Source organism: Hydra vulgaris, chromosome 08 (assembly GCF_038396675.1).
Source record: "Hydra vulgaris chromosome 08, alternate assembly HydraT2T_AEP".
In the NCBI taxonomy this organism is placed as follows: domain Eukaryota; kingdom Metazoa; phylum Cnidaria; class Hydrozoa; order Anthoathecata; family Hydridae; genus Hydra; species Hydra vulgaris.
Genome location: NC_088927.1, coordinates 47,962,397 through 48,106,575, shown reverse-complemented (window position 1 = coordinate 48,106,575; position 144,179 = coordinate 47,962,397). Strand labels below are relative to the sequence as shown.

At 28.2% G+C, this 144,179-nt stretch overlaps 3 protein-coding genes and 2 long non-coding RNA genes across 10 annotated transcripts; 3 read left to right on the top strand and 2 right to left on the bottom strand.

Annotated features, from left to right (window-relative positions):
• The first annotated feature begins 31,509 nt into the window (after positions 1–31,509).
• LOC101241300 (galactose-3-O-sulfotransferase 4) lies at positions 31,510–57,689 on the top strand. 4 transcript variants are annotated; one of them, XM_065803848.1, is made up of 4 exons: positions 31,510–31,578; positions 31,872–32,095; positions 36,258–36,338; positions 56,284–57,439. In XM_065803848.1, exons 2-4 carry the CDS (start codon positions 32,001–32,003, stop codon positions 57,296–57,298), a joined length of 1,191 nt encoding a protein of 396 aa, XP_065659920.1. In that variant the 5' UTR covers positions 31,510–31,578; positions 31,872–32,000; the 3' UTR covers positions 57,299–57,439. The 4 variants fall into 4 exon arrangements, with proteins under 4 accessions (XP_065659920.1, XP_065659921.1, XP_065659919.1 ...); XM_065803849.1 differs by lacking the exon at positions 36,258–36,338; XM_065803847.1 differs by lacking the exon at positions 31,510–31,578 and having other exon boundaries at positions 31,693–32,095; positions 56,284–57,689.
• LOC100204563 (uncharacterized) lies at positions 57,542–99,947 on the bottom strand. Of its 3 annotated transcripts, XM_065803844.1 has the most exons (20): positions 99,801–99,947; positions 99,622–99,718; positions 98,667–98,854; positions 95,620–95,724; positions 94,737–94,895; positions 92,384–92,506; positions 85,932–86,057; positions 85,501–85,668; positions 85,286–85,404; positions 83,156–83,322; positions 82,474–82,703; positions 80,921–81,088; positions 79,395–80,771; positions 75,227–75,479; positions 73,596–73,740; positions 72,526–72,645; positions 71,240–71,342; positions 68,275–68,436; positions 60,092–60,155; positions 57,542–57,774 (listed from the first exon to the last, which is right to left on the bottom strand). In XM_065803844.1, exons 1-19 carry the CDS (start codon positions 99,918–99,920, stop codon positions 60,120–60,122), a joined length of 3,966 nt encoding a protein of 1,321 aa, XP_065659916.1. In that variant the 5' UTR covers positions 99,921–99,947; the 3' UTR covers positions 57,542–57,774; positions 60,092–60,119. The 3 variants fall into 3 exon arrangements, with proteins under 3 accessions (XP_065659916.1, XP_065659917.1, XP_065659918.1); XM_065803845.1 differs by lacking the exons at positions 94,737–94,895; positions 95,620–95,724; positions 98,667–98,854; positions 99,622–99,718; positions 99,801–99,947 and adding an exon at positions 93,463–93,564; XM_065803846.1 differs by lacking the exons at positions 57,542–57,774; positions 60,092–60,155; positions 68,275–68,436; ... (2 more) ...; positions 73,596–73,740; positions 75,227–75,479 and adding an exon at positions 78,725–78,995.
• A 2,006-nt stretch (positions 99,948–101,953) lies between these two features.
• On the top strand, positions 101,954–106,680 carry LOC136084346 (uncharacterized). The gene is made up of 2 exons (XR_010640501.1): positions 101,954–102,220; positions 104,965–106,680. It is a non-coding gene; the product is annotated as an uncharacterized LOC136084346 (long non-coding RNA).
• A 19,044-nt stretch (positions 106,681–125,724) lies between these two features.
• On the top strand, positions 125,725–126,863 carry LOC136083912 (uncharacterized). The gene is made up of 2 exons (XR_010640194.1): positions 125,725–125,934; positions 126,387–126,863. It is a non-coding gene; the product is annotated as an uncharacterized LOC136083912 (long non-coding RNA).
• A 7,869-nt stretch (positions 126,864–134,732) lies between these two features.
• Positions 134,733–136,748, bottom strand: LOC105843372 (muscarinic acetylcholine receptor M3). Its single transcript, XM_065803842.1, has one exon. It carries the CDS (start codon positions 136,121–136,123, stop codon positions 134,789–134,791), a length of 1,335 nt encoding a protein of 444 aa, XP_065659914.1. The 5' UTR covers positions 136,124–136,748; the 3' UTR covers positions 134,733–134,788.
• Positions 136,749–144,179: the final 7,431 nt, after the last annotated feature.

The window sequence follows — 144,179 nt, the reverse complement described above, 5'->3', positions numbered from 1 at the left end:
ATGTTTTTGTTGTTTTACAAGTATATTAACAAAATATAAATAAAAATGAAAAACGACAGATTAGCAAAAAAAAGCAAGTAAGTCTTGTCATCAAGCTCATTTGCAAGAACTTATTATATAAAGAAAGTTAATTATTAACTACAGTAAAATACGATAATTGTAACAATAGAATAGATAAATTATGAAATATAACAAGGTTATTTTTTAGGTTTCTTTTTATTTTTTGGTTAGAAATACAAAAATATGTTTGCGTCTGCAAACTACGGTTTAATTATTTTAAATAGTTTATTGAAGTTATATTTTTCATTTTTTTTTATCAAGAACTATGTTCCACAGACGAAGTCCTCTATATGAAGTTGAGTAATCGGTTGAAAAAAAATTTTTTTTTTTTTTGTATAAATTTTTTTATCGTAAAGCATAATATAAATACAAATAGGGATAAGAGGACAAGAAGAAGACATAATTTGGACAGGGAGAAGAAGATATACTTTGGGACATAATAGGGTATAATAGGGACATAATATTGGCAGAGACATAATAGGACAGGGACAAGAAGAAGCCTAATTTGTTTCATCGCTAAGCCTCTTAATCTATACTGCAAATAGAAAATAAAAATATTAGGAAATTATAACACTGTATAATATAAAACGTTTTTATAAAGATTTTATAAACAAAAAACGTAGGTTCTAATGTCCTACTTTGGCTTTATTAAATGATTTTTAAAACCTTTCGTTTTAAGTACTGTTTATAAAAAATTTAAAATAACAACGTTAAAATATTTAGTATAATAAAAACTATTTTATGAAAAAACATGCAGACAAATATGCATAATCCTGAAGATTTACTTTTAAACCTATATTTACCTTTAAATATCTTTATAAGTTTTATAAATCATAAACTTTCATAGAAAAAAAATTGAAGCAATAACAAGTAACATGGTATTTCTAATATTGCCTTGCAGGTAATGAGAAAACTCCAATTGTTGAAAAGGCTTATCAGTAGCAACCCATAGTATCAGTAGCAACCCATACATCATTTTATCGATAGTTTTTACCTTAATTTGGTCCTAAACTCAATAAGTGTTGCAATTGTTTTAAGTTCATAAGTTAATATATTATTCCATTATTTTAGTCCACTAATAAAAATTGAAAGTTCAGTTGCCGCAAGTTGACTTAGGTGAGTTATAGTTGCGGATAGAGTACCTCATTATTTATGAATAATTTTTAAAAACCAGTTTTAGATAATTTGGAAGCATGTCATTTTAAAACGTGAATAATAAGTTTTGAAACAGTTAAACAAATAGACATTAAGACCTATAATTTCTCGCAGCATTCAACTTGAAACAAAAGGCAAATCTGCAACACACTAAATGATTTTTTTTAATCAGTCATTGTAACCGAGCTGAGAGAGCCTCTCCCGATATTCAACCAACGCTCCACTAGCATACACCAATCGAACACCTTCACATCATACAAGTCTATCAAAAAAAGTTTTCGTATCGGCTCAAAACCAAATTAATAGACCAAATAAACTCATCACCTCTGTTCAACACGGATTTTAAAAAAGAAAAATTTGCTTTACTTAACTACTCAAAACTTGCGACATCCTGACTGAAGCTGCCCACAAAGTCATCCAACCGTCATCATATTCACGAACTTTGCGAAAGCATTCAACAAAGTTCCACTCCGTTGCTTACAGCACAAGCTGAAATCGTACGGGGTGACTGACACCTATCACAAATGAATAAACAATACTGTCGGTCAACTGCACCAACACCGTCTAAAAGTGATTTAGGCGTTGTAATAACTAATGATTTAAAAGTCAGTAAACAAGTTTCATTCATAGCTGCATCAGCTGGCAATCGTATGCTTGGCATACGGTGCATTTTGAGGCCATAGGCTTGTTCTATGGTGCACTATGTGTATTTCATACGTTTACCCGCACTTAAAATTTGCAGAACAAGCATGGTCACCATATCTAGCTAGAGATATAGCCAAACTCGAGCGAGTTTAACACCGAGCCATGAAACACATTTCTACCATAAAGCACCTACCCTACACTTATCGACTATCAAGAATAGGACAACAACAGAATAAGATTCTCTTTCGGTCGTTGTCTTATTTATGATAGTTCCAGTACAATGGTCACACACATGGTCATTAAAGTACAGTTTTTGAGCTCTCAAACACATCAAACAACTCAAACCACAACTTGTTCGAAACTGCACCGAAAGAAACAACTTCTTTACCAACCGTGTGGTCAAACCATGGAACACTTTAAACGCGGTAAATTCAACAAATATAAATAACTTCAAAAATGAGCTATTAATATTATAACGCTTAATTTAAAAGCATTTGAAGTATTTCATTTCATTTGAAACTATTTTCATTTAAAAGAAAGACTTGGTTAGTATCTTGATTAAACTAGACTGTATTTTCATCACAAAGCGGCATGGCGTGCCGCTCTTAATTTGTAAATTTTATAGATTGCAAATAAATTAAAATTAAAAATATTCTTAAAAATAGCAAAATTTATGCGTTGGATGTGGTGAGCAAAGCTTTTACGACCAAATTTACTCTTAACACTTGCATCGTCAGTTGAAATGTAACAATCAGTTTATCTTAAAAATGTTATTTCTAATCTTTTTAAATGTTATTTGAAAACTTTTTGAGTTTTTATGGCATTACAGCCATTATTCTAATTAACCATAGATTGAAAAAAATAGTTTTTAACCAGGATGTTAATGTTGAAATATCGTTTTCTGGCAAGGCCTGTCCATTCATTAAGAGTTAGACTTATTTCTTTCTGTTTTGTTTTCTATTTTTGATTTGATTTGTAATAACTTTTTGTTCATTAAAATAAAAAAAATACTAAATTTATTACTTTTTACGGATTTTAGGAAGGTTATAGTTTTTATAAGAAGTATAGTCTTCTTAAAAAAACTTTATATTATTCCATTCACAGTGAAACGATACACAGAATCTAATCTTGCAATAATTAAGTTGTTGTTTATACAATTTAGAGCATTTGTATTATTATCATTAGTACATTTTTTTTGAATATTTGATTGACTGAAATTAGAAACACGATCTGGACGTTTACCAGCGAGATCTGACATACATACAATTTAGCTTCAAATGATTTAACATCGGTGTTATAGTAAGTCCTTTGCACGTTACCTTGTGCGGGCACCTTGTGTGCAAAAGCTTCACCTACTTGTATTTTAAAAATACCCCGAACCTTAGCTTAATTTTGATTAGACATAATTAACAATACCTGAAAATATGAAACTTAAAACCTCCCAAAACAATTATTGTTAGGTTCAGTAAATAATACTACTGTATGCATAAGGGTTATGACATTTTCATTTTTTTTTTTAATTTTAACACTTCCCTAGCACTACTTGATGAGAAATAGTGCCAATATAAGATGTATTATACATTTTTGATTTTTCTATACAAAAGCCTCACCCAGGACACAGATTGAAATATTTCATTAGAAGTTTTGCACTATAGAAGCTACTAAATTTTAGTTCTTCCGAAACTATAAATTCTCTGCGAATATTTACTCTTTGGTGTATTATCTGTTTCCGCTTTCAGTTGTTGGATGTCTGGAATTGTTTTCTGTTTGTTTACTTTCACAGTACCTTTTCATGAAAATATCATATATGAAAAACCAAGAAGATGTTGGAAAAGATTCTAGTACCTGGAGAAAAAACTGTAATCTCTTCATTATTTTTAAAGCATTACCTAATATAAGTAATGCAAGGTGGAACTCTAGAGCAATATATGTCTTATTTGCTTTTCTGCTACTTTCAGACCAACGTGAACTGCTTGCTGGAATTTATGAATTGATTTGTGGAACTTAGTTTGATGTTCGATTCAGTCAAAACAGCAATTCAAACACAAAGAAGTAACATTTGTGCCGAAAGAGCGATTAAAATCCAGAATTAAAGGGTAAAAGTGCTAAAAAGATTAATTTAAAGCTTATTTTATCAAATTTTAAATGAATATTTATTTCAGTGTTGTTATTACAAAAAACTTCTTTTTTATTTGAACCATTATTATAAGTATCAACGTATCTGAAAATTATCAACCTCTCATAAAATTAAAACAAGAATTAACATTAAATTTTTATTTGCTAAACATTCGAATAAATATTTGATAATATTTAATAAAAAATCAAATAGCAAACATTAAACATTTGCTCAGTTACCTGAATCTGTAGCGTAGCGACAAAAAAAAGAGCCTCCCCGCAAAATTTTGATCCGGACCCCTTAATTCCTCCCCTCCCCTCCTTGACACATAAATTATACACGAAAATTAAAATCTTATTTCTAAACACAATTTTTCATCTAACGTCATTTAATAGAAACCAGTGAAACCAGGCTTACATGCTGTCACATGATTTGACTAATGTCCGGTTCAATGCTAAGCCAATAATACTCCAGATCAACTGCCACAACTTTTTAATGCAGATTCTCCAGATCGACATCAACAACTTCTGAATTGCAGTTCTGCAGTTTATTCCCACACTTTACTCAAAGTGTGAACAATAACAAAGCATTTTACCAATGCTTTGTTATTATTAACACTTTGAGCAAACCTTAAATACTGTCCATATCTTTAACCTCCGTTTTGAAGTTTTTATTTTCCATTAAGAAAAAGACATTTGCTACTTACAATTTTTTTTTTCAAAGAGTAGTAAGTGTGTTACTAAAAATAACTTAATTATGCACTTTGCGTTTAAACATTAGGAAATCATATTTGACACTTAATAAAATTGATTATTAATTGATTTTTTTATTAATTAATGTAGTTTGTTTTGATCATTTTAAATATAAATAAATAAAAACTTTCTTACTATTTAAAGTATTAGTAAAGATTATCTTTAAAGCTAAAAAAGAGCATTTCTTAGCTACATAATAATAGTACAAATTGTTAATGCTGATATGTTTATATAAATGCATTTTATTTTTTACAGTGACAACTTTTTAAAATGAAATAAAAGTTGCCTTAAACCCCTGATAACTCTGCCATCCCCCCACCCCCCGCAACTTTCGCTACGCTACTGACCTGAATTCAATGCGATAAATAATCTACCCGGGCCATTTATATGTATATAAATGAGAAGTTTATATACATTGTTCAAAGTGTAATTACAATAGTCTTTTAATAATTAAGCTTGATAAGTAGTTCTTACTTCTCATTCTGCATCTCACTCTGAGCATTTGCTCAAACTGTTACAGCATTAATTACAAACTGCTTAACTGGATGATAACTTTTTAATGAATGATTTTTAATGCGGGATTATATTTGATTTTTCAATGCAATCATTGAAAAACAAAGTTTAATTCCGAACAATTTGTTGTATTTAGTATTACTCAGTATCTTGACATTATGACTGAAATAAAACTCCTAATCACTTTTTTTTCTTTTAATGATTTTTGGTATAATTAATAAATAATAAAGTTTTGAAAGTTTAGCCTTTTTCAGGCTACATTTTTCATTTACATGTAAATATTTTAAATCAGACCATATATCTAGTTTAACTTTATAACCATCTTAAAACTCTAAAAGTTGTCTCAGTTGGCCAGTTATTTTGCACTTAGTTAAACGGACAAAATCATAAATTATAAAAAAAAGTATTGCTTCTTTTTTTCTTTATGATTTTTTTTAAAAAATATTTTGAATCACCGGAAATTTAAACTAATAAAAAACTCAAAACAATTATTGCTAATGATTAAGGTTTATTTACAGATTTTCCGAATAACTTTAAGTGTTATGCAAGAGAATGCTTTTCACTCACTTCATTCACATTATCAAAACATACTTTTCTTTTATATTGTTATATGTCTTTTTATTGTTATATGTCTTTTTCTTTTATATTGTTATATGTCTTTTTAAAAATCTTACTGATAAATTTAAAATTGCCACACCAGGGCCTAATAGAGTTTGAGGGCCCATGAATAATAATATTTTTAAACAACATTTTTTGTTTACCGTCAAACGGAGTGACTTTGATAATTTTGCCTGCTGCCTGATACAAAAATATTAGCCTGAAAATGCAGCGGTAAATAAACCACACTTTTTAAATTTTTTTTTATTTTGGTAATAGCTATAATGAATATAATTATATACCAAAATAATATAATTATAATATAAAAAAAATTATAGTAGGAAAAAAAAAGTTATTTTGTTGAAGATTTATTTTGCAAAAATGCTTAAAACACTATCAAAGTTTGACGGTACGTGATTTACATAAAACCCTATCAAAATTTGATGGTACGTGATTTACATGAAACCATATCAAAGTTAGGTATGTGATTTACATGTGAAGGTATGTGATTTACATGTGAAGGTATGTCATTTACATGAAACATATAAACTGATAAGTATTACTAATATTATTATTTTTATTATTTGAGGCTATTAGTTCAGTTTTTTATACTTATTAACATTTCGCTGTCATAAATGCGAGAAAGGACGGAAAAATACAAAGTGAAATATATATCAAACATAATCTTGCTTGTGTGTTTAGTATCATTATAGTAATAACAAATATAAACTAATATAGTTAGAATAATTGTAAATACAAACTAGTAAAACTTATGTATAACTTATGTATAACTTATGTATAACTTATGTATGGCTTAAAATAGGCTTTGTTATGCAAAAATTTTGCCATATTAATTGCCAGATAAAATAAACATTTTTCTCATATGATCGAGACATTCCTAGAAGCTGTTGTAGTTGAAGATTTTTATCCTAATACTGTGACAAAATTTATTTTACTTTCATTTTACCGTTCAAAGTAAAAAAAAAGTTTTTATACTTTGCTTTTTTTATCTACTTAGCATTTTAAAAAATACCTTTTTTTAACTTTTTTATTTATTGAACTATTATTTATTTTATTTGAAATACTGTTATGTATTAAATACATAGAAATGATTTAGAAAAAAACTTGAATTATTCTTTCAAAATTACGATGCATTTAAATTTAGATGCATCTATAGTAAATAAACTCATAATCACATGTTTTATAGAATAAGTGATTATAAATTTATTTTAAACTTTCAGTGTTTGGTCATTGTTCTAAAGGTATTTTTAAACTATCAGATATTTTTGATGTATCAAAAATGTACGTGAAAATTGTGCCCACTATATCGAAAAATTACTAAGAATAATGTTAACATCTCCTATAATTGTATTATCTCCTATAAGTGTATTATGTCTATAAGTACATCATTAAATGAATGAACATTTAGCAAGTTAAAACTGATTAAAAACTGATAGATTACAAGTTTTGATGCTTCTTAATTCAAACAAATACATTTTGAACAATTGATTTAAAGGGGGTTTTTAAACAATAAACGTGTGTAAAACATTTATAAAATCAATGTTTACTAATATATTTTGTTATCTAGAAAGAAAAATACGTCTTTTGACGTCCTAAGATTTATTTTAAGACGTGCAAAGTAAATAGAGTCTTATAGACATCATTTCTATTTAATAATACTATATACAGTATTAATAAATAAAAATGATGTCAATAATGAACAATATTTATAATTATTTTTCATTTTTGGTTAATTTAGTGATTAACAAAAAAACCTTAACAGACCGATCACAGGTCACAGGAAGATCAATCTTGCATAAAAACAAATGTTTCCCAACGTCCGGTATCCTTACTGCTAATGGATGACCAGATTATTATCTATGTAGAATGCTTAACATTCAAAACAAAATAATCAGGATAAAACTTAAAGAATTGTTAAAAATTAGAAATCTGCAGATCAATGCTGTTTGTGTATAAACAGAATTGATCTACAGATTTTCAAATGTGTTTTTTTTTCAAAATATTCTTTCGCCCACATCTTTCATTTTTTTCGGGTTAAATATGTCCCCTAATTTTATTTTATTTTTTATTTGTTGTACACTAGCTTCAGAAACCTTCAATCTCTATGATAATTCCCGGTTTGAAATTATTTTAACATTCACGATGGCTTTTTTACGTAATGAAAGGTAACCTTTTTAACCCGTAATAAAAATGTTCCAACTGATTTATTTAAATACTGCTTATAAAATAAAAAAATAATTGCGTAGATTAAATCTTTAAAACAAATAAGCACAGCGTATAAAGCCACAAAAACACGTCCGCCACGCATGTACAAGATAACGCGACTGAAACCGGTTTGCATTTGTTTACGATCAATGTCAATATTTTAATGTCTTTAACATTGATATTGATCATAGATTGAAAAAAAAAGCACCCCTATATGAGTTTTATATAATAAAATGACTCTAGATTTATAAAAAATTTATATTTTTAGGGGTCCCCTAAGACCTTGAGTACCTATAATCCAAAATAAAGTTTTTCAAAGTGTATAATTTTGGTTTTCACATGAAGCGAAGTTATAAAAAGACTTCAAAAATAATAACTATATTATATAAGTACTAATATTTTAGATTTTAAAGCATAAAAAGGGACGTTTATTATCTAAAAATGAAAAAAGAGCATTTTTACTAATTTTTAGACAACAAATTTTTTTCTATAAGTTTTTTATAGTATAATTTCTACTTTTGAAATTTTCATATCATTTTGCTTCATTTAAGACCTAACATGGTACCTAATATATGACCTAACATGGTACCTAAAATATGACTTAACATGATACACTTTTTAAAAAGCTTTTAATGATGATATTAGGGACTCGTTCAAGGGTCTTAGAGAACGCTAAAAAAATAGTTTTTATTTAAAAAACTTTTTAAATCCGTGCTAATTTGTAATTTAAAATACACGAAGGGACTTCCAGCAAATACTTTCAAAAATATTGTTTTTTTGGGACACCCTACCTTAGGTTATGCAGTTCAAAATCCAAATATCACTTAAGTTGTAGATACGCAAATCTAAATTCACTAAATAATAAATTTAATATGCTTTTGTTAGTAATATAAGCTTACAATCCAGACTTATTTATCATAACCGTTTTATTTAGTGAGTACAATAAATGCAATGAATTTAAATATTTTTTACAACAATCGTAGTAATTCTAATTCAACAAAAAGTCGTGGTAGAGGTCGGTTCAATCTAGCTACGAAAGAAAACATTGTTTTTACGTAATTACTTTTATTTATAAACATAAACAATCGTTTTTTGTCAGATCATTTGCGATCAATGTAGGGTGAACCTTTTATATTAATTTGCTGCTTTAATGTTTTAATGTATCTGTCAAAGTTTTTTTCTTATAACAATAACTGAATAATGTTGAATAGTTTTTAGTTTGATACTGTTTAAAAATTAAGGATATTTTCACTAATTATATTAATGAAAAAACAATTTTAATGCTTGTAAGACACGTTTTACAATATAAGTTCGTCACAGGTTACGTCCTAGCTTACGGGGTGTAGTGATAAGATAAATATTGTCTTCTTTAACTTTTTTTTACTGACAAAACATAACCATAAATAAATTTGTATTACACAATAATATAAGGTAATTTTGTATTTTATGGGGCAATTTGGCCAATGTGCTAAATGTTAGATACTAGAATTTATTTATTGGTTTATGAAAATTCTACGCACATGACAATAAAAAGCAGTCTTCCCGTGCTCATTCACAATAGGAGGCGAAATGGAGTTTCCTAAAAAATTCACTAATGCCACACCCCACTAGTGACGCTTTTATCCGCACACACGAGGAAAAAAATTCAAAAAAGGAAACAAAGTTTATTGCTGCAACAGTCAACATAGAACTGGGACCCATCTTTATTAAACTATTAAATAAAAAAGTAACAGTGTAATACTTAATAAATTTTATTATTGATTTTCTTTCAAATTTAATATTATGGTATTTCTTATTACCTTTTTCTTCCATGCCCCAAACTCCCACCGATGATGGATCAGTTGACGCTCAAATGTCACCAGAGATTTGCATCACCAATTAAAATGGAAGTGTAATCAGTTTACCAGTCTCGTCCAAAATTGTTCAGAATTAAGAAAAGTTTGCTGACAAGAACAAAAATTTTACCCGTTTTAAAATTTTTTGTTTTGACCCAGCTTACTGGAACCGCATGGATTATGATTTGATTATATACTTTATATAATACCATTTATATATCGAAAAAAAACTTCTAAATTTCAATGTGTATACGAAATTAGTTTATATTTTTAAACTATTTAACAGTAGGGGAAAGTGGGGAAAAGCGAGACATTTTAAAAATTCCAATTAAGAGAAGTTATCTATGTTATGCAATGTAAACCGATATTATCTAATGTAATGTAATGTAAATCAATGTTATCAAGGTAATCGATGTTACCGATGCTAGGTAAACAGTGAGATTTCTTCCCCTCTATTTAGCGGACATCGATTTGTCTCCCTGCGAGCGGTAAAAACCACATTTTTGAAAAGTACCCTCAAAAAACGACTTTTTGAGGAATGAAATAGGATATAGAAAATTAATCGATAATTTCTCCCACATCTTTTTTGTGTAATTATGGAAACCTCGAAAGTATTTTGATGATGATTATGTGATTTACAACTTTAATAATTTCAATAGTCAATTTTTGTTAATATGTTATTAATTACTCGCTTATCCCACTTTACTCCTATATTGCACAGTTCTTCTAAAATCAAATAAATATACTTTATTATAACCAGCTGTCAACCTTATAAGATTGACTGATTCCATTCTCTATAGAGAAAGGAATCAGTGCCCGAAACGATGCTTTATTTGTTAAAACTCATTTGGTGTAATACATTATATAAAAAAGATATTAAATTTATTCTAGAAATATTTTTTAATGTCCCACTTCTCCCCACTTTCCCTTACAGCCAAAAATATATACAAAAAAAATAATAATAAAGTAAAGATCAACATTTGTAACTCATTTATAAACTGGGTTTAAAATAATAAAGTAAACTTTAAACGTTTAATACTTTTATTTTGTACAAAGTATCACATAATTTAGGGAACCTTTAATTTAGTAATTTGTAAACACATAATTTAGGGAACCTACTAAAACTCATAATAAGTGCTTGAACTAGATTTTCACCCCAAAAAAAATACATCTTATTTTTTTTGTTATTCAATTCAATAAAGTTCGCTCTTACATCAATACACAAAGTCTTAAATTAATCTACTTTGGGCTAATTCATAGCTTCATCAGCTTTGCAAACATTTCATGGGCAAGTACTCAAACATCAAAGCTTATAAAACTGTATAGTTTACAAAAACATGCTTACAGAATCATTTACAATAAAGATAAGCGTGAACACGCTAAACTCTTAATGAAAGATATGAAAATGATGAATGTGTTTGAAATAAATGTCTATCAGCATTTAATTTTCATGTATCGTTGCAATTACAATATCTCTCCTATTTCATTTATTTATTTTTTTCATCTTTTTTATTAGATAGGTAATAAAAAACTACATAAGATAATATAAATATATGTTAAAAAAATAATAATGAAGTTATTGAAAACATTAAATGTAAAGAAAAAAAAATTGTGCGGTTTTAGGCGACATTCTGATAAAACCGCACACTTGAGAAAACATTGAGTTTTTTAAATTTTAACTTTTTTTATTATTTTTTTTTAACACAACATATATTTAAGAAGCTATGTTAAAGTTTTTATATTTTTTGCAACAAAAAAATTTAGTTCCAATTACATATTTCCTTGGTAAACAAGTTTCTTTGCTCAACCGTTCCCAACACACCGAATTCTCGCATTGCAATATTTCTGTGTGTAAACTGTACTCTACACTTTTTACATTTTGCAACTTTTAATCGTTTGGCTGCTGGTACTTGTTCTTTATTATTGTTTTGCTGAGGTTGATCAGCATTGTTATGCTCAAACGTAAAGCGTAGACTCTCTATGCTTTTGGCATAGAGAGTCTACGCTTTACGTTAAGTTTAGCAACTTTTACGGCTTCCTTTGTTGCTTTTTCTTCATCTTTTTGTTTGAGGAACTCGATCGCATTTTCTTCGGTAATAAATCTTCCGCCAAATTTTGATATGTTGTACTGCTTCGGTTTCTTAACATGCGATTAATTTCTGGCTTGAAAAGACTGCTTCAACTCTATCTCGATACTGTTTTTGCAACGCTCAACACGTGCTTGATACCTATCAAAACTTGAAGCTGGTGTAGTTGAGAAAGATGGTAATCGGTGTGTAGTTGGAGTAGGTGCTCTCGTACAGCAGTTGGAGGAACGGTGGAAAATTTCTTTTATCTAAATTCTTACATTTTGAGTCTTTGTAATACTTCATAAGAATTTCATTCCAAGTTTGTTTGATATCATAACAGACACCTCTATCCAATGGTTGTAGAATATATGAAGAAGGCTCTGGAAGACAAATCAAGATTATTTTGTGTTTTTTGCACATCAATACTGCTTCCAAAGTTATGTGAGTTGTATGCCTATCTAATACTAAAATATGAATACCACCAATTTTCTCAGTTTCGGGTATACATACTTCTTTCAGCCATTCAATAAATGTATAGTGCTCCATCCAACCTGATTTTAAAATTGAATATTTGGTGCCAGCTGGACCACCTCTTGTTCAGTCAGGACGAAAGTTTGTTTTGGCTTTGTATATCACAAATGCTGGTGCAAAATGCTCATCAGCGTTGCAGCAATTGTTTACAGTATAATGAATTTTTTCATTGTTACCAGTAAGTTTAAATGCACGTCTTGTCCCTTTTCGACACAAAACGGTTGCTTTGCCTTGATTACCCAAAAAATCTGTTTCATCACAGTTCCAAATATGCGACCCAGTAGTTATACCAGTTTGTTGATATTGCTTGGCGACGCATTCAAAATAACTACCAATGATTTCTGGCATACAAGAAGTGGCTCTTTTAGATGCGTTTTTGACCGTCTTTTCATAAAGGCATAAAACCAGTCTTTACCAGGCTTGCCATTTTTAAATAAGTGCAATTGATCTTTGCGTTTAAGGTAGCCACATACAAATTCTAGGTTTTCATTTCGGATTAAACCATAACCCCAGTCATCAAGTAATTGGAACGCATGCACCATTAATCTTTCTGTTTCATTTGAGAGTACCGTTGTTGTACCTGAGCCATGGAAGCCTTTGTTATTGTTACTTTTGCGATCTTTGAGCGTTGACACTGGAACACTGAGTTAATTAGATAAAGATATGCGCCTCGTCACTTCCGAAAAACTAAACTAAGTAATTAATCGAATGTGCGATTTTATCAGAAAAAAAGAGTTCTTTTTACTTTTTTGATTTTTAGTTTAACTTTTTGTTCTAGCTGCATAAAAATTATACTATCAGAACTAAAATTAAATTTCCAACAAGATAGTGCTTAAATTATTTTTATATCAGTTTCGGTTCAAGCGCTATTTGGTTCGCAACGATAAAAAATATATTAAAAAATTTTGACTCCCCGTTAAAGTTGTATAAAAAAAGAAAAAAATGGAGTTGAATCGGCATATAATTTTATCAATTCGAATTGAGTTCTGTATTTGAATCTCTTTTTATTTTTTTCATAGCCATATCCGTTTAGTTTTTATTTGATAATTTCGATCAGTGTGCGGAATGATATGGTGTGCGGTTTGACCCGATTTTACTCTATCTAATAAAAAAAAAAGGAAAAAAACAAAACAAGTAATTTAATTTTTGTTGATAAGTGTGCGATTTGACCCGGTTTTACTCTATCTTTATTACATATTACGATATTTTATTAAAGGAGTTCTATGAAAAGATTGCCATGACGTACTGTCATCCTCATCTTCTTTGATCTGCTTTACTTACCTTTTTTTTTTACGAAGTACGAAGTTGTAAAATTCTTATGCTATATTAAAACATAAAAAAGTAAAAAAAAAAAAAAAAGAAATTGTACTGTAATTCTCGCAGGCATAGAATTTACGAGATTTCTTCAAACATGAACTGTTATGTCTGCGCACCACACACGTGTAATGATGGCACATAGATCATCTAAATTTTATGATTTCTCTTTATCAATCTTTAGTTTCATTATATGCCACAAGTTTTCGATGGGGTTACGGTCTGGGCTCTGCCCCGGCCAAGGACCTAGAACCTCAACCCCGTGATCCCGAAGCCAGTTTTTCACTAAAGCTGCTTGATAGCAGGGAGCAACGTCATGCATAAACAGTTTGCAGTTGTGAATCTGCATAACTGTCATAAGCTTTTCATCCAGTATGGTAATATATTTTTGTGCATTCATAATGGTATTTTGTGGGAGAAAGTAGAGGAAGCTTCGGCCAGACGCTGAGAAGCTGCCCTTTACCATCAGGTATACTCCATGTTTAACAGTTTGTATGCAAAACTTTGAATCAAATCTTTTATTGGCAGGACGGCGAACATACCTTGGTGCTGCAGAAAACTTTATGTTACTTTCGTCACTAAACATTACTTCATTCCACATTTCACTAGTGTAATGTTTGAATTTCTTGCAAAAAAGTAATTACAAACGTTCTTTTTCGATAATAGCGGTTTTCGTACAGGTTGGTACGCTTTTAGATTAAAAGTGTCACTCAAACCTCGTCAAATGGTTCTTGCACTAACTCTGCGTGGTAACTCAGTCACTTGCTACGGCAGAGGATGATATCATTGGATTCTTAAACACGTGTTGTTTTATCGCTCGATCTGTTGCAGGAGTTGTAACCTTAGGGCGTCCGGTTCGACGTTTTGATTTCACATCAACTGTCTCTCGCCAACATTTCCTTGTCGATGACACAACTTGCTGGGAAACATTAAGATGTTGTGCCGCAGCTGCTTGTGTTAAATCCGAGTTAACTAATGCAACAATCTGACCACGTTTTTTAGGTGAAAAATCCATTTTTGGTATAAAATTATTGATCTAAAGTAACAAAGAACACAGCATAAAAAATAAGAAATGAAACTATTTCATTTTTTTTAAATGAAAGTCTCACTTAGTTCAATCAATAAAACCAACAACTTTTTGGTTCATTTTATTTCGTGATGGTTGCTTTCAACAAACTTAAAACAGCAAAATGACGCAATATGCAGTTATATTTGAGCATACAACAGACTTTTGGCCCCAACTGTACACGACAAAATAAACTAGTTCCTTATATATCATATTTTTCATTGATATTAAATCTTATAATTTCTGTAGATATTAAATTAAAGGATTCTGAGTGCAAAAACTTATAAATAATGGTAAAAAGTAGATGAAAACAATGATTGTACTCATTTTGTGGTAGGTAATGAAAATTAGCTTGCTCAAGATTTTTAATGTACCTACAATAAATTAAATGTTACATTATCATTTAATGTTAAAGTTCAAAGACCATATTGTTATTTATAACTAAGCTGTAAGAAAGAAATAAAAAATCTCATTGAAACTGCTAAAAAATACCTGATGACGCGTTAACCTTAACCTGATGAAGCGTTAGCATTAATTATTGATCAAAGCAACACATCGGCTTTTAAGAAATGGTGCTTAATTAAATTTAAACAGACGTGTCTATAATCTATAAATAATATAAATATTGTTGAAAAAAACGACTTTGTTAAAACAAGGTTGTTTTGCGTGTCTTTTCTTAATAAAATTACAGATTGCTGTATCAAAGTTCGCAAAGACCGGTGACCTGCGTCTCGTAAGTTGCATGCGGTTCATTTATCCAAGTTGTGTAGCTCTTCAGCATGACCGAATTATAAATATTAATTTTATTAAAAAAAATAAAAACTATAATTTATTACAGTAAAAAAAATTTTTTCGAAAAAATTTTTTTAAATGCAAAAATCCTGTGATATTCTAATAGCTTAAATCGAGCTTAAATCGAAAAAACGGCAAGGCAAAAAAATAAACGGATAAATTTTGTTATGTTTTTTCTAACTCTTAAGAATAGAAATACCGGGGGAACAATTTTCTAGAAATGCCGGGGGACTAGCAAAAGTTAAATACGGCTTTGCACACACAGCAACATTTTATTGTTGTTGCCGTTTTTAGCTTTTGATTTACTTAGTCGCATAAAAGAGAAAATTTTATTTTCTTTATTCACTTTATTAATTTTAATAATTTTTCAATGCTTTTAGCGCTTGCTATGTGTGCAAAATGATGTTTTGTATGAGTTGTGCGTGAAACCTCATAATATTGAAAAATACTATGAGGTTTACCATCTCTGAATACCCTTTTTTTAAATATTCTTGTATCCCTTCACAGTGTTACGGAGAAATTACAACGTAAAATGACTTATGATTTGTCCGAGAGTTGCTTGAACAAAATCTCTGAGAGAGAAAACTTTTTGAGAAAGTTGCTTGGACAAAATCCATTTTTATTCTTTTAGTTTGTATGCCTAGTGGTTGTAGACGTTGACTTCCAGGTGATTATTATTATTATTGGTGCAGAATTCAACAATTTCCAAAGTGATGTGATTTTTATATCTAAATAGAATAAACATTTTTTTCATCTTTTATTTGTGGTTATTTAAATGCTTTAACAGTTAATAAAATATATCTTGTTTAATGTTTCTTGATTTACTATACTTTAAAGAATTAATTTTTAGAAACTTTAAAACATCAAAAAGTTTTTACTTAAAAGCGAAAGATGGGTGTATATTGTCCCGAGACATTAACAAACCTACCCTACTATATGAACGGCAATATAAACAAACTTATTCAAAATATGGGGAAGTTACAATGAATTTCAAAACAGCAATACGTAATTATAGCCATAAGGTCTTTAAGATGTCCATTGAAAAAATACCAAAAGTTAAGTTAAAAAGTAATGGTAAAATACAAAAAAAATTCTTAACTTCTCAAGAAATTTTACCGAAATTTTTCTTTTATTTGAGATTTTGTTATAAATAAAATTATATTGATTTAACTTTTTTTAATTTTTATTTCTTGTTATGTTTTTAGGTTCTCCAAGAAGTTCTGACGGTTTTATTACAAAGCAATGCAGAATTTAATCAGGAATTTCACCTTCCTTTCTTACTAATGTTGCTTACATGTCCAGAGCTGGCTTTGAACTAAAGGCATCCATTTCTGAAGCCAGAACTCTGACTACGGCACCCAGGGCCGGCACGAGCAGGAGTCACGTGGGAGGGGGGCACCGCCCCCCTCCCACGTGATATAATATAATTGAGTTAAAGTATGTTTATTTAAGAAACTTCTTGATTTATATAATATTCCTATAGTTCTAGCAATTTTGTTATTTAGGTTGTTAACGTGGTGTTTCCATTTAAGATTTTCATCAATATAAATGCCTAAAAATTTTGTAATTTTTGTTCGCTGTTGTATATATATATATATATATATATATATATATATATATATATATATATATATATATATATATATATATATATATATATATATATATATATATATATATATATATATATATATATATATATATATATATATATATATATATATATATATATATATATATATATATATATATATATATATATATATATATATATATATATATATATGTATATATATATATATATTATATGTATGAGCTAAATGAGATTATTATGAACCGTAATTACGGATACAATGAGATAAGTGACAAACCTGGGTTAATAAAAGAAATAAGATTTCCTGAATTCATTAATTTTTTAAAGAAATAACGCTAAGCAATGGTGAAGGAAGAGTATAGTTAATTGGGGGTTGGTTACTTCTGCTAAGTTGTGATTGTATAACAACAGTTTTGAAAGTTATTTTTGTTTTAAAACACGTTATGCAATAACATTATGAAATCTCTTGAATCACATCTAAATTTAGACATTTTTTCACTTATAAACAATGTATGCTAAACATTTTTTAAAGACAATATAAAAAACAAATAAATTAATCCTATTTTTTATGCTTAGAAAGAATTAAGCAAAGTTTTTTTTTTTTGTTTTAAGAAAATCTAGGATAAAGTATATCTTAAAGTCTTATTGAAAAACTTTAAAATAAAGATCAAGTTTCTAAAATAAGAATCGAATTCTTAAAAAAAAAAATTTGTAAAATTAAAAATAAATTTCTTAAAATAAGAAAAAATTCTCAATCTAGAATTGTGAATTTTGCTGTAAAGAAAATGGTCGCTGATATCAGTTTTTATGATGCCGCAATGAATTTTTAACTTACTGTAGTTTTTTGTGCTAATATTATCTATATTTTTTGAGTAACACGCGTTCGCTGGTTCACTGGAAAAGCACTGGAACTGAGAAAGAGTATTGTTTAAACTCTTTAAGTTTAAATTAAAATGATGAAGTAGAAATAGAAATTTATTTTGTTTGAATTTATATATGTGTTATGTGGCTTTTGATTTTTTTGTATTTGCCATTTGATGGTCGAAATGAAGCTGTTTTAATCGTTTTTTTTCTCTATGCTTAACAATCTCTCTCATTCTCTCTCTCTCTCTCTCTCTCTCTCTCTCTCTCTCTCTCTCTCTCTCTCTCTCTCTCTCTTAGATGTAAGAATTTTTGGGAGATCATTAACGTAAATTAAAAAAAGGATAGGGCCGAGAATAGAACCCCTGAAGTTAAGAAGAGCGCTATTTATCGAGGACGACTTTTATTTTGCGATTTGTTTGCAAGGATTCAATTTTAAAGACGTTACCTGATAAACCTTAAGAAGAGAGCTAATGGAGAAAACCAACATATCAAACTTTGTTAAAAACCTTAGAAATATTGAGAGCAGTAGCTCTATATTCTTTCCACATCTATCTTAAGCACGATTAAACCTATCAGTTATTACCATTAATAAATCAGCAATAGAACGAGAAGATCGAAATCTAAATCAGAAAGATGATCAGAAAGTAAGTTATTAGATTCGAGATAAAAGATTAAGTGTTTGTTAATTAAAGACTCAAAAATCTTGATTGGTTAATTCCACTTAAAAGTGGAACAGTCATTTCAGTCACACCTTGAATTTTCTTTAAATTTTAACCAGTGGTACGTATTAGTGAAACATGAAAAAATGTAAAATTTGAGCTCCCAAATCCAAACGGTTTAAAAGTTGACGTTTTGAAATTCAGCCTAAAATGCTCCTTTTTTTTCCAAATCCGTTATCATGAATTTTGTAGTAATACTTTTTAATGAATAATTTAAGATCTAGTGAAAGAATGTGGCTAAAAATTGGCACCTGACCTTTTTTAAGGGTGCTGAATTCAAAAATGTTGAGAAAATATTCAAATTTTTTGATTGTTATTTTATGATTTTAAAATGGTCAAATTTTTTGTTCTGTTTGCCATTGGTTGTGTTGCCATTGGTTGTGTTGCCATTGGTTCTGTTACCATTGGTTGTGCTTTCATTAACTCCCTGAGATGCCCAAGTCTTTTGGATTCAATTTATTTTTCAAATAAAGTATTAGATCTTAGGCTATCTTTATAAAAAAGATGGTTTTGGTTTCTTAAAGCATAAGAAATATTAGTCTTTTTAAAATTAGGACAAAAAAATCCTTTTCTTAGCCTCAAATCTCTTTTATAGAACTTATAGCGATACTTTTGGTGTGAATAATTTAAGTTCTAGAGAAAGAATATGACTGAAAATTGGTACCTGACCATTTTTAAAGGTGTTGAATACAAAGATGAAAAGAAAAAAAACCTAATTCTTAATATTTGAAAATAATTTTTTAATGTTTAAATATCAAGAGTCAAATTTTCTATTTCGTAACCATGGTTTACATTTCACTTATTTCTGGAGTTGCCTTATTCTAAATATGAAATAAGAAGTCTTAGAAAAGTTTAGGTCTCTTAAAGAAAATAAAAAAATTATATAGCTTTGCATAACTTGCAAATTTATAATTAATATTTTTAAAAGTATACATGGAAATATAATTTGCAATACATCACATTGAAAATATAATTTCGTTATTTATTAGTTATAATAATTTAACTTAACATTATTTCTATAATTAACATAATTTAACATAATTAACATTATTACTTAATGTCTAATAATTAAGTATTGTTTCAAAATATTGGTTGCATGCTAAAATTATAGGTTGAATGCTCAAATGTTGTGTTAAAAAATGAGAAACTAAAATGCCAATTTTGAAAAAATAGTAAAAAACCTGCTTTATTGAAAAAAGCTCAAAAATAGAAATAAAAAGGAATAATCCTGTATTACTAAAATTGAAATTGATATCATGAAAATATTAATAAACTTTCACTGACAAGATAAAAGCTGTTCAAATAGAGTTTCATCTTCTTTTGAGATGTGGTACTGACGCCAAGAAGATGCTGATTGTGTTTTAACAAGAGAAATGACATTCATTTTTGGCACCCAGCAATTATCATCCCGCTTTGACCAGTACGACCAACTTGGATAAAGTGGATGCATTAACTTTACCATAAAATCATCATTCTCTTTATCAACTTCAGCAACCATACCAAGCGAGTAAAATTTGTCGTATTTGCAAAATAGGTATTGTGACATCATTACATTATAGTATTATCTATTAGCGTTTAAAAATTACCATATAAAATTTGCAACCCCCTCAAATTGAGGGGGTTTAAACTTTATATGGTCATAATTTTTGAACGCTAAAATATTTTAAAATGAAATCTAAAATTTATCGATGAATATAAGTCTAGTTAAGAATAGTACAAAAAATACTTCATCAACTTGTTGCTCTCACGTTTGAGGCAGGTTGGGGGCGAAAATTTTAAGGCTTTTTTTTCCCAGCCTCCAATCATCGCAATTTTTTGCAAAGCCTCATTATTTGACATAAGTATAAACATATAAATGTTTGGAGTTTGCTCCATGTCTGGAAGTTACCTATCTCGAACACCAAAAAATTCTTTCTACGCCTCTGTCTGATACCCTTTTCATTTTTATAATTGAATGAGAAGATGGTATAAATTGATGAAAACTTCTTGTCCCAGGAATAGTAGTTACTATTAAAAGTCTATCAGTAAGTTTGTTTCTTACTAGCTCCATTTTTTCTGCAGTAACCTACTCAAACATAATCCCACTGATTAACTTTTATCGGTATTCAAACATTGCTTGAGAAGACAGTATTTGACCTGTGGTTGGACTCTGCAAGCTAACTGTTGCAACAAGCCTTTTAACAGTGCCACCTATTCCATTGCATGGAGATTTGCCATGGGTTGTTGCAAAGAAATTACAAATGCAATGAACAGAAATATTTTCAGCATGGTGACATAAGCTGTAAAAATGTTTGCAGTTTTTATACTGCCCTGCACAGCCATCAGAAAAATAATGAATTTTTGTAATTGTGGGACAAAGATGTGTTTTAATATGATTAATGGTTTTATGCATAATCATATATGATAAAACCAACATTATGGTTCAAATCATATGAAACTACACAAAAAAAAGATATTTCCAATTTCACTTTCTTGTAGTAGATGACAGTTGGATGAAGAGAACTTAGAGTCTTGTTCCAATGTTAACTCTTTATCTCTTTATGTACTACCAAAGTGTAATTCTCTGCAAAATCTACCAGTACAATAGCCTCATCAAAATTTATTGCTTCTTTGAGATGGTTCAGATAGCTAGATTGTGATTTTGTTATAAATGAATGAGAAATAATTTTATCAAGTTTTTCACACAGAAGCTCTATGAATACATTTAATAGAAGTTTTATTGTTAATAGTTCAGTTTTCTCTGTCGTTGTCCACTGTTTGAAATTCACTGACTATTCATTTTCATCACAGTCATATTGCTCTTTTGGATCATCATTTTGTATGAGATACTGCTGGAAATAATTTTGGGCAGCTTGTATGCCAGGACAACTATTGCATCAGTGAATCATGCACTCTTTCGATTTTATGCTGCAAAACAATCTTTTCAATGATTTCATGGTGAGATGTTTCAAGGTCTACAGGACTCAATAGGTTTTGACGAGATTAGAAATTTGCCGATCAATAAACTACTTAGGGATAAAGGTAGTGAGTGTACAATATATCTAACTGATTTAGGGATAGGCGCAGTGGAGTGTACGTACAACGATTGATTTAGGGATAGGCACAGTAAAGTGAACACACATCGACAGAGAGTTTCGGTTTGGAGAGGCAACATAACATTCCAGTTCACTATTTCATTGTTCGGCAAAATACTAATACCATAAAATCATTGCGAGTGGGATATGATCTAGACACAACCGACTCAATATTAATTTAACATTTTGGTGTATTGTTAACACGCACAAATAGAATGAGTACCTTTTGGACCAACAAGAATTCACCATTTAGGCCGAAGATTTCAAATTTAGAAAATCCAATTTTATGGTCTGGTTACTTTATCCTAAATGCCACATAGAGCTCCTTTAAGTTACACAAAATCAATTTTTTTGACATGTATTTTTTTCCCAACGCTTATTCTTTTTTTCCTGGCATTTGACTTGAATACTCATCGTCACAGTAAAAAATCCTTACAAGTTCTATAACATCTTTGCTTATTCGATGTCGTTCAACCACATTAGGGTATGCTATAATGCCTTTTTGGTTGCGTAAAAACTTCGCATTTTAAATTTTCTGTTTAGAAACTGAAAATTCTTTCGCTGCTTTTCTAATGTACCAAGATTTTGGGGTCAATGTCAAAATTTGAAGTTGCTGCCTTCTGTCAGAAACTTTAAGTTTTTCTTTCATGCATTTAACAAGGAAGTCTAGGTCACCAGCTTTGTTTTGAATTCCCTTTAGAACTTCATTGTTGTTTGGTGCATCTAAATCAGTTTCAGTGACATCCAGAACAGTTGCAAGTTTCTTAATAACTGCATCTTCAACTTGATTTATCTTTCTCTTTCCAAGTGACGGCTAGTTAGAGGTTTTGGGTAAATGAATTTTTAGAGGAGAAACTTCAAGTTCACACAAAGTACTGTTGAGCAATGATCTTGCTGATTCCAGTATAATTTCTTTTTCCATATTATCTTCAGGTAATTTTATCTCCAACTCATTTTCTTCTGATTCTTCACTTGACGCTAATTTATGTCTGCATTGTGGACACATTTTTTCACCTGGTACTACAAATTTGTCTTTACCGCATAGGTACTTTGCTGTATCCAAGTTGATTTCGCAAAGACTGCCTAAAAAAAAGTAGGAACTCTTTTAATATGTATAAAAATGTTAAAAAACTATGTAAAGTTTAAAGTTGTATGGCATTTAGTAGTGCACTTTCAGAAGTTAGCTAAAAGTAAACTTAAATATAGCTTAAATAGAATTTGGCCGAGAATTTTATTATTGTAACTCGCAACACTTTCACAAAAAGTTGTAATTACTATAAATACCTTTTGTAACTTTCTTAAGAGTATTAAATGGATTACAGCACTGTGGTTATTTAGTTGCATATTGCTTCAAATAAACATGTTTATGATGGGGACAAGTTGCTGATTTGAAATTAATTATTGATAGCCCAGTCCTTCACATTAATATTTCTCTTTTATATTCAGGGATATCTTCAAAAGGTTCAATTCCAAGCAGCGATGTATATGTTGCAAGATGACATTCCCTTTCTAGCCTGATTCCAATGGTACATTGTTGACTGTTTATCATTACTGAGAAACTGAATTAACAAATAAGACTCAATAATTATTTAATCTAAAATTAAAATAGTTTTCATTTTTATATAAGTGGTTTTTAAAAACTATATTTATACGACATAAATGGCGTTACAAAACTATATTTATATAACATAGCAGATGCTGCAAAATTATATTTTTACATGACATATCACTTCACAAAACTTTATTTATGTATCAAACTAACCTCAAAAAACTGTTTTTACACATCACAACTAAGTCCATAAGAGTCAGGAAACGTGACAAGGTAAAGTGATTTTTGATCATTTTGAAATATAAAATAGATTATTTTCTTTTCTACTTTTGACTTAGTATTTTCAAAAATGGCCAGGTACCAATTTTCAGTCAGTTTCTTCCACTAAAACTTAAATCGTTTACACGTTAATTATTGTTAAAAAATCTTCGTTAGAGAATTAATAATTTAGTCCAAATTAGGAATTTTTTGTATGAGCTTAAAAATGACATATCTAAAATATTCTTTAAGAAACCAAAACCATCTTTTTTATTAAGATAGCCTAGGATTATCTACTTCATTGGGAAAAAATAATTGAATCCATGAGACTTGGGCAACTCTGAGAGTTAATAAAAGTGCTACCCATGGTAACAGAACAAAAAGTTTGACTAACGATTTTAAAATCAAAAAATAATCATCAAAAAATTTTAAGTCCATTAAAATTTTCTCTTTTTTTTTCATTTTTTCTTTTATTTCTCTATATTTTCGAATTCAACACATTCAAAAATAGTCAGGTACCAATTTTTAGTTAATTCTATTAGCTCTTTTTAATCATTCATTAAAAAGTACTAATGCAAAGGCCATAATGGTGGATGTGAAAAAATAAATGGGGCATTTTAGGCTGAGTTTTGAAATGTCATCACCTTTGAATCGTTTGGATTTGGGAGCTCAAACTTTACGTTTTTTCGTGTTACATTGATAGGTACCACAGGTTGAAATTTGAAAGAAATCTGACTGAAAAATTTCTTTTTTTTTGTCCCACTTTTACATGGAATTACCCGATAGCAAGAAGACTAATGGTAGTTATGGGGGAGTATGTTAATGTTAATGTTAAATGGGACAGTAGTTACACGAATCAGATTGCACTCCAAAATTTTTGAAAATAGGGATAGCATGTATGTCGCTTTCTAACAGGCCGGAAAACAAGACTTAAGCACGTGTTAAATAGTTTTAAAAGTATAGAGGACAGCTCCGGAAAACACTTCTGCAAGACTATAACAGGTATATTGCCTGGACCACAAGCTGAAGGAAAGTCTAAGCAGAAAATCACTTTAGATATAGAGGCTAGAATGATACAATGGCAAGCAATGGATCAACCTGTATGTCGGCTAAATCAGGTAGAATGTGATTAGTGGATTCAAGAGGTGAGATTGATAAAAAGTTTTTAGCAAGCAATTCAGCTTTGTCTCTAGGTGACAAAATCTGAACCATGCAAGAGAGGTGGAATAACAGATTTACTCTTATTATAGACGCTGTTAAAGATTCTCCAGAGAGCTTAAAAAGTCTCGAGAGCTCAATTTTAGAAATAAAAAACGATATTTTGTGACTGAGAATAGTGGGCTTTGGCGTTAGAAAAAACCTTTTTACAATGGGTACTAGCAATAGTAAAAAGACGTCTGTTTTCTGGTGACAAAAAATATGGAAGTAATGTTTACGATTGGAAATTGCAGCAGCACAATGAGAGGAAAACTATGGAGAAGATTGAAAATCGAGGAAAAAGTTGCAGTCAGCTTTAATGTAGCTGTAAGAGGTACAATGATAGGGGATTTTGATGATAAAGAAAAATGAGATAATAGTTTTAGAGAGATCAAATTGTGATCAGAAGCACCTAAGAGTAAATGTGGAGAAACAGAGCACTAGCTAGGATCAGAAACAAGACATAAACCGAGTAGAATAGATAAATGATTTGAATTGTGGAGAAAATCGAGTTGGAAAGTTAACTGCTTGTGTTAGAGATTGAGAAAGGCAAAGGTTGTGACGCTTAACACTTGCAGAGTCACTAACACTAAAACCAAGCCATTAAGCGTGATGAGCAGTATGATATTGGCTGAAAGATAAAGAGATAGGGTTTGGTCATTTTGATCAAAGAAAAAGGTGATAGAGTGGAGTGATGCTGAAAGAAAGTACATAAAAGAATAGTCTGTAAATTCAAAGTTTCCTGACAAATAGGTGAATTCTTACGAATGTAAATGCCTAGGCCAAGCATGTGACAATTGGAGTCTTTACAAATTAAAAATAGTCATCAACACTAAGATCACAAGGTAAGATGGCTGATCTCAAGTTAGTCTCATAAAGAGTGTGTCGGTCTGGTGAACTTTGCAAGAGATAAGATTGAACAGAAGAAAAGTTAATTCGAAGACAACTAATATCAATGAATAATAGATTTAGAGAACTTAGTGATGACGATGGTTTTTTGTGTTTTTTGTGTTGACATTATTCGTTTTTTTAAATTGGTTAAAGAACTTGACTCAAAGCGCAGATAGTACTCAGTACACTATTAAATAGTCCAAGCAATTTCCACTTTATTAATAAATCCTAAACCTTAGCAAAGGACTCCAAATATTGCATCAATAATGTACACCAAAAGTACGATCAGGTGCACCATCTATGTTCAACATGGCACTGTTAGTGATCTGATACTTTACAGCTGTCGATAGAATCAACTTCTCTGAGAGCAACTACAGAGTTTGGGAAACCTGACAACCAGCCATCCTCAGAACCATAAAACTGATTTTAGAGCTGTAACTTCGTTTGGAGATAATAGAACGAGTTGCCTAGTCATAAAAATACAAGCATAACCCATGCAATTATTCAGCATTCAACATTCTAAACTGGAAACAAAGCACAATAAATACAAATACTTCTTCATTTATAAGACTACAATAGTCTTATAAATGAAGAAGCGGTGCGAAGCCGGTCGACAGATAAAATCTGTTTACTTCCTAAGTCTTTGCTTAGGGAGTCTTATACAAAACAATAACCAGATGCATCTTACGTCTGATGAGTATTTTTATTGAGATATCATCTCTAGAATGTTGTTAACGACTCGCAATGTAGGTTATTCACTCTGAGGTTATCCATTCCCGACAAGAAAGGTATGTATGGCCCACATGTGGTAAAAGTGCTTACAAGTGGAATAAAAGTGTAAAGCTATATTTCAGTTGATGATTGATATATATGCTGATGATTGGTGTGGCCCGCATGTGGAATACATATTACATCAACATAATTATTCCACTAAGTGTGGTATATTCCTTAAATAAATACGTGCTAATTTAGATGTGGCATTCATATGGGCCATATTTATAAAACACACAATCTTGCCTCATTTTGATTTTTAAATTTTAACCAATTGTAAACTAAAATTCCATTGCAATTCATTGTAGTGAACTATTCCATGATATCATGTGGTTTAAAGTTTTGATAATTTTCAATTCATAGTTGTAGGTATGTTTTGTAATGAATATATTTGAGAACTTCAATAAAATTTGTAAATCAGAGTTACACTTAAAGAATAAAAACTTGTTTTTATACTTAACGAGTTATACTAACTTATTCTAAACAGAGTTATACTTATTCTAAACAGAGTTATACTTATTCTAAACAGAGTTATACTTATTCTAAACAGAGTTATACTTAACAAAAAAAAACTGTAATCAGAGTTATACTAAACGAAGATAAAATAATTTTAATTCGTTGTGTTTGCTACCAGAAAATAAGGTTAGGTTTTAAAATGGCGGGCAATCTAAGCAAGATTTTTTTATTATTGATTTTTTTCTCTCGATTTTGTTTGTACAAGGATTTCATATGTAACTATCTTTAGCTACTGTTCGATGACATTGCAAGAATGCTAGATAAAGAATTTGAAGAAAGTATTTCGTCTTCATTGCACGATTCATCAGATTAGTTTTGTGTACAGAACTAATACAGAATGAATTTTTTAAATTTTAATAAAAAGTTATTGTACGTTTATATTTATATAATAAAATATAAATAAAAGCAAAAAGTATGATGTTTTTCCATTTAAGTTTTTAAACTGGTATTCCTATACAAATAAGTATACATACAGTATGATAGTTATTTATAGGTATAAATGTATAATTATTTGTATTTTCTATACATAAACAAATCTACTGACTTGTTTAAATATGATATTTAAACAAGTCAGAAGATTTGTTTATGTATTTGCTAAAAATTTCTTGTAGAAAAATAATGGGCTTTCGTTCTTATTTAGTATGGTTTTAATGGGAAAATATTAAAGCCACATATGGAACGCACCGACGTCATCTCATAAAGGAGAGTGGTAAATATATGACTAACATATGCTTACCACACGTGGGCAACATGAAACTTTCGCGCAAAAATGAAGTGTGGCTTTTGTTCTTACTTAGTGTGGTTTTAATGGAATAAACATTATAGCCACATATGAAACGCATCAACGCCATCCCATAAAGGAGAGTGGTAAATATATGGTTAACATGCAATTGCCATATATGGCCCACATGAAATTTTCTTGTCGGGTTATTTTATACGTCAAGGAGTTGTGAATAAATATGCAGACACCTCATATTTTCATATTATTTTTATTTCATCTTTGTAACTTTAGAGTTTCATCATGACTGTTCTTCTACGGTAACCTTTTCTAAATCAATACAATATGCACGTTCTATTTCGATTCACGATAAGTACGATGTGTTATTTTGATTCCAATAATTCAAAGTTTTTTTGGCAAGAAATATTTTTATCAAATATTTTTATATTTATGTGTTGCTATTTAGAATGTTTTCAAATTTATCCAGTCAATACTTTTTGTATTATTCTGTCTAACACTTTTTTTCATGTTGCTTGAGTAAGGACTCTGTTTGATTTTCTATTTTTTTTTAAATTCTGTAAATATTTCTTTTAACATTTCTTTAAATCGACATTGCAGTTATATAATGTAATTGCCATGATTATATAAACTTCGAGTAAAAAAACGTACAGAATATATATATATATATATATATATATTTTTGAAACTTAAGAATATTTTACGAAACGGCAAATAACACATCTGTTAACTACGCAAGCTGAGTGAAAAAAAAAAAGGAAAAGAATCTTCGACATTTATTTCATGGCACAAGTACAACAAATTTTTTGGCATCGATAAACTCACTGTAATAAAGTTACTTCAATGATCAACCTTAAACATTAAAAAGTTCAACCATTTTTGTTTCTAAAATAGTTTATGTTGATATAAAATTTTAAAACGTTGTTTTACATAAAGGTCTATGCACGATCCAGCTCTTTATTCAATGGTAGGGGTTGGGGGAGAGGATTTTATATAATCGAAACCTAATAAAGAACTGTTTCCTTTGGTTGTTTAGAATTGATAAGCGTAGAAAATATTATTTTAATATGTTTTTTGGCGTTTATTATTTCTTAGAAGGAGAGAGAGTTATGCTAACCAATTGTATTGATAATTCGGGTTGATAAAAAACGTTATCTAGTCTTGTCTTATTTTCCTATGTAAACCGGCTCAATCTGTCCTTTATAATCAAGTGGAAAAACTGTGAGCATTTTACACTTGGTACCAAAAGAAAGTTCTTTAGAGGGGTGTGTGTTACGTCCTTTGATATAAATAAGAAAAATCATTTTTTTAAGAAAGTATACGTTACTAGGGAATTTTTTGTTTCTAGAAAAAAAAATTTTAATTCTACCAAAAAAATGAACGGTTGTGATGTGTCGCACTGAAATCAGTGGCTGTGACGACTGTTTATTTTTTTTCAATTATAACGTCATCATGTAATAAAGTAATGTGTTTTTCAACTGCGTCAGATTGACGACAATGACTTTTTAAAAAGTTTTTGTTTTTTTTTGGGTTAAATTTTAATCGAAACTTCCTTATTGCCATTGTCTAGAATTACCAATGTCATGAATTATTTGTGTCGTTCCTAACAAAGATATTTTTAACGTAACTGTTTATTGTTGTTATCCACGCTAATTAACTAATTATTAATTAAAAAAATTATTACAAAAAAGCAACAGTTTTTTCTAAGAAATAAAAGTATGAACATTTTTGCAATAAATAGGAATAATTTGCCTTTTTGCTTTTGAGATGTTTTTAAAAGTTAATCCTAAAATAACAGGGCAAAGTAATTTACGACGGAGAAGGTGATATGGCTCTAAGTTTAGTGAACTGTGACTGAAATTGATTAAAGGTTGAAGTTCTTCACCTAAACTTAATGACCTAATTTTGATATAGGGGAGCATGGGGCAAGATGGCGAACGTTTTGAAAAGCCTGAGTTATTGTAAAACTATCAGTCATGAAACAGTAATGCTTTGTCAGTGTGTTCATGATACCATAATAATTCATTGCCTGCATTGATTTTAAATTAGCAAGTTGAAAAATTTGAAATAAAATTTAAAATAATAAGTTTATAAATTTGTTATCTGGTCACGTGACCGGGGCAAGATGACTTATTTTGCAAATTCTGCCTCCAATTTTATAAAAATTTGAAAAATACTTACTACTCTAACTAAAGTAACACAAAATAAACACGCTCCACAAAAAAATATTTCTAAAAAAGTTTCACCTGAAGGACACCATTTTGAATAACCGGAAGCAAGGTATTTTTTTTTAGCGCAAAAAGTAAACTTATGCGCATAAAATTGCGTTAATAATATTTTAAAAAACCAATTGGCGTTTTAAAATACAAGATGGAAATATAGTTTCGTTTTCACCCATTTTTAAGTTTTTTTGTTCAGTTGTTTTATGGAAAGTCATCTTGCCCCATTCGCCATTTTACCCCGTGTTCCCCTACCAGTGTTATTTTTCCAGAAACTGTCAGTTTCAATAGTATTTATTATGTTGTCCCACAAATCTTAAACTCAAATTTAACGTTTTTGTCTTGAATTATAAATGGCATTATACTGTAACATTTTCCATGCAACAAAATCTATAAACTTTTCATTTTTAAAAATATATTTTTTTAGAGCACAAATTCTTTGAACCAAATTTTTTTTTATAAATGTTAGTATTAACATCACTCTACAGTGTAAGTAACTATTTAACACTAAATCACTCTATCAGACAACCTATTACTATATAGTGTAAGTAACTATTTAACACACAATCACTATATCAGACACTCTATCACTCTAAAGTGCAAGTACCTATTTGACACTCAATCACTCTATAAGACACTCAATCACTCTATCAAACACTCCATCACTCTAAAGAGCAAGTACCTAAGTATTTGACACACAAAAATGTAATGCAGTTTAATAGCTAGGTGAGCTCATTTATGGAAGGCTGAAGTTCTTCACTTAAACTTAAAAAATCTCAACATACCAAAGTTTTTTTATTTTTATTATTATTACGCTATTTAAATGTTAAAAAATTTAGAATTTAATTTATTTAATTTGATTTAATACAAATCATCTCACTTTATATTCAATTTAATGCTTTAAATTTTTCAAAAATATTTTTCATTTTTACAGATTTTGTCGCCCTAATTCAAAAAGAGCTACTTCTTACCTCTGAAATTGCTCAAAGAGAAACAAATGCTACTTAAATATTTTTTCAATAATTTTATTCCTAGTTTTATAACAATAATAAAAAATGAAAAAGTTAAAAATAAGAAAAAATATGTTCAATTAACAATTTTTTTTCGCTCTAAGAAGACCATCAAACATTCTTTATTATAATCAAACTTTATGATTACAGCAACTATAATCAGAGCAGAGCTTAAAATCTCGGACTACTTGATTCTGAAACAAACTCTCAAACTTCTGCGCCACGGTTCCTAAGGATTACATTAGCTACTTGCCAAGACTTCTCAGGTTTACATATATCATAGCAATACAGCTTCATCTAATTTTCAAACCATTTTTTTAATTAAAAAATCAAGCGGAACATTTTTTATTTTGAGAACTTTACTAGTTTGCAAATAAAAATGGTTGCACAAAAAATTATTAATGATTTCTTAGCAAACAAGAAATAATTGTATCTTAGCAACGTATTTTTAATTTCATTGTTAACAAAGCAAAATGACATCAAAGAACACCAAAATGTTTAAGCAATTTGTAAGAAGTTACTTTTGCTTTTTTTTTTTCTTTTGTTGCATCGTCCAAATTTATGAATGAAAAAAACATTAGAATGAGTTCTCTAGTTTTCTTTTTTTTCTCTTTTCTTTTGTCACATCGTGCAAATTTATGAATGATTGAAAAAACATTGAATGAATTCTCTAGTTTTCTTGATGTAAAGTAGTTCAAATAAACACTTACTAATATAAAAAAATATATATATTAAAAATAAAGGTTTTTAAAATTACAGTTGAGTCAAAAAATTTAAGCAATGGCAATTATTTTCTTATAAGATCGCACTTAAACAAGTTTAAAGCGGAAGTGGTAATTGTGGCATCATTTAGTTAAAAAAAAAACTTCAAGCAGAAATGGCATTATTAGAGGCTAAACTTCAAATTTATATCATCCATGAAAATTAAAAAATGGCCAACAAAAATAAAGTTATTCTAAATTTACATGAAGATCTCAAACATCACACTAGTCATTGGCTGTTTAGTTGCAAGCACCAAACATTTCGGTAAGAATTTTTTCTTCATAGATGTTATTACTTTTGTCTAATATTCATTCTAAAAGTATGTACTTACACTAATGCTAATTGCTAATTTTTTTCACAATTGTTTTTTAACGAAGTATTAAAAATCTATTTTTAAGTTTGTAGTTAATTTTCAAGTTTCAACGGGTGTGACTTTGCAGGTGTGAACTTTTAAATAAATTTAAATAAATGCATGTTATACTATTTAGTTTGTCTTAAGCATTTATTTAGCGCGTTCAACAACGCGCTAAATAAATGCTAAATAAATTTTGGCACGTATTTACTTTGAACCGATCAGAAACTCTTACTTGTTCTTTATTCATAATATAAAAAAGTAATGTAATATTAATGTGAGATGAAAAATAAGTTCGTGTCGTCTGCAAACATAATAGTCTTTAACTTTGAGGCTTTATGAAGATCGTTAATGTAAATAAGAGAAGAAGATCTAATATTAGTTCCTGAAAATTTACAGGTGATACTAAATCAACATGTTCAAGTTGATTTCGATTATTTAAATATCTTTTAAGCCGATCTAAAACACTACCACCTGTTCGGTAAATCTTTAGTTTATTCAAAAGAGTTTTGTAATCTATTGTTTAGCCTAATATAACATTATATATAATTTATATAACATTATAACATTAAATTTGTTAAATATTACAATTGGAGCTTCTCAAGGATCCATATTAGAGGGGGTTTTACGTAATGAGGGTGATCAACAGGTTAAGTTTGTTAAGCTTGTCCCCTAACAAATTTTATGGTAAGTAAACTCTTAATATAACTTAAGCGTCATTTCTTCATTGAATTTAGTCGAGTTTTATAAAATTTACTGTAAATGACTTAAACTAAGAGGATTTATTTTATTGTTTTAACTTGTAACATGAGGGAAAAAATGGAGATTTTTTTCAGTTGCTTGGCAAACAATATGTTTTTCTTACAGCATTTCTCAATCTAATTTTAAATATGCAATCCTTTTTTTTCTATAACGTCAAGTTCCAAGAGCATTTTGGTTTAAGTTTCTATTAATTGGGGTACAATTACTAACATTGTCAATAAAAATTTTATTTAAAATTGTATCAACCTAGTACCACATTCACACCGACAATAAAACAAGTTTTAGCAGTATTTTATACACGTTTTATATCTTTTTCATTTACTTCAAATTTAGAAGTGGTTTTAATTCCACATGAAACTATTTTAAATAAAACAACCTCGCGATGTTGTTTCAATAAGACACGACTAAGACGCAGTTTATTTAAGTGCAGGTTTGGTGTGAATGGGGTGTATATCTCAAAAAAAGCGTACTTTTAAAAAGATTTTAAAAAAAATATTTGTTGATAAAAAAAAAAATACTTATAACTTTATTGATGAAAACATTTTTTAAAAGCATGACAAAAATTGGCTTCAATTTTAAAAAATTCAAATTGATACCAATTGACTCTTCTTAACGTGTTTTCTCTTTTTGTGAGAATATTGGAATTTTTTTCTAATGTTAGAAATTTGAATCGGAATGACTTTGAAACTTGAAGTTGTAGAAAAAAAGGTTTGTATTTATTTAAAGTTAAAATGAGAAATACAATTAGAAAAAATACTATTTGCTTGTTAACACAAAAAAAAAGCACAGCTTTTTTATTGACCTAAATAATTAATTCAAATTTTCTTTCTAAAGCATAATAAAGAAAAACGCTTCTTTGTAATAAATGGATCATTGCATAAAATATTCGGTACTTTAGCAGACGTATTTATTACTCTTGAACTAATGTTAGTGGGCATCCATAAAGTACGTACGTTAATTAATTCGACATTACTCTGTTACCTAATATAATATTGATTTTTTTTAAATCGTGAAATTAAATCATTTTGTTAATGAAAAAAGATAAAAACTTTAAGAGAAAGATATAGAACGAGAATCAAACTGCGTACTCGCTGTCTTTAACACCCCCTCCTCTTGTACGCATTTATACGTTTTTGGGCAAATCGGCCTCCCCCTACCTGCGTACGTACTTTATGGAAGACCCTTTATACAAATAACGCTTTGGATCAATGACGCAAATAATTCGGATGCAAATTAATTAACAATTACATTGCGACGTTTGTAACGATAAATCGTTAGCCGGATTAAGTCAACTGTTATGATGTAAATCACGCATCTTTTAACTTACCGCCAACAATTATAATTTTGTTTTTCTGACCATCATAAGTCTTACTTACTTTTCATTGTTTACAAGTTAAAATTTTTTACCGTCACCATCAGAAGAATTTAAACTAAGCCTAGATAATGAACTTCTTAAACTGAAATAATCACTCAAATTATTAAATATTATATCAGACCAACATCTTACATTAAGCAAAAAATTGACTCAGTCTTATAAAATGTAACTCGAGTTTAGGAAGAATATCACGTACAGTCCCTAATCTAACACTAGGTCTTCTTAAATATGCGTACAGTGAGCTGGTGCAAATCTAGATAGAATATGTCTATGCTCTTTATTTATCTGACTCCACAACACTGTGGAAGAAATAGATATAGTTCAAAAAAGTATGAATGAGCAAAACTATATAATTAAATATTGCATAACGTACCTAAAATATAAAAAAATTTAAAAAAAAGTCAGTTGAGAAAATGAATTGTTAAATCATTACGGTATTAGAATTCGAGCAACAGTAGAAGGAAGGGAAATCAAAGCACAACTAACCAAAGAACAATATACGAACGAAATAAATAATAATAAAACCGTGTGTTAGAAACTTTAAATTAATTTTAGAAAAGTACCCACAAATCTTAAAACTTCAAAGTTTTGGAGTTATTTTTATCTCAAAAAAACAGATTTAATGAAAAAAGCAGCATTTAAAAATTGAACGAGCGAAAAGAAATGTAAGTGTAGAACTTTTCATAGCAATGTTATAAAAAAATTTATAAAAAAGTTTATGAAAAATCTTTTTCAGGTTGTCTTTTTTAATACTATTCATAATGTTTTTTCAAACGACAACATTTTTTATATAATAAATATTATAAAAATAAACGATATTGTCAAGAGCGGAGTCTTAGGGGGAGGGGGGAGATCACCCCCCCCCCCCCGCCCCTTAGATACTTTATAAATAATTTTTTTTGTAAATTTATATACTCAACAAAGCATGTTGTTTGAAAACGAAAGTAAATTAGGGAGACTGTTTAAAAGTGATGAGAAATTTTGAAAAATTTGTGCGGCGTAAAAAAAAAAAAATCGAGCTGTTGGGATATCAATATATGACGTAATTTCATAGTTACATAGATTAAAACAGTGAAAGATTAATGTTATATAAAAACTAACTGAAAAATTTTATGATTTAGATCTAAAAAAAGCCCATCTCCCCTACTTTCTTAAAGTCTGGATCCATCTATATTAAAAAATCACCTCCCTTCGTTCCTGAATGATCTGAATCCAGCAAATCTGGAATCCTGCAAAATTGCTCCCCCCCCTTCCCTCCTTTATATTTAAGTTTGGTAATATAACTTATTTTGATTGGTGAATTTTGATCTTGTATCTCGAGGTTTTACTGCAGAGCAAAGAGTAAAAATAACTCTAATGAAACATTAAAAATGTAACTAAACTCAGCTTCAAAATTTGTGTTGTTTTAAGATAAATTCTTTATCACGTCATTACCACATTTTAAAGTACAATAAAAATTTCCTTTTGTTTTACTTTTTTTTTTTTGTCTTTTTATCTGGACACACTTTTTTCTCAAAACTGGTTTAAAAATACATGTTTTGAATGAATAATTTAAAAAATTACCCTCAGCAGGACGTAGATATCGGTGATCACCAATTAATCAAAATTAATTAAAAGTAAAGTTAGTTTAAAGTTGAATTAATGTAAACATCGAAATTGATAAAAAAGGCTTTGGAAAAAACTATTTACGTGCAGTCTTGCAAACTTCAAATCTGAAAATAATATGTATTATTATAATGTAAAATTTTTAATTTAAAATCTATTTAATTATTTACAAACAATATTTACAAGTTTGTTTGAATTTAGCTTGACGTTTTTAGTTATTATAGTTTTTTTTATATAGTTTTTTATGCGACATAAGAGCTAACAATTTTTTTACATTTTATACGTAAGTGTTTATAACAAGTTGTTTTTAAAAATTCTACACTTTTTTTCAGAGTTTTGCTGATTGCTGTGGTGTTTTGGGGTGTCTTTATGATTATCAGTGACATAAGTGAATTCTCTTGTTTAAAGCCCACGTAAGTTTTTTTGCTATTTAAAGAATGGCATAAAACTAAAAAGTGTTTTAAATGTTACATTTATTTTTCGTCAGTGTTTCAAGAAGAAACTCTTTAATTGATATCTACGTGTTTAAATTTTTATAGTAAATCCAATGTTTCAAGGACGGCTCTTGAATGTTAATAGAAATATTTTCGTAATATTAGTCAGATAAAACTTAAAAAAAATACCACTTCCTTTTATACTTCTTCCCAGAAATAAAAAAATGGAGGATTTGAATTAAATAATCTTTCAACTGCGAAGTATAAAATAAATGTTTTAAAAACTATTTTTACTACATTTTTTCTCAATAAATTAAAAAAGATTTTTAAAGAGTGACGTATTAGGTGATGTGCTAAGTTACAGACGTTAAAATTGTATTTACTTTTGTTAAAAAAGTCCCAATAATGACTATTTTAGCATATTTTGCTGTACATTTCAAAACATTTAAACATTACAATAAACTCTTAACATTTTAGGCGTACTTCCACGTTCTTTTTTAAGGTAGTAACGTGGCTCCTTTTAAGAGGAGTCTCTTTGTATAGCTGTGTATACAACATTGTGCGTACAACACGATTATAGAAATAGTAATAAACTTAAAAAAAAAATCATACAGATTGAAATTGCGAATAACTGGTTCAAAAACTTAAATTGAAATCCAAATAAAATTAAAGAGGTTCATTTAACGCTTACTCGTGTTTTTGTGTAAAATTGATAAACGTTAAGAACTTTTTAAAAAAGCTTTTAAAAACATTTTAATAAAGAAAACAGCGCATGGAAAATGTTCAAGAACATAGTAAAACTTTTATATCTATTATGGGGTGTGGCTCTGCTTCCGAAGTAAATACAACCTTTTGAACATTAAAAAAAAATTAGGCTCATAAATATTAAGAACTTTTATTTCAATAAAAAATGGTTTGAAATGAGTGCATCGATCCGCAAAATTTATTAAACGGTTTCTGACGGCGATAAAGGCATTTCAACTTACTTTTTTCAGTGCTTCCCCATGCAACATTAGCATAATTTAGATAACTTTGAATTAATGAGTAATAATATTGAGTTAAACTTTTTTACATAAATATTTTCTGGATTTATATACAATTCCAATATTTTTATAAACTTTTGTACCATTATAGTCGATATGCGTTTTCCATGTGATGTTTTCATCAAGAATAACACTTAAGAACTTTGTTACATTATGTCTTTTTATTTCAACATCATCAATAAAAATTTTAGGCAAACTTCGGGGAAAATAATTTTTTTTGAGATTGGGTAGAAAAGAACCCAACTTGTTTTTATAATGTTAAGAGTTAGTTTGTTGCATTTAAATCATTTGGATATACGTTTAAGTTCATCATTCATAGTATAAAAGAGTTTGTAAATGTTATTATTGGAAAAGAATAAGTTAGTGTCATCAGCAAATACAATACTCATTAAATTCGAGGCTTTATTTAGGTCGTTTATATAAATCAAGAACAATTGTGGTCTCAAAATGCAACCTTGTGGAACGTCATTTGAAATATTTAGAAACTCATTTGGATTATCATTATTGCTGAAAACAAATTGTTTACGGTTGGATAGATAACTTTTGAACCATTTTATTACTTTGCAATTTATTCTATAATGTTTTAGCTTGTGTAGTAAAATTTTATGATCAACAGTATCGAATGTTTTCGAAAGGTCGATGAAAACACCTAATGTATATTTAGTCTTTTCAAAAGAATTAGAGATTTCACGTATAAATCGGATAACTGCATGTTCTTTGGAATTATTGCTTTTAAAACCGAATTGATAGTTTTATTATTAATTATTAGAATAAAGATAATTGTATAATCTATTGTACATAATACGTTCTAGTATTTTTGAAAATGTGTAGAGGACAGAGATAGGGCGATAATTACTGATATTTGTTTATTCACCTTCTTTTAAAATTGGAGTAACCTAAGCAGTTTTTAGTTGTTCAGGAAAAACTCCTTGGCGTATAGATGCTCCATAGACCTTAAATGGGATATCGTTTAAGTATTTAAAACATTCTATGACTATATTACAGTTTATGTCATATGCTCTGGTTGATTTATTTTTTTAAGCGTTTTGAAAGCTTTTTTAAAACTCTTAAAAAGATAGATAACGGGTGACAGCTAAAAAACGAGACTGGATTTAAAGACGCATATCTCTTTAAAGAAGTAAGATAAAACAAAAGGGAAAATTGTCCTAGAAAATATTTTTATTCTAGTTTTTAAATATATAATCAGTTGTTCTCAATTGAACCATTTCTTCTGACGTTATCAACTAGGCCTGGTATAGACTGAGCTAGGCTCCGTATGACCTTAATATCAACTTTATTAAGGCAATACTTGATTCTAGAACGTAATTTTTTAAGATTTTCTGCATGCCAATTATTCTTGTAGACAAGGCTTTTCAAAATACTACAAAAATTTTCGATAGGACGACATTCTGGCAAGTTTGCAGGTGATGATGGCAGTATACCATCTTGGCAATACAAATATAAGAAATCGTCTCCTTGTCTCCTTGTTATAATAAAAATAAAAAAATGAAAAAAAGAGGGGGGAAAAAAAGGAAGGGGTATCGTTGTTATAATAAAAATGAAAAAAAGGAGGTGAGCAGGTGTTTTTAAAAATAAGGGGGTGAGGGGTGAAATGGGGGGGGTGTTTAGCAGGTGTTTTAAAAATAAGGGAGTGAGGGGTGAAATGGGAGGTGTTTAGCAGGTGTTTTAAAAAAACCAGATGGTCGGAGCTATTAGCAGGTGTTTAAAATTGCTAAAATTAATTAAAATTGCTAAAAAAAAGAACATATTCGGTATATGATAAAAAACGCGTTTAAAATAAGTGAAATAAAATGTTGCATATAAATATATATTGTTTAACATATCGCGGTTATTTAAAAAATGGTAAGAAGTAAAGCTACCGTGTCTCATTCGGCGAACTATATAACAGAGGAAGAGAGCAAAAGATACGCTGACGACTTGGTGCGTCTTTTAAAAAACAACGGCGTACCGTTTAGAAAAGTTGTTGAAAAAGAATCCGACGACGTGGACTTTGGTGTAGAAAGAGGACCCGTTGAATTTGAAAGACGATCGGCATTGATGTGCAAAAGAAAAACAAAACAAAAATATAAAAATAACAAACAAAATAGAAAGAGCGGACGAGCTGGAAAGAGCGTATATAAATGGGTATTGACAAAGAAAAATTCAAGGTAATTTACACGATTAGTTATTAAGGATAAATTTAAATAAGTTAGAAAAAATAAAAAATTGATTATTAAAAAATTGCAAAATGGCGCGTACAAAAAAAAATGACAGTGAACGAGTCTAAAGAATTTGTGCGACTTAGAAGCATATATAGGCGACACGGTAGAGAAATTGCAAATCAAAGCTATAAATTAGGTGCACAGCCTCAAGTGGTAGTAAAAAAGTTGGATTGCAAAACAGTTTGGTACGAAAAACGAGCAACAAAACAAAAGTACAAAAATACAAAAAATATTATGAAAAAAGGCGTCGTAGGAAATCCAGTACATAAATGGGTACTAACAAAAAGGTAAACAGCAAAAAAATTTATTAAAAAAATATATTAATCAATACAAAAAATACAAAATATTAATCGCTACAAAAATACAAAAAAATAATATATTAATCATTTGATATATGAATGTTTAATTTATACTTTAGCATGGAAGCCATTAGGTTTTTTTGATCCGGCGGCATACAAGAAAAATATCTTTTAAATGTTTTTAAAAATAACATTACCACTTGTGTTTGCGAATGAAGATAATATATATCTTTTATAGAAATTTGAGCTAATGTTAGTTCACTTGACTTTCGTTTCCATAAATCTTTTTAATCTCACCGATTTTTTTCGTAAAAAAATATTATCACACAGTCGCCTTTAAGTTGTTAACCTTTCATCTACTTTTCATCTTACGACATTTCTATGAAAGTTTGCCAAATTATTTTTCTTAGCGACTGTGACTTTTGCTTATATAAACATTTTTAATGCCCTCGCAAAAGTAAACATCACTGCGATTTTTTTGCGGCTTATTTTTTTAATATTTTTTTATTTACCGATCTATTTTTGAATATCTTTTTTGTCGCCTATAAAAAACATCCATTTTAAAAAAAAAATACAGGAGGTAAAAAATGAACGAAGATCAAGAGAAAGCTTATGTCGCGTTGTTGAACAACAAAAATGTTTTTCTAACAGGAAAGGCGGGAACAGGCAAATCATTCGCCATTAAAATGATATATGAACGTTTTGTAAAGTCGAATAAGAACATTTACGTTACGGCAAGTACGGCCATTGCTGCTCAAATGTATTCCGAGGCGAGCACTGTACACTCGTTTGCCGGACTCGGCTATCGGCTGGAATCTGAAACAACGATTATGAAAAATATGACAGACGTTGTCAAAGAACGATTAAAAAATGTCCATATGTTAGTGATTGACGAAATTTCAATGTTGCCCGTGCACGTGTTAAAAACGCTGAGTATGATTTTAAAAAATATCAAAAAATCTTATTTGCCTTTTGGAGGATGCGTGTTGCTTGTTGTCGGTGATTTTTACCAACTAACACCAGTCGGCGAGGAAACGTTGCTGTTTGAAGACTCGTTTTGGCAAGAGTGTGAATTTGTTAATATAGACCTTGTAAAAAACTTTCGACAAAACAAAGATCTCGTTTTTCAAACGCATTTGAACAATATACGCGAGGGTGTCTTTTGCGAATCCACTTTGGATTTTTTAAGAAAAAGACTAGAGCCTGCAGATAAACATTTAAATCAAAATTACACAAGACTGCGAGTAGTTATGATGGTGGACGAACAACGAATTGAAGTCACACTTCAAACCGAAATGCTCTATGATGTTGTTTTTAGTTGAGCGCCTTTCGTGACAAAGTATTCATCGTATACCTCGTTTTGGTATTTCCTCAGTTCAGGCAAAATCAAACTCAGATTTTTTGCGTTAACTTTTTTTTTAGTATCCATTCTAAAAAATTGATCACGAACCACAAAAACCGTCTCTCCTTTTTTATTAACTCGGGTCACGTTAGGAAAGTGAGCACGTAAAAAAAACTGACCCACCAGCGAATTGTTTATTAACTTTACCTGACTTGGATTCACCAGTATGCGTTTGTTAAAGTCGCTGTTATCGCAAAATACCCAAGTCTTTTTCATCTGGTCGTACTGACTTATCAATCGTACTGTTGCTAAAAAATAGGTGGACATGTTCTTAAAGTCCACATCCGAAAACTGATAAATCCCAGGAGCAAAACAATCACTTGTTATAAATTTAGCCGTCTTTCCCGTAAGTTCATTAAGACTTTTTTCGTTTGCCATTTTTTTGTTGTCGTATACCCTTTCCAATTGTTTTAAATGCTTTTTGATTTTTTTTGTTAAAAGTAGCCCTTTTTATATGATTTTTTTAAATCAATAACGCCATTTGTTGTCAACAACATTTTTTAATCTCGCCGTTCTAATTTAAAAAAAATATTATCACTCAGTTGTTTTTTCAAAAATTTAATTCATTTCGTGTCACTTGACTTTTTTATTTCGAAACTACACCTTTGTCCAAAGAAAATGATAATATTAAACGTATTAAGTTAATGTAAATTGTTTGTTTTTTTTCTTGCTTAAATAAATGTAATATGATATAAAACGACGCACCAAGTCGTCAGCGTATCTTTTGCTCTCTTCCTCTGTTATATAGTTCGCCGAATGAGACACGGTAGCTTTACTTCTTACCATTTTTTAAATAACCGCGATATGTTAAACAATATATATTTTTATGCAACATTTTATTTCACTTATTTTAAACGCGTTTTTTATCATATACCGAATATGTTCTTTTTTTTAGCAATTTTAATTAATTTTAGCAATTTTAAACACCTGCTAATAGCTCCGACCATCTGGTTTTTTTAAAACACCTGCTAAACACCTCCCATTTCACCCCTCACTCCCTTATTTTTAAAACACCTGCTAAACACCCCCCCATTTCACCCCTCACCCCCTTATTTTTAAAAACACCTGCTCACCTCCTTTTTTTCATTTTTATTATAACAACGATACCCCTTCCTTTTTTTCCCCCCTCTTTTTTTCATTTTTTTATTTTTATCATAACAAGGAGACAAGGAGACGTTTTCTTATATTTGTATTGCCAAGATAGTATACGGAAAACCCTGCATGATGATGGCATCATGCAGGGTTTTCCGCTTTCTCAACATAATTCACGTTTTCCTTGTTTAGGTACATGATTACTGTTTTTGCATAGTGAGATGATGCTAAATCTGGCCAGAATACATATGCATCATCTGAATGATACTTATTGATGAATGGAATAAGTCTCTTTTTAATACATTTGTTTAAATAGATTTTTTGATTTACAGCCAGTCCACTTGGTACAAAATAAGGTTGAGAAGTTCCATTTTCAGAAAAAGCAATCCATAGAAGTAATTTCATTTGAAACTTTTGTTTTGTTTGGTATTTAACTGTAGATGAAGTAGATTTTACATCACTAGTATAAAATATATCATTTCCATTGATACTGGAGTGATTTAACGTGAAATAAGACTCATCGTCAATGATTGGTTTACGATTTTTGAATTTCTGACACAATCGACTGCACTTAGTTCTAGCTGCTGCTTTTTGCTGGTCAGAGCGTTTTGGAATCGTCATTTTTTTTCTTGATTTAATATTTGTTCTTTTTTTTTTAATGTTTTACTAATGTGTTGCTGAGTACAGTTGAACTATTTAGCTGCCTGTCGTAGAGAAACTCCGTCTTTATAGTCAAACATGAGTTTGAGCCTTTCAATGTTTGTCCTGGTCATTTTTTTAGCTTTTACTCCACTTCCTTGAACTCTTTGGTGCCCAGACTCTTTGGTACCCAGATTCACTTTCAGCGCGTTTAATTATCTTGTAGATAGTACTTTTAGGTATATTTTCAACTTTAAAGTGGTCATAAGTGAACTTTTTACCAGAATTTTTGTAATTTAAATAAAATTCATGCACACGTTTTCTAATCTCTTCTTGTTTTGAGTATATTTTTTTATTCATTTTTCTATAAAAAATAAAAACACATAAAATATTTAATGACTAGAATAAAAATACCTTCTAAAACAGTTTTCCTATTTTTAAAATCTTATTTCTTTAACGAGATATGTGTCTTTAAATCCAGTCCCTTTTTTTAGTTGTCACCCGTTAAATCGTTGGAACTAGTTCAATTATTCATCTGTAAAAAATCTCTAAATGATTAAAAAATTTCTAAATGTACTAAAAAATCTCTAAATGTAGCATTTATATAAGGAATTTTGTTTTTTAGTTTGGGACCGATGTCAACAAAAAATTTATTGAATTCATGAGCTATAGCTCTTGATTTGCATCAACTCTTGTTTCTTATTAACTGTAATCGTTTTGGGGAGGAAACCTGAGCATCTTTTTTGTCTACCACTAATTTCATTCATTAATTTTTTTGTCTACCACTAAATTCATTCTTGTTGTTATTTGGAATAAAACTGTTCTTTTTTAATGAAACAGCTTTTTGCCTTTAAAAAATACATGTTAAACTCCAAGATGTTAAAAATTAAATTTAAATTTCAAGTGTCCTGAGGCATATTTTGAAAGCCTATACAGGCTCAGAATAAGTAGAAATATGAGCCATCCGATTCGCTGATTTTGAAAAAGAGGCAAGTGCGCTTCAGTTGAAAAATATAAATAAAATCTAAACAAGGAAATAAATTTCTGTTATTATTACAAAAAATTTATTTTATTGTAGTAATCTTCAGGGCACCCAAAAGGTATCAAAACCTATTTGTACAAGAGAATTTTTACTCGTAAAAATATCAAAATTTCAATAAAATTTATCTTGGTGATAGGAGTTTTATCAGTTGTTAATTTAAAGAAATGGAAAAAAAAATGTGTTATAGTAAAAAATATGCAGTTGTATTAGACTTACTGTCCAGTGGGCAACGGACTAAAAAAAGACGTTTTTTGAACGTTCAAAAGTCCATCAAAACGTTCAAAAGACTTCAAAAGACGTTCGAAACGTTTAAAAGACGTTCAAAAGAACTTTTTTATATTAATTTAAAGAAATGGAAAAAAAAATGTATGTGTTATAGTAAAAAGATCTATAAATGTGTTTCTCATTAAAATATAACGTTCTTGGCGTTGCATAGTGGGCCAGGTGGTGAACAAAACCTCAAAAATCGATTGCGGTTTCATGTAAAATAAATTACTTTTTTTTTTTTTTTTTTTACAAAAAAGCGTTAATTTTTTCATTTTTATCCTTAACTTTAGTAAACAGTAGCTTTAAGAAAATACGTTTATGCGCAATTAGTTTTCGTAATTTAACTATTTAATAATGCAACTTAATGAAAATAATATAAAGAAAAGATCATTTGTAACACATTTATAAACTGGCTTTATAATAACGAGGTAAGTTTATAACATTTAATACCTTTATTTTGTACAAAAAGTGTCAAATAAATAAGAGAACCTACGAGAACCTATATCGAGTGCTTCAGATAGTAAATGCTATGACCTATTAGAACTATTTACATTGCCCCTAAAGAGCTCTTGAGTTTATTTGACATTTTAAAGGTACGAGTTTCAGGTCGTATTATTTGCTTGAAATCGAAATGTTTATTTAAAAAGTCATGTTTTTTATTCACCCAAACAAAAATACATGTTATTTTATCTCAATACAATTCAATGCACATAGTACTGTTTGAACAATACTTTTTTTTGTTTTTTATTTTAGTTATAATATAAAAATTGGTGAGATTCATACACTTATAAGACAAAACAAAATAGTGCCTATTGATAAATCTTTTTTTTTCCACCAGTATTAACTCTCCTAGTTTCAATAGATATTAAATTAAAAGATTGAGTGTAAAAACTTTATAAAAGTATATCGTAAAAAGTGGGTAGCTTCAAACAATGATATTAATCATTTTGAGAAAAGCAATGAATACAATACGCTAGATTCTACATTTAATGAAGTTGGAAGACCCTGTTGCTCTTTTGAAAACTCTTGCAACAGAACAAAAAAAAGAAAGCTTTTTACTGGCGCTGAATTACTTCATGCAACAAAATTGAAACATAAGAAAGAGTTTAAGTACGAGACTGCTAAAAATATTTTCTGAATTTTAGATGATTAACCCGTTGAAATTCCTAAGAAGTAATCACCGAATGAGGGTCTAGCATTGATTGTTGGTGATGGTATATGAAAATTAACATACCAGCTTTTACGAAATGGCCCTGAAGAAAAAAGCTGACCATGTATCCTTTATGTAATGATATACGATTTTCAAAAGCTAAATGCTATCCCAAAAAGATTTAAGTAGATGAGTATACAGTAAACATATCACTAAAAGACCTTCTGATGCACACTCTTGAAAGGCAGTGTGACGTACAGGCTCCTGCACTAATCACAATGTTAAAGGAACTAACTAAACTGACATTTAGATGCAAGGCTGGGTTTAATGGTGCTATAGGGCAAAGTGTTTACAAGCAGATTAGCTATAATGAAAACATTGAAAGAAATCTAAAGAATGAAAAGTGTTTTGTGGATTTTATAATAATGAAAACGTTGTAGTACAGAGAAACGAAAAACCATCATCAACTGCATATTGTCGACCAGTTAAATTTTCATTTCAATAGGAAACTTAGAATGTTGTGGAAGAAAAAAAAAACTATCGATTCCGAAATTGAGAAATGTAATATTATTAACATTATTTTTCGCTGGAAAAGAAATAGCTGTAAAATGTTTTATTGAGCTGACCATGATAGATGGTAAAATTCAATCAATTTTATCAACTACGACAAACTCAACACAGTATTGTCTAGTTTGTGGTTTATCTTCCAAAAACATGAATAATAGGGTGGAGTGAATTTTAGTTTTTTTTACAATTCGTTTAGCCTGGGTGTGCAAAAGTTGTCTATTCATTTCAGAAATACTCTGGAAAAATATCAATGCTCTAGGAAATTATCTTGAGGTTCCTCAAGACCTTTAACATTTTAATGGGTCCCTAATATTATGTAAAAAAAAGTTTTTCAAATGTATGTCATGTTGGGTCTCAAAAGAAGCAAAATTTTATAAAAATTTCAAAAATAACAATTATTTTTTAAAAAAAGATTGTTATTTTATAGTTTATTGCAGAAAAAATGACCTTTTAAACTAAAAATGAAATAAGTTTATTTTTTTTAATTATAATTTCAAAAAAAATCTTAAATAATAATATTTTTTTTACACAATATTAGGGACCCATTAAAATTTTAAAGGTCTTGAGGAACCTCAAGATAATTTCCTAGAGGATTGATATTTTTCCAGAGTATTTCTGAAATGAATAGACAACTTTTGCACACCCAGGCTAAACGAATTGTAAAAAAAACTAAAATTCACTCAACCCTAATGAATAACTTAGAGAAGGTGTTGAATTTAGGCACCGATAATATAGAGTTTAAATATGGTTTATCCAGCCTACACGCTTGGATAAACTTTTTTGAGCTAATACTGCATATTGGATATAAAAAAGGAAACTGGAAAATGGTAGGCTAGAACCGTAGCCGATAAAATAGCGGTGCAGCAAGTAAAGTGCCAAATTCAGACCGATTTTATGAACCAATTGGGATTGGTTGTGGATATTCCCAAAAGTGGAGGATCGGGTCAAATTTTATATTATATAAAATATATATTATTTATACATATAATATTTTAAAATATAATATACAACTTTTTAAATTTTTAGGTACTAGTAACAATGAAATCCTGCCCGCAGAGCTTTTACCAACTATAAATCAACTGCCGAAAAAGTTGATGGAACTCTTATATATAGTTTTTATATTATTTTAGTCACTTTGTCATCGGGGTATGAAATAGATACTATAAGTTTTTTGCATAACCACTCTAAAACTATATATATCAAATTGTTCATGGTACTATATGCCACAATCTGCGCACAAAACTTTTGCAAATTGCAAGACAATTCCTTCCAATCGGAATAATGTCAGAAAATGCCCTAGAGGCGCGAAATAAAGACTTCAAGAACTTTCGAGAACAAACCAAGATTTGATTAATGGGCTTCTTGAATCCAGTGATCTTGTAATGACATCACTTTGAAAACTAAAGTTAAATAATAATCAAAATTTGCATAAATTTCTGAGTAAAGTTCTAGAGTTAATGAGAGAATCAGCTCCGTAATTTGACGATTAGTAATACATAAATTAGTACAAACTTTGGTTTCTCTAATCTTTGCATTTTTCAAATCATAATCATTTTTGGTATAAAAAACTAAAAATGATGTCATTCAGAATATGTGTGTGTGTGTGTGGGGGGGGGGGGGCATTGTATTTTAAAAATAAAAAAAATATAATACTTTAGACTAGATTATAATTATTCTATAGACTTGACATTTCATGATAAAAAATCTTTTTATTTAAAACGTGATGAGCGTTTTATGAAAACTTGAACTAACTCAAGCATAAAAAATTATAAATCAGTGTTTTTTAAAGCTTTTTAAATTATTTTCTGTTAATGCAATAATTTAGTTAAAACTAATAATAAAAGTAAAAATTTCTTAACTTAAGGTAGTTATTTGGACATTAAAAAAACTTTAGTAAAAAAAAAATATGAAAATAATTTTGTTTACCATAAATCTAATATCCGGCCAACTGTGCGTTGAAGCATGCTCAAATACAAAGTTCATATGCAGTCTTTTTTATGTCCCGTGCTCACTGGGTGGTGAAGTACTTTTATACATACAAAATTTATACATCTGCAGTTTTTACAGACTACTTGTAAAGTACTTTATTTATGATTATAAAGAGTTGAATATTAAAAATCAAAAAGAAAATTTGCACTGATTGCAAAACTAGCTTACATATGTGAATTTAAGAATTCTGACGAGATTTTATTTTCAAATTTTTAAAAAATATATTTTTTACCACGCGACTCTAATAATAAATCATCATCCTTAAACTATTAAAGTCTTTACGAAGATTTAAATTTGGCAGGTTACATTCACTTATATAAAAGTTTATTATTTTGGTATTAGTTTGGCAGGCTACATTCACTTATATAAGAAGATGACTATTGGATATTAAAACTTTGAAATTTTAAAAAAAGAAGTGAAATTTATGTTTTTGCTAAGCAGTAGTTTTGTGTACATATAAACACTGATATTACTAGCAAGAATAAACACTGATATTACTAGCAAGAAAAAGTACCAAAGTCAAAAAAGTTAACAAATAAAGCTGGGTCATATATGGCATCAAAAAAACGCAAATTATTTTGGCACTTTTTTGTATTGTAATAATTGAATAAAAGTAATGAAGAAAAGACAAGAAAGTTATTAGAAATAACCTAAAATGGCTTTAGTTAAGTTGTACCTTTGATGGATTAGTTAATAATAAAAAATTGTATTTAATGTAGTAAAATTATCTGAGGTCCATAAATATTCGATAAAAAAGATTTTTTTGATTATAGCAAAAAGTTATTACATATTAAACACTTTTAATTCATTTTTCAAGTGCTAACAAATTTTTTTTTGTTCTCCAAAAGTATTTAATGTAAAATAGTGTTAAATGATAACATGATAAATATAAATTTCAAACTTGTATAACCTTTCATTTAATATTATTTACTACCAATTGCTGTTAGAGGTTAATTTTTCATTTTTTTACCAAGTATAGAATACAATAACCAGTATTTTGTTCACTTTAACATTTATATTTAACAAATATGTTTTGTATGTAGAAAATTTTTAAATAAACTTTCGAGAAGAGTTTGCATGTATACAATTTTTATTTTTCTACCTCTTTACCCTTAGTTCTCCATTAGGATGTGGTACATTAAAAGTTATTCCATTTGGTAACTAATTTATTATACAAAAAAATTCTTAGGCAAATCATCAATTTTTTCTAATGTTTTTAATGCTAGAACGTTTTGTTATCTGTTCAGTACTAGATGATCCTGCGTTTGAAGCTAAATTTGATATGTAAAAAGATCTGTAAATGTGTTTCTTATCAAATGTAATGTCCCTGTTCTATGAAGCATACTCAATACAAATTTTACACAAAGTTGTACCAACCTACTAGTGAAGTATTTAAATATGCAAAGTGTAAGTCTTAAGCTGGAACAGGGGTTGCTTTAAGCTTGTTACTGCATTTTTATACCAACTTGTTAATTATTCAAGTTGAACAGATAGGTTTTTGCAAAAAGAAATCTCTTACTGATATTTTACAGAACTAACTTGCACATTCTGTGTGAACCTACAAACTCTAAAGAAGTTGCTTTTTAATCTAAATTTAACAATGAAAAATATTGATTTTTTTCATTTAAAAAAAATAATCTTTTTCATTAATTAACTCTTATAAAAAAAACCACCCTTAAACCATTAAACATTTTGTAAAAACTTAGAAAATCTGGCAGGGTATTTTAACTTATAAATAAATAAGATTAAAATTAGATATTAAAAATCTATTTTAAAATTTAAAAAAAGAAGTGGTATTTATTTGTTGTTCTGCTGAGCAGTTTTTTTTTACACTTATATTTAAGTATTGACATCACTAGCTAGCAAAAAGTAGTGAAGAGCCAATAAAATTAAACCAAATAAAGGTGAATTATGGCATTTGTGATAAAAAGGAAATTCATCAAAACCAAATTTTATATTTGAAAAAGCAAGTTTTCAATAAAAATTTATAAATACTTCTTCAAATTAAAATATGACACATTTTTATTTTGATATTTTTATACAAGAGGTATCAGCAGAAATTCAAAAAAAGCACACTTAATTTTATTGGTTATACTAAATTAGAAAACACATAAAAAACTATTCATAAAAAATATTTTTAATTTTTCGAAAAATTAAAAAATTGGAATAAAAATGTATTCTGAAAATGTAAATTTTATGGGTAGTTTTGTTATGCATTTTTTAATTTGGTATAACCAATAACAAATTCATGTTGTTGTTTCAACTTCAAAATTCAATACATATAAAATACATGTTTGTTGATATATAGCTGTTAACCTGAACAAAATATTGGTTATTGTATTCTATAAATCGTAAAAAATGTCTACCCTCTAATAGCAGCTGATGGTAATTAACATCACACAAAACAAAAAATATTGATAAATTTTATTTTATCATATAAACTTGTCTTATATTCAATTCTCCTGAAGAAATTAAATGTAAGACAAATTTATATGATAGATAAAATAAAATTTATCAACGTTTTTTGTTTTGTGTAATATTAATTACCATCAGCTGCTATTAGAGGGTAGACATTTTTTACCATTTATAGAATACAATAACCAATGTTTTGTTCAGGTTAACCAACATTTTGCTCAGGTTATATATGAACAAACATGTATTTTATATGTATTGAATTTTGAAATTGAAACAACAACATGAATTTAAAAGAAAATAACCATATTTATGCGGTTTTCTATATTGATTATTATTTTTTGATGTGTTTAGATTAAAAAAAACTGAAATTTTAATTAAAATTCACAATTTTAATATAAAAATATAACAATTTAATGATAAAGTGGCAAATTATGGTAAATTTACGTTTTACAGCTCACAAAACATGTTATTAAAAAAATGGCTTATAAAAAAAAACCTAATATTTTGTTGGATATCCATTATTTTTAATTACTGCAGCGATCTTTCGAGGCATTAAGTCCACTAAATTGCCCAAATCTTCAGTGCTGATCACGTGAAACCAGGACTTAATTATGGCTTCTATTAATTGTCGCTTTTTCCCAGGTTTGTCTTTCCTTACAAGTTCTTTCAGTCGAGACCACAGGTTTTCTATCAGATTCAGGTCTGGACTGTTTCCAGGCCACTTCAAAACGTTTATCTTTTTGGCTTTAAACCAATTTTTGACAGTTTTTGCGGTGTGGCATGTAGCACTGTCCTGCTGGAAGACACAGGTTTTTGTTTTGCCCTGAAACAAATCATTAATCGATGAGAGTAATTTGGCTTCTAATATGTTTTCTTTATATTTTTTGGCGTTTAAAATACCATCCACAATGTGGATACGACCCACAGCATCTCTGGTCATGCATCCCCACATCATTACACTTATGGAATGCTTCATTGTAACCAATGTGCACTTAGGTAAAAGATCTTCACCGGGCTTTCTTCTCACATAATTGATTCCATCACTTCCAAAAATGGAAATCTTGCTTTCATCACCCCAATAAACTCTGCCCCAGCCTTCCTTTGTCCACTCCTTGTGTTCTTTTGCCCAAATCAAACGATTCTTTTGCTGTTTTTTTTTTTTTAATATGGTTTTTTTCTGGGTCTTCTTGCTTTTAAACCATTTTCAAAAAGCCTTCGGCGAATTGTTCTTGAACTAACCGAAACTTCGCCGGCCTCTAAATCATTTTTAATTTCAGCTGAACTTGCTCTTCGGTTCTTAGCTGCTAGCCTCATTATCATCCTGTCATCGTTGGCAGTTATCTTCTCAATTTTTCCATTTTTTGGAATATTTTTGAAGGTATTGGTTGCCTTAAACCTTTCGCACACCTTCCTCACTCCAGATTTTGTTGCTCCATTTCCCAACTTTTTGGCGATTTCCATGTACGAATAACCTTCTCCACGTAATGTAACAGCTTTGCATCGCTTTGTAGGTGACCAGTGTCCTTTCGCCATTGTAAATAAAAGGACAACTTTAAAAAACACTAAAACTTCAAGAGCACTGTCGACTTTTCACCAGCAATTGTTGAAACTCAACTAAATGACTACAAAACAATGATCTTGCATTTATAGCTTAAAAGATTTATGGATAAAAATGTTAATTAATAACGTAATTAACTATTAGTCATCACAATAAATAGACTAATTTTCACAAAAGCACAAAAATAATGAGATATTCACCTTTTACTAGAGAAACCCATTAGCAGAGCAATGACTCATATTTGACACCAATTAATAATAATAATCCATAATTATGTTTAAAATTGATATAAACGATTAAAATTTGCAATTTCCTATAAGCCAAATAATAGATGACGTGGTTTAAATATAAAAATAAATAACTAAATCCACCAAACGCATGATATGTCAACTTTTCTAAGAAAAATGGTAAAAATTATAGGGGTGTCCATTCCTATGGTCATAGTGTATGTTAACAGTTTTTTGTGTTTCTAAAACTTTACCTTTAGTTGACGTAAAAAAGACATGCATATGAATGTCTTTATAATGTAAATATATACTATACAATACTAACTCTATACTAAAAAAGACATTTATATGAATGTCATTTTTACGACTTAGAGTTATAAAACCGTTAAAAAAGCAAACTACATTTTTTAAATCTTTATTTTTAAGATAATATTTTTTGTGATTAATTATTTTCTGTAAATTTTTGATTTGTGAAGTTTTGTAAAAGCGTAAGTAAATAAACTAAAATAAAATAAAATAAAATAAAATGAACAAAATTTGATAGAAAAATCATATATTTTGTTATTATTATTTGATATTTTATGTGATTATTCATTTTCACTTTTATTATTCAATACGCTTTTTGACATTTGTTTTAATTTTAAACATAAACTTCCTTTCAAATGCTCTTCCGCGGTGCTCTGTGATAAGATCTTAAAGGCTTCTTGAGGCTAAAATAAAGAAATTGAAAAAGGTAGTTAATTATGTAATTAAATATCAGGCTTTACTATAAGGTAGGCCAATCACCTTTACTGAAAAAAATGATTTACTTTGCATTAAAGTTAAAATATGTATTCACTAATAACTGATGCACCTCTAACTAGTTTTACTTTCATATTTTCTGTTCAGATTGCAAAAATCAAGAAGTGAATCCGGGAATGTATTTATCTAATAAACGACCATGAAACCAAGTCTTGCGGTTCTAGATGACGCGAGAAAAAAGGTTTATTGGAAATTCCCATTTCAAACAAATAAACGGTAGACAACTTTGTTACTAAAGCTATTGGTGGCTCTATTCAATTGCAAACCAGTGTGATCAATGTGTTGATATTTGAGTGTAGGGATGTATCAGCCCATTGTTGTTTCTAAATGAATAAAATATTTTTAACAGATGGAAAGTTACAAACAACTTTATATGTACCAGCAGACACAAAACAATTGTTTTCTTTAGATGAATTAATTCTTTCAGCAGGTATTTAGTTACATATTACTGTGCATATATCAGCAGATTTAGTTCATGTGTTGTCTCAAATTGAATCAGTGGATAACATTGTAGTTAGTCGGTTTTTCGTATTGAGATGAACTAAGTAAAGCAGTGTCAACAGCAACAACATCTGAAGAAGCAACAATGTTCAAAAGCCAACTTCGGGAGTTACATTGTAGCTCTATCAGTTAATTTGACAGAGAACAAAAAAAGCAGAAGCGACGTTTTATATATCATTAGCATAATAAAATTAGCATTTATGAGGTTGACTTTTAGCGGTTATCGCAAGCGAGTGACTGACAATTTTAGCTATAGAGAAAACTTTCTAGAACTTGTGGCAATGCAGGCACGTTTTGATCGTGCTTTGCAAGACCTTCCTCGGACTCTTGCAAAACAGGTAAAGTATGCGAGTTCGACAATACAGAATGAATTGATACAACTAATGACTTTCTCAATCAACTTATTAACAGAACAAAAGGGTGTCCATTAGGGTTATGACTTTTTTTCAACCCCATGCTTCTGTACTGTAGTTTGATGAACTTTTACCTAAAAAGCACGAAATGAACTGATTTTTGCATATATTTTGAAAAAAGCTCACCCCGCCATTGAAAAATTGATTTTGAAATAAGTACGACTATGTGTTCCTAGTGGGCACAAGGCGTGTTTATAACATTTAAAACACGTATTAAAACGCGTTAATACATATTTTAGGCGTTTAAAATACGTCTTGTGCCAACTGGGTTGCATAGTTGTTATTGCGGCCCACTGGGTTACGTAGATGTTATCTTGTTCCCTCCCACGCTCTCATGTGCAGAGGTTGCTTGAATATAATCACTTAATCTCACTTTTTCCAATTGCAGATAATTCGTCATGAGTTTTGTTTATGAAGCACCGAGTATGCTGCAACACTACAGGATAAGACTTAAAAAACGTTGTTAACTTCAATCAAAAGCCCAATAACTACAACTTTTTGCGTTTAAATTGGCCATTTTTCACTTTAATTTGTGTGTGTGTGTGTGTGTGTGTGTGTGTGTGTGTGTGTGTGTGTGTGTGTGTGTGTATATATATGTATATAATATTTAAAAACTTTATTTCGAGTTGATTTTTACAAGATTAGTTTTAATTGACGCTAAAACTAATTTAAATTAACCCATTTAGCTTTATAGACAGTACACACATATAATACACACATATAAATGTCATAAAAAATTACAGTTGTTTCATTAAAAAAAAATAATATCATAATAAATTACAATTGTTTCAATAAAAAAATATATATATATTTATAATAATGCAATTTTTGTTAAAGATATAAGTCATTATAAAATAAAGCAAAATTTTAAAAACGACAAATTTTGCAAACGCAATTATTACCATACCAATTCTTAATATGAATTTTGAACAATCTCAAGACTTTTTGCCGACATAGTCTCGTTATTTAGAGTGTTCCAGAGCGAGGTAGCTCTATATAACGTACAGGATTTATCATTATATAGGGAGCCTTAAGGAGGTAGAATCAGTTTTTTGCTACAACGGAACTTATACGTAAGATTTTTCATAAATATTGGATTTAGACAATTAATATATTTAAAAGTTTCCATCATAAGAAATCTCAAATTTCTTAGATGGATTCTTGGACTATTATCAAAATTTAATAATTCATCCAGAGACAAATCAAATCTTTTATAGACTATGCTTACAGCTTTTTTATGAGTTTTATTTATTTGTTTGTCATCTTTTTTTGAACAAAACATCCAAAATTAAAGGACAATAAGAAAAGTTAGACAAAATAAAAGCATTTAACAGCAAAATAGATTTATCACGAGATAAAAAATTTCTTATGCGTAAAAGAGCAAAACGTTTACCATAAGCTTTACTGCATAACTGTTTAATGTGTTCCACAAACTTTAGATCTTTATCAATTGTTACATCAAATAGTTTTATCTTATCGGAGGCAATAACTTTTATATTACCTATTTTTAGCGATAGATTTATTGTGTTTTTTAAGCCAACTAAAAGAAATTGGAACCTATCTGGGTTAGCAACGATTGAGTTTAACTGAAACCAATTGATGGTATTGGCTGCTTCTTTTTGCAAACAAAAAATAACCTTCTCAAAGCTATAATCACAAGCATAAATAGTGTTAACATAAGCAAAATTACAAAGTATTTTTAATGAATGAAATATATCATTTATAAAGGTATAGAACAAAGTAGGTCCAAGGGTTAACCCTTAAGGCACTCCAGATAATATATCCACCCAATTTGAGGCAGAAACACCTATTTCAAACCTTTGCTTACGACCACAGATATAAGAGATAGCAAGGACTTTATTTTGAAAAACCATAGGCGTCTAATTTAGCAATTAGTAAGTCATGCGCGATAAAATTGTACGCTTATTAGTACATTCATGCAGCCAATATGTCAAAACTATGACTTGGATGCTATTTTTTAAATTTAAACAAAAAGGAAGTCATTCTACAACTAACGTTAAATGTAATAAATTTATATAAATTATTACGTATCTATAACTATATTGGTGGTATCTATAACCCAGAAAAAGTTTCAGAAATAATAAAATTTCTTTTGTATTTGTTTTGTCTTTTTTTCCTCCTTTCCCCAACCATTTTTTTTGGTTTTAATTAAGTTTTTTTAATATCATGTTAAATGTATCAGCTGTAAAAATAATTTAAAGATTGTTTTATAAAAGATTTTTAAATTTATATCTAGAAAGAAGTTTAAAATTTAGAATTTTAAAATTTATATCTAGAAAGAAGACGCAATGCACTTCTGTAGACAACGTAATATTTCTAAAAACACACAAAACGGGTTCAACAACAATCGCTAACGTGATGTACAGATATTCAAAATCAAATCGTTTAAAAGTAGCTTTACCGGGGTGCGATCACAGGTTTTGTTTTCCATATAAATTCACAGAGAACTTTCTTTACAATCACAAAGTAAACGACACGTACAACATGCTATTTCATCACGCAGTTTTTCACAAACAAAATATGATTAAAATACTGGATAAAGGTAATACAAAAATTGTAACCATTTTGAGGGAGCCCTATTCGCAATTTGACTCAGCAGCACAATATTTAAATTTTAGAATAAACTACAAATTAAGTGGAGAATCACCTGTTCTCGATGAACTTTTTAAAATGTCTGACGAAGATTTAACTGCATATATAAAATCTCAGAAATTCGATGGTTACGGTGCTTATTCCTTAACAAAAAATCCAAACGCATTTGATATGGGATTTGATCCATGGAACGAAACAAGCGAATATATCAAAACCGTCTTAAAAACAATTGAAGATGATTTTAATCTAGTAATGATAACAGAGTATATGGCAGAGTCGTTAGTTTTGCTTAAAAACGAGCTCTGTTGGGATTTCAAAGATATAGCTTTTTTTCATCACAATGCTAGGTTGACAAAAGAGATAAACACAAACCATGTTCAGAACATTAAACAACGTGTTTTAAATTGGAACAAGCTTGATGTCGCCATTTATGACTATTTTAATAAAACTTTTTGGGAAAAAATAAAAAACAGCGACAACAGTTTTAAATCAGATGTTGAAAAACTGAAAAAATTTAATTATTTATCGCAACAAGAATGTGCAACGCTGCTGAACAACGCAACAGTTACTCAAACCGCAACCTTGTTACTATCAGACTTTAAAATAGCGCAAAATTTCGAAGATTTTTGTTCTGACTTGCTAATTGATGAAGTTCTTTTTACAAATGTTTTAAAAAAAGCAAAAGATAAAAACTTGTGAGAATTTTCAATAAACTAGGTAGGAAATCAACTGCAGCAATTATAAAAACTTATTGCAAGAAAAATAGCTGCTTTACAGTAAACCTTTTTAATAAACTTTATCAAAAGCTGTTTTATCAACAAGGTTAAATTATGTTTTACTCTAACCAAGTTTAGAATTTTTTGCAAAATCACGTTCGTAATTTGCTAAATTATGAAACCTTTATTTTATGTTATTTTCATGACGTAAGAAAAGCACTGTAAATGAAATTTTTATATTTTAATTTTTCATACTTTTTACACCTTTTACATACAATTAAAAAAATTAAAATTATTTGAAAAAATAAAAATGTATTTACACTATTTTATTTACAAGTTTTATCTCTATAAATAAACAATGTTTAAAAACTAAACAATTAAATTTGTCGTTTTTGCGCACAGTAATCCATCATGCCATAATAAATTTTAAATAATTGCTGATAAGTTGGATGCATAATACTAAAAAAAAAAATTAAAAATGAGACTTGAAGAGTGATTTTATTAGGTTTAGCGGGAAGTTAGGTAAAATTCAACTTTGAAACATTTTATCAAAAAAATCATTTTATATGAAGATCAACTTGAAAAATGGAAAAAAAAAAAAAAAGAAAAAAAATGAAAACTATGAGAAAGGTGCCGATGATGGCATATTAACTTTGAAGCCTCATAATTCAGTATTCTGAATACTAAAAATAAGTTTTAACTTGGATGCATTCTATGTAACATGTAAAACAATGAATCTCAGAATTTTTAATAGTTTTGCTGTTTTTTCAAGTTATATATTCAAAAAAATGTACAAGTATGCCATCATAAGCAACCAACTGGTCCTAAGATGGCATAAGGTAGACCGGGGCTAGTTAGCATCAGGGGTAAGGTAAGTTGACAATTTCGTTTAGTATCAGAGCTTCCCAACAGGAATGCCAGAAATTTCCTTCCTAATTGAGCGTTTCATCGCTTCCCTTTTACTTTACTAACAAATTAATTGAAAAAACATACCAGACATCATAGTTAATATGCCATTTTCATTTAAACAAGCTGTCTGCCTTGTTCAAAATAATAATAATAATAATAAAATAAGTATTCAAAATATATAAATGGATTAAAATTACATCACCATATCTCAAAATTAATGTTTGTTAATTATAAAAGCAATATTTGTACAAAAGGTATGTATTTTCATTAAAAGTAATGTAAAGTATACAAATGTAGAACTAATAACTTTTTTTTATTAATATTTAACAGTATGCCATCATAAGCGCCATGCCATCATAGGCACCTTTCCCCGAATTATCTACGATAAAACCTAATATTTATAGTTTCTGAGTTATGCTCGGTGAATACCATTGTAAAGTGAGGTTTTATGATTTTAAAAGTTTAAAAGCAACAAGACTACTTTTTTTTCATATTATTGAAGTATAAGCAGAACTTTTAGTTTAAACAAAAAGAATGGAAGAACAACGGTGCGGTTATCTAAAAACCATCATTCGAAACCACTTAATTTTGAAGCTCATAGGTAATAAGTTCAAAAAAGCCCAAATGAAATTTTATAAGGCAATGCATTGAAATCAAGGACAGATAACGACATGATAAATCGATGGCTCAAACAATGACGTATTAAGATAAAGAGATAATATATTATAGGAGATAATATATAAGAGATAATAACAAACAATGACGTATAAAGATAAAGAGATAATATATTATAGGAGATAATATATAAGAGATAATAACAATGACGTATTAAGATAAAGAGATAATATATTATAAGAGATAATATTTAAGAGATAATAACAAACAATGACATATTAAGATAAAGAGATAATACATTTAATAATTTGCTGTGACAGTATTTCTTTCAAAAATATTCTCACATTTTGCAGTGAAGTTGCTTTAACAATACAATATTACCTCCTAAGCTTCGTATTTTATTTTGTAAGAAAGGTAATATGAAGCGATAAAAAGTTTATGCCTTAAAACTTTGGACCTTTACCGTTTTTCCCTTAATAGCTGATTTTTATATGTTTCTTTTTAAAAATAGGCCATTTTTTGACTGTTCACTCATATGTTTACGAATAATACTGCTTCAGTTTCTTTAAACCATTGAAATCAAAATTAAGTACTCTTTCTAAAAAGCATAAGATACATAGGGGGCACTTCCCTGTTCTAAGATGAATAAAAACACCTAGTCTTGATAAAGAGTTGATAGAGAGTAAAACAAGTGACAAAACAAGCAAAAACTGCATTTTATGCCTTTCAGAGACAAGATAAAAATATAAAGAATAGAATAAAGAAAAAAAAAAGTTATTCCAAATCGTAATCCAAGAAAAACTTCTTGAAACTGTTTAGTTGATAATAAAGCTTGATTTTAGAGAAATATTTATTGTCCATCATGTCATTAAAATATTTCTAAACATTTTATGGAAATAAAGTAAATTTGATAAAAAAATCTGATTCAAAAACTAATTCCTAATTTACTGAGATATTTATTTCTGCAAAAACTGTTTCATATGACCAGTAACAACTTTATTTATTTTATAAAACTATGTTGTCTGGTAAATTTTTTTTCAACAAGCATGTGCTTTAAAAGACTTTAATTCTTATTCTTTCATATTTAAAATCATTTTCAAGTGATTTAATAAAAAATATTGCTAATATTTTTACCCCCAAAAATATTTTTTGAGATAAATGTTGCTTAGAAATATCTACCACATGACAAATCACTCCTCAGATTGTTTTTTTAAAATTTATTTCAAATTTATTAAAAGCCTGACATACTTACTGATCAGTCCATTAATTTGAATGTTATTTTATTCTTCAGCATTGTTGTTAGAGTTAGTGTTAAACTAAAAAACAACAAAACAATGTATATATATATATACACACACACACACACACACACACACACACACATGTTAGAGGTCGGCATCAGGTCAATAAAAATATTTCAACACAGTCACCACCACCACAAATGCGGTAGTGGTGTAGTGGTAAAGCGCTCGCTTCATAAGCGAGAGGTTCCGAGTTCGATCCCCACCACGTACCTGGTAGTACCGTGCTCAACTTGTTTCTCCGCGCAGCGGCCTTGTTCGTCGAGGTTCGTGTTTCGGAGTTATAAAGTTGAGAGAGGGTTATAACCGCTATTAAGTAGCCTCCTCATCTGTAGTGGCCTTCTTGGCCTTGAGGAGGTGAAAAAAAAAAAAACAAAAAAAAAAAAAAAAAAAAAAAAAATTATATATTATTAATTTTTGCATGCAGACACTTTTAGAGAATCTGGTAGGCATTTGCATGTAAATTATTTGTTTGTCATAGTAAATTAAAGATAGATTAGCTTTTGTGTCAGCATTGCCGAATGCAATTTATTATAAAAAACCTCCAAAAGTTTAAAAACTTAAAAAAAAAATTTTTTAATTGATAGATATCCTGCCCAAACCAAACCCTTAGTCAATGTAGCAGAATGTTCCTTGCATGCTGTACCTATTCCGGTCAGTGGATGTGTGTAAACTCCCTGTATGTTCTACCTATTTAAGCCAGTTGGTGTATGCACACACCTGACATGTTCTATCTATTTAAATCAGTTGATGTAATTGTAATGTAAATATGATAATACACTCGACTGTACTAATTCCTCAATAAATTAGTCAATTAAAAAAAAATAAAAATAAAAAATTAAGTAAAACAAACAAAATTAGTAAAAAACAAAATCATTTTTAACTAAAAAAACTTTTTTTATGATTTGTTAAAAAAAGATAAAACTTAATTAGTTTCCTTAATTATTTTAATGATTTTTTCATATTATACACTTAATTTTTTAAACTTAAAACACAAATTGTGAAGAGTCTTTTTTACCATAAACAACATTTGTAGGTCAATTAAAGGGATTAATTTATTTCATGGTTGCTACTGAAGCATTTGGACTTTTTAAAATTTTCTTTACGTTAGTTTATTTATTTTTATGAAACTTCACTTTAGAAAAAAGTAATTAACCCTTTTAGAGTGCCCATAATTCTCCAATGACAATAAAGCACTTTAAATTCATCTTGAAAAGTTATGCTAAAGTATTTTATTAAAAGATAGAAATAAATAGAAAAAGGGTTAAGAGGGGTTAAAATATATGAATAAAATTTTAGAAGAGATTTTATCAATACAGTTTTAAAGTTTATTTCTTGTTAAAATTAAAACAACACATTTATAAATTTCTTATTAAAAGTAATTCACTTTATCAATCATTTAGTGCTCAGTGACCAAAATATTTTTTCTATCACAAGAATCTTTTAAAGGTCATCTTGATGAATTTAAATCTCAACACTGAAACATCTACAGAAAATACTATTGATGATAACTTTATAGAGTTTTTCAATTTTTGCATAAAAAAACAAGGTTATTTATTTTCCTACACAACACTACACTAAAATTTTAAAAATTAATTAAATAATAAACAAAAAACAATAATAAAAAACACATATCTGATCAAAAAAGGAGTGAATAAACACTTGTTGATAATAAAATAATAAAAATAATAATAACAATAATAATTATAACAAGAATAAGAAGAAGAAGAAGAAGAAGAAGAACAATGAAATAAAGAAAAAAAAAAGAAGAAAAGAAGAAGAAGAAAAGAAGAAGAAAGAAGAAAAAGTGTAAGTATAAGAACAATAAGAAGAAGAATAATAAGAAATAATGATAAGAAAAATAAGAATAAAAAGAAAAGAAGAATTAGAAGAAAAGAAGAAAAAAGAAGATAAAGAACAATAGTATACAACACTTAAAATATACAGCAAATAATAAAAAAAACCCCACTAATGTCACTGCTTAAAAAAAAACAGTAAAAAATTACAATTATTTTATTATAAAGTTTAATATTCATGTTTCTGCACTAATGCAATTCAAATGGACGTCATAATATAGTTTTGTTAATTAAAGCAACATTTTGGAAGAGAATTCACACCACGCGGATCCTTTACCACCCTCATGAGATCTCTAAGAATGTTGGAGCTGTATTTAAAACTGGGATAGGGATTAAGATTTTTGGCTTTTGTCGTGTAGTCCTATTATATTGCAATATTGACTAGCATGACATAGAGTGCAGGCGGTGAGATCTGTTGCAAGGACACGCCCCGGACGAGTGACGTTAGTGCAGGTCTCGGGCTCTTCGAAACGTCATTGGTGATCGCAGTGCATTCCAGAAGAGAGGGATCGCCATTATCCACTACTTAATTCTGATTGGTTATCATGGCACCAACATTTTTTTACCTCTTACACCCACGTATTATAGCGCTTTGTGAGCTTTATATTATGAATTTGTTACATTAACAACATTTATATACTTTTATCTCACACAGGTGATTATCAGTTATTATTTATTATCTAGAGTTTAGACCATAAATAGTAGCACACTTATTAGCCTATTTTTTCTTTTATATTGCCGAACTATCATTTTTTATCATTTTACTTAATATTTTGTTATCTACTTATTTTATATTATTGTTATTGTGTGGTGCAATAATTTTAGCCATGGTTGTCATTAATAAATCAGTGAATCTATATTGACTTTTTTACTCATAGACCATTGTTTTATCATTTGTTTAGGATGACTAGAGTGTGAGTTATTGTTCACCCTATCCCTGAGTCCCAAAAATTTTATTCTTCCTACAAAATAGTCTTTACATTCATTTATGATTCTCACCCAATGACATCATCTACAATCTACTTCTATTTTTACATCTCCCAGGTCTATGTAACTGGACTGCTCCGTTGGTTACTTTTAGCGATCTTTGTGTCACATAAACAAACAAATTTATTCTTTGTGGCTGGTGAGCCCTGACTTTTTCCAACATACACCACAACGACAAAACGGACATTAGGCTATCCCGCTGGATGTGGTTACGGCGCTCAATAACCTAATGGGTACGCTGACACTCACACACACATTCATTCGGAAGCTCCACAATGCACATCGGATCAGCACTTGCTGACTATGTGCTCGTATCTAAAATCTCACTCCATAGCACATCATTCCACACCAGCACGGGGCAGTAGCTCTTTTGGTTAAGAGCCACTTTACGGTAATTGAAATTAAAGTTTGGTAATAAAACTATTATCACTTAAACACAGGTTAGATTAACTTGCATTTTTTTTTTTTAAAGTCATAGCAACATTCTAAACCAAGATTAAAAAAATGTATTAGAAAAAAAACGTATTAAAAAAAAAATGTATGTGAAAAAAAGCCAAAATAAAGATTTCGAATCTTAAAAACTGTGACATCATTTAAAAGATTTCAAATAAAAAACAATCATTTTGAGACATCCAATCATTTCGAGTAATCCAATCATTAGTTTTTGATAATACCAATTATCCTTCACCTAGTCGAACGTTTGAAGATATTACCAGCGATATTGCGGAGTTATTGACTTTTTTTTTGCAACAAGTAATTCTTAAAAATTAAAGTCTAAATTATAACATCTAAAATTAATGTGTACAAGTTTCAGTGACAGTATAATGTCTTCCGTTAGGCCTAGATCTTTTAAATCAAAATTACAATAAGGTCTCTCAGTATTTCTTCACTGACAGTTTGGTTCAAAACACCTTATACAAATCTTTTCCTTTTTTGGTTTATGTGCATCTTTCAATGATACTGTCATGTATGAGGCATCACCAGTTCTTCATCATCCACCTATAATCTTACCACCACAAACTGGTACATTTATTCAATATGTTGCAGACAACGCTGATATATATGTAAAGCTTCACATGATGGGCATCATTGAAGTTGTTACCCTGAAAAGTTCAGTTACACAAGAAGATCAAATACCACGAATAAAGGAAGTCCCTTCAGCAAAGTCTCATGTGCCAATACAAAGCTATCAAAATGATGGTCTGGTCAGTTATAGTAAAATAAATGTGCAATATTTACTTTATGAAAGTGAAGCATCAGTATCTTTACTTCAAAAAGTAGATGCAATATGGTTCTATGGTAAATGCAAGAACTTATCATTACCCAACTGGAATGGTTTGGTCAAATGTTTAACAAGTAATATGATGTATTTTTCTAAATCCAAAAACTTTATTTTTACCATTTATTTACTAACCAGCAAGTAATTACAGTACTATATACAATACTTTAGTTTGTGCTTTACAAAATGCAAAAAATCATGTCCACGAAGCATGCATTATTACTTTCAATCAAACTCTGTATGCAAAAGCTCGAGAAATCGCATCTGCAGCACCTGACAGATCTGAATTATCGAAGATCGTAATAAGACTTGGAGGAATTTATTTAATTATGTCATTTTTTTGGTTCAATTGGTTATATTATATAAGGTAGTGGCATACAAGAGTTGCTCTTGTTAATTTATGCATCTAAGTCATTAGAAAAAATGCTTAATGGCCGAGCTTAACACGAGAGCTGTTAGAGCTCTTGTGTAAGTTTATAAGAGCTGAACGCATGGGAAATTGGCAAGCTTATAAAACAGCATTAAAGAAATGGTTCCTTATTTCCACACATCAAAACATTTTCCTTATGCTAAGTCTGCGCACTTGTATTTGCAGGATATGCTAGAATTGCGGTAGTGGTGTTGTGGTAGAGCGCTTGCTTAATAAGCGAGAGGTTCTGAGTTTGATCCCCACCACGTCCCTGGTAGTACTGCGCTCAACTTGTTTCTCCGTGCAGCGGCCTTGTTTTTCAAGGTTTGTATTTTGGAATTATAGAGCTGGGAGAGGGTTATAACCACAAGTAGCCTCCTCATCTGTAGTGGCCTTATCAGCCTTGGGGAGGTGAAGTAACAAAAAAACAAAAAAAAAAAAATTAGAGAAAATATTAAATTGCAGTGTTTATCAAATATTTATTGAATGATTTTTCACCGTTAGATGTTGCGATAAACTCAGTTGTGGTACTTTAACGGATATGATGATTAAGCAATCAATGATGAAATCAATGAAGACAAATGGAGGTATTGCTCAAGGAAGAAGCATTAAAAATAGGGTTATAAGTAAATGGGTTTATGGTATGCATGCAATGAATACTGTTTGAAATATTTAATATCAAATTAATACACGCTGATAAAATACTTCCTTATTTAACCATGAGTAGCACCATAAAGGTTCATGATGAAAAAGTACCTGAAGATCCAGTATTGTTATTTCAACTTATGAGTAATACTAAGACATTTGAAGATGAAATTGAAAAGTTTTTTGAGTATGAACTAGCCCTCTATTCATTATCACTGTTTGATTAAACTAGAAAAAACAAAAAAATAAGCTGATTACAATTGCTTTGAATCAGTGAATATTAAAAATGACAACGCAAATGCCAGTTACATCATTGATGAAGGATATTTATTACACTGCGTTGTGTGGGATTGAGAAGAAACATACAACGTTATTTTTGATACATACATTCAGTATGTACATAGATATTTTGGTCATCAAGTCCCTATAGTAGTATTTGATGGTTATACTGATTATAAGAAAAATGTTAAAGCTGCAAAACAGCATTGTCAAACCACAATAACATCTTCAAATTTAGTTACAAATGGGATGTACGTGGAGACTTTAAGATGCTAGCGTTTCTTCTTGGTGTACAAGGAGGATACACAAAGTACTCATGTTTTCTTTGTTTATGGGATAGCAGGGCTGCGGACCAGCACTTCACGAGATGTGAGTGGGCAGTGAGAGAACATTTGAAGCCTGGTTCGCGCAATGTTATTAATCAATCCCTGATACCTGTTGAGAAGATCTTACTACCACCCATTTACATTAAACTAGGTTTTGTCAAACAATTTGTCAAAGCATTTAACCCAGCTAGTGCAGCGTTCCAGCATATTCAGCAGATGTTTCCAAAGGTGTCAGATGCAAAAATTTCAGCAGGTGTATTTGTTGGTCCGCAGATTAAAGTTATGTTGGCATGTAAGGAGCTGGAGGACAAAATGTCTGCTGTTGAAAAAGAAGCATGGATTGCGTTTAGACATGTTGTTCATAGTTTGTCAATAAAGTCAATAAAGCTGCATTACCTGCATTCACACTTGGAGTTTTTCAAACTTAATTTGGGTGATGTGAGTGAAGAGCATGGAGAATGTTTTCATCAGGATAACCATGCAATGGAGAAAAGATACCAGGGCAGATCGGATGCATCTATGATGGGTGACTACATCTGGTGTTTGATACGCGATGACAACAAACTTCATAAAAGAAAACCATGTTCTTCTGTTCACTTCTAGTGTTTTTTGAGATTTTGAGAGATATTACATTAGAACATAATGTAACATTATGTAATATATGTATGTAAGGTGATGTAACATGACATTTTGTAACATAACATAACATTTAAATAATAATAAATGTTATATATTGACTAAAGTTGTATCTCATGCAATATGATTAATAATAATTTTGATCAAACAGTTGATTTAATAAAAAAACCAATGTCATATTCAAACTCAGCATACTCAAATTAAATAAGAAACATCAAAAAATTTCTATAAACAGAGGAAAAATTTTTTTTGTTACATTGTGTTACTAGTATAAAAGTATAATTAAGTAGCTTTTGTTTCTTACAATGTTATTTTTCTTGTTTTTTGATTTAAAAACTCTTTATTCACATCATGGAAATCAAGATTTCATGCTAATAGATATTCTATACATCATGGAAATCAAGATTTCATGCTAATAGATATTCTATACTTAAAATGGCAAGTTCATTGGTTCATTCTTCTCCAATAGTTAAGCGCAAAAAATTCTTTAAATTAATTTATTGAATAAACGCTCACTTAAGGCCACTGTAACTGGAATTAAAGAAAAATATGCAGTGCAATCACTAGATTTCTGAAGAGTTCACCAAGCTTCATTTCAAAATTTTTAAAAAAAAAACAATGGAAAAGCGGCTACTCTCAAAAGTTTGCAGTGTGAATTTTTTCATGTGAAGCAACTCTTCAAAAAATGGAAGCAGGCACTCTGCTATAGACAGTTTTTGATATTCCCATAAAAAAGAGAATATAAAGTGAAGATTTCTTAAATTGCTGTGAAACAAGCATTTAAACAATTAACTGTAAAACCACCTATAAGTTTAGGTTGTAACATTAAGGTATGGGGCTGTATTGGTCAAAGCGCCAATGATGACATTGTAAAAATAGAAGGAATAATGACAAAAGTAGTTTATTCAGACTTTTTAAAAAAGTCATTCTTTTTCTTTTGAAAGTTGGACTAATAAAAAGCCATTTATTTTTTTAAAAGAAACCAACCCAAAGCATAAATCCTAAACATAATATGTTTGACAATTAAGTTTAACAATGAACAGCAAACATAACAGAAGTTTGACAATTAACAGCAAACATAATAAAAATTTGAGAATTAACAGCAAACATAAGAGAAGTTTGATAATTAACAGCAAACATAACAAACAAGTTTGACAATTAACAGCAAACATAAGAGAAGTTTGATAATTAACAGCAAACATAAGAGAAGTTTGACAATTAACAGCAAACATAAGAGAAGTTTGATAATTAACAGCAAACATAAGAGAAGTTTGACAATTAACAGCAAACATAAGAGAAGTTTGATAATTAACAGCAAACATAAGAGAAGTTTGACAATTAACAGCAAACATAAGAGAAGTTTGACAATTAACAGCAAACACAAGAGAAGTTTGATAATTAACAGCAAACATAAGGGAAGTTTGACAAATATATTAACAATCATGAATTAAAATGAATGAAAAAAAAAAATTTTAAACAATATTATCTAATAGTATGAAAAATGACAATAATAAAACTGTGCCAAGTTTTTCTGGCTCTTTTAATTAAAAAGTAATACAATATTGAGGCATTCCTATGAGGCATTCCAGTCAGAGCATTATTTAAAAAAAGTTACATAAGAGTAAAACAAACATTTTGAAGTCACAGTAAGAATTATAATATAAACCCTATTCAAAATTTATGTCATAAATTAAAATTAAAAAAAAAAAAAAATTACCTTTGAAATTTTTTCTTTCACTTGTACCAAGCAATCACTAAAAAACTTGTCACGTGATTTCAGGTTTTCTTCAATTAATTGATGAGGGCTTAGGTTGTCCTTATATTTAAAAAAATCAACTTCAATGTTGTTGTGCCATTTCTGCAACTCCTTTACTCTTGCCTATCATAAATATAATGGAAATAGACTACTAATTGTTGAAACTGTTGCAAACTGTGTTGCAACTATTAACTAAGTCATAAACAGGGTTTGTAGCCAAATATTTATATAAAATTCCCTGACTTTTTTGAATAAAATCAGATGAATTTCCTAGACCAATTTTAACAATCGTTTTTATAAAATGTTTAAAATTACTACCTACTGTAATGGAAATAAAATTGTACATGCTTTGTATGACTAAACTTATAAAACTTAGCTCTTCGTTAAGTTGGATATTAGTATGGATCTTATTAAACATGTTAGTATGGATCTTATTATTAAAGATGACTAAGAATGAACACTAAGAAAAACATAAGTTTCAGAAAAAATAAATGAATAGCACCAACAAAAATATAATAGCTTAATTGTAAAACGAATAACTTCTCAATCAGAATTCCCTAACTTTTCCATGACTATCTTAAGAAAAAAAAAAATTTCCCTGATTTTTCAGGTTTTCCATGACTTTAGCCAAAATTAACTAATTTTCCAGGTTTTTCAGGTATGGTACGAACCCTGATTAATGTGTAAACCAAAACCTTTTTTTGTCATTTTGTAATAACAAACTTTTATATTTTTTTGTTATACTTTCTTTCCTATTTGTATTTAATACTTGTATCCAATATAAAAATTGCTTTTTATAATGTTTCTACTGTTATTTTGTTGAGTTGTTCTATACTTTGTTTCACATGGACTGGATCACAATAAAATATAAAAAAGCTGGGTGTTATATTTTGTTAAATAATGTGTTAACCTTATGACTTTTAATATTTTTCTGACACTTTGTTGGATTCATTTTATTTACATACATACAATTTTTAAATTTCACAGATTTACATACTATCAAAGTTTGTTCAATAAGTTTAGTAAGATTCAAGTTTCTAAATCTTTCTTATACTATAAAATGACGTGTTTTAAATTTATTTATTTATTTATTTTATTTTTATATTTATTTTAAATTTATTTATTATTTATTTAATTTATACACTGCTTTAAGCTCATCATAGCTTGCTATGCAAATCATTTGTATATTATAAAAGTTTTATAGTATATTTCATTTAAAGCTTACTATTTTGTTTATTTATAAAATGTTACAACTATGTATGTGTAAAATGATTGGTTTAAACGTAAATAGTTATATAACTGTGCATGAAATTAAAATGTAAAGTGAATTATTCAATAGACTGTGTTGGTATGTGCACTACAAATTAACAGACAAGTTTTAGTAGTTGTTTTTTTCATTAAAAAGATATTTGTTCCCTAGAATCTGTTATCTCCATCATATTTAGATTTACCTTATACACTAAATGTAATCTCCGTTATATTCTGTATCATAAATCTGTAATCTCCATCAAATTCAGATTTACCTCATACACTAAATGGTCATCAGTGTCATGTTTAACATACTCAATGAGTAACATAATCAATGAGTAACATAACATAATGAACAAAAATCAAGGACAAACTTTTGATTATGCTGGTATGCATCTTAAAAAGCCTTGCTTCTCACATGGCAAGTTATATTGTTGCGTTGGTTTGAAAAAGTTCTAACTGATTTTATTATATTAGGAGAATAGCAAATAAATCTTTTTTTCTTTTTTTCAATGTCTAAATAAAAATATTTATATGATTATTTTTTTATTTATTTATGTATTTTTATACATCAATTAAAAAAAGACTATATAAACAAATAAAAAATCATTAATTTTAAATAGCTTTAACTAAACATTAAAAAATAAATTAAAATATTTTTTTTAAAATTCTCTTAATATAGAAAATTTCAGTTAGAACCCTGTCGCAACAATATGTCATTTTTTCAAAAAACAAAATTGTTTAATAGTTTAGTTTTTTAAAACTGCTAAACATTTATTATAAAGTCATTAAAAAATTTTACGCCAACAATGTCTTTTTACCATAGCTTTCTAATTTTTTCAGTCCTGAGTTTTTGTTTACAGTCCTGGCTTCGTTATTTTATTTTGGTTTGGCTACTGATAAAACATTATTTTATTACTGTAAATTTTCATGACTTACATTTTACTTTGTTTATCACTAGTCAACAGTTAGCAGGAAACTTAAACTTTTCGCAATGAAAATAACAATGAAGGTTTTTACTGCTAACTTCGTGTTAAAAATAATAGTTTCTTTCATCCCTGGTCTTATGAATAATTACTATTTCAGTAATTATTTATTAGACTAGGGATGGCACAAATCAAATCAAAATCAAAATGTCTTAGAATGCCATTGTTGCTTCCGAGCTGAGTACAACTTCAAAAAGGTGGAAAAATATTCATAATATGGATAAAGGAAAAACACTTCACAAAATAAGTAAAAAAAATGATGACAAGAACAAAATACTTCACCATTTTGTTTATTATACTGGACAGAAAAATTTTAATGTTAAAAAAGTTAAATGAACTTAAATATTGTGAAACAATCTGTTTAGCTTCGGGTGGATTAACACATATTCAAAACAAGCCTCAAACGGCTAGATATTATTGTGAAAGAAAAGTGTTCAGATATTATTGTGAAAGAAGAATTAACAGATTTAGTAGAGCTGAAAGACACAACTTGTTAATACAAAAGAAGGCCTCGACAATTAAAGCTAATTTACCTATCCAGTAAAAACCTAGCAAATAACCACATGTCAATATAACTATCATGTTAGATGCTATATAATATGATAATTCTTGTCATATATGACAAGAATTATCATGTCATACAGCATGTGATATAGCTCTTTTATGATGCAATAATAAAAGGTTATGCCCACCTGTAACATTTGGTTCAAAAGCTGAGTGGTACTTAATTCGTGAAGAGCAATGCTGTAATCTTCATTATTCTTTTTAATCTGGTCTTCTAGAGATTCAATTGCTCTAAAAAAACCAGCATTTTATAATTATTACACATCACATACATAACTGTATTATGTACACATAACTATACACTATATAAAGAAATAAAAATTTCATGTTATGCTTATTTATACACAATGTTCATTTTAGAACTTTCAACCCCTTCTTATTTATATATGCCTTATTTTAGGACTACCACCTTGCCTCTAAAGACTTCCCTTTGAACAAATTTATCATTTTTTTTAAAAAAATAAGAAAAATTAGTTATTAGAATTTGAAAATCAATTCAATATTAAAAGAAGACAATAAAGAGTATTGATTGAGTTTAAAAAACCAATCAATACTCTTTATTGTTTTTTTTTTACAGAAACTGTCACACCCTACTGCACGCCTACACATCCTATTGCAATATTTATCTATTTTTTTAAACTCAATATCAAACATTTATCAATTTTTATATTTATTACAGTCTTTAGGAAATTAGTCAAGACTTAGTCTTAACACAGGTGCAGTATACTGCATTAATCAACAAAAGAAAGTTTGTTATAGCTTTTCCCATAAACTTGAATAAATTTTATTAAAGGAAGCACGTTGAATCAACATTAATTATGTTGAATGATATTTAGCTTTTCCCATAAACTTGAATAAATTTTATTAAAGAATCAACATTAATTATGTTAAATCAACATTAATTATGTTGAATCAACATTAATTATGTTGAATCAACATTAATTATGTTGAATCAACATTAATTATGTTGAATCAACATTAATTATGTTGAATCAACATTAATTATGTTGAATCAACATTAATTATGTTGAATCAACATTAATTATGTTGAATCAACATTAATTATGTTGAATCAACATTAATTATGTTGAATCAACATTAATTATGTTGAATCAACATTTATTATGTTGATTGATATTTAGAAATAAGATGAAATAAAAAGAAATAAGATTTTTTTAAGCTTTTTTTACTTTTTATATTTTTCTTAATTTTTCCAATTTACAACAGTAAAAATACTAAAAGAAACATTAACACTAATAGTTAAACTAAGATGTTATCTAAATAAATTAGGATTTTACATTTTAATGAAAATCATTGTAATTAGAGATATATTAAATAATAAATTTAAGAATTCTTAAACACATTAAAAAGTAAAGAGATTTTAAAAAGAAAGAACACAAAACTTATTTTTTACTTTTTTTCTGATACCATGTTACTCTGTTGGCAATGTTGTGTTCTTTGGAACTCTTCATTTAATTTTTCCATTTCTTTGTCTTTTGTTTTAAGTTTGACTTCATACTGTTTGATTTCATTGCTATAATGTAGATATAAATATGTTATAAATATAAATATGTTATAAATATAGAAAAAACAATTTGATTAAGATAGTTATCTAAGTTTTTATAAATTTCATAAAAAAATACAAAAGTTCATGCAAAACACACACATTCAAACAAAACACAACACAATTCATACAAAACACAAACAATTCATACAAAACACACACAACTCATACAAAACACAAACAATTCATACAAAATACACACAATTCATATAAAACACACAAACAATTCATACAAAACACACAAACAATTCATACAAAATACACAAACAATTCATATAAAACACACAAACAATTCATACAAAACACACAAACAATTCATACAAAATACACACAATTCATATAAAACACACAAACAATTCATACAAAACACACAAACAATTCATACAAAACACACACAATTCCTACAAAACACACAAACAATTCATACAAAATGCAAACAATTCATACAAAATACACACAATTCATACAAAACACACAAACAATTCATACAAAATACACACAATTCATACAAAATGCACACACTTTATACAAAATTGTTTTTGTTTTTGAAACACTCTCACAAAATGCACACACAATAATGTGATTAAGTTTTCCTTTAGTAAAATAAAAGCTCAGCACAAAAAGGTGAATTCTGTTGGATTAAAGATATTTTTAATAAGAATGTTTCTGTATTTTTGAGTAGATTTTTTAATGAGTTTAATGAGTTTTACCAAACTTTAAATTCTTTGCAACAAATTATCATAATTATCATCACTATTCTAAATTATCATAATTATCATCACTATTATGAATTTCATAATTATCATCACTATTATAAATTATCAAAATTATCATCACTATTATAAATTATCATAATTGTCATCACTATTATAAATTATCACATTATCATCACTATTATAAAGAGATTTTTTTATACTGACTTTAACAATTTAACATGCTCCTTTAGCAATAAGATTTCTTGTTCAAATTCTTTTTTTATTTTACTTTCTGTTTTCCACCTGACATGCATTTCCTCGTAAAGCTTTTTTTTCTCTTCAAGTGAATTGTCATAAACCATAATAGTGGCTAAATTTAAAGATACCATTTAAAAACTATAAGATATAATTTATAGATTTAGGCAAAAAACAGCAACAAAACAACTACAAGAAAAAACTTGTGGGATATAAACTACAGTTTTGCATAAAAGTTTAAAATAAAGCTAAATGAATAAATGATAGCTAAAAACTCTAAGTGTAAAACTGTGCGGCTTAGGCTTTAAAATATTTAAATCTTCTCAAACAAAAGCATTTAACTGCAAAACTAACACTTAGCCTCTGAAAAGTCAGAAATATAACAAGAAATTTTTTTTTGTTTTGTTAGATTTCTAGTCTGTTTTTTTTTCAACTTTAATCAAACAGCTGCAGCCCTCCAAATAAAAGCAGCTACTGGGTGACTCCAAAAAAAAAAACATACACTGGGTGACTCCAAAAAAAAAAAAAACATTTACTGGAATTCCACTAAGCATATCAAAATAAAGAATAAAAAAAAAAGCCACAGGGTGACTAAAAATTATTTTTCAAAAGCTTGTTGAACATATCATACAGTTTTTACATAAAAAGTTTAAAATCTAACAAACAAAACTAGTTTTAACTTTAATCAGTTTATAAATTATAAATCATAATTATGTATTTAACTTAATAACAGAAATTTACAACTTTTATGCACCATTATATCATGCACTAACCGTTGCAAGAAAAACTTTTTTATGAATAAGAGTCATAGTATGATAACAGTTGCATAAAAGTTGTATGATGCAATTGTTACAAGTTGTATGATGTGATTGTTACAAGGTGTATGATGTGATTGTTACAAATTTTATGGTCTGATTGTTACAAGTTGTATGATGTGACTGTTACAAAGTGTATGATGTGATTGTTACAAGTTGTATGATGTGATTGTTACAAGTTGTATGATGTGATTGTTACAAGTTGTATGATGTTGATTGTTACGAGGTGTATGATCTGATTGTTACAAGTTGTATGATGTGATTGTTACAAGTTGTATGATGTGATTGTTACAAGTTGTATGATGTGATTGTTACAAGTTGTATGATGTGATTGTTACAAGTTGTATGATGTGATTGTTAAAAGGTGTACAATGTGATTGTTACAAGCTATATAATGTGATTGTTGCAAGTTGTATGATGTTGATTGTTACAAGGTGTGCAATGTATGATTGCAAACAAATTAGTTTAAAAAAAATCATTAATAATGATAAAGATAGGTACAAATGTTTTAGCGACAAGCCATCACTACAGACACCAATTAATGAGTAAATAGAACATGGAAGTTAGGTTAGTAAAACATGGATAGAGAAAACTCAGTTTTTTGAGGGTGATAACTGTGGTTGTCTTATGATTTTGTGAATTGAATTGTGATCTAATCAGTGCTTTTTGTGTGCTAAAGGTAAATGGCAAACAAATGTCTGGGCATAAAAACATAGTTTAATATGAAAGGTAAACAACTTTATTAAAGATGTTTAAACTTTATTAAAGATAATAATCAAGATTTACCATAAAGCTCCTCCAGCTGTTTTTTTAAATTCTGATTCTCTAGTTTTGTGTCATTTAAAAGATAACTTTGTTCTTCTAAATACTTTGACAAAATTTCATTATCAACAATCAAATTGTTTAAACACACTAACCCATCAGCATTACTCTGTGACTCATTAGATATATTACAGAATCTATCAGTAGTATTTTTTAATCCGTCAACAGAATTATTCAAATCATTTATCTGCAACTTATTTGAACAGTTTTTTATTTTCTAAAATATTAGAATGTTTAAAAAGATTTAAATTTTTTCACACAAAACAAAGTTTAAAACCATTTTAAGATTATTAATATAATTAATAAATATAATTGATAATAATGATTAATAATTAATAAATATAATTAATTATAATAATTAATATTATTAATAAGAATGTTTTTTTTTTGTTTGTTTGTTATGATTGTAATGATACTTGTTTCTTTAAAACATCATAAAATGTGCATATTAAATTGAAACATGTTTTGAGTTTTGTGTAACAAGTTAAATTCTCTAATTTAATTTCTCAACATGTTTTTTTGTTTGTTTTTTTTAAAACATCTTCACTTCCAACAAGACTGCAAGCAACCACTATTAGAGGTGGAAGTTACTGGAAGAGAAAAGATGAAGATTGTAGAGCAAGATAACAATTGACAGGCGACTTAAAAGATTGCAAATTATATCAATCAGGAAAGCAAGATGAAGGAAGCGAATTTCAAAAAACTGATGTTTGAGGAATAAAACTAGAGGAATAACAGTTTTTGGAGCATTTAGGAACAGTCGCAGAAAAAGGATGAGACTTGATTGAATGACGAGTAACACGAGAATGAAGTTTAGTAGAAGGCACAAAAGACGCTAACTCTTTAGAGCAGTGCCCATGATAGTATTTGTAGAAGAGAGAAAGAGAAGCAACATGCAACAATGTGATAATGGTTGGAGTTTGACTGCAAGAGCAGGTCCAACTATATTTACAATACGTTTTTGCACCTTGTCTAAAAGAGAAAGGGCATCATTAGGAGATCTGCCCCAGATATAGCAACAGTATTCCATAAAAGGCAGGATTTGAGATTTATAGAGATAGAAAATAGAATCCGAAGTAAGAAAGTGTCAAGCTTTATAAAAAGATGCTAATTTTGCAATCGATTTGATATATGGTTTCCAAGAAAGATCAGAAGTAAGGGTTAATCCTAGAAGATGAAGGGTAGATGACTTATCCAGTACATTACCATTCATAAATATAGGTAGATCTAAATTATTGCGATAACGATTGGCTGAAAAAAATTGAGTTTTAACTGAATTAAAGTTCACCAGCCACTGTGAGCCCTATGCTGTAGCAGAAGTGAGATCCTTTTCAAGCTCAAATGCCTATCCAAGCAATCAGAGAGTGTTGGCTTCTTATCATGACAAGAATAAATGGTAAAATCATCAGCGAACAATGCCACCTTAAATGTGATAGTATCTGGAAGATCATTAATGTAAATTAAAAAGAGTATAGGACCAAGAGAGATTAGGTATTCTTTAATTAAAAATTTAAAAACCTTGCTTATAATAGGAAGAAGACTAATGGGACAGTAGTTAGATAACAGATGCCGCTTTCTAGCAGGCTGGAAAACAAGACTCAGATAAGCACTTGTTAAATAGTTTTGAAAGTATAGACGATAGCTCCGGAGAACACTTCTGCAAGATTATAAAAGGTATGTTGTCTGAACCACAAGCTGTAGAAGAGTCTAAGCAGGAAATCACTTTAGATATAGAAGCTGGAGTGATATGAATGTCAAGCAATTGATCAACTTATTTGTTGGCTATATCAGGTAGAATGCAACTAGTGGAATCAAGAGATGATATTGATGAAAAGTTCTTAGCAAACAATTCAGCTTTGTCTTTAGGTGAGGTGACAAAGTCTGAACCATACAAGAGAGGTGGAATAACAGATTTGCCTTTATTATTGATACTATTAAAGATTCTCCAGAAGTCACGAGAGCCTAATTTTTGTGATGAAATATAAGATTTCATGACCTGTGAATACCGGGCTTTAACGTTAGACAAAACCTTTTTACAATGGTTTCTAGTAGTAATAAGTAGACGTCTGTTTTCTGGAGAACTGTTTTGCTGATAGATATGGAAGTAACGGTTTCGATTAGAAATTGCAGCAGCACAATGTGAGGAAAACCATGGAGAAGAGTGAGACTTGACCTGGATTTGTCAAGAGGGAATAAAAGATTCCATGCCAGCCTGAATCCACAAAATTATGTAAGAAGCATATTTTTCAGCAGGAAGAAAGATTTCTACCCAAGGGCTATCACGAAGAAAATCACGGAAAAAAGTCTCAGTCAGCTTTTAGGTAGTTGTAAAAGGAACAATGATAGGGGAATTCAGATGATGAAGAAAAATGAGATAATAGTTTTAGAGAGATCAAACTGTGATCAAAAGCACCTAAGGGTGAATGTGGAAAATGTCCACTGACTAGGATCAGAAACAAGACATAAGTTGAGTAGAGAAGGTAAGTGATTCGGGTTGTCTGGAAAGCGAGTTGGAAAGTTTAAGACTATTTGAGTTAGGGATTGAGAAAGGCAAAAGTTGTGAACTTTAACGCCTGCAATGTCACTGACACTAGAGCCAAGTCATTCAGTGTGATGAGCATTAAAGTCATCAGCAACAACAATATTGGCTGATGGGGATAAAGATAGAGGTAAAGAGATAAGGAGAGAAATAACATCAAAAAGAGTGCAGTCAGAAGGAGAACAATATAGGACAAAGAGAAAGACGATAGAGTGAAGTGGTGCTAAACAAAGGCACATAAAAGAATAGTCTGTGGATTGAAACTTAGTTTACCGACAAATGGGTGAATTCTTACAAATGTAAATGCCCAGTCCAAGCATGTGACTATTGGAGTCTTAACAAATTAAAGGAAGATAACCATCAACACAAATATCATAAGATGAGACCTTAAGTCTTTTCCTAGGAGGCCTTCTTCAAGACAGTAGCCAGATGCATTTAACATTTGCCCAAGATGAGTATTTTTGTCAAGACACCATCTCTAGCCTTTACTCAACCAAGAGCCAAAAGGCAGGGGTTGTTTTAATCCAGGGTTGGCTTTTTCTAAACATGTTGAATAATGTATACACTAAACTTTAACCTTATTGAATCTTTTTAATATTGTTGATTAGTTCTATATTGATTTTTTACTCAAAAATTTTTCAGTATAGATCATTTTTAAAATGTCTCATGAATACACAGAATTACTAAAAAAATTAAAAAACCTCTCTAGTACAAACTACCTCTATAACCCTGTATGAAAAAAATTATATCTAAAAGATATAATAGTTTATTTTTGTTACATAAATTTATATTATATTTGTATATTATTTTTGTTACATATATTTGTATTATATTTGTATATTATTTTTGTTACATATATTTATATTATATTTGTATATTTTATAATTGTTCTTTATTTTATTACAATAAGATTACAATAAGTGTTCACAAAATTTTTCTTCTTACAAAAAAAAAAAAAAAAAACCGAAAAAAAAACAACACAAGTTTTACAAAGTTTTACTTCGTTAATGTTTTTATATATAATTAATTTTAATACTCTTTTTTTTTTTGCAAAGTGAATTATATTTTTAAGATATAAATTATTTAGTTTGGAAATTCTGGAAATTTACAAATATACTATTATTATAATAGTTCTATTAAAATTCTCCCTGATCAAATTCAGATGCCATGAAGCTTGAAGTTTAGATTTGCATGCTAAAAGCAAAACTAAATCATAACTCAAAAGTACAATATAACTAGCATTAAAGAAAACTAATGAAAATAATATACTAATAAAAAAATACTTCTCATGAACATTTATGCAGTGTGCAATGCATAACTTTGGTTATCATTATTTGTTCATAAACATTTATATATACAGTGTAAAATGCATAACTTTGAATATCATTATTTTTTCATAAACATTTATGAAGACAGTGTGCAATGCATAACCTTGGTTAATATTATTTGTTCATAAACATTTATAAATACAGTGTGCAATGCATAACTTTGATTATTATTATTGAGAATAAAATAAATAATAAAAAAGGAAGTGATGAATAAAGTAAACTTGAATGTATAAAATAAATCAATAAAATAGAAAAATATATTTACCATGTTATTTTCTACTTCAAAACTTTCAATTTCATTTTTATAATTTTTATCTAAATTTATTTTAGATTGTTCTTCCACATTCTTTGATATGTTTTTTAGAGTTTTGTCAAGCTCTTCTGTCTTTTCAATCTTTTCTTCCATATTTTCTGAAATCTTTTTTAGAGTTTTGTCAAGCTCTTCTGTCTTTTTTTCTTCCATATTCTTTAATATCTTTTTTATAGTTTTGTCAAGCTCTTCTGTCTTTTCAAGCTTTTCTTCCATATTTTCTGATATCTTTTTTAGAGTTTTGTCGAGCTCTTCTGTCTTTTTATTTTCCATATTCTTTAAAATGATTTTTAGAGTTTTGTCAAGCTCTTCTGTCTTTTTAAGTTTTTCTTCCATACTTTCTGATATCTTTTTTAGAGTTTCGTCAAGCTCTTCTATCTTTTTTTCTTCCATATTCTTTAATATGTTTTTTAGAGTCTTGTCACGCTCTTCTGTCTTTTCAAGCTTTTCTTCCATATTTTCTGATATCTTTTTTAGAGTTTTGTCAAGCTCTTCTGTCTTTTTTTCTTCCATATTCTTTGATATGTTTTTTAGAGTTTTGTCACGCTCTTCTGTCTTTTCAAGCTTTTCTTCCATATTTTCTAATATCTTTTTTAGAGTCTTGTCAAGCTCTTCTGTCTTTTTTTCTTCCATATTCTTTGATATGTTTTTTAGAGTTTTGTCAAGCTCTTCTGTCTTTTTTTCTTCATTATTCTTTGATATGTTTTTTAGAGTTTTGTCAAGCTCTTCTGTCTTTTCAAGCTTTTCTTCCATATTTTCTGATATCGTTTTTAGAGTTTTGTCAAGCTCTTCTGTCTTTTTTCCTTCCATATTCTTTAATATGTTTTTTAGAGTTTTGTCACGCTCTTCTGTCTTTTCAAGCTTTTCTTCCATATTTTCTGATATCTTTTTTAGAGTCTTGTCGAGCTCTTCTATCTTTTTTTCTTCCATATTCTTTAATATGTTTTTTAGAGTTTTGTCAAGCTCTTCTGTCTTTTTTTCTTCATTATTCTTTGATATGTTTTTTAGAGTTTTGTCAAGCTCTTCTGTCTTTTCAAGCTTTTCTTCCATATTTTCTGATATCGTTTTTAGAGTTTTGTCAAGCTCTTCTGTCTTTTTTTCTTCCATATTCTTTGATATGTTTTTTAGAGTTTTGTCAAGCTCTTCTGTCTTTTTTTCTTCCATATTCTTTGATATGTTTTTTAGAGTTTTGTCAAGCTCTTCTGTTTTTTTTTCTTCTTCTGATAAAAGATACTTTGCTGCAAGGAGTTCCGTTTGAATTAATTCAATTTCTAGAGCTTTAGAAGATAACAAACCAAGTTTTTCTTGTAAACGAACTTCAAGAATGGTGTTCTATAAGTTTAATTCAACTTTAAAAAATAAATAAAACTCCAAGAATAATATTTATAATTTTCAACTTAACTATAATTTTATAAGTTTTAACTCAAAAAAAATATGTTGACATATTGAGGCAATATTTCCAAAAAAAAAAATTTTTTTACTTCTTTTTTCAGCAACTCCAGGTTTTCATCACAATGCATATGCATGGCATTACATTCTAACAATGTGTTCTCTTTGTCATTTAAAGTGTTCTGTAAAATATCACACTCTTCTTCCGAATGCTTGAGTTGCAATGCAATTGTTTCGTTTGTCTGCTCCAGTTCAATTAGCTAATTAAAAAAATATAAATTATATATCATTTATTTGTTTCCATTTAATTAATTTTGTTTACCTTAATTTGTTTGCAAATTGATTTGAATATATATATATATATATATATATATATATATATATATATATATATATATATATATATATATATATACATATATATATATATATATATATATATATATATATATATATATATATATATATATATATATATATATGTATACGTATACATATATATACATATATATATATGTATATACATACATATATATATATGTATATATATATATATATACATACATATATATATATATATATATATATACACACACACACACACACACACACACACACACACACACACACACACACACACACACACACACACACACAGTTAATTCCAGATAAATTGAACCTCAAAAGGGACCAATGAAAATGGTTCAACTTAAAAAATGTTCGACTAAAGCAAATTCCCATTTAGTCAAACTTTGGTTAAAATAAGATTATATTTTGAGTTAAGATGATTTTTCTTTATTTAATGCTAAAATATAAACAGTATATTTACACTATTATACTAATAAAAGCATAAAAAATGTTTCAATAAAAGAAGTTAAAAAGTGTTTCAATGAAAGAAATTTTGTATTAATGCTGAACACTCAAAAGATAACATTCAAAAAAGTTTACCAAAACAATGACTTTTTGCAATTTAATAATAAAGTTGCATCTAAAAGCTATATATATATATATATATATATATATATATATATATATATATATATATATATATATATATATATATATATATATATATATATATATATATATATATATATATATATATATATATATATTTATATATATATATATATATATATATATATATATATATATTTATATATATATATATATATGTATATATGTATATATATATATATATACTTATATATATATATATATTTATATATATATATATACATACATATATATGTATATATATACATATATATATATATAAATATATATATAAATATATATATATATATATATATATATTATGTATATATATATGTATATATGTATATATGTATATATATATACATATATACATATATATACATACATATATATATATATACATATGTATATATATATACATATATACATATATATATATATATATATATATATATACATATATATATATATATATATATATATATATATATACATATATATATATATATATATATATATATATATATATATATATATATATATATATATATATATATATATATATATATATATATATATATATATATATGTAAATATTGGTAACATTTAAGTAAGAATTAAATAAAAGAACAAAAATTAAAAATACCTTTTTTTTAAGAAACACAAGTTCAATTTCTTTTTGTTGTGTAAGAATCTTCTGCTCATTAATTTCAAAGTTTAACTCTTTACAAGACTCTTTTGCACTACAAAAATTTTCTTCCATTTCTTTGAAATCAGCCTCTAATCTTGAAATCTCTATGTCCTTCGAATGATTGTTTAAACTTTCAATAGATAATTCAGCCATTTTTAAATTGTGCGTCAAAGAAGAAATAGTTTCTAAACGAAAAATAAATTGGCTTCAATTAGAAGTCAACTGCACTAATCATCTAAGTAAACCACCTGCAAAAATCACCGCTGGCAATCACCTGAGTTATTTATCTGCACTAAACACTTGCATCAACCATCAGAATAAATGGAATAAACCAACCATGTATATAAATGACCATAAAGTTACAATAATGAATTAAAACAATCTACAGAAATAACCTGCACAAATAAACCAATGCACACAAATGATATACACTAATTACACAAATGTTTTACATTTAACACCACCACAAATACACAAATCATGTGCAACAATAACTTAACAGCCACAAACAATAGCACAAATTATTAGTCATTAAAAAACACCAAATGTAAAAAACAAAACACACAAAAAAATATTTTTATTTAAAACCTGATATCTAAATTACAATTGACTAATTAATAATCATTAACTACTCTACCATTTAAATTGAATATTTGTGCAAGATGACTTTTTGATAGCTCTTCTAAATCTTTTTTTTCTTCTCTTAAATCAGCAATCTCAGTTTTATAGGAATCAACATCGTCAGTGATTTGTTGGAGTTTAATAGAAGAATGCTTAATTTCATCTAACAGACTTTCGATTTGACTATAATAAAAATATTATAACAAAAAATTAAATTATAATTTAAAAGTAGGCATTCGCTCATTCATTTATTCATTCTGCATTTGTTGCAAAATGAATATGTCATTATAAGAAAATAGTCATAGATACCATAATAATATAAAAAAACATTCAAAACATACATATTACAAATTTATTTATAATATACAAATAAAAATACCTTAGGAATTCAATAAAAAATAAATTGATCCCAACCCTGTGCAAAACTAAACATGATGCATGTTTATCTCTGCAAGCATAAACATGACACATGTGTATCTCTGTAAACATATAAGATGCTTACAAGAACAGCTGATATGCTTGAAAACAAAAAAGATGTTTGCTGACACACAAAAGTCCTTGTAAATACAAGTATATGCTAGGGTTTAAAAACTTTTTTCAAATAGGTGTTCTCTAACCTATATGGGTTCAATATACTACTAAAAAAATACTAAAAAAAGTACTAAAAACATGTAAAAACATGCATCAAAAGACGAGACCGAGTGAAATAAAGAAAAAATTAGAAAGAGATGAAGGATAAAAAAATTGAAAAAGTATATTGAACAGATGTCTAGAAAAAAAAAAGACATAATAAAGTATGTAATACAAGTAATAATAGAATATAAGCACCGCACATGTACTAAAAATCTGTTTTTCAGGTCAATGCTCTACCCAATCATGCTATATGTTAATGAATTTTCTAAAACATTATTAAATATAACAAAGTAAAATGACTCAAAAGATAAAATAAAAAATGAAAAAGAATAAAATTAAAAAAAAAAAAAAATGAAAATGAAATTCATTAAAAAAAAAAATATCATAAATATGCAAGTATAGAGAAAAAAAATGAAAATCCACAAAACATACATATATATATATATATATATATATATATATATATATATATATATATATATATATATATATATATGTATATATATATATATATTTTATATATATATATATATATATATATATATATATATATATATATATATATATATATATACATATATATATATATATATATATATATATATATATATATATATATATATATATATATATATATATATATATATATATATATATATATACACACACATATATATATACAAAAAAAGGGTAACAGGCAAAAAGATTTGATAGAATATATTGGCACTGTTGATCCAACTAGAATTAAGTAGTGGACTTGAAGTGAATTAAAGAAGTTAAAGTAATTAAAGTAAAAACCTAAAAAAAAAAAATTAATATTATTAAAACTTGAACAAAAATTTTTTAGTTAAAAAACTATTTTATGCAATAAAATCTAAAATAATAATTTTTGTAAAAAAGATTATTCTTTTTGAACTTTTCATTTTGATTTTTTTAAATTGATATGCTATTATAGATTTTTTTTTTATTGTAACATCAGACACCTAATGCTTAAGGGTCTTGTGCAACCCTTAAAATCATTTTTTATTCCAAAATTGTTATAATACTATATATAAATTATTTCAATATCATTTTATTTAAATAGCACATTTTTATATAGTGCACATATAAGGCTTAGAGAGCACCTCTAAACAAAGTTATTTTTAAAAACATTATTTCCAGTTAAAACTTAATTTCCATATTGACTATTTGATTAATGTAATTGAAGAGCACAGGGGGAAAAATGGCATAGTCATATATATATTTTGTCTGTATTATATATTTTTATAGTTTATATTGATCATTTATAAAAGTCTTTGTACATAGATAAAAAAAATTTAATAAAAGTAAAAAGTTAATAAAAATAAAAATTTTATTAAAAATGTAAACTTCAAACAAATCATTCGAGTAATTTATTTTTTTCTTCTTGCTTTTAGACTTCTTTGCTTTATATAAAGACTTTTATAAATAGTTTTTAAATGTGGCTGTGCCATTTTTTCACGTGTACTCTTCAAATGTTATTTATTTTTAGCACCTTTTAAAAGCCCTTTCTGCAATTTCAAGATCATTTATAGCTGGATCTTTTATTTCAACTTGACAATCTGTTTCCGCTTGATGATCTATTTTCAAAATAGGATTTTCTTCTGGTGACTTCTGGTGAAAATAAGATTTGAGGATAATTAAAAACAATTTACAAATAATAAAATTATTAAAATTTCTCAACAATAAATAAAATAACAAGAAAGCAACCTTAGTAATCTCGTAAGTGTGTCCATCTATATTTTTTTCTTTTAACAAGTTACTGTTTTCCTCACATCTTTTGTAAATCCCACTATACTGATTAAACAAATCATCTAGGATCTGTTTATCAGGTACATTTAATTCACAACTAACTTCTTTTGGTATATCTTTAGAGTTCTGGAATAAGAAATTAAAAAATTCTTTTATAATTATTTCTTAAATTTACTTCCATTTTAGTTTTGGATTCATAATAAAGTAAGTAATCAAGATTTTGAATGACATTTTATTTAAATTTTTGAAATAAATTTAATTTTTAATTTAAATTGCAAAAATTTTTTTGTACACTAACATCACTAAGCGCCTATAAGTCTATAACCTATAAGCACACAAAACTGTATGCACATAAAAAAAAAGGTATGCACAAAAAAACAAAAACATACCTCTTCCTCAATGACATCATCATAGATTGTGCTACAAAATTGATTGTTCTTTAAAAATAGCTCGAGTGATTCTTGGGCAGTTATTTTTTCTGTATAAATGTCTCTTAATTCTTTCTCAAAACAAATCTAAAGTATTTTTTAAAGTTTTAAAAAATTTTAAAAATCCTTTTATTCATCCTTGTCAATTGCTGTGATTTAATTTTTCAAAATAGACCAAATTGTAACTTTCCCAATGAATTGAATTAAAAACTAAATTATTTTTAACTAAACAAATGAATTTTTTATTTAATCATTTTTAATAATAACAAAATATTCAGGCAATGAGAAACCAATGAGATTGACATTGGAAATCTACTAACTGATTTAGCAAATTTATTTATGAATTATTATGAAAAAAAGAAGGTAGACATTTATATAAAAGGTAAACAACATCTTTTGAATTTTAAAAAATAGTAATATTACACTAATCTTTCTAGAAAATCTAGATATAAAACACAAAAAAAAACCTTGAATTTACTAACTAGGTAGAAACTGATCACAAACTGAACTTCCTTGTTATAATGATTTTGTAAATAATTCAATAATTACACATTTTAAAAGAAAATAAATAATGCCAAAGTAGTTTTCCATAATCAAGTTAAATGTTCAACTTATTAAAACTTTGATTTTCTAACAGCCACAAGAGGTTTGTATATTTTTAAGATAATTTTTATTTAGATTGTTTTTTATTTTTTATTTTTGTTATTGTTATTGTAAATGGCTGAAATGTTAAAAAAACTTTTAGTTTATTTAAATCAGATTCCATAAATCCAATCCAATAAATTTTTTTAAAGATACCATCTTGGGTGCACCAGCAAATTCATGAGTGATTCCCTTTGAAAATTTTTTAAATTTATATAAACATCAAATGTTGTTTCATTTTGCAATGAAACTTTCTGAAATGATCAATTCTAAAACATGATAAAAGTAAACAAAATAATTAGTAAAAAGTAAATTTTTTACCAGGTATTTGCTTCATAAGTTTTTCATTAGTAAAACAATCTGATTTAACTTTTGCTTAAAATCATATCATTACATTTCTTGTCATAACTTGTATATTCTCTCATATAAATATCTTTTAGACTCTTTGTCAGATTATTTTTTAGCAATTTGTTTTTTTTCTCTCTGTTAAACATGCACTTTATGACTTCTGAAAAAATAAAATGTTAATTGTCTTTTTTTTTTGACAGAAATTCAAAAATGAATGCATTTAAAGAATCAATAAACTTTTAAAACCATTTTGTTTTAGTTAGCTTTTTAATATAAAATTTTATACCTGATATCCTTTAAGTATATAGTAATGCCTAATTAAAAGTTATTTTCAAAATTACTTCTTTTTATGGAGAACTAAGTTATTTATTTATTAGTGATATTTTAAGACCACTAGATAACTCATCATTCTATTTACTTCTCAATAGCAAATTTAGTTCTCAATACCAGCAATTTTTGGTATTAAGTTGCTTCAAGTTGGAGTAGATAGTTTATAAGAAAATAAGAGTCAATTCAAAAATAAAAAAAATCTTAAGTTAAATTTGTTTAAATAATTTAATTAAGTTTGAAAAATCAACATAAATAAACAGCATTAAAGACGCCATTTTTTTTTAAATTATAAAGAAACGCATCATTAAAAATAAGTAAAATATATATTGAGAAACATTAAGAAACTTTCATTTTTCAAATTTTGGACATTACAGTTTTATGGTCAAGTTACTCCAACTTGAAGCAATTGATTTTTCTAAGGTGAAAACCGCTTGTGCCTACTTTTCAAGTGGTCTCGAAATATTACTAATAAATAAATAACTTAGTTGTTCTGAATGTCTCCATAAAAAGAAGTAATTTTAAAAACTATTATAAACATTCATGTTTTTGAAACAACTGTTAAAAAGTTGAAATCTTACTTACAAAGAATTATGACAAAGAAATTTCAATATTAAAAAAACTATATTACTATGTTTTTTTTAATAACACTTTTAAGCATACCAAGGTTAAAAAGTTGTTGAAAAATTACCAATGAACATATTGTTGAACCTTAATCAGAATTTTAAGAACGTCTTTTGAGAGGAAAAAGTTATTGGATTGGGAAACAAAACTTATTATTCATATTTATATGCATTTAATTCTTTTAACTATATTTTTTGTAGTACATAAATTTAATTGTCTATAATTTAGTTAATTGTTATTTTATATATTAAATTTAGGCTATTGTTTATAGGTAGCACTGTTTCTGTTATGTGGAACATAAATAACGGCAGTGTATTAAAAGAAAAAAAAGCTCCCAAAATATTTAGATTTAAAAGAATAACATAAAAAGAATATAAGTGTTGTTTTCATCTATGACTATAATTTTACTATCGCCAACAGCACAACTTCTGGAAAGTCATTTATGAATAGCAGAAAAAAAATGGGACTTGTCAAAAACAGTGTCAAAACTCAATTTGAAAATACTATCTGCAGCCCATTTTAAAACAAACAGAACAATTTCATCAAAAATTACTTTACATTTATAATTTCTAACATTCATCTATACTTTCTAACATTTACTATACTATATAACATATATAACATACTACTACACTTTCTAACATTTTAAGTAATTTTATATTGGTGACCATATAACATCAATACTCATTTTGACAATATTAGACAATCTCACTGGTTTTCACATCTTTGCTAGAATTCGGGTATTTCTTGGGTATTACCGTTAACATAGACTGATTTAAATTGCTTATTTAATATATTTGAAATGCTTGATATTTCAGTGGTAATTTTGTTCTTTTTTATTTTTGATTGCTCTAATTTGGGGTTTAACATTTTGTTTTTTATTTATGCATGAGAATAAAAGTTTCAGTGCGAGTTTTGCTCTCATTACTAAATCCATTTTGTCCTCTCGAGTTGATCTTTAGACTTGTTTTTTAACAATAGTGCACATTTTGTTAAATGCCTTTGAGATTCTTGGCTGCCGATGTTCAATCAAATAAAATAGAGTATGTTTAATTTTTATTGCCTTTTTAACTTTTGCATCCAACCAGGGTTGAACGTTCCTATTTTGTTATTAAAAATAGGAATAAACAATCAACAAGATTCATTGAAAGTATGTAAAAACAACTCATAGCATTCACGGGCTAATCATCATGAATCAGCTCAAACCTAGTTGACTTGATTAAATTATTTATTCATTTGTGTAAATTTACCTTATTTAAAGCAAAACTTATCTCTTGTGAATAATATATTAACTTAAACTTAACTAATAAGTCCCTTAAACTAATAAAATATTGCAATATCCGGAGTTGTGCAAAGCTTTGGACAGATGCAAGATTAGTAACAGAGAAGCTTGTCTTGTAGTGAATGCAGTGCTAAAAGATATGAAGCTATTGTCGGCAGAAGCTGCAATAGATCCTGCAAAACTTAGACGTCAGAGAGGTCTTTGGCGGCAGAAACAAGTTTCTAAGCATGCTGCCGAGATGCAAGAACTAATTTGTATTGGATTTGATGGGAAGAAAGACTTAACTTTTGTTGAGAAGTCTGGTATACGTAGAAGCATAAAGGGAGAACATTATGTTATTGTATCATTTCCAAACAATAACTACATTGATCATGTAATGCCAGAAACAGGTAAAGCAGTTGACATTGCAAATGAGATATTATCAATAATTGCAAATACAAATTCAGCAAGTACGCTACTAGCAGTTGTTTGTGACGGTACAGTAACCAATACAGGCAAACGAAATGGTGTGATTCGAAAATTAGAGAAAGGCGTTGCAAGACCACTGCAATGGCTTGTTTGCCTGTTGCATGCTAATGAACTACCATTTCGGAAATACATTTCTGCTATTGATGGAGGATGTATAAGAGGTCCTAGTAGTTCCAGTGGTGTAATTATGAGTGCGCTAGACTTTGACCCCAAGGATTTACCAATTTCAAAGTTTAAAGCTATGTTAGGAAAAGTGGTTGAGATTAATGATGAGGTTAAGAACAGTCTAAGTACAGATCAAATATATCTTTTTAGAGCATGCTTAGCAGTGCAGCAAGGTTATACAAATAGTGATGAAATTAGGTCTTTACAGAACGCAATGCCAGGAAATTTAAACCATGCTAGGTGGCTGACAAAAGCCAACAGAATTTTGAGATTGTATATGTCAAAAGAAGTCTGTTCCCCATCACTATACAAAATTGTACGCTTTATAGTAAATGTTTACGCTCCTTCATGGTTCAATATCAAGAGTCATCCTTCTTGCGCTGATGGTGCAAAGAACTTTTTTTACTTGCTGAAGCAGTGTCATGAGCTTGGAGCAGAAGATTGGAAAATATTAGAGCCTGTGTTGCAGAACAACAACTACTTTGCCCACTCCGAAAACATTCTTCTTTCTGGTGTTTGTGACAATGATGATTCTGTGCGACATTTCTGTTGTGAAAAAATAAATAATTTGAGAAGTACTTCGTGTAGTTCTTCTGTGCGTGTTTTTGATAAGTCAAGTGTCAAGCTAAACGCCAATGCTTTGACTTACGTTGATATGATTGACTGGGCTACAGCTAACCTCACACCACCGTTGCTAGCAGCTATTGAAAGTGAAAAACTTCAACACTGTCAGTTTGATTTCATTTTTGGTATACCCTGTCACTCTTAGGCAGTTGAGCGTGCTATCCAAGATATCTCTGCAGCAAGCTCAACCGTTTTTGGGCATGAATCGCGACATGGAATGATTTTACAGTGTACTGCATCAAGAACAGAACTACCTAGTGTTAGCTGTAAATCAGACTTTTTGTAAATTACGTTTGATTATATTGTTTCATTAAACTAATAATATCTTGAACTTCACCATTTAAGTGAATTTTATGTTTCGACGTCGATAACACCCCCTTATCGTTGACAGGGCCGCAATTAAGGGGGTGCATCTTTTTTTTTAACTTTTTTTTATAGTAAGCAAAAAATGCTTATAAAACCCCAAAAAAAATACTTTTTTGCGCTAGCCATGGATATGGCCTCTGTATCATATTAAGTGCTTGATGAATTTCTTATATTTTTAGCTATAAGCCATTAAAGGGTAAATCTTTGCGGTAAAGTTGCAAGTACAAGACACCTGTTGTTTTAAATGTTTTTGGCCTTTTTACAATAAGTAGCACCTAGAGCAACTTTTTAGACCATAGCCAGGTTAGCAACTCTAAAAAAAAAGTATGACCCGCCCTACTGTACATCAAGTTGAAGAAAATCATTACAATTCAGATTGCAAGCTAAAGCAAGGTCAAGGGTGTTAACTGCAGCAACAGAGTCGCTTTTTTTGAATGTTGGAAAATTTACTATTTGGTATGGAGAACAATCATTTAAAACTTTATTAAATTCATGCTTAATTGAGTTTTCATTCAAATGAATTAATTGAAATCAATTTTGAGTAATCAGTTGTACAGTTTGGTGGAGTTGGTTGTATAAACAACCAACAATGAAATGAAAATTATTTTATTAGTATCAGACTAGTTCAGTCTCTGTTAAAATTTGGATTAATGATTTTTATATTTGTAAGTTTTTTATTTACATTAATGGCAACTCCTCCTCCAATTCTCTATATGTCTGATAAAGGTCATAGCCATCAATGTTTTTAATTGAGTCCAATGTGAACCAAGCCTCTATAATTTGTGATAACATCTGTTTTGTTTGTCAAAGGAAGTGTGGACAGTTTGGATAATTTACTATAGTTAAAAGAGATAGCATTTGTCTAATAGAAATTGATTGGTTTATAGTCAGTCTTATTATTTTTTTTCAAATAAATAGGAAATTGTTTTCAGCATCTTTTTCATTCATTTTCGATTAAATAATTTAGTTTGTTCATTTAGTTTTTACCTGAAAGACATCCTTTATTTGTTGGTCAGTAAGTTTATTCATATCTCAATCTTCTATTTTAACCAATGAAATGAAAGAGACAAACACTATGGATTACTTCTTGATGTTAAGTTGTTCTTTAAGGAGGGCTACCACTCTGAATACCAGAAGATTACTTTCCTGTCGGAGGTAATCCACTGGTATTATATAAATTATATATATATATAATATATGTTATATATATAATTATATATATATATAATATATGTAATAAATACAATATATATATAATAAATATAATATATAAATATATGTATATAGTTAAATATATATATATATATATATATATATATATATATATATATATATATATATATATATATATATATATATATATATATATATATATAATATATATAATATATAAATATATGTATATAGGTATAGATATATATATATAAAAATATATACATATACATGTATATATGTATATGTATATATATATATATATATATATATATATATATATATATATATATATATATATATATATATATATATATATATATATATATAAATTATTATACAAAATTAATAAAACCTTCAGACTAGAAATTTCATTCAAGTATTTCTTCTTTATTTCTTTTTTCTCATACTCTGCAGTTTCATAAAAGTTTCTTAATTTTAACATGGCAGCTTCATACTTTTCAAATAAACGAACATACTAGAAAAAAAAAGTAACAGATCAAACTAAAAAAATTTCAATATTTAAATTATTTATATTTTTATTGAGATCCAAAAGTTAAAGAATAAAATTGTCACATCAAAAATTGATAAGAATTTATATATTTACAAAAATACTAATTGATACTTACTATAAGAAAAAAATTTTAAAAAAACTTCAGAAAACTTTACAATTCAAAATAAAATTACTTAAGTATATATATATACATACATACATATATATATATATATATATATATATATATATATATATATATATATATATATATATATATATATATATATATATACATATATATATATATATATATATATATATATATATATATATATATATATATATATATATATATATATATATATTAGCAATAAATATATTAATAAAAACTAGTATAGAGTGCCTAATACAGATTAGAGCAAATTATGTTAGGTAAAATTAAATAATAACACCTGAGAATTAAAGAAACATGATGAGTTTTACACCTAAGGCATCATTAGATGTTACAGGCAATCTTAACAACTAAAAAAATTAATCACAAAAATTACAATGTAGTGTCTCTTTGATGGCGTTAAAGTTGTTTATGGTGGCTTATTAATACCAGCTCATTTCTTTTGTTTGACAATTTTCATTTTGACGATATTATGTGGTTTCATTTAAGCAAAGGTTGCATAATTCTCCTCTGGATTTAAACAGTTGCGTTTTATCAACAATTTCATTAATTTCATTATTTATCATAATTTTGATAAAAAAATTATGCATAACCATGGTTATTATAACCATATCATATGGTTATTATTATATTAACTATGACAATTAATTGCTGTAATAAAAAAAATGTTTTTATATTATGAAACATTTTTTTTATTACAGCAATTGATTGTTACATTTAATAAAAATATGCATACTTGCAAGAAAAAAAAATGTTTGCAAAATACCTGAAAGTGCCAAAATTTCAAAGCAACTTCAGTATTAAAATTACCTATAAAATTGTTTTCCATTTTATAAAAACTTCACTCCAACTAACTTTTTTTATGAACATTCAACTTTCTAATAAGAAATTTATTTATTATTTAATCATTTATTCATTATTAATATTTTTAAATTGGATATATTAAAAATTTAAAACACTGAGAACATTTTCATAAATTATTTACAAACAAATTTTATGCAATATTTATAAACAATACTTTCAAAGAATACCATTAACATCTTAAATTAACAATACTATGTTAATAATTACTTAATGCTTTTAACACTTAATTTATGTTTTAAGAAGAGAAAAAAAGTACATTTTGATATTTTTATAATTTCTAAAATTAATTTTTAATGTGATTACAATAATAAGTGCCATGTTTGCTTTGTTCTGCTCAAGAATCAATTCTGAATCAATTTTATTTCTTAAGATTTATTCCAACTAATAAATTGTAACTCTAATAACCGAATACACCTACTACCTAGACTTATTGTATTAAACCATCAAAATTTAACCATCAAAATATAACAACATAATATACTCACTATGATGTATCACATCATAGTGACCTATCAATATTTACTTAGACCCATTGATATCTCATAATACACCTAAACCTATTTAGTATACCTAATACTTATTGGAGACTTAGCAAAGTAATTTTTTTTTTTTTATTTGTCATTAAAATCACCAACCAAAACTTGATCTTGCATGACTCATCATTTAACAACTGTTTATGCATCTGTCATTTCATGCTCCAAAAACTTTTATTTATCTTTTTTTTCCCACACATCAATGCTGAGAACTTTTCTTCCATCTTTATGTTTTCCTGACTCAATTTACAGTTTTTAAAGTCTTTTGTCAACCGTTTCCCTCCTCTTTAAAAATACTTTTTGTTTTCTGGTAACTCATCAATTTAATAATGGTTGCTTGCAGTTAATAATGGTTGCTTTGTTGGGAGTTAATAAGTTTAAAAAAAAAAACTTGTTTTGAGAACTAGCAATGTATATTTTAGAGCAAAAATGTAAAAAGGTAAATATGTAAATAAATAGGTTAAATGCAAAAATATTTTTTTTGCAGACACAACCTTATATAATTTTATAGAAAAAAAAATCTAACAAAAAAAATTATTGAAAATTATTTAGGATTAAACAGTCTCATTAACTTTTATTATGTAAACATTTATAATTAATTGATTGATAATAAATTTTAAGTCAACATAAAAGAAAGAAATACCTTAATATTAGCAAATTCCTTTTTATGCTCTAGTTCATTGTCTGAAAGCTTTTTGGTTAACTGAATCATGCTACGCATCACTGAAAGTTTCTCTTTTCTTTCAGAAAGTCTATCGCGTTCACTTGATTCGTACAATATTCTAAGCTTAGATAGTTCTGCCTAAATATGATGGTAATACAGTGATAACAATTAAACAATGCGGCAACCATCTAAAATGGTAATTAGACAGTAACTATGTTATATGGTGGTAACTATATTGTATGACAGTGGATTATTCTATATAAATTTATCCACATCACATCAGCTTTACCTCTCAGAATTGATTTTTACTTTATTTGCAGATAAATAAATAATAATTGAGAAAAAACTAAAAGCTTATTGGTTTTTGAGATAATGTCAGTTGAATTTATGCTGATTCAGCATTTTAGTGATAATGTGAAGAACCAACAAAGGAACTATGATATTTTTTAATACATTTATAATGATTCTGGGAATTTTTCTAATATTAGAAACCCCAAAAGATTTTTATTCCAGAAATACAAAAACATCAATCTTAAGACTTGGCTATCACAAGATATTATTTACAGCTGTTTTTTTGCTACCTGTTTTTTTGCTACCTTAAAAACTTTATTAAATTTTTTTAAGATATTTAATGTCTTTTGTTACAAAATTTATGTTTTAAAAATTCTGAAAAAATGTTTTTTTCACAGCATATTTATTAATCATATAAGTATTAAAGAAGTTTCTTTACAGCATACTTTGATTAAGTATTAAAGAAAAAGCTTGAATCGTGACAATAATGATGAGAATGATTGCAATTATCATGATGTTTTGATCGTGACAATAATAATGATAACTATTCTCATAATAACCATGACGATACCTTAGAGTTTGTTAATAGCTTTGCAGTAGCCATGTCTTCATTTTTATTTTTTATTTCATTTAGTAGTTTTTGTAAATTCAGCACAGAGATACTAAGATGCTCTTTCTAAAAAACAAAAAACATGTTAATATCTTATACAAAAACAGAAGAAGGAAAGTATAATTCAAAATTTACAGAGTTACTTCACATTTTAAAGCTCTTTATATTTTGATATTAATAACATCAAAGGAAGTTATTTCAAGTATATAACTCTGAGAAAAAATTAATTGATATTAACATTAGGTTATAAAGGGAAAATAATATTATAAATTAACTTGATAAAATAGTTTGCACAATTCAAATTACATCATTGAATATAAATGTAATTGTTAATCAAAAATTAGAATGATAAACTTAAGCAAACTAAAGTGTTCAGAACTTTTAATTTTAATGAAAGATATTCTTTAAACAGTTTGATAAATAAAGTAATTAACATTTTAATAACCGCTACGGTTACAAAAGTTTGTTTAACTGTTATGTAATATATACTCATTGGTTACAAATATACTTAAACAAAGCGTTAAATTTAAAATCAATTCACATACATCACATTAACATAAATAAAAAATTTTAAAAAGATCAATTCTCATAGGCCACATTAACTTTACTTTAATTTAACTAAAATTTTAACTAAAGTGCACAAAGAAATTTCCTTACAGATCAATTTATAAATAGTCCTTAAGGAAAGATTATTTAAATTTTAATTTTAATTTGTTAAAGCTATGCACACTTTTCCTAATAACTAAGACTTTTCCTAATAACTAAGACTTTTCCTAATAACTAAGACTTTTCCTAATAACTAAGCAACCATTTTGCATTGTTTACTAATAGAATTTTTCTTTAATCTATTCTTGAAAAAAGAAATTTTCATTTAGATTTCTATTACCTCAGATATTACTATATTTTCGGGCAATAGCAGACAACTTTTATGATTTAATTATATAATAAAAATATGCATAATATAGGTATATTAGGTTAGGGGTCGTCCATAAATTACGCAAAGCTAAATTTAACTAATAGACAAAACAAAAAAGATCAAAAGTTTTCCCTCACAGAGTCTTTAATAAAAACTAAAAATTAAAATAGCGCTTTAAGTTTAATGAAACCGCTGCGCAAAAGAGCAAATGATCTCCTACTTCTATTTTTAAGTTTAATGAAACCGCTGCGCAAAAGAGCAAATGATCTCTTACTTCTATTTTTTAAATGAGTAGCATCCCCTATAAAGTAAATAAAATTAATGTTTACTTTATTTAAGGATATAATTACAATTATAACACAAGTATAAATGCATATCAACCATATTATAATTTTCCCAAAGGTTTTACTTTTTATTCTGAAGGTTTTATTCCTTATTCTGAAGATTTTATTCTTTATTCTGAAGATTTTATTCCTTAATCTGAAGGTTTTATTCCTTATTCTGAAGGTTTTATTCCTTACTCTGAAGATTTTATTCTTGCAATATTAAAATTTTTTAGTGTATAGCTCTCTGAATTTTTAACAATGAAAAATAATTGGTACTTATAAAACCATAAATATCAACTTAAAAAATATTAATAAAAATTAAAATTTCTTAATCAATTAGACTTTATGCACAGAAAAAGAAAATGGTTGACGTAAGGCTTATGGTATACAATTATGACATGTGTATCATTACTATAACTATTATTTTAGGCTTTTCAAAATTTTTAGATAATTTAGTAAACCACTGTTTAAGTAAGTTAATATTCATAAATAAAAAAAGAAAATTTTATGATTTTTCATTTCCCATTAAACTTACATGTTACCTATTTTAAATTCATAACAAATTATGAGATGGGTCCACAATTACTAGAATCCCATGTGGATCCTTTTTAAAAAGTAGCAGAAAAAAACTTGAAGCCAATGTTTAAGCATGCAAGTGCAGCCAAGGTGCAGTGGCTCAGAAAGAGTAGTTCTGGCTCAGAACCCAGAGGTCCAAGGTTAAAGCAACATTGGTAAGGGAGGAGGCATGAAGTTCTTAGTTAAATGCTCTTACGCAATGCTCTGTGATAAGATTATAAGGACTTCTGGGAGCACCTTAATAAACACACACAAAAAAAAAGAAAAAAAAGAAAGATGTTTAACTTGAAACTTAATTAAAGTAAAAATAAAAATAGATACATACTATGGGCAATAATTGTTTTCACTATCTTAACAATGTGTTAAATTGAACATTTTAAGTTTTTAACAAAATATCTCTGCAGAAAAGTCTATGAAGTCAATGCTAATATAATCATTAACAAATCTATTGAAACTCTTCCAAATTATTTGTTAAACAATATAAGGAGACATTTTTTTAACATTATTTAGTTTTGAAGATTTGACAAAGCTAGAAAACCTATTAGCATTATTGCCTTAACAGGTTTTAAATTTATATGATGTTTAAATATGGCTTTTTTACATTTAGATGCATATCTCCTTTTATAAAGAATGGTCTTAGTGTCTTTTTTCTAAAATCTATTCTGAATTGACATTTTATAAAAATGATTGTAAGAAAATGAATTTTTTAACAACATATTCTGATTGGTTAAAGGTTGCAAAATTAAAAAAAACTGCTTAAGCCTTTTCCCACCTCACCCACTCACCTCATTTTAATACACAGACATTAATAAAAATATACATTTAATATTTATAAATAAATATATATTAAATATCATATATATTATAAATACTATAATATATTAAAAGAATAATGATTTTTGGAAATTACTTAATCAATAGTATTGGGTAACTACATTAGATATTTTTTTCATAAGGTGCATATAAGATTTTGACATGGTGATAACCATTAGTTGATATAGTTGATTTTAATATTAAGTAATAATATTAATATATAATAATAATACAATATTATTACTTAATAATAATATGATATTATTACAATATTAATATTAGGTAAAGTGGTGAAAAATAGCCTATTTAAGAATGTAACCTTTAAGACTGAAAATCGATTTACTAAATAATAAAAGTGTAAATGCTAAATATAAAACCTCCATTTCCAGTTGAGTAATGGCATTTTTGTATTCCTTTTCAACTTCAAAATGTTCATGTTTCTGTTTTTTTGTAAGGTTTCTATTATCTAACTCTAGTTTGCAAATCGTTGTTTTTAGATTTTTTTCCTTGATAACAAAATTCTTTTCATTCAGTTCATTTTTTGCTTTTAAATCTTCTATAACAACTAAACAATAATTAAATAACTTTTTTTACTTGAGTAAAATAATTAAGATAAATGTAAAATACCAAACATTTTTTCATCTTATTTTATATTTTATATTATTAGATACCAGTCTATTTTTTTTGGTAAGTTTTAGGGTTTGTTGACTCATACTCAAATACTTTTTACACTTGTTTTGAGTGCTTATTTGAAAACATGCATTTTTTATTTTTTTTATTTTTTAATCAAAAGATTGTAAAGATGGTATAAATAGTTAACAAAATTTTGTATAAAAAATATCAAGCCTTTTATGATGTATGTTATACTTCAAATAAAAAAGAAAAATATCTCCAAGCATTCCATTATGAAAAAATTGTACATATCACTTATTGTCCTCTTTTTGCGTTTTCAGTTTTTTTGCCAAATAAAAAAGCAAATAAAATAGCAGAAAAATTAAATAAACAGTTTAAAATTTTTAAAAAGCTTGAAATTAAACTGAAAAAAAGATTTTAAAACTTAATAATAGTTTTCGTTTGAAAAAAAAAAAGGTTCTCTAAAATTAAGTAAAAGATCCTCTCCATTAAGAAAAATCGCTCATTATATACCATCGGAAATATTCAGAATTGAACTGTATAGAGGCTAGTTAATAAGTTAAAGTAGATAATAAGTTAAAGATAGTTAAAGGTAGTTTTGATTATTATAAAAATAGCTATAAAATAAAATATATCAAACAAATGCAATAATATAAAAAAAAGTAATAAAAATATAATAACAGTTGAAGCATACTAAACCTTCGTAACTCTCAAGCTTTAGTTTTGTAGATTGAAGCTCACATTTCAGATTGTGAACCTCTTGATGAAAATGCTTTAACTTTGTTTTTAAAATTTCCTAGTCACAAAATTATAATAACATTATAACACAAGCATAAAAAAGTTTTTGAAAAAATAAGGAAATTAAATAATATGCTGACCAGTTCTTCTGATCTGGATTTTTTCTCTGCATCTTGAATTTTTCGTGATTTATGAACATTTTCCAAAATAACCCTCCAATCCATGTTTGATCCACATGGAAAAGGATTCCCATTATACATCTACTTAATACATTTAAATTATTTTTTTTCTAAACAAAAACAATATATTTATTAGAGTCTACCTAAAATAATGATATATATTTAATTTATTTTTAATGGTTACATTTAGTGAAAACAAAAACATAATAGAAAAGTTACACCAGAGTAAATAATATAACTTAATCATAATAAATAATATTAAAAACATGTGTTGTCAAAAAATGTAATCATGATTATAAATTAGTCATATTATGTTTTTAATTTGTGGTATTTTAGCTGCAGGATGCTTCATTTTTATTTAATGTGTATTTTAGTATTGATTTAAGTTTAACTATCAGAACTAATTTTACTCAAATTATTAGTTAACTGCTGTTTTTTTGTTTTTCATTGCTATTGTAGGAAATAGTGATAAAAAAAATATTTTTTTGAAATCCATTTTTAATAATAATAACTACTGTGGTATATAATGTATAACAGCAGTAGAATAAATTAACAAATTCAATTTAAATAGCTTTCCATAGTTTTATTTGCATTTACCATTAAGATTTTTAAACAAGTTTTGCATTCATTGATTTGAAACTCAGTTGGTAAAGATATTATATCTTTTATTTATTTTGTTTTTCTTGTGCTCATTTTTTGTGGCCTCTTTTTATTGAATTTATTAAATTTAGGAGGAATGATTTAATTAAATGTCTTAATGATTGAAAATATGTATTGTACATCTACTTAATTTTGATATTTTATGATTTTTTTAGAGGTTAATTTTATTAAGTCTATTTTCATTACCTTTCAGATTAAGAATAGATGTTACAATATGTTAAAATTAACTAACCAAAATTATGGTCTTATAAAATTAACCATATATATGATTTAAATATGTAAATTTAGTTACTAATTAGATCAAGTTTGTTCAACAATATCTTTGTAACTAAAACCAGTTGATTTGAAAATAATTGATTCTTAGTTAAATGTTGCATGATTTTAGGCCAATTTAAAAAAATAAAAATTAATCTAGTTTATCAATTAAAATATTATCTAACTTACATAACTTTAAAAATGGAACATATTTATGACTATGTTGTTTTTATACAACTTTTTTTTTGTCAATTGATTTAGGAAGAACATACAGGGGTGTTGCAGCTATATTTTTTTATTATCATTATTATTTTTAATGGTATTATGATAATAATAATAATAATAATAATAATAATAATAATAATAATAATAATAATAATAATAATAATAATAATAATAATAATAATAATAATAAGCCAATTATTTTTGATGTTTTAAAAAAAAAAAAAAAAAAAGATTAAGATAATAATTATCTTCATCTAATATTAAAATAATTGGCTTACTGAAAAAACTAGATTAACTTAGTTTTGTTGCTAAAAGAGTACATAGTGGAAAACAATAGAAATATTTTAAAAAGCGGTATGAACTCGAATGCAAAATTTTATTTAATTCCTCACAAGAAAAGGTACCCAATCTTGAAAAAAAACAAGTTTTAGCTCTTGGCAGATCTAAATAAATGAAAGAAAAATCTACAAAAGAAAAGACAAATCATCTTGATATCTTAATAATTAGCAGATTTATAGAATTTTAAGAAAACTTATGGATAAAACATTTTGGAACATGTTTCTGAGAAAAAAACAAAAGAATTCAAGATTCAACAGTTAAAGGGTTGTATCTAAATCATGCCTCGCTCGCAACGATTTTATGATATTCGCAACATGCCGAACAATGAAATAATAGGCTGAATAAACTGCTTAACTTTACGTGAATAAAAATTCAAGGAAACTTCTTAGTTTTTATTCACGTAAAGCTGATCATTTACTGAATAAAAGCAATTGCTTATTTTAATTCACCCGGTGTAGTATGAGTTTTTTACTCCCGCGTTTTTTTCACTCCCCAGTAAATACCGCATATTAAATTTTTACTCCCCAGTAAAAACCGCATATTAAATTTTTACTCCCCAGTAAAAACCGTATATTAAATTTTTACTCCCGAGTAAAATTCTCATATTAAAATTTTATTCCCATTATGAGATTTTTACTCCCAAAAAATATTTTGCGGCAAAACGTATTTAATTACTGTGGTTCTTGGAAAAGTATTAAAAAGCAAATCTTTTAAAGCAGTAGCTTATTTTTTTTAGTTTAGCGATGCATACTGAATTTACCGACGTTTATAATTTTTTGAAAAAAGGTATATATCCAAAGACAGCTATTAGTAAAGGTGATAAATCAAACTTTCGAAGAAAAGCAAAGCCATTTGTAATTGAAGATAATGAGTTGTATCATCTGGGTAAATCTAGCGTTAAGGTAAGCAGTTTTTTTTCAACACACTACTTTAAGTATATATTTGTATTTTGTAATTTAATAATAATGTTTTTTAATGTAATTTTCATTTAATTAGTTATTAATTAATTAATTTTCATTAGTTACTTATCAATTAAATAAAAAGTACAGTGTATTTTAATTATTTCTAAAATAAGATTGCTGTTATTTTAAGTTTTTTGTTGCAAGTTTTGATTAGTTTGATTTTATTTTATTTAGAGATGTTTATGTTTTTTTATTTTGCCTTTGAATGCATGTGTGTTAAATATTTATTATTTTTAAACTTATTTGTTGTCTTTATTTGTTGTTATTGTTGTTGTTCTACTTTTTATCTTACTGCGATACAACAACCTTTAAGTACATGTGTGTTATATATGTGTGTTAAGTTATTCTTTATAAATTTTTGTATTTGGAAATTTATACTTAATACTATGTGTATTGTAGAAGTAGTAGCATATTTAAACATACATGCTATAACTGTTTCAAATGCAGCAGATGTTATATATATTTTTTATCTTGCTGAGATACTGGGACATACACGTCTACAGAGAAATTAAAATGCAAGGCCAACATTTTTCAAATATTGGCCAAATAAAAGCCTTGGCCAATAAGTTTAAAAACGTTACCAAGAACAACATAGAATTATTACTTTTCTTCTCTTGTCCTACCAGTTTGAGGTGCATATACTGGTACTATATTAAACACTAACTTTCCAATTCCTAATCTCAATACCATCACTTTCTCATTCACTCGTCTTACCTTAACTACATGATTTATCAAAAAAACTGCAACTAAAATACCAACCCCTGACATTCCTTCTTCACATCCAACCCATTAGAATTTGTACCAGTAATTATCATATCCAATAGTCTTAGCACTGCCACCTTTCCAACAAGTTTCTTGCAGGTAGCATATGTCTAGTTTTCTTCTACCTGCCATTTCTGTTCACTTTTTATTTGCATTCAACCCTCATTGGCCGATCCAACCTTTAATCTCACACCTTTTATCACATTGACACTCACCAGCTACTTTACCAGGGGTCTACTGGTGTTAGGACCAACCATGGATGCTTTAACATACTTGCTACTGGCCAGTGATGTGTTTCTGTCCAATGCCTTATCTGAGGCCAAGAACATACCATCAGATGCGCCTCTTGTAAATCGTGCTACAGGTGATGTGGTATTTTTTTTTTAAACTTCATTTTTTGGAGCTGATTTTACAACTGGATGCTCTTCCAAGCGTTAACCTGTTTTATAGTTCAGGAAACTGAGTATTTTTATACTCAGTTTTCTGAGTATAAAAATACTTAGTTTCCTGAACTATAAAACAGGTAGACTTCCTAGTGACAGCATCATAGGAAGTCTACCATCCAAGGTTAGCGAGCTCCTCCTACCTTTACCACTTCAAAGTGGGGTTTTATTTCAGAGTTTTCCATCTCCTATGTGAATATCATTCACCGTGGCTAAAGAGTCTAACCTGCCCAGATCAGTTTAATGTCATGACCTGGACTGGCATTTTGATTAAATTTAACACTTCAATTGAATTGAGCGCATACAAGTTACATTTTGATTATACTTAGTATGTACAAGTTACATTTCGATTAAATTTAAAATTTCAAGTCCTGGACACGATATTAAACTGTTCTTTGGGGTAGGTGAGGCTCCATAGCCGTGGTGAAGGCTACTCATCTAGGAGAAGAAAAACTCTGATATCAAATCCTCACTTTAATGTGAATTGGGTATGAGGAGCTCATAAACCTTGGCTGGTAATCTTCCTAGTGACAGTGTTACAATAAAAATACTCAGCACTGTTTTGTAAAATAGGTTTACTACGAAGGGCATCCAGTTGTATAATTTGCTTCAAACTATCCATAATATCATTTTCATTTTGCAATGATTTGTTATCTCACTTGTCAAATCATTTATATATGACAAATAAAAGGGGTCCAATAACTGATTATTGTGGTACTCCATCTATGACTTTTTCCACTCTGAGCTGATCGCACCAAGAACCGTTCTTTGTGTTTGTCCGCTTAGAAAACCTTTAAACCAATGGATAATTTGTTTTTGATTCCTATATGATTGTAGTTTTAATAACAATCTCTTATGTGCAACTGAGTTGATAATTAAAATAAATAAAAAAATGGATTCTGGTGGGGGACAGAAGTTCATAGCCCTCATCTTCCCTGGATATGTCACTGGTTTTGAGATAAGAAATTTCTTTTTAAATTTTTTAAACTTCATCAACTTATCTTCATTAAATTTTTTCTCTAATCTATAATTTTTTTGAATAATAATAAATGTATTATTTAATGGAATAAATGAGAATTATCTAAATTTTTATATAAAGTTTTAGTCACCACTGTTTTTGTTTATGTTTCACAATATGATTCAGTATTGTTAATTTTTTTTTTTTTTAAGAAGTGTAAGTCATTTTATTAGAGTTTTTTTTTTGCGATTGTATAGATTTGACATTACTGTTAAAATAAATATTTTTTTTTCTGTATTGAATTTTATCACAAATTGTTTCATTTATTTTCTGTCTTTATTTGACATTTTTGGGTGAATTTTTTTTGCCCACTTTTTGGTCATGGGCAACAGCTAGTATTGTAATAATAGTTTAATATTTATTTTCTATTAATAAATATTATTATAATAAAATAAAATAAATGATTGATTATTTATTTTCTATAAATAAATATCATAAATAAATATATATTTTTTTCATAGAGAAAAGTTATTTGGTGTAAAGAAGAGCAACACCATATAATTAAGTCTGTGCACGATGGTAATGATGTTTCTAATGAGGCTAATGCGTTATCTGGCCACATAGGCATGAAACAGGTTGGGATTGATTTGACTCAACTCCCAGAAGTAAATGGTTATAAATATTTGATAGTACTTATTGATTATTTCAGCAAATAGGTAGAAGCTGAACCTCTCTTTGATAAAACAGCCATCTCTGTGGCATTACTCCTGTATAAACAAATATGTAGACACGGGTGTTTTGAAATACAGATAAACGATCAAGGTCGTGAGTTTGTGAATGAACTATCTAATGAACTTCACAGGAAAACTGGGACTCATTAATGCATGACAAGTGCATACCATCCACAAGCAAATGGTTTAGTAGAAAGTCAAAATCAGTCAATAAAACGAACCTTGGTAAAGGTGTTAGAAGATGCTGCTATTGAATGACCGTTTATCATTGACGGTGTTTTGTTATTGTATAAATAAGAATTAGAAAACACAAATCAACAGGGTTTTCACCCTTTGCATTACTTTATCAAAGAGAAACAGATCTGTCAATTGATATAGATCAGAACTTGATTGACTATAATGATAATGCTACTCTGATTGACGATGATTCAAATAACAAAAAAGCAATTATGGAAACTTTCAATAAAATAAATGAAATGAAAAAGTGTATTTTCGATGAAAACATCAAAAAATCACAAATAAGGCAAAAACGTGACTATGACAAAAGAGTCAATCCAAAGAATAGTATTTCTATAGGAACAAAAGTGTTATTGCGAAATCATAAACGTGATGACAGAAAAGGTGGAAAGCTTGAGAAGTCATGGGTAGGGCCATACACGGTAACTAATATTTCAAGTACAAATAACTGTAGTTTAAAGAATAAAAAAATGTAATATTGAAAAAAAAGTATAACCTAACAAGTTTGTCCTTATACAAAGAGAAATTCTTAAAAAATAACAGCATTCAACTAGAAGTAATTAATAAGTTATCAAATGATGATAATGTCAAAACGGAACCAATTATCAAAGGCGTTGAATCAAGCAAAAAATACAATAATGCTAAACATGAAAGCAAAGTAAATGCTTTATATGAAAGAATAGCAAAATGTGCAACTTTTGATATGAGGAGATCGATTGCTGAAAAGTTTGGAATTGTTAGCAAACACAATGTCGCCTTAGGAAACATTAACCTAACTCTTTGTCCACAGGGAGTTCATAGAGTTAAGGGGGTGGAAACTGCTTTTTTAGAGTAGTTTCTTTTATCATAACTGGTAATGAAGATGATCATGAACCAATTAGAGACAAAATTGTTAACCATATGTGCAACGAAATACAGGATGAAATGACTGGATATTTGAATATGCCAATTCGTGCACATATTTGTAAAACTAAAATGCTTGAAAATGCGACATGGGCAACTGATGCGGAGATAATTGGATGTGCTTTATTTATGCAAGTAGATATACAAGTATACAGCAAATATGGAGCAAAAACAAAATGGATGATCTACCCATGTAGTTTACGGCTTAATAAGTTAAGTGATTATTCTATATTTCTAGGCAATTCAACTGGAATTCATTTTGATGTTGTGATTAACAATTGAAAATTTAGTGCACTTATTTATGTAGTTATTTTTAATTATTGCTTGTTTCTTAAATTTTGCGTTTTAAATATTGCTGTTTAATTTTAATTATTGTTTTTTTTTTCTCGCTCCATGTTTACTGTATTATACAGTATACAGTCTGTATACTCGGATATCTGCCTCATTGTTGAAGCAAATCGAATTAAATCTTCGTCAGTGGTCAAAATAAGCAGTTTTTTAGTGTTTTTTGTTTCTTTTTATAGTTTTATATATTACAGGTCTACGAAGTTTCAAACAAAGAGTTTTGTTTAAGCGTCATTTGCGGACATTTCGTTTATTAATTATTAGCATAATAGATAAAAATCTAAAACGTATTGCAAATAATTTTTTAATTTGAAAAAAAATAATTGCTGACTCAGCAAAAATATGTGAAAATGTTAACGTCCCAAGAACATAAATATTTTAAGATTACACCAATATTAAAATTAAAATTTGAAAAGGTTAAAATTTTGCAAAATGCTATTATACTAATGTAGTTTGTGCCTAAACCAAAATTAAAAAAAAAATTTAAACGATCAAAAATAGCAGACTCAATAGTATAAAAAAACTATTTTTAGCGATAAAATACTCATTTGAAATGGTAATTGTAGGTTATTTTTAATTTTTTTTAGGTTCAGGCACTAAAATCATTAATAATGAACATATCCTGAAAATTTGAAGCTAAAATAATGTTTTTTTATTGAGATATCATTATTTTCCTACAGCTTCTCATAAAAAAAACTAAAATTGAGGAAAATCAATTTTAAAATTATAAATCATGTACGCTACTCAGATAAATCATTAAAAACCACCAACACAATAATCTTTTGCATTTTCTTTATCTATTTTTTGTTTAAAATAGTTTTTTCTAATAGATCTTAATTTTTTTTTCTTTTTTTTTTTCGTTTCTTCTGACATTTTTTTCTTATTTTTTAACCGTATGGAGTTTTAATAAACTCCAGACAGTAAAAGTAAGGTAAATTCACCTTTTTCTTGTATGTAACTTGACAAGTTGCTCTATCAGACTGCCATTTACATAAGCTTATTTCACCCATGGTGCAAAATATACGACGATATTCTTCAAAAGTAAAATTAGTGCAATGATGAAGTGAAGCTATTACAGAGTTCCTCGTTTCCAAAAGGCTATTTGAATTTTGTCGTTATTTAAAAATAGTCATTCCAACATAATTTTGAAAGGTGTTGATCACATTACCCGTTAGCCGACCTTTACCAGAAACATCTTTTCCGTCAGATAGTTTTACCCGTCATAACTCTTTTCTTTTAAGACGTAGTAGATAGCAGATACATTCTTGTGAATGTTTAGAGTAAAATAAGACACGTTGTGAAATGAAAATAACAAACAAACTTTTGTTTACGGTAACTAGGGACGTTCCTATAGAGTCTGATGCTAACTCAGAGTGTTTCAAAGTGTAAATAAGGACAAAGAAATATTTTTTATTGTTTCCAATATTATTTGCATGAATATACCCATATCAAAGGGTGAAATTTCGTGATTTTTTTTTTAGATAATTATTCGCGTCTCTATTACCTTAATGAAGCACGTCAAATATATTTGTCAGTGGTCTGAAGAAATAGTTAATATAGTTTTTTATATATATTTTTATTTGCAATAGTTCTACAAAGTTTTAAACGAAGAGTTAAGTTAAAGCGTCATACGGGATATTTTCTCAATTAATAATTCGTAGCATTTTGTCAATTGATCTCACAACATAATTTTGATAACGCAACATAATTTTTAAATTGTGTTTATAATAAACGGAATCGCTTCTTTATTGCTTTTCAAAAAACCATAGTCTTTAAAACGTTAAAAGATATATTCAAAATACAACTAAGTCGCAAAATACATTTGGCCGCCAAATAATTTATGGGAGTAAAAATCTTATAATGGGAGTAAAAATTTAATATGAGAATTTTACTGGGGAGCAAAAATTTAATACGCGGTTTTTACTGGGGAGTAAAAATTAAATATGCGGTTTTTACTGGGGAGTAAAAAAAACGCGGGAGTAAAAATCTCATACTACACCGGCCTTACGGACAGAAATATCTTTAAACCAAAACACTCAGTCGATGTGTATTTACTTCACTACGCCTACTCCTAAATCATTCGTTGTATGTACACTCTAATGCGCCTATTCCTAATTCAGTTGATATATATACGCTCATTACCTTTATCGTTATACAGTATAATGTTTAGAAAATTACTCAAGTCAAATTAATAAAGTTGTCAAAATCATTGCGAGTGAGAATGATCTAGACAGCGAGTGGGATGATCTAGACAGCGACGAATCTAGGTATTTTTGGTGGGGAGGAGGGGGTGTAATTTGAAATATTTTTGAACCACATTTGCGTCTCCTAAAAAAAAAAGAATAATAGGTCGTTGATTTCTAAGATATTTAAGGATTTTTTTTAGATTCCGGATCACTGGATCTAGACACAACCTAGTTTATAATGTTTATATTGTTTAAACTAATAACCGACTGACAAAAATACCTTTTGTCAGTCGGTTATTAGTTTAAACAATAAAGATATTTTCACAAATTATCTGCAAGATAAACAAATAGTTTGTTCTAAGGGAAAATACTAAAGATCTTATTGTGGACTATAAGCAATCTTTTAAAGTTTATTTAAAATGTAGTGACCAATCAAGATTTTGTATGTTATATAGTTTAATTTAACATAATTGTGGTATATTATAGAATCCTAATTTTATCTTAAATTTCCAGACCCGTAAAACATCAAGTTCTTAAGTACTATTTTTAGGTGCGGACTTTGCTTGGTGCTAGAATTGTTTTAACTCTTGCAAAGACAAATAGAGGAACAAGGATGAAAACTGACTCCTATTACTGGACGTTTTTAATGTAACACATAGCTGCATCATAAAAATATTGATAAATGCAGATAAATGCATTCATTGTTATGTAAAATCGTATCCGTATGCATGTGCTTTTGAAGTTTAACCTCAAGTAGTCCGATTGGTGTTGAACCAAGTATTGTGATAATTAGAAGTTTTTTAAGCAAATAGTTTAAAGAGCTATGTTCCTGCAAAAAAACCTTGCTTTTTGCAAAAGACTATTCGAGACCGTATGGCCTTCTGTCAGAAAAACAAGGATCGGTCAGCGGACGATTTATTAATCAATTTGGTTATTGTGCTACAAGCCTTAGACGTTCGCCTTGCAAACAATACAACCCCCAATTTGAACAGTAAAACATTGCCCCAAAATCATGATGTGAGACGCTATTACAGTAAACTAAAAGGGTAACTTATGGCTTATGTTTCATAACACCACAAAAAATAGCTTTTAAAAAACTTAAATATTTTAAGTTTTTTCATTAATTATTTGCAAGGTTAACTTGGAATAATTAATGAAAAAACCTAATAGATTACTCACAAGTTTCCGCTTGATGGAGCACTCTGTCACAGGGCCAACCTTATAAGCAATTAGTTACCAGAGAATGAGATTGAGGTTATTAGCCCATAATCTGGGAATTTACTTCACCTCAATCCCATTAAAAATTGCTAAAATTATCTTAAAATGGAGTCCAGAAACTAAGACCCACATCTTCCAATGACCTACGAGATTAGGCAACGATTAGGCAAGTATTGATTCAACTTTTAACTCCTAAATATTTGCGTAAGCTTATTCACTCTATATCTACTCTTTAATTCTTTGAAAGCTCTAGAATGCTATACTAAATATTAAGTTGATGAGCGAAAATTTACTTTTATTTTAAAGTTATTCTTTCAGTCAAATGTCTCAATTACTAAGATATTTTGATAAAATAAGTGAATAGTTTAACGAAAATCATGTTTTTTTATACGATGTTCCAAACTTTTGATCGTAACTGTAATCATGGTTTATCTATATCCGGTCAAGTGCTGCAAATGACGGGGTAAAAAAATCAATATAAATATTGACAATATGACGTCCTCTACCCACCTTATATTAGACAGCTAATCTTTTTATTTTTGTTATAAAATGTATTTTAAAAAAAGTTCACAATGAAAACTATGCTTTGAAGAGGATGAAAAAACTATTTTACTAAACTTCCTAATGTAAATCATACTTTAAAAGGAATGAGAAAACTGGAAAAGTAGCAATCTGATTTGTTTAAAAATAAACTCTCCAGTGTAAACTATACTTTGTAACAACTGCAGCAGTATTTTGATTAGTTGCAAATGTGCGCCGTTGTATCAGGATTTAACAAAAGTATTCTCAAAAATGTATTCTATTGTTAAATCACGATAACTAGTGTATATATAAAGCAGTTTTTGAATTTTAACATCAAAGAAAGACTTGAAATTTGATTGAAAATGTTCCGAAAAGATTTAAAATTGTTTTTTTAATTCAAAACATAACAGCAGTGTTTTACCAACTTGAAGCTAAGGTAGCGTAATCTTTGTCTTTTTTATATATATATATTTTTTGCGTTCAAATTTAATCAAGTCTGGCTATGTTCTTATAAGTTTGTTAATTTTTACCATATTTAAGAATCTTATTAGATAAAATGCTAAGAACAAATAGTTACGTCACTTACAACATGGCGTACGACGCTTTTTTTTTTTGACAGGGTAAACTAAAAACCTGAGTCCGCCCCTGACTTTAATAACTTCAAATAAAAAACCCCGTTTATAACCCTCGGAAATAATGAGTTATTAACATTTTCCCATAATATTGAATTGCACTTTATGATAAATTTTGACAAATTTAAAGAAAGTAAAATAACAATTTAAAATTAAAAGTGATAACTTACCAATCAAAATATGTCAAAAACATTTCGTTTGAATATTTTTTCGTAGTCAGTTTTGTCACTTTTGCCTCCACTCTAAAAAAAAAAGGTAGAAATTTCTACCTTAGAGTAGGATATATGATATACCCTTAGTAATGTATAATTTTCTACCTTTTAAGAATATACCTTTAAGGTTGAAAACTGTATGACAAAAGATTGTTTTTAATATATTTTTTTACCTTAAAAGATAGAAAACTATACCTTACTAATGGTATATTATATATCCTACCTTAAGGTAGAAATTTTTGCCTTTTTTTTAGTGTTCTCGTCCTAGCTCAACTTTATCACTTGTTCCTAACAAATTGGATTTAATTTAATTAAACGCCTTCTTTTACACATTTTTACTATATTATTGATTGACGGTGGTGCCCTTCTACACTGCGTTGGATTGCTCAAAGACTCCACCTTCATAGACATTGTCAACAATTTTTTTTAAATTCATTCGCAAACAATTTGGATCGGCGTAATATGCCGATTCAAATTGTTTGCACAATATATTATACTTTACAAACATTTAGCACAATATATTATATTGTACTAGATGATTATGAAATAGAGAGCAGCTGATTACGATGGATTACTGGTGAATTTACAGGTTAGCAATATATTAAATTAACTCGCTCCAGACTCTACTATTCAGTTTAATTAAGAGCTTCTTTTGTTATTTTAAATTGTTGTTTGGAAAGTACTAGATGAGTGATTCCAGATTATGCCAGAGAATTGGGGATGGTATATATTTTCACCAGTAATAACAGTTTAGAATATTACACCTGACAACTTACTTCAAGGCATAAGATTTAATTGCAAAGATAGTTCTAAAATGAATGTGGGACAAATCTATGCAGTTGTCATAAACACGAACGGTTATTTTCAGAAGCATGTGGAAAATGTCAAGGACAAACGTGTGTGAACTTATATAATGTAAGTATTACAGTAATATAACAAAAATATACTATAGTATTACAATAACATAAATAATATAAATAAGTAAAGATTTATCAAAGAAAACGTGTAAAAAAATTATATCTAGTTTTTTATAGAACATATTTTAAGAACAAGTGACTCAGTCGAGCGAGGTCACAAAAGAGACAATAAAAATTTGAACGAAAAAGTTTTGACATGTATTAACTTATATGACATTAGTAGATGCAAAATGCTGATTCTGGGCCAAAAAAAAGTGCATTTAAAAAAAAAGCGTTTGGCTTAGAAAGTATGATGTTATTTCAGCAATAATTTCTGAGTCAATAATAAAAAAAATTATAAAATTAATTTTATAATTTTTGGCGAACTTTAAATTCTAGGTGGATCATAAACATTAAGCGTAATAGTAAAATTGTCTTATTAAAGCATTAAAACTTCCAGATTGTCAAATTTGTTCATCCCCAGAGTTTAATGTAACCACTAATTTTCTTCCATTAGCAACACTAGGTATGGAATTGGATTGAGTATAATTTATAGACTTACCAATTCTTTATTGTCAACCCATAAGTTGAACGTATCAGGGTACCCATACCACTTTACTAATGATTTGTTTTTGAGTTTACGAATAACTTTTTCAATCCTAAATATTTTTTGATTAGTTTTTGCATTTCCTGTTCATAAAAAGTACCTTGTATTTCTTAACCATTATCGTCAGTTATTTTATACGTCGTTGGATCTGTGAACTGAATCTGTGACACAGTAAAAACCTCCTCAGTCCATCTCGGTGTGTATCCTTTTTTAAACGTTACCTTCTTTTTAGTTATCCTAACTCTATCACTAATTGAAAACTTTGGTTTAAGTCCAACCAAAACTTTGCTTTAGTTGGTTTAATAGATTTTATAATACCTCGTTCAATTCTTTCACGTATTGTTGGATTTTTTATAGCATCCATTTATTTGTAAAGTATTTACAAGCAAGATTGTTGGACGTATTGTTGGATTTTTTAAAGCATCATTTATCTGTAAAGTATTTATAAGCAAGATCATGATGGTAAGCTGCATTATCAACTCTATTTACAGGTTTACTCCATTCTTTATATGCACCAGCAGAAGTTAACCGTTCATCTAAATTAGTACCAGAACATAGGCGCTGGAACATAGGGTGCAGGATGGACAATTGCCCACCCAACATTTCTGCACCGGGGGCCGAGAATATCTTCTGCCCCTCCTCCCCCCCCCCCCATCCAAAATGTCACTATCCGCGATTCAAAACAGCGATAATTTTATGTACTCCGAAAAAAAAAAACTTTTTTTTCGGAGTACATACAAAAAGTTCTGTTTTTTTGAAAGAACTTTTGCATTTGATAAGAAAGTATTTTAACTTATCGATATTTGTATTTAAGTTCCTGATGTTGATGTGTATTACCGTGAACTTTCCTATTTTAGTTTGGAGTTCAGCTTTAAAAGTTTTAATAACAAAATATGTAGAGTTAAATAGTTTTCTGTTATAAAAGAAAATATCGCCCTCATATAAATCAGTCCCAAAAAAAAATATTTTCAGTTTTGAAAACGTCAAAACGCAACTTTTGAAAGTCTATTGTTTCAAAGTCATTATCCATGACAAAAAAGAGAACTAAATTAAGAATTTTCAATAGAATTCGATTAGTAAAAAAATTTCAATGTACAGAGTATAAAAAAGCAAAATTTGCTTTAATGTTTAATCCCACAATTCTTTAACAAATCAATCAATGTCAGAAGTAAAGAAGCCCCGTTTAAAGACTATAGACGTTTTCTTTTCAAGAGCGATGTTAGTAAGCATTTAATATGTTAAATTTAAATCATGGAACAGACGATTGTACTAAATAGTTGCCTAGGTTAGCTAGCATACGCAGTGTGATCATTTTACAGCAGCATTCCATAATTGCAAGACTACTGAAAATATTTTTTTTTAACAAATACTAAAAGGTGAAATGTATGAAATATCTAAATCCAATTCCTTTAGGTCAGACACGGGCCAAACTGAAACTGGTGATTGTGCTTGTGAACTACATCCTCACAGTATGATTCTGATCCATCAACACAGCCATCTGTGTCTACCACATCCACTTTCTCTGCCAAGTTTGAGTCAAGCAAACCTGCTGTACCAGTAAAAACAAGTACTGCCCTGGTCCTTTATCCCTTTCAACTTCCTTCTACGTACAAATTCCCAACTAAGAAACTTGTATCAGATCAGTATGAAAGGTCCTGTAAGAGTATTTAGTTTGCGAAATGGCCATGATTATACTATGTTCCTATGATAATTGATGTGTTTACCTGCTGCACAATACCCATGAATAAACTAGTTGGCTATGTATTTGATGAGGCCAGTAACATGAGCGGACACTTATCTGGAGTAAGAGTTCGTCTGCTTTGAAGTAAAAATGGTTATTGACACAATTAAATTTGTGTATGATGTTGGAACAATCATAAGAGAGTCTTCAAAGAGAAAGGTATTGTATGAATCTTTGTTAGGTTAAGATTATTTTGTTCTGAACTTGGTTAGCTTATGTCCAACTCGATGGTGCATTAGGGCAAAAGCCATTAGTAGAATTATGACAACTTGCGGAGAAGTTTATGAAATATTGTCTCAGCTAGCAGGCGACATGTTAGTACGTGTTGATGCAAGGGCTAAAATCTCAGGCTTAGCCAAACAAGTTTCTAAGGCACAAACTTTTTATGGAGTCCTATTATGCAATGCTCTGTTTTCCAAATTTGAATTGGTAGCCAAAGCTTTACAGAGCCCATCACTGAGTGCATCAGCCACTGAAAAATGGGTTCAACTCCTTCTGACTCAACTTCAAGACTTGCGTAGTAATGAATTTGCTTCAGAATTACACAGTAAGACACAGCGTAGTTCCACAATTAATGCTACTGCTCGTTTCTTGCATGGAACAATTAAAGAACAATTAACTACAGATGTTATCTGGAAGAAAAGTCTCTTTGAAGCCATTGACCACTCAGTTGCAGAACTGTAGCGCCGTTTTAACCAAGAAAGATTGCATAAAATTGCAAGTACAGAAGCTATTTTGATAGGTTCATGCACATCCACAAGTAATGCAGCCACACTAGCCAGCATGCCACTGCAAAGTTTGCCAAATAATGTCGAAGTTCCTATGTTGCAGTTACAGCTGCAACTGCTTCCACAGTTGTTTAAGGACAAGTCAATGCCTAAAGATTTACACCAGCTAACAGCAGCTTTAAAAAAGCTTGAACTAAGTACCCGCTGATTATTTTACATGGTGGAACAGGTAGTTGTGTTGTGTTTATCTGTTCCAATATCCGTAGCTGGTTCTGAAAGGTCCTTTAGTGCATTGAGACGGCTTAATACTTGGCTGCGGTCAACAATGTCACAGAGTTGCCTCATTCACCTTGCTTTAATGCACATTAACAAAGATTACCTAGACAAGGTTGACATTACTACACTCATGGAGGAGTTTGTGGCTAAAACCCGTGAACGTTTATCCGTATTTGGGCATTTTTTACAGTAACTGTAATTGTTTTTGGTAGATTTTGTTTTGTACCAAATATTTAAATATAATGATTTAGAAAGGATTGCAAATCTACATTTAGCGGGTTAATTATGCCTAAAAATATTTCAGTGGGATAACGCCCCCCAAAAACCTCATTCAGGGAAGGGTACCCCTTCCCAACCCCCACTCATTTCTACCCCCCCAGTCTTTTAACACTTCCAGCGCCTATGTATATATATATAATATATATATATATATATATATATATATATATATATATATATATATATATATATATATATATATATATATAATGATAATAATAATAGTAATAAAATTGAGCTGTGGCATAAAGCGGAGCTGACCAACTGAATATGGTCAACTATGACATAACCAAACTGTATAAAAGTTTCATATTGTTTTCTTATAGGCATCGTAACTATTTTTAAAAAAATTAGTAGTTTTGGAACTTTTAACTTCGTCCAGAAGTGTGTTCTAAATATTAACCACTCTATTTAAGAAAAAGTATTCTCTTTGACGACAGTTTTTTGTGAGCTGTTTGATTAGTCGTTCCTTATTTCTTCTAACTGCACCTGCTGGCCCAGGACAATCGCCGGATTGGGACTTTTTTAGAGGGTGGATCCAGGATGTAGTAATAAGACCAGTGCTTTCCTTAAAATACTGAATTGCATCTATTTGTGTGCTACGTGCTTTGATTGATTGGATATTGAGATATGAAGGTCGACTAGCCCTAGCTAGTCGATCTTCATATCTCAATATCCAATCAATCTTTATATATATATATATATATATATATATATATATATATATATATATATATATATACATATATATATACATATATATATACATACATATATATATATATATATATATATATATATATATATATATATATATATATATATATATATATATATATATATATATATATATATATATATATATATATATATATATATATATATATATACAGTATCGGACAAAACGAGTGCAACCAAATAATGCTAATTTAGTTTTTTTATATAAAAGTGCTGCATTTTTTTAATTTAGAGAAATAACGATGTAACTGTTTAGAGACAAAGTTCTTCAAGTTTTATTCATCACAAAGTTCATTATTTGTACACAAAAATTAATAAATTAATCAAAAGTATTAAAAAAAGTTGATTTCCTTCTGGACAAAACAAGTGCAACTCGACAAAATGTTGACCAAGCTGTATTTCGCTTTCAATATTTCGTGGCGAATCCTTTGTTGTTGATCACAGCCTTGCATCGAGACATAGATTTGATCAGGTGATCAATGAAATTTTGTGGAATCGCTGCTCAGGCCTTTTGGATTTGTTCAAACGTTGATCCTTATTACGAACACCTTCACGATTAAATCTGCGGTTGACGATCTCCCACAGGTTCTCGATAGGGTTGAGATCCGAAGGTTGAGGTGGCCAATCCATCACCGATAGGTTGTCTTGAAACCACTGCTTGACTACTTTTGCAGTGTGTTTCGGATCGTAGTCTTGCTGAAAAACCCATTTTATTGGCATATTCCATTCAGCATGAGGTAACATAACATCTTTCAGGATATTTTTATACATGAAACGGTCCATTATTCCATCGTTTCGATGTATTGGACCTAGACCGTTAGCAAACACCCCCAGACCATTACATTGTCTCCACCATGCTTCACGGTCTTATGGCAGTAACGTAAATCGAGGCGTTTTCCGGCCAGTCGACGTACACGGCAAATGCCATCGCTTCCAATGATGTTGAACTTCGATTCATCACTGAACAGGACAGTTCGCCATTTCTGCACATTCCAGTCAATATGAGATGTTGCAAACAGGGTTCTTTTCTTCTGGATTTTTAGTGAAATCAGCGGTTTCTTTGCAGGGCGTCGAGAAAACAATCCGGCTTCAACAGCACGTCGTCTGATAGTTCGGTCCGATGCAGGCAGCTCTAACTGCTTTTGTATCTCGACTGATGATATCCAGGGATCCTTCTTGACGGATCTGACGATCATAGAATCCTCTCTAGAAGTGGTGGAACGCGGTCTTCCACCTTTGTCATCTGCTGCCAACTTCCCCGTAGAACGATATTTGGAACATAGTCTTGATACAATCCATTTTTTAACGCGATATTTATCACAAATACTTTTTTGTGACATTCCACTTACGTAGTCGCCAATAATTTTCTTTCTTAGTTCCAATCCAAGACTGTAGCGAGCTATTTTTGCACTTGAAGTCATAAAAATAATAAAAATAAATAATCACGCTTCTCAATGCTTACCGTGCTACATTTACCTTGTGATGAAACAGTAATGCTCTGTGGAACACAACGTCTTGGTTGGATGTGGACTGTATTGATGTTATGAAACACTTGTTGTATTTCATTGTTCCTATTGATGTTCTTCGATAAAACACTTTGATAAAACTCACTTCGATAAACTGTCTTGATAATACTGACTGATTAACTTTCATATACTGACTGAATTACATGTCGATTTACATGTCTCTTATAAAGTAAAATGAACCTGTGTGAACAGGTTGGAAGATTCTAGATGCTTCTTTTCAATGCTTCTGAAAGCTTCTGGATGCGTCTGGATGCTTCTGAATGTTTCTGGATATTTGTGGATGCTACAGGATGCTTCCAGATGCTTCTTCTGAAAACTTCTGGAAGCTTCTGCATGCTTCTGGAAACTTCTGGAAACTTCTGGATACTTCCTTTAATTGACACATGTCAGCTGATTGCTTATGTCATGGCATGCTATGACTCCAGTCTCCTGAACTGTTTGCTGTGGTAGTATAGTTCGTTTCGTTTTTATTAATCAATATTGGTTTATCTTTTTAGTAAACTCTCAGCTTATTCCATATTCAGTTTGTATTTATTTTTTTGTCATACTAATTTTTAACTAATATATATACAGTTATCTATATAAACTTATACCAAGATATGGTTTCAATAAATCAGTTAAAATATAATCATTAACTATGAGCAATGACATTGCTAATAGGGAGCCCAATTTAAAATATTATTTAAAGATAAATTTATACTTTTTTTAAGATGAAATATCTAGTCATATTGTTATTAATGATTTAATTACTAATAATCCGTATTACGGGTTGCATTCTGCTAGTTTTATTTTAATTTGATACAGTATCTTTTTTTATTACAAAGTAACCAACGTCGTTAGTAAATATAAATATATATATATATAAATGTAAATATAAATATTGTGAAGTGTACATACATTTACTAACTTAGGGATAGACGCAATGAAGTGTATTTGCATAAGTGTATTTGCATAAGTGCATTTACTAATTTAGGGGTTAGCACAGCGGAGCGTACATGCATTGACCTAGGGTTTTGGTATGGGTTGGTAGTCTATCTATTTAATAGAAAATCCTATTTACATTTTTTTTGTTTTTGTTTTTTAAAAATCTTATGTCAAATTTTCTTCAATTCACGGTTTAACAAACTAAAGTTTATGTTGACACGTATTGACACGGTTGATATTCTCAACCAATAAGAAAAAACTTTCGGAAGGATAACTTTAATTTTTCCGCTACCGACTTTCGGTAGGCTATCAACGGCGAACTCATTACAAACATTCATTAATGTACTTACCAGAGTTGTTACGACATAATATATCTGGCAGATCTGTCGACATATTTTCAAACATATTTTCTGCCGACATAAAATATGTCCCACATTTCGATTGACATATTTTGACATAATTTTATGCCTGAATTATTTTCTGCTGACATAAAATATGTCAGACATATTTTCTGTCGACATATTTTGATATAATTTTATGTCTGAATTATTTTCTGCTGACATAAAATATGTCAGACATATTTTCTATCGACATATTTTGACATATTTTTATGTCTGAATTATTTTCTGCTGATATAAAATATGTCAGACATATTTTCTGTCGACATATTTTGACATAATTTTATGTCTGAATTATTTTCTGCTGACATAATATATGTCAGACATATTTTCTATCGACATACTTTGACATATTTTTATGTCTGAATTATTTTTCGCTGACATAAAATATGTAAGATATATTTTCTATGGACATATTTTGACATAATTTTATGTCTGAATTATTTTCTGATGACATAAAATATGTCAGACATTTTCTATCGACATAATTTTATATCTGAATTATTTGCTGTTTGATATTCTTGAAGAAAAAATCAATCTAACAAATTTATTGCGCATTTCAACTTAATTTACAGAGTTAAGCAAAAATAGTTTAACAAATTTGTTGCTTTTTTGCAATCAATTATAATTGAAGGTCAACAAAAAAAAAAAAATTTCTAGTGCCGAGCAAACAACTTGTTTTTTGGATTGCATTTCACATTTTAATTTCAAATATGCAACTCATTTTTTACCATCACGTCAAGTTGTAAAGATATTTGGGTTCAGATCTTTAATATTTGGGGTAAAGTCCCTAATATTGTCAAAATAAAAGTTGATCAAAAGTATGTCAACATGGGTCTCAAAAAAAGTGTATTTTAGAAGATAGTATAGAGATTTTAGAAAACATAAAAATTTTTCCTTAAAATTTTTTGGCAAAAAAATTATTTGAAAAAATGCTAAAGACTCTTAAAAAAATGTCAACAAAATGTTTTTCAGCAATAATACAAAAAATACTTATTTTTATTACAAACGAATAACATCTTTAAAATCTCTATAAAATACGCTTCTTTTGAGACTCAGGTTGACATACTTTTGAACAACTTTTTTTTCGACAATATTAGGGACTTTACCCCAAATTCTAAAAATTTGAACCCAAATATCTTTACAACTTGACGTGATGGTAAAAAATGAGTTGCATATTTGAAATCAAAATAAGAAATCCTACATAAAAAACAAATTGTTTTCTTGGCACCAGAAAAAAATTTTGTTTTTGTTGACCTGTGTTATGCTTCATAAAACTTTTATTTTAAATCCTTAGCGATGTATCATTTGATAGTATTGACAAAGTATTTTTAGCGATGTATCATTTGAGAGTATCGACTAGCATTGATGCATCATTTGATAGAATTTGATAGTATTTGATAGTATTGATTAGTATGGATTAGTATTGGCGATTTCCCTTATTAGAATGTAAAAACCATCTCAAGCTGAGTTTTTATTACTGAAAATGGTTTTTATTAATATGACTAAACTTAAAATTATTCTCTTGATTAAAATAATATAAAAAAAAACAACAAATCATAACTATTATAACTAAAAGTATATTATTCGTAATTAGTTATAAATTACTACCGGTTAGTCTTCTTAATATGAATTTAATGAGCTGAATATAACTTTTGTGAAATATTTCAAATTCTTCAGCTTAAATGATTTTAATTTGGCACGAATTTTTTGAAATTTTGTGAACCGTTTTTTTCATAGAATCTTTTGAATTCAATTTTTCATAATGAAATCTTTTTCAGGATCAACTAATAATTAAAAGTAACTGAAAAAGTTTTTATTTTATTATTATTTTAATCAAAGAAATAATTTTAAGTTTAGTCATACTAATAAAAACCACTTTCAATAATAAAAACTCAGCTTGAGATGGTTTTTACAATCTAATAAGGGAAAGCGCCAATACTAATCAATACTATCAAATACTATCAAATGATGCCTCAATACTAGTCAATATTATTCAATACTATCAAATGTCAATATTAGTCAATACTATCAATGTCAATATTAGTCATAATCAATAAATAAGTCATAATCAATAAATAAGTCAATAAATGCTAATATTAGTCAATGCTATCAAATGATACATCGCTAAAAAGGGCAGAAAAAGACCTTTATGAAACAACTGATGTTTGCTTATAGGGTTTAAAGTAAAAGTTTTATGAAGCATAATTGATTGCAAAAAAGCAACAGATTTGTTAAACTATTTTCACTTAACTCTGTAAATTAAGTTAAAAGGCGCAATAAATTTGTCAGATTGATTTTTTCTTCAAGAATATCAAACAGCAAATAATTCAAATATAAAATTATGTCAAAATATGTCCATAGATAATATGTATGACATATTTTATGTCAGCAGAAAATAATTCAGACATAAAATTATGTCAAAATATGTCGATAGAAAATATGTCTGACTTATTTTATGTCAGCAGAAAATAATTCAGACTTAAAATTATGTCAAAATATGTCGACAGAAAATATGTCTGACATATTTTATGTCAGCAGAAAATAATTCAGACATAAAAATATGTCAAAATATGTCGATAGAAAATATGTGGAACATATTTTATGTCGGCAGAAAATATGTCTCAGACATATTTGACAGATAACAACCCTGGTACTTACAATAGGTGGTTGATTATTCTGATCTTTAATTGCTTGCAGACACTGAGGTAGATCTGGAGAATTTAATAGTTTTTCGATATCGACATTTGATTTACTCGAATTCGGAGAAATATAATTAGTAATTTCATTTTTCGGGCGTTTGCCCAGCCATTTTGATAATAAACTTTGTGTAGCATTGCGTTTACTCATATTAACATTAATAGTTAAGCTTTTATTAAAATTAAATACATATAAACTCAAAACAAAATGCAAAATACAATAAAGTTTTGTAATAAATAATAATAAAATTTACATTTAGTCATTATCAGTACCTACTTTATATCATGGCTAAATACTTAGTTTAAGTTAATTGGTAATACCACCGAATATATGATACTAGCTCTGTTCACTCAGGATGTAAATAAAAACCACAGTAATACGGGTCTGTAGTAATAATTTAATAATAAATAGTAAAACAGTAATACTACCGTATTACTGTTTTACTATTTTAAATAACTATTAATTGTTAAATACTTAGGTTATTAGTCTTAGGTAAAGACTTTCAATATACAGATTATCATTAATAAAAACAAAATATATTGCAATGAAACATTGACAATTTGAAGCACATTAATAATTTATAAAGCATACATACATGCATAAAATAAGAAATCATATTTTATATGAGTCGACAGTCGGAGCCTGAAGCAAATCACTTACTCCTTCTGGGAGCTGAGATTTTGAATTTTGAGAATTTGACCTTCTCATGCTGCTGATTATTGGGTCTGCTGAGCACATAAGTTGGCATAATACATCATAGCTAGTTTTCGAACTACTGCATTTGCGTGTGTTGTTTTCACGGAAACGTTTGAAATCTTGTTTCTGTACCTATTTAAAGAGTATTATAATAAGCAAAGACCATTCTTCTCACAACCTCATGTCCCTGTAATAGTATCTTGTGCTAACTTTGTGGCATATAATACCATGGGTAGCTCTGTACAAACAAATGAGCCACCTAAAAGAGGCAATCAATCATGTAATTACAAAGCTTAACCACAGCTCAGTATAGAAATAATATTAACAAATAAACTTACCTAAAGGCAGTACATTTGACATGCATCTGCATTAATTTATCGAAGCTGATGACAATGTGATCAAGATGACATGCAACATTTTCAGCAATAGTACACCCAGCTTTAAAATTTCAGCCACAATATTTTAAGATTGGAAAAAACGACGAGCTGTATTTCCATTATTGGATACATCAATAAATAATCCAAGACGATTTTTAAAAGCATCTAGAATTCTTTTTTTGTTTATCGTCACAGATAACTTTTCTTTTGTGCAACGCGCCTGCCACTTTTCGTTATCCGATTTGTAAGCAAGGTGAAGACATCATTCCATTGTTCTAATCCATGCATGTAATAATGACAAGCCATACTGTAGACCAGAGTAGTTTGCATTTTTAATTTTTTCCATTTTTTCAATATTGTTTATCTCTTTTGGTGTGCTGCCACACATTGAACAGGACTGTGATGCATTGGTTTCGACTGATAAGACTAATGCCACTTTGCCATCTACCATCGTTATTTTAATGATATTTGGCACATTTAAATAATGAAATAAAACTTTTATGCTATGCAAATTCTATTATTCATTTATTACAGCCTAAAATGATATTGCCAAATTCATAATTGTAGCTAAATAATACATATTAAATGTTAAAATGTAATGAAAAAGCAATCAATGCTGTTGTTTTGCAAAAATAAATAAAAAAAATTAGATATAATATAAAGCAATCAATCCATAGCAACCAATAAAAATTATAACTTTCATAAGAAGTGTGAATCTCATTTTAATACACGTATTTAATATAGTGTACATAGCACAAATAAAAAACTGTTAAAATACCGTTAATATCAAAATAAGTTGTTGCTATGTAAAATTTGGTACCATAGCAACCAAATCGCACTCAATGTGTAGCTTGAATACGTCTGTCAACGCCCATAAAACCAAGTGTTTTGGATTCCTTACATGTTAAAGAACAGTTTATGACCATTTATTTGCTGCCCTAACCCGCCCCAAAAAAGATGCATTTAACTTAGCACATTTAAGTAAAAAAGTTAAACTTTTGTGTCATACCTATTTTAATATTCATTTATTAAACCTTAAAATGACATTAGCATCAATAACTCTGGCTAACTTTACCTTTTAAATGTTAAATTGTAATAAAATAGCAAACAATACTGTTGTAATGCAAAAATAATTAAACAAAAAACTGTGTAACAATGTAAACAAAATTATAAAAAATTTGTCAACTTTTTACCAAATTATCATTATGTCATTCCGAAAAGATGATTAAGAATTGTTTAACAACAAATGTAATAAAATAACTCCAGAACTTTAATTAGATATATATATATATATAGAATATTGTATATGATTTTTAGACCGATTGGATCAAATAAAAATTTGGGCTTTTGTCCATAGCTGACCCACTGCGCACCACGACAAAATCAGTGTAACCACAGTGCAGGCATAAAACTCTTATTAAGTATGATATCATTACGATTACGATCTTTATCAAACGAACAATTTTTTAAATAAATTATTCATTAATGTATTATTTAGAAAAAAATACAAGCTATGAGAGGATTGGGGGTAGGAGAATACCTTCTTCGCCCCTCGCCCCCCCCTCTCAAATACGTCCTTCATATATATATATATATATATATATATATATATATATATATATATATATATATATATATATATATATATATATATATATATATATATATATAGAATTATATATATATATATATATATATATATATATATATATATATATATATATATATATATATATATATACATAAATTTATATATATATATACATAAATTTATATATATATATATATATATATATATATGTATATATATATATATATATATATATATATATATATATATATATATATATATACATAAATATATATATATATATATATATATATATATATATATATATATATATATATATATCTTAGCTTTGTGATCTTAGCTTTGTATTAATTTTATTTTATAAAGTGAAATAAATGATTGATTGATTGATTATATATATGTGTGTGTGTGTGTGTGTGTGTGTGTGTGTGTGTGTGTGTGTGTGTGTGTGTGTGTGTGTGTGTATGTATATATATATATATATATATATCGTTTTGTTTTTGAAGGATACATCATTTCTTTAATTGTAACTGCTTAGATCACAATTTTACTTCAGAAACTTTTCTATTTAAAAAACATGGCTGCCGTTTCTTTCACGCTTGTTTAAATTTGAATGAAAGATGAATGGAAAAAATAATTAACTTCGAGACGTTTAAATTTTAGACATTTTGAAGACGTAACAAATATGATTTTTTAAGACGCAAGAATTAATACATCTTTAAAACGTCTACCAGAGAGCGTGTCTCAAACATCTTTAATTAAAACTTTTTGTAGATGTCTCAAATCTTAGACGTCGAATGAGTTGTGAAATAGGCGTCTAATAGACGACTTGTGCCGACTTGGGTATAACAAAAAAAGTGTTTACTTTGTTTATATGAACTAATAATTTTACTTTATCAAAATGCTGAAGAGCTACTTAATAAAAAAACATAGTTAATTTCCAAATTTAGTCACGAAAATAAATTTCTATTAAGCAACAACAAAATTGAAGATTAGATACGCGTGGCTGTAGCAAAAGTTTTTCAAATGTATATAATCTATATGTATATATCTATATGTAATCTTTTAACGAAAAAACTTTATTTATATTTTACCTGATGATTGCCACAGCAGGAAACAGCTGTGAAAATCACGAAGTTTAATTTTTTTACATTCACTTCATAAAGTATATTTTTTTTAATTTCAAACTCATGCTATATTTAGTTTGTAATTTTTAAACGGTTTTTTATATTTGTGATTTTCTACTTCATGGCTGATGATTGCCGATACGCGTGAAACTTTAAGTTTTTTTTTTTTTAAAATTTAAGTATATATATATATATATATATATATATATATATATATATATATATATATATATATATATATATATATATATATATATATATATATATATATATATATATATATGTATATATATTAATAAGAAAACATCAAACAATACAAATTCTCTTAATACAAATAATAATTCTTTTTTTAGAAATTTTCACTGGGTTATGGACACCAGCATCATCAGCTCGTAAAATATTACAGAATTTTTTTAACGGTGAACGTGTTAGAACGGTGTTATGTCTTCGCAAATGGCGGTTGCGTTTTTTTAACGGTAAAAGAGAAAAAGAAAAAATAAATATTAAGAAAAAATTATGATAATAAGTAAATAATTATTTATTTTATATACATAAATAAACTAATTTAAAAAACATACAAAAAAAACAAAACAAAAAGGAGAGTAAAAAATAAAGAAATAAAAAAAAAATGTAAGAAAAATGTTAACGAGAAAGAATTAAAAAAAAACAAAAAAAAAACTCGAATTTAAAAAAAAAAGAACACTTAAAAAAGGGAAAAAGAAAAACAAAGAGTAAACAAAATAATAAAGTAAATAAATAAGAAAGACTTGAAAGGGAAAAAAAAAAAAAGCAAGTAAAAAGAAGAAATAAAAGAAGAAGAAATCAAAGAACAGCAAGACTGGTTGTTTTTATTATTTTTTTTTTTTTACGATTTAAATTGTAATCATCTGTTTGTCTGTTTGTATTTTTTAATTCATACTAATTTTATTACTATTTTTTTACTATTATTTATTTTTCTCGTTATCTTATTTATCCTTGTTAATTGTATTTATTTTATCTAAAATTTATTCCTAATAATATATTTTTTGTTATTATTATTAAATATTTATTACTACATATTTTTATAATTAATACTACATATTTATTATTTTCTATATTTTTATTATTATTATATAATTTAATTTGTTACTGTATAGATTTTTTAGGATAATATTATTATAAATATTATTTAATTCTGATTTATATTACTTTAGTTTAAATATTATTATTTTATCATTCTGTCTTTCTAATTAAACAATATTATAAATTATTGTTTATTCATTGAAAGATAATCTACTATTATATTATTAACTACTATATTATTTAATCGTTGTTATATGTATATGAAGACCTCAGTGGAAAAACCGGCGTTGTCACATTTAAAAAGTATTGAGAAAGTATTTGTTGATCATTAATAAATGTCTTTATTTAAAGCAAAGAAAAAAAAAAATTTTGAATAAAAAATTACAAAATGTTTTGTTTTTGAATAAATTTTAAATAAAATAATTATAATATAAATTTTTTTAAATTGCTTAGTTTCATTTGCTTTAAATAAAGACTTTTATTAATGATCAATAAATACTTTCTTAATACTTTTTAAATGTGACAACGCCGGTTTTTCCACTGAGGTCTTCATTTATTAAATTATTATAAACATTTATTTTAACATTAACTTTAGTTTTTTTTTTTTCAAACATATATTTAAATTGATTAACCGAAATTACGTTAATATAATAGCAATATTTATTTGTTTATTTATATTTTATTGACTTTATCTTATTATCTTAATTGTTTAGCTTAATATTTAATTTAAATACTTTATATTATAATTAGTTTAGTATTTGATTCTTTTATATAGTTAAGTTTAAATCTTATACATTAACTTTAACACTTTACTCATTCAATAAACTCTATTATGGAAAGTTTTCCTTGCATTTTATGCCGCAAAAATGTTGCTAAAAATCAAAAATCTATTCAGTGTGACAAATGTAATTGCTGGGTACACATCAAATGCAATAACATTAGTAGCAAACAGTATTCTGATTTAATTTCTGATCCACAGACCTGGTTCTGTATTGTTTGTGATTCTCAACCTAGTTCAATTAAAATACTTAATTTAAATGTTTCAACTAATGCCCTTGATCTCAATTATTTGTTTAAATGTCTAAACAAAGTAAACAATTGTGTCTTAGATTGTAAGTACTACAATGTTGATGATTTTAATGCCTTAAATCTTAACCTAAACCCATTAAATTTCTTACACTTAAATATTTCCTCACTTTCTTTTCATATAGATGAGTCAAAATCTTTAATTAGTTCCTTTAAACTTTCTCCCTGTGTTATTGTGTCTGAGACAAGGCTGAAACAACATGTATCACCCATAAGTAATGTAGAAAATGAAAATTATGTGATAGAACATACACCAACTGAGTCCAGTTGTGGCGGTGCCCTACTTTACATTAGTTCTACTTCTATACTACTGTGATCAAAAAGTAAGGTGAATTTTTAATTTAAACTTCCTGCCTTATTCGTCCAATCTTTTTTATTTTTAAGTTGGTAGGAATGTCATTAACATTTGCGCCAAATTACATGTCAAACTCATAATTATTTTTTTTTGTTTACGCTTGTTTCTGAAGTACCAAAAGTGCATTCGGCGATTTTCACGATGTCTAATTTTGTTGAGCGAAGAAGTGCTATTAAATTTTGTTTGCGGAATGATATTTCTGCTGCTAAAACGTATCGAATGTTGCAAAAGGCCTTCGGTGGAAAGACTATGTCTCAAAAAAATGTTTACAAGTGGTACAAAGACTTCAAAGAAGGCCGAGAACGTGTTGATGACTTGGAACGCTCCGGACGACCATCGACTTCGATTGATGATCGCCACATCAACAAAATCAAAGAATTGGTGCTTGCAAATCGTCGGTTAACCATTCGAGACCTTGTTGACATGGTTGGAATATCATTTGGGTCGGTGCAAGCGATTTTGAAGGATCATTTGGGCCTCAGAAGACTCAAATCACGTTTGGTGCCGAAATTTCTCAATTTCTTTGAAAAAGAGCGTCGCGTTAAAACGTGTGAAGCAATGCTTTCTGACTATCAAGACGTCTACAAACAAATTATTACTGGCGATGAGACTTGGGTCTACGCATACGACCCTGAAACAACCGACCAATCGAGTGAATACTGTGAAAAAGGCGAGCCGAGACCGAAGCAACCACGTCAAAGTCGCTCAAAAATCAAGGTCATGTTGACTGTTTTCTTTGATTATTGTGGTGTCGTGCACTACGAATTCCTTCCAACTGGCCAAACTGTCAACAAGGAATATTATTTAAGCGTTATGCGACGTTTGCGTGAAGCTATTTGCAAAAAGAGACCGGAATTATGGGCCAATAACTCTTGGATTTTGCACCACGATAATGCGCTTTCGCACACAGCACTGGTTCTTCGTGAGTTTTTCACCAAAAACTCTACCCATGTTGCTCCACAACCACCGTATTCGCCCGACTTAGCATCGTGTGACTTCTGGCTGTTCCCAAAGCTCAAGAGACCACTCCGGGGAAATCGTTTTAAGTCCATTGAAGAGATCCAACGTGAATCGGCACGCGCATTGAAGGCTATCCCTACCGAGGACTTTTCGGCATGCTTCGAAGACTGGAAAAAACGTTGGCCAAAGTGCATTGGGGCCGGGGGGGATTATTTTGAGGGGGACGATACAGATTTGGAAGAATAAATAAAGATTTTTCATTTTATAAAAAATTCACCTTACTTTTTGATCACAGTACTATATAATAAGAGAGATGACCTTTTATTGTACAAAGCACGTGAACTTGAATCAGTTTTTATAGAAATAATAGATCCTAAAGGCAAAAATACAATCGTTGGTTGTATCTACCGTCACCCTTGCATGTCGATTCATGATTTTAATAAAAATTTTCTTCTTAATTTATTGGAAAAACTTACAAAAGAAAATAAAAATGTTATGATTATGGGTGACTTCTTTGACATTAATCTTCTTAACTATGAAAACTCGCCTGAAATATCATTTTTCATTAATAATATGTGTTCAAATGCTTTTTTTCTTTACATTTCATTGCCAACGAGAGTCAATGTAAATTCAAAAATTTTTATTGATAATATTTTCATTAATTTTCACTCTAGCAACATTATATCAGGTAACCTACTAATTTCCATCTCAGATCATTAAGCACAATTTGTACAAATCCCAAGTTTTCACTCTAAATATACAACAGAAAAGATATACAGAAGGTGTTTTCAAAGGTTCAACAATGATGCTTTTCTAGATGATGTTAAGAGTATTCCTTGGTCCCAATTAATAAAAGAAGAAGACGACCCTAATCAATCTGTTAAATTATTCATGCAAAATTTTGAAAATATACATGCGCCATTAAAACCTCTTTCAAAAAGACAAATTAAATCTAAAAGTAAGCCGTGGATAACTCAAGGCTTTTTGAAGTCAATTAAAATAAAAGATAAACTGTACACAAAATTTCTCAATCATTCGTCAACTATAATAAAAAAAAGAACATTTAATTTATTTAAAGCATACAGAAATAAAATCAGTAATTTATTAAAAATAAGTAAAAAAAACTTTTATTCAAATTTTTTTTAAAACAATTTACACAAAATGAAAAATACACGGAAAGGAATTAGAGAAATAATTAATATTAACAACAGTTTCACAAAATAACAGTATAATATTTTTATGATCAACAACAACTTAATTATCGATATTAAAACTATTGCTAATTCATTTAATGATTATTTTTTAAATATATCAGTAAATATTTCCGAAAAAATTAAACCTTCAATTAATAAATTTAACGATTTTCTTAAAATCCCAAATTTTAACTCATTTTTCCTTTCACCTGTTACAAAAGAAAAAATTGAAACAATTATTTTCGTGATGAATGATAGGAAAAGCTTTGGCCCTAATAGTCTTCCCACTTCAATTCTTAAACTATCTTAAAAAATTATATCTGAACCAATCTCTAAAATGGCTAAAAACTCATTTAAAAAAGGAATTTTTCCTGACGTTTTTAAGATTGCTAACATTATTCCAATTCACAAAAATGGGTCAAAGCTTAAACTATCTAATTACAGACCTATTTCTTTGTTATCCAACATCGGAAAAATATTTGAAAAAACTATGCACAAAAGACTGTACAACTTTTTTGATACCTTTCATTGCTTTCATAAATTACAATACGGATTTAGACGTAATCATTCTTCTACACATGCGCTAATTGATTTTTCAGAAACTTTAAGAAACGCCCTTGATAAAAATACGTTTGTTTGTGGTGTTTTCCTTGACTTGCAAAAAGCATTTGACACAGTAAATTACGATGTTCTTCTTGCCAAATTACAATACTATGGTGTACGTGGAATTCCACTTAAATGGTTTAAATCCTACTTAAATAACAGACTTCAATACGTTACAGTTAAGGAAACATCTTCAATAACCAAAACTATAATTTCGGGAGTCCCACAAGGGTCAATATTGGGGCCTCTGCTTTTCCTTGTATACATCAACGAACTAAACACCTGCATTAATAATGTTTTAACATACTATTTCGCCGATGACACTAACCTGTTAATTGATGAAGATTCGCTTGAAAAAATGCAGTAAAAAACTAATGAGGCCATATTTTCTGTTATTAATTGGCTCAGAGCAAATAAAATTTCACTAAACGCTACAAAAACTAAAATAGTTGTCTTTAAAACCAAAAACTAAAAAAACAAGGAACAATGCACTTTTAACATTAATGGAAAAATATTAACTTCGTCAAAAACTGTGAAGTACCTTGGAGTTTGGCTGGATGAGAGTCTTTCTTTTTTTTCGTAAATTTTGAAACACTTATGAGTATTTATCATGCCATATTTGGATCGCACCTTAGTATGCGTGTCAGATTTGGGGTACAAAAAAAGGTTTATTAAACCAGCTAGTTTCACTTCAAAACAAAGCCCTTCAAAATTATTCACTTTCAAAATTTCCTATTTGACAATGTTTCTCTACTGTATAAATTGTCTAAAATTCTAAAGCTTAACGACAATATTACTTATTTAAATTGTTTATTTGTATGGAATTATCTTCATAATAAACTTTCAATTTCCTTCAAGAACTTTTTCCTTCAAATATGTAACAAACATTCTCACTTCATAAGATCCTCTTCATGCAACGATATCTTTGTAGAACATACTAGGACAATAAAATTTGGCAGCGAATTAATTAAACATCACTGCACCAATCTCCCTCATTCTTTTAAAAATCTGAAAACTCAATTTCTCGATATAATTTTCTCAATAAATTATAAAAACACTATTTGGATAGCTACTAGAATAATAACATCAATAAAAGCAATATATCACTGTTAATAGTCTTATTAAAAATACTTTCTCTTGTATATTTTATTTATTTATTTATTTTTAAGAATCTTTACAGCTTTATTGTCGTCCTTGTACAATGATTGAATGTGTATGTGCGTATGCTTGTGTGGGTATATGTATGCGTGTGTGGGTATATGTATGTGTGCAAATGTGTGTATATGTGTATGTATGTGTGTTGTGTGTTATTATCTGTCTGAATGTGTTTGTATATTTATGTATGTGCGTATGTAGATAAGTACAGATATATTTAAATATACCATTGTTATTATTATTATTACCTTTATTTTTAATAATATCATTATTTTTATTAATACTATTATTTTTATTGTTATTAATACCATTTTTATTATTATAGTTATTATTAATGTTATTATTATTGTTAACGTTATGATTTTTAGAGTTGTTATTATTTTATTCTTATGTTATTATTCATTATTATTAGGTGTTAACGCAACATTAGTAATTATACTATTTGTAAACATCTTTGAATTGTAAAATCATGAAATTCAGAATATATTGATTGATTGATGTCTACACTCAAATCATATATATATATATATATATATATATATATATATATATATATATATATATATATATATATATATATATATATATATATATATATATATATATATATATATATATATATATATATATATATATATATATATATATATATATATTATATATATATGTATATATATATATATATATTTATATATATATATGTATATATATATGTATATATATATATATATATATATATATATATATATATATATATATATATCTTATCTTAATATATATAAAGGGCAATGTGTGTTTGTGTGTGTGTTTGTTTGTTTGTTCTCTATAGAAATCCAAACCGCCGGACCGATCTCGATGAAATTTGGCATGGGGGTAGTCCTCGAGGGGGAGAAGGTTCTTAGCTGGGTTTTGACCCCGCACCCCGACCCCCGGGGTCAGGGGGACCATTTTTTGGGCCCATTTTTGGGCCCATTTTTGTGTACAGATATCAGGTAAGCCAGTTTAAATATTGGCCCGGGCAACGCCGGGTAACTCCAGCTATCTTATCTTCTTCTTCTTAATATATATAAAGGGCAATGTGTGTTTGTGTGTGTGTTTGTTTGTTTGTTCTCTATAGAAATCCAAACCGCCGGACCGATCTCGATGAAATTTGGCATGGGGGTAGTCCTCGAGGGGGAGAAGGTTCTTAGCTGGGTTTTGACCCCGTACCCCGACCCCCGGGGTCAGGGGGTACGGGGTCAAAACCCATTTTTGGGCCCATTTTTGTGTACAGATATCAGGTAAGCCAGTTTAAATATTGGCCCGGGCAACGCCGGGTAACTCCAGCTATCAGTTAAGCCAGTTTAAATATTGGCCCGGGCAACGCCGGGTAACTCCAGCTAGTATATATATATATATATATATATATATATATATATATGTATATATATATATATGTGTGTGTGTTTATATCTGAAATCGTAAAAGATTACTACGTCTGTCCAACAACATCTGTGGAGTAGTCCAAGATCATCTGTACACTTTTGTCCAAGATCATCTGTAATTTTTCTTTTACTCTAAAAGCATCTGTCCAATATCATCTGAAAATTTAACGACCCCTAACAACATCTTTGGAAATTGTAACTACATATGGTAATTTTTCTCAAAGTTACATCTGAAAAAATTTCTATATGTAATAACATCTGGTTAAAATAATACATTATTAGTTAATATTTTTATCCAGATGTAATTACATCTGAAAAAAGTTCTGTATATAACTACAACTGGTTAAAATAATGTATTATTAGTTAATTCATCTTAAAAATAACTTCATCATAAAATCTGCAGATGTAGTTGCACAGATGTTCTTACACTTTGATAATTTGAAAGATGTGACTGCATCTGTAGAGTTTTCAGATGTAGTTGTACAGGTGTCGTTATATATAAATAATATTCATTTAATTTTTGCTCAGATGTTATGAGACACAAATGAAATTTCAGATGTTGTTGGACAGATGTTATTATACCTCGTTATATTTACAGACGCTGTTGGATAGATGTTATTAGACATAGCAAAAACTGATGTTGTTACCCTGACCCTCTGAAATGTGTGAAATGTGAAAAATTACATATACATGTTTTTGATCAAAATGCGAGATATAATATTATATCTCTTGTATCTTATATCACTTATAATATTATAAACGTTAAACAAATAAAAATAACAATAAGCATGTTTGCAGAGGCATTGCTGACTCGTTGCCTTCACGGTATAGCTAAATAATAAAGAATAACTGAATAATAATATTTTGAATATTTGATTAATATAAATTTTACACATTTTAATGTTTTTTTTATTTTTTTATGAATATTCGCTTACAGAAAAATCTCTAACTGTATCTTCATTTATTTTATTTTTATTCTCAAGTTTCGACTGAAAAAAAAGTCTGTAAATCAGCTTCTTTAAATGGTGACGAAAGTTTCGATTGACAAGCGCATAAAGAAATGGATTTAGAGTAGAATTTGGATAAGTTATAAAGTTAGAAATATCAAAAACTAACTTATGAAAACAGCTAGGACATATTGCAACTAAAAACCATTGAGCACTAAGAGGGAGCCCAGTAATGACAAAGGCTGAGACTAAACACCCAATCATCAGCAGGGCTTTTTTTTGCTTTAGTATTTCTTTTTGTTTAATTAAAAACTGTGATTTTCTTCTTGCTTTATTGTTATTGTTTTCTATTGGCTTTGAAAGTGAAAGTTGTATATTATTTTGTGAAGTTTTTCTGGTATAACAAAATTCTTTTTCAAAAGTGTCTGGTAAAGATGGTAAAGTATAACTTTGAGATGTTTTTCTATTTAAACAAGTTGAAGTAGCGCTAAACAAATCGGACACTCTTCTCAATCCATTTTTTGATTCTTGAGAATTTTTAGATTGAGAAGGCAAAGTATAGCACTCCAAAGATTTATAGTTCGACGGAGTTGTGTTGATCTTTAAAATTTCAATTGATTGGCGTCTTATCATAAGATACATTTTTGTATAGACCACAAGAATCACAATCAGTGGCAAAAAATAACCTAACACAGACGTTATAAAAATAAAATGTCTTTTAAAGGACACATCATTTGTTTTCGCAAACTGCGCATAGCATAATGTTTCCGGCATGTTCATTTTCCTCACCGTATATTGATAAAAACATATGTAGGGTAGCCATAGTACTACCGCAGATAGCCACCCACAAAATAACTGCAGCAAAATTCTTGTTCTTGTTTTATTCATTCGATGCCTTAAAGGATGTTTAATAGAATAATGGCGATCAAAGTTGATTATTACAATGTAGTTTATTGATGTTTGAACCGAAATGTAATCTAGCAATAATGATATGTTACACATCACTTTTCCCAAGGGCCAATATCCCAGTGCGATTTCCACCATGTTCATGTTTATTGGATAAAATCCTATAAACATGTCAGTGATGGCCAAAGAAATTAAGGGTATGTTTGTCCGGCTTCGGATTTGTTTACTTTTACAATATACTAGAACGATAAGCAAATTTCCAATTACTGTTATAATACTTAGAATACCTACAGCCACCATTTTAAGCACTGCACTTGTTAGCGAGAAGCTTTTATAATCGTTAGAACTTTTTGTAGAACTATTCAATTCCGTTATAAAGGTGGAAATACTGTAATTCATTTTACATAGCAAAATATTTGCATTCGAATTTTTGATTGATTTTTTGTCTCCGAAATAAAGGCGTAAATTATTGCTAACGCTAATTTTTACGTTTTGTAAAAAAGTCACCTTCAAAATAAAATTGATAAAAAAATTCAAAACTATTCAAAAAGTTTCCTTATTTAAATCCAAAAAAATTTTTTTTAATATCTTAGCAACGCAAGATATTGCTAAACCACATTACTGCACAATATGGAAGATTATTCTTTTAAATTCACCGTGAGACTGGTGACTAAGTGACACAATATTTAATTTTTGATCGCAAAAGTTTATTAAAGAGTTCTATTTATATAGTTGCTGTAAGTAAAATTAACATCCTTACAAATGACAGTGCAATGAGCTTGTTTAATTAAGGTGAGCTCGTTTGACATAACAAATAAAAATAGTTTCAGACTTATTTTACACTCAAGTGTTTACATTTTAACTATCCAAATGCAGCGCAAAGACCAAAATATTTTATCTGAATTATTCATTAATTAATCCCTTTTTAGTAAGACTTCATTGCTACTTTGTTGCTAATAAGTATTCCGTAATTGCGGCACCTTTCTTGAATTAAATTGCGGCATCTTTCTTGAATTAAATTTCTAAAACGGTGGTTGAGATTTTAAATAATGTTTTTCATATTTAAAAGTGCATAAATTAAGTGATTTGACATGTTTGTGTTTCATAAAGCTTCGAAAGATTTTTAATAATTTAAAATAGAATTACGGGCGCTCACTGTCTAGCGTAACCTGAATACTATTTGAATAGTTATCAAAAAAATTTTAAACTATTTTAAATTATTAATCTATGCAAAGTTCAATCTAAAGTTAAATGTTCGATTGTGATTCTTCAGATTTTAGAGCTCAATGAACGAGACTCGTTACTTGTGTATGTGCAAGATGTAGTAGCAAATTTATAAATTCAATAAATTATTAAACAATCTTGGAATTTTGTATGTTTGTCATACACAGTAAAAAATAAAAAATTCCCGTCATATTTTTAAAAAACATTTCGTGTTTTATAACGGGTAATTAGTTCAATGTATAATTTGTATGAAAAAAACAAAATGGCAAGTACTGTTATGTTTTTTTCATACGAATTATACATTAAACATAATGGTAATTACCCGTTATAAATTACAAAATCTGGCATTATGTAAGTGTTATGTTTGAAAACCTGATAAAACGAGTAATTACTGGGTTGCTTATTGCAATGTTCCTCGGTTTGAAACGATAAACTCTTTTTCTTTTATTTTTATTTACGTTTTTTTCTCTAAATAGATCATTTGATGTCGCACTCTTTATGCTTTTAGTATCAATCTCCTTTTTCTTTTGAGACATTCCGAAGACAATAACATCATTTTCTCACTTTTCAATGTCCTTATTTTAAGTTACAATTCCCCTTATGGTTTGAAACTCTGATTTAAACTAATCTTCTTTTTGCAATTGAGGCCTAAATGTAAATTATGTTGGTGTATTTTACAAATAGAGTGCTCAATGTTCTTAAAGAACAGAGCAATAATAAATTATATTTAAATAAACTATATATATATATATATATATATATATATATATATATATATATATATATATATATATATATATATATATATATATATATATATATAGGAAAAAGGAGGTGAAGGGGTGTCAGTAAATAAATTTAGGCTCTGAGTAAATTTTTGCGAGAGAGTTCATTTTTTATGTTTGTATATATATATATATATATATATATATATATATATATATATATATATATATATATATATATATATATATATGTATATATACATGCCCTATCAGAGGGGGAGCTACATGGCCATACGGCCTGGGCCTCCAATTTTGTTAGGGCCTCACATTTTTAAAATACATTTTTAAACACCAAAATAAATATCAAAATAATAATTCTAAATTTCAAATTACTCTAAATAATTTAACTTGAAGTTAACTTAAGTTGATAAATTAATTTTTCATAGTTATAAATTTCTAAACCTAAACTCGACATGATAAAGATTACGTTGTGTAATGATGAAATTAAACATTCGTTGGGTGCGCTTGATCAAATTGATACAAGCCAATCAATTTTATCTCGTACAAGTTTTTGAGTTATGACTTATTGTCCTGCTTTTTAGTAGCTTCATCTTTTCTCTTCTTTTTTAGTTGTATTTTATCAAACGGGATTAAATCAATTTGTTTTGAACTGATTCTTATTATTTTGTTTAAACTGATATATTGCGCCTTTGTACGTTACGTTTTGTACGTTAACCTTTACATTCTGTAACTTTGAGGAAAGTAATGTTTTTTTGTTCTGGTAAATAATTTTTTAAGCATAATTAAATATATAAATTTGTATAAGTTTGATAGATGTATAAATTTATCATGTTTGCAAATTTCAATATTTTCAGGTAACATTAAAATGAAGAGTAAATTTGATAGTAGTGCAAGTAAAAGGCGGCGGAAAAAAGAGTTGGCTAAAGTTTAGATTGAACCAGCAAACCAATCTCAAAGTGTGAGTGACAGTATTAATATTAAAAATGAAGTTGCTCCAATTGCAGAAAACCCAAATTTGGAACAAGAACCAGCAGAAAATTTAAATATCGTTAATCAGGAGCAGGTTGAACCCATAATCTCATTACAGGAAGATGAAAGTGCAAATAAAATTCGAGATATGGAACCAGAGACAACAGATCAGACTCATCAAGATAATACGGTCAATTTTATTGACATTGGGATTGTCAACAAGAACAATTCTAGTTAAGTGAAGTCTTTTCTTAAGATTACTTGTTTTGAAATTCCAAATAATATTGTTCAAGGCTCGAATCACCATGCATTTCTCTACCATTTGTTAAACAAATCTCTTGCCAAGCTGTATTTTAAAATCAATGTATATTTTTTCATTATTGACTCGATTTATTCTTCACGCAACGATTTCAGTTGTTACAAAAAATTTGTAAACTTTTTTGGATTTCTATGACAGTTTAAAAATTTGAATGACGAAGATCTTGTATTGGCTGCTCAACATTTTTAGCACAAATATTACAAAGAAATCTCACAAGAACTTAAAAATGAGGTTTTATTTCTTAAAAGAATCTGTGCTATTAATTTTAAACTAGACTGTACACCAAAAAAGTTGCTGGAAGAAATTTTTGGACTTGGTCTTTCAGGTGTCCTTCCAAACATTACAATTGCATTACGCATTTTTATCAGTTTGCCTGCATCGACGGTTTCGGGCGAACGCACATTCAATGTTTTAAAGCAGATAAAAAGTTATCATCGTTCAACTATGGGGCAGAAACAGTTGGACTTGCTATGCTGAATATAAATTATGATATTGCACGAAGACTGGATTTTTCAAATATAATTGCTGCATTTTCAGAACAAAAAGCCAGAAAGGCATTTGTGAAAATTAAATAAAACTAATTTATTCTGTTTTAGATACATTTTGTGAATTTCTTTAAATTTCATTTTCAAAATGTGACCATAATTTAATTATTCATTTATAGTGATTTGCAAATAATTACCTATTGAAAAAGACTGATAAATAAAAATCAATGAATAATTATTTATGTAGGAATCATACATTTGTGAAATCTGAATTGTAACATTCACAATAAAGTAACAGTGTAACACTCCACTCGTACGGTTGTACCCTCCCAATTGCCAGGCCTCCCCAAGAAATGTGTAATTAGTAGACTAGCTCATTTCTTGGCTAGTTGACTTGATAAATGCGCAGAAAGCGCCTAATCTGTGAGTGACGGTCTGCCTAAATAATTGTATTTATTCTGAAAGTTACAAATTTATTTGGTCCTGATCTATCTGAAGACTTAAATGGCTTTGCATTAACTTGCGTTGCATTTTGAGCAAATTTTACGCAAATCTTCCTTTCAGGGTCTCCAATTTATAACTGGCCCAGGCCTCTCCAAACCTCTGAAAGAACCTGTATATATATATATATATATATATATATATATATATATATATATATATATATATATATATATATATATATATATATATATATATATATATATATACATAAATATATATTATACATATATATATATATATATATATATATATATATATATATATATATATATATATAATATATATATATATATATATATATATATATATATATATATATATTTTATCCTTAACCTGTGAGGCTAACCATTCTTTTGTTGTTTTAAATTTTTTGAAGAGCTCTAAGTGAAGTCCCTTTAAAGCAGGATTTAAGTAGTTTGCTGCAGCACTCAATAAGTTTCCAGTGTAACAAAGAGGAAATTTTTTCTCAATTCAGATTTTAAAGTTTTTTGCATACAAAATACCGTAGCCATTTTTTCCATCCGTCTCAATAAATTGATCAATTTTGTCATGGATTAAATAAAGAGAACCGGCGACAGTGTTAATTGTTGGAATAGACTCAGCCGACCACGTTTCTGTAGCTTCTTTAAGTGGTGCCAAAATTTCTACTGCTCCCTCGATTGATTTCCACTGATGGTCTTTGAAAAAAAATTTCTTCATTTGCACATAAGCTGATAATTGCACTCTTTAGATGCAGGACAGAAGCCATGCAATCCAGTTCACTATTCCATCTTGTGTCAACAGATTGGCGTAACTGTCTAAAATTGATTCCTTGAGCGCCTGATTCTGATTCAAGCAACTCAGCTGCAACTGTTGACTAGTGAGTTAAAGAAGCCAAATCTTTGCATGTTTGCAATGCATCATCCATTCCAGCAGTCATTCCAAATGAGTCTCGAACTGCACATTGCAAAATATGATTGTTGCACAAGTATTGGTCAAGGTGCTTTGACAATTTGACTGCAAGTTTCATGTTTCTTGCCTGGTCGCTCACGCAGTACATTGGCAAATCAGCAGGCAAATTTAGTTCTTCTAAGAAAGAATCCAGCTTACCTTCAATTAAGATACATGTGAGTCTGCCTGGGAACTGTTGGACATGGGGTGTCGACTGATGTAGTCTCCAATTTTCGTCAGTAGCATGAAAAGTCCAAAAGATGTAGCTGTCCTGAGCTCTAGAAGTCTTAAGGTCAGAAGTAAATGCAGCACTTTTTAGATTTGGCGTAATCTCCGTTATTATGCTCTTCATTCCAGTTTGAACTTCTCTTGACCGAATTGAAGGCTTTCTTGAATATGTTGTTCTGTGATGAAGGCTCAGTTTAGGGTTTGCAATGTCAAACAATTTCTTGAAACCTTTTCCTTCGACTGCTGAAAAGGATGCCAGATCAGTGCAAAAGTATACCAGCATTGCAGAGTCAAACTGTTTTTGAATGGAATTGTCTTTGTCATATTTGGACTTTGTTTCAAGCATTTCGACCATGGTTCATTGTTTCTTTTTGGGAGGAGGAAGAAGAGAGTCGTCAGTTTTTTCAGAATACTCAACGTAATCTTGGCTGTGTTTTTTTTCGAGGTGACAATGAAGTCTGCTTGTGTTTCCATCTTTTGTTTTCAAAGACTTTTTGCACGCTTTGCATTCAGCACCGTCACTTGTTTTTTAAAAATATCTCCAGATTTTGTTTTTTCTTGGTGACATTTTTGATCGTTGAAATGAGGCAAGAATATTTCTTTTCAATATGAACAATATGTGTCAAGTTGAATTCCACTGGTAAACTAATGAAATTAAGTCGAAAGTGCACCATTTTATACAAAAAGTTTTTGTATTTAAAATCTAATTAAAAATATTTAAAATCTAACTAAAAATTTTTTAATTAGATTAAAAAAAAAAATCTAATTAAAAAATTTAATCAAAAATTTAATTTGTTTTTGTCAAAAACAAATTAAATTTTTAATTAGATTTATTAAAATCACGGAGTCAAAATATTAATTAATTAAAAAAACAAATTATTAAGCATTTTGTAAATTTTAATAATTTTTAATTCGGAAAATAATATAATATTCTCTCTTCGTCTCGTTCTACTTCTCGCGAGAATTTTCTATTTCTCGTTTCTCACGAGAAGTCCCATTTCTCACGAGAAACGAGAACGAAACGAGATCTCGCTCATGGTTAATATATATATATATATATATATATATATATATATATATATATATATATATATATATATATATATAACTATTATCGTCTACTTTAAGTTTCACCATTGCTGGATTATCAGGAAGAGTTCTCTTCCAGATGAACCGGAAGAGAACTCTTCCTGATGATCCAGCAATGGTGAAACTTAAAGTGGAAGATAAAAGTTGGATAAGTGTTTTTTACTAATTTATTATTGCTCTGTTCTTTAAGAACATTGAGCACTCTATTTGTAATATACACTAACAATTTTTACATATATATATATATATATATATTGTATATATATATATATATATATATGTAAATTGTACACTCTATTTGTAAAATACACTAACACAATTTACATATATATATATATATATATATATATATATATATATATATATATATATATATATATATATATATATATATATATATATATATATATATATATATATATATATATATATATATATATATATAAATTTCTCTCGATACTAAATTTATTTTTTAAAAGAAATTTTCGCTGGATTGTTGTGACCAGCTTCTTCAGCTTAAAAGTTTTTTGTTTGTTTTTGTTTAAATTTTATTTTTAAAACGGCAGTTCTATTTTATGCGAATGGAATGGTTTCATCTTTTTCTGACGTAAGTACGCCGAAAATGATGTCCAAAGTTTTGTTGACACATATTGTCACTCATCTAAATTAATACCATTTTGTTGAGAGCACATTGGTGGTACTGTATTTCACGTGCCTCACGAACTTTCCTATCAAATTTTTAAGCCTTGACTCTTTAGCGTTCTGCAACTGTCCCAGTTAATTTGTCGTGTTCAATGTCTCTTTTGTGTGGCTAATGCAGATCGTTCTGTTTTATCTCCTATTGTTCTGTTTTTGTATATATATATATATATATATATATATATATATATATATATATATATATATATATATATATATATATATACATCGTTATCATATTTTTGTCTTTATTAATTTTATATGTGTATAACATAAAATTAACAATAAGGATAATAATATGACAACATTATTTAGTAATATTAAAATGAAACCAATAAATTATATTAGCATTAATCCATTTTAAAAGTATGAGCCACAGAATACCAAAAGTATAATAAACATATACTAATAAATAGAGATAATATAAAAGTTGTTTGAGCTCTCTTATTGCATACAGAAAAATATCTTAAACATGTTTTTCCACCCCGAGTTTGGTTTTTACGCAAAGCTGGGCTCTTTAGTTGTTTTTTTTTTAAATTGGCCACTTTTTAATGGAGCTTTCATTAAATTGCCTTCTTTAAACGCTCTCTGGAATTTTTTCTTCTTCTTTTTCTACCAAGGAACTTTTAAGCTCAATACATTAAAAATAAGCCCAATAAAGAGAATGTGAATTTGTATATAGGTAGGTAATATTAGTAATATATAACTTGCATATAAGTAAGTAGTATTCGTAATATACAATTTGTATAACATACAATTGTATAAATACAGTTTGTAATATACAATTTGTATAACATACAAAACGCTTTTTTTTTATTAATATCTAATGTTTTAATTTAATAAATTATATAATAAATCATAAAATATTTTAAAAAAATCATTATCTCTTGTGTATATCTGTATTTTGAAAGAGTTAAAATTAAGTAAAATTTTGCTTGAAATGAAATTCTAAATATCAATTCGCATTAAAGAGTCACTCACCCCAAGTGAAACTTGATCTAACACTAGTTTCAAAATAAACCGCACTCGGGGTGAAACAACAACCCAAGCCCGGCCTAATTTAAAAATGGACTTGGGATGGAACAATATAACACAATTTTCAAAAAATCTCGCTTATTTACAAATGTTTTTATGATGTCATATTACGTAATTAAACTAACATAACGAGTAACATAACATAATTTTTCACTTACTCTTATGTAACCGTTATGTTAGCGTTATATTTTTTACAAATCAAACATATATTTGAATAAAATTTCTTA

Coding starts and splice junctions, on each gene's coding strand:
- LOC100204563 (XM_065803844.1), bottom strand. CDS start 99,920: ATGTATAATGGGAATCCTTTTCCATGTGGATCAAACATGGATTGGAGG. Junction 81,089..82,473: donor TTGTGTTTCTTAAAAAAAAG/GTATTTTTAATT, acceptor TTTTTTAATTAG/CTAATTGAACTGGAGCAGAC. Junction 80,772..80,920: donor TGGAGTTGCTGAAAAAAGAA/GTAAAAAAATTT, acceptor TTAAACTTATAG/AACACCATTCTTGAAGTTCG.
- LOC101241300 (XM_065803847.1), top strand. CDS start 32,001: ATGGCCAACAAAAATAAAGTTATTCTAAATTTACATGAAGATCTCAAA. Junction 32,096..36,257: donor TGCAAGCACCAAACATTTCG/GTAAGAATTTTT, acceptor ACTTTTTTTCAG/AGTTTTGCTGATTGCTGTGG. Junction 36,339..56,283: donor TTCTCTTGTTTAAAGCCCAC/GTAAGTTTTTTT, acceptor ATTTATATCTAG/AAAGAAGACGCAATGCACTT.
- LOC105843372 (XM_065803842.1), bottom strand. CDS start 136,123: ATGAATTACAGTATTTCCACCTTTATAACGGAATTGAATAGTTCTACA.